A 144,179-nucleotide genomic window follows, 5' to 3' on the forward strand; every position below is an offset into this window, starting at 1 on the left:
TTTCTGTGTTAGCGTTGGCTGCCCTGGACTCGCTTTGTAGACCAGGCTGGCCTGGAGCTCACAGCGATCCACCTGCCTCCACCTCCCAAGTGCTGGGATGCCCAGACTTATTCTTATTCATGCAGGGGTGTAACCTAGTTATATCCACTTACCTGCAAATTACATGATTTTGTTTTTCTATACAGCTAAATACTTTAATTATGTTTATGTTTATGTATAAATATTGTATACTATGTTTACCATTTTCATTATCTATTTACTAGTTGAAGGGAAATTTTTGTTGCTTTCATTTCCTAGCTATTGTGAGTGGAGCAGCAGTGAGCATCGCAGAGCAAGTATCTGTGGAGTAGAATGCTGAGTACTTTGGACAGATGCCTAGGAGTAGTATATCTGGATCGTGATAGATTTATTTTTAGGTCCATTATAATTTCCCATACTGATTTCTACAGCAGCTGCACCAGCTTGCAATCCTAACACTGAACAAGGCTTCTCCTTTCCTCACATCCTCATCAGCATTTGCTGTCAGTTGCTTTCTTGCCTTTAGTCATTTTGATTGGGTAAAATGAAATCTCAAGAGGCTAGAGAGATGGTTCAGCAGTTAAGAGCACTGCTTTCTCTTCCAGAGGTCCTGAGTTCAAATCCCAACAACCCATGGTGGCTCACAACCATTTATAATGTGATCTGAGGCCCTCTTCTGGCATGCAGGTATACATGCAGATAGCGTACTCTGTGGAAGGATTGCAGGCTTTGTCCCAGGTGAAAGCAGTCTTGGTGGGCTTTGCCCCAGATTTTGCCCCTTAAAAACACCACGGAAACACCACTAAGATGGACATTGCTATAGACTGGGAGGAACCATACTGGGTCTGGAATTCAGGTAGCAGACCAAGGACTCGAGCCAGGCTATTGTGTTTTTAATTGAACAGAGAGGGCAATTGGGCTCCCAAGAGAGACACAGGTGGTGAGGAGAGGAGAAGGCTGCAGGTTCAGACCATGAGGGACAGATTGGATCTGCGAGAGGATCTGGTACAGGCCGGGGACACCTAGGGATCTGTCCTGTGGAGCTGATACCCGGAAGGTTTATTCTTTTTTTTTTTTTTGAAGGTTTATTCTTGTTTCCCCTTTAACCTTTTTTCTCTCCTGTATAGGATAGTTAGGTTGCATAACAAAGTATAATTGTTAAGAAACAGAACCAACAGTACTCATATACATTAAGTTAATTAATTAAAATTAAATCTCAAAATTGTTTTAATTTACATTTTCTTAATTCTGTAAACCTAGCCAACTACCCATGGCCAGTGATGTCAGGCCAACAAGAGAGAAATCATGCCTAGTGCTGGAAACCTAGTACTAGAAAACAACTACCCAGGGCTGGTGAAGTCACCGATCTTGGTGGAGAACATACAGCCATCATTGTACTTAATCAGCACAGTCCCTAACTACATCCTAAATGCTTTTTCATGCCCTCAGAACTGAGACTTTAAACCCAGTGTTTCTTGCTAAGAAGATAAACTTTTAATCATTCTTATTCCTAACTGTACTAAACCAAGATGTTTAAACTCTCCAAAAAATTATATAGGAAACTGATTTACTTTTGCTAAGGCCTATTAATAAATAAAGGGTCTAGAGGAGGTAATTCTGACTTTGATTTTGATGCAAATTAGAAATTTGATAGGCAGGTGAGAGGAGGAATCTTGGGCAAAAACCAAAACCCAAACCAAAAGCAACCCCTCCCCCAAACAGTAGGGCCTGAAGCACAGAAAGGGGGCATTGTGACTTGAAGAAGTGATCGCAGCAGCAGCTAACATATTGTGAGCTTTCTTATGGAGCTTATCTGGGGTATTTAGAGGAGGAAAACAAGGGCATATATTTTTTTTAACCAAACAAATATTCACTGAGCATCTACCATACTTTACAATGTTAATCAGTCAAGTTTATTGTATACTGTTTTGGATCCTAAAATTACATGGAAGAGGAGGATATTTTTCTGTGGTTTCTATTTCCTTTCAATAATAGTATTTCCTCAAAGCTGGTGTCATCTCTGAGGTCAAAGACAGAGGCACTTTGTTCATTGGTCATGTCTTTCATGTATTTTATGAAATTGGGCTTTCAGAGGCACACTATGGTTTTCCTGTGGAGATAGTTAAGCCCTAATGAAATGAGGACATACTGCAAACTTGTGAGTTCATTGAATTTATGATAAAAAAACAGGCATAGTTTAAAATTTTTAAATTTCACTTTATTCACTTCACATCCTGTTGACAGCCCCATCTAACTTCACCTCCCAATCTCACCCTCCTTCCTCGCCCCCACCCTCTTCCCCCAACTACTCAGAAGAGGGGAGCCCCTGTCCTCACACTAGCTCATCAGGTCACATCAGGACCAACAAGGCAGTCCTGACAGAGTAAAGTAGTTGAAAAGCTGACAAGACAGTCCATTTCAGAGACAGCCCTACTTCCGTCAGTAGAGCACCTACATGAAGCCCTAGCTACCCACTGGCCATATCCCTGCAGGGGGCCTGAGCCCTGTCCATGTAAGGTCCTTAATTGGTACCACAGTCTCAACAGGTTCACCTGAGCCCTGGCTTAGTTGGCTCTGTCGGTCTTTTTGTAGAACATCTGTCATCCCACTTTTTTACTAGACTCCCTATGCTTCTCCCATTGTTTGGCTGTGAGTCTCAGGATCTGTTTCCAGGCACTGCTGGATGGAGCCTCTCAGAGGACAAATCTGCTTGGCGCCTGTCTGCAAGCATAGCAGAGTCTCTATTGTTAACAGTGTGAGGGCTTAGTTATTTCCCATGGGGGTGTCTTGGGTTGGGCCAGGCATTGTTTGGACATTCCGTCAATCTTTGAGTCTATGAATTTTGAGTCTAAGTTTTTGTAGGTGGTTAGAGGATGTTCTCTTTGGTCTCTATGGCCCCTGCTACTAGCATTCTCTGCTAGAGTCCCTCTCATATCCTCTCCTGACTTAGCTCTCCAGCTTGTAACAGAGATGCCCTTGCTCTTTTCAGGTCTGATCTCCACCCTCTTATCTCTCCTCTTCTACCTTGTTTCCACTCTTCAACCACTACCTCTGTCCATTCAATTTTCCCTTCTGAGAGAGATTTAAGCATCCTCCCTTGGGTCCTCTTTGTTATCTTCTTTGGGTCTGTGCATTGTAGTATGTTTATCCTGTTCTATATGTCAGAAGTCCACTTATAAGTGAGTTCATACCATACGTGTTTTTCTGGGTCTAGGTTACCTTACCCAGGATGATCTTTTCTGGCTCCATCCTCTTGCCTGCAAATTTTATGATTTCTTTTTAATAGCTGACTAGTAATCTCTTGTGTAAAGGTACCACAGTTTCTTTATTCATTCTTCGGCTGAGGGACATCTATGCTGTTTCCAGATTCTGGCTGTTATGAATAAAGCTGCTAGGAATATAGATGAGGAAGTGTCCTTGTATGATGGAACATCCTTTGGGTATATACCAGGAGTGGTATAGCTGGGTCTTGAAGTAGAGCTACTCCCAATTTTCTGAGAAAGCTCGATTGTTTTCCTAAGTGATTATACAAGTTTGCACTTCCCCTACCAGCAATGGAGGAGTGTTTCTCTTTCTTCCCATTCTTCCCAGCATGTGCTGTTATTTTATTTTTTTTCATCTTAGGCATTCTGACAGGTGTAAGATGGAATCTCAGAGTCATTCTAATTTGTCCTTAGTTACTTAGTTACTAAGTACATCGAGCATCTCTTTAAATGCTTCTTGGTTATTCTACTGAGAATTCTCTGTTCAGCTCTGTGTCCCATTTTTCAATTGTGTTATTTTGTTTGTTTGTGTTTAATGTTTTGAGTTCTTTATGTTTTGGATATTATCCCTTTGTCACTATAGGATTGGTTAAAGATGTTGCAATCCTCATCAAAATACCAACACAATTTTTTGCAGAGCTGGAAAGAAAAATTCTAAACTTCATATGGAAGAAACAAAAACCTGGAATAGCTAAAACAACCCTACACAATAAAAAAAAACTTCTGGAGGTATCTCCATCCCTGACTTCACTCTATACTACAGAGCAATAGTAGTAAAGACAACATAGTATCGGTGCAGAAAAAGATAATTTTAAAAGCCTTTATTGAGTCAGTTTACATATCAGAGCATTTACTCACTTTGTGTACAAATACATTTTTACTAGTCTTATAAAATGATATAATTATTACCATGAATCAATTTTTGTTTCACTTTTCCTTTTCTTTGTATGTATTCATTGTACATGCTAACACATGAGGACATTTTCATAGAAGTATGCATGTATGCATATTCCCCTTCATACTGCTATAAATCATATAAAATAATAAAAAATGTTTGTGTGTAGATGCTTTGTCTACATGCATCTCTATGCACTAGCCACATACGAGGGCCCCAGGAGGGCCGAGTGAGTGTTGGATACACCAGGACTAGAGTTACAATTGTGAGCCACCCTGTAAGTGCTGGGTCCTCTGGAGGTGTTCTTATCACTGAGGCATCTCTCCAGTTCCATAAATCAGTTGTAAAGTGTTTTCTTATCCAACAAAGATCATTCTTGTCCATTTATAAGGAAGGGAGGAGGCCAGACAATTAGGAAATTCATGTATCATGGATACCAGCAGAAGAAAGAATGTGAAGGAAAAAAAAAAGAAGCTAACAATAAGTTAACTCCTCACAGCAGTATGGACAGAAATCAGTGATGTTTCTGTTTGCATCTGAGGGATTTCCACGGAAAGCAAAGAGTGATATTAAAATGTAGATATCTAGGCTGAAGGTTTTTTAAAAATATATTTTGGCTCCTTAGAACTTCCTGTAATTATGGTGGATCTTTAATATATAAGAAAAGAATATGTAAGTATTCACTGAAGTTCAGTTTTAACCTATATTTTTAGGAATGCCATTTTTTTTTAACCACCACTTTCTTTTTCCTCCTTCCCCTTCTTTGTCCACACTCCTTAATTTATTTTCTCCCCAAGACCTTGAGGTGGAGCTACTGGGAAAACATTGCAGACACAGCTCAGGAATTAAAGATAAAACCACAGCATTCAGTATGCATCCCTCCACACTCATCAAATTAGATTTTCCATTCTGACCACGGCAGGAATAACATTTAATGTCTCTGTGTCACTGAGTAAATTTCTGCTGAGCTCATTAATGTTTTACTTGGTCAAAAAAATCTATTGTAGCCATCCACTCTAAGTTCATGGCCATTACTGGGACAATAGGTTACCAAAACACTCATTTCCTCTAATGTGGGCTATAATTCTATCAAAGTGTGCTGTCTTTCTCCAACCACAGATGGGCCAGTCCTATCACTACAGATACACGCAAACTCTGGTTTTTCTTTAACTTAAACTTTGAGCCTGATCCTTTTGGTTCCCCGCCCCCCCCCTTTTCTGATTTCCAATTTTTGAAATAATCTTTCTACCTCAATTATTCTAGAATATACCTGATCCTAAAGCTAGTCAATCGAAGGCATTCAGAATTGCTCTAATTCTAGTAAAGAAATTCTCTAATTATTTCTGGATGCATTTTTGGAGGCCATCTAAGAAGGCACATGAATGGATCCCCAGGAGCTAGAGCCACAGGCACCGCGGAGTGACTGGACTTCAGTGTGACGTGCCCAACTCCATCCTCTCTGAGCATAGTGTGCGCTTTCAACTGCTGAGCCATCCCTTCAGCCCCCGCACAGTTTTTTGATGGTGAAGCTATATGACGTGTCCTGGTAGTTTAATGATAGGTGAAGTTTCAATGTTTCCTGGGGGGAAAAGCTCAGGATGAAGCCAATGTTCCTAGCCACCATAACATCCAGGGATAGATTGACTCTAATAGAAGAAACAGTACTTGAAGATAAAAGGTCATAAATTTTAACTCTCATGAATCTCATATAAATAGCATGACTTTTCAAAAATCATTAATAATAAAACCTAGAAATGCTTATTTAGAGATATTTTTCCAAATATTTATTGGTTCAAGCATTAAACGAATTTATTATCTAAAGCAATTATGGAATGAAACAGTATTGATTTGGAAAAGTTTTGTGGTTACAAAAGCTTTGATTTCAATAAAATAAACAAGAGCTTAGCACTACCGAGAGTTTTAGCACTGCCTCCAACTCAGAAAAAAAATAGTGAAAGATTCTGATATATGGAAGAAATACCTTTCTAAGGTAAGCTACTCCTCTGATCTCAGAGTAATTAGGAATAAAATTTTTTTTTAAAAAATTTAGTAGTCTTTTAAACCTGACCACTAGAAAAAGAGTCAGGCAACACATGGTGTAGTAAGCATAAAGGCATCTGGTTTGGATCAATACTTAAAGTATTTTTCTATTCATGCCATGAAATGATACCCAAATGTAGTAATTTATATGTTGTAAAAATTATAAGGCAGGAAGCGTGAAACAGAAGTAGAAATACTGAAGAAGTTAGTCTCTATCTGTTGTGTTTACAGCACATATAATGTAATAAATAAATCTCCAAAATCCATTTTACGAATATCCACCATGTGAAGTGTACATTTGTTTAACATAAGAAATGTCTGAAAGCCACAATTTATAAGACAAAAAGCTGTATTGTGTCAGCTACAGATATTAAATATCTATTAAAGTGTTAGGGAATAATTTATATGCTCAGTTAAATATAACCATATCATAGTGTAAAATTTATTCTTAAATTTAACACATGAAGAACAATGTCAGTATGTCAAGCACTTTAAAAAGTATTTTACTCTTACATTAAAAAGTGATGTTACTAACATCAAAAATGCTTTAAGGCTGATTTTTCATGTTGGCATTTTGCAGTGGCTTTTTAATGAAGGCCATTTGTGCTCAGAGGCATGCATTTTTCACCCTGACTGATCTCTTTTGCTGCAATGTATAATGTCATGTTCCTAAAGTCATAATGGCTGAGTTTTGAATCCCTGCTTGTGACATGATCACGTCTCGGTTATCCACTGGTGTTAATTTGTCTTAGTAAAGGGTTTGAATGGTTTTGCCAGTTAGAACTCAAACTCTTAAGGCATCATACTCATTTCTCTTGAAGGAGAACATCCTCTTTTTTTTTTTTATCAACTTCAACTCTAAATATAACAATATAAAATATTTTGATGTGTTGGTGTGTATACTCATCTACAACAGCAAACTCATCTCTAGCCTTGAATTTCCTTCTGTTTGTCCTCCCACTTTTGCAGCCACTAACAACGTGCACGTGAGGAGCAGGAGGAAACCTAACTATTGGACTCCTGCCCTCTCTGGTCCTATCCCCTCACCATGTACACATACATTTACAGCTATCTAACTGTCCTTGAACACTGTCATTGCCTTTTTACGTCCTAGCCAAGAACACCCGTAACTTCCATGGCCCGTTATACGCATGTGCGTGCACCTTTTGTCTGACGCTTACTGTTTTTTCTTCCTCTGACTTTTGCTTGTACACTACCACGTCTCCCTGCTCCATAGCATCGCAGCGCAGCGGCTTCCACATCATCTGCTGAGACTTGCTTCTGACTACTTCCCTGCGCATGCGGATGCCACCCAGAAGCATGGATGTCCACTCTATACTGAGGCAGCCCATTCCACTTTTTAGTAAGCCAGTTAAGAGAATTTTTCTGTTTATAAATCAAATAAATTCGGTCATCTTTGTGTCACTGCAAAGAAGCCTTTCTTAGCTTTTGCATAAGACTGTTGTGTCTACAGCGGTACTTTTATTAAGCATCAGGGAAGAGTTCTTGGCAAGTGACTACCAGGTGCATGACATTTATTTCTGGTCAGCGCACATTCGATATATATTTGGTGACTAAGGAATATCAAAATAGATAAGTATTTTTATATATTTCTGACATATGCTTAGAAAATGATAATAAGATGCTTATCTAGCAAGTGGTTCCATGCATTTAATTGTTAAGATTAAATGCAAGGGATGTATCTCAGTGGTAGAGTCCTTGCACAAAATGTGTACAGTCCTGGGTTTTATCTCTAGTACCACAAAAAACATTTAATGCAATCTTCACCAATTCATCTCCACATACTACAACAAACGCCTAAACTTTGTGTTTGTTTGAGCAGAAAATATCATGTGTTACATGTTTATCTGTAATTGGCTAATGGAGACAATGCCATATCTTGTACACACACATGCACACACAGAAGCACGCAGGCATGTACACACACACACACACACACACACACACACACACACACACTGAAGAATTCAGATTTCTTTTTCTTTTTGAATTCAGATTTCTAAAGATGTAAATGCCTTGTTTTCTAGATCACAGATCAGCATGTTTAGTTTCACCTGTGCAATCTCATTTAATGTAAGAAAGTACTAATTGACCTGCACATCCCAATGTTAATATAAGAAAATATCTTGCCCACTGTTAATTCAAAAGTACAATTGTGATTTTCCAATTGTGTATGTGGTCTGACCTTCTATTAGTTTCTCAAAATTCTTAACATCCCCGGACATCCCTTGTATTTTACACTATTTTAACTGTTGTGTAAGGAATTTTAATTGGATCTCTGGTGATGCCATTTTAACCGTTTTCATCTTGCATAGCCTTTTATTCTATGTATCTTAGAATCTTAACATTTAAAGCTCCCACACTAGTCTGAAAGTCAACATATTACTACATCCAAGAGAGTGTTTCTCCTGACCTTTCTACAGATGAGTCTCTGAAGCCCAGGCTATAACTGAGCACTGAAAAAACAGACTGTGTTCCATTGAAAGAAAAGGTGTTTGTCTGATGGCAGAATTTCTGCTAAATTTCCTGTGTGATAGGATAAATGTCAATCTGTGGGCTGGAGCTTAGGGTTTGGAAGTCCTGGTCATGCAGCTGACTAGGGCCCTAGGGTGGTCTGGCTTTGGGACAACTGGGTGGTGCAGGCATAGAAGAAGGGGGAGGGCTTCTCTGCAGCCCACTTTGTTGTATTGTGCTCGTTTGCAGGTCCTGAATTACCAGCAGTGAATTATTATTTTTAAGTTATTGCTTTTGCTATGTTTCCTTAAAGCCCCCCTTTTATGTCTGACCATTAATCATCTATGTAATTTTTGAAGGCAAAATGCATGAAGTTTAGAAATAATTATGCATTCTATTATGCCTTAGATATCTGGATGAAAGTCATGTTCTAACATTTAACTGACTCCCTAACATCCATTTTCATGAGTGAAAATTTAATGATCTATTTACTTTAAAGTTTTGCCTTTGAGGACAACAAATTATTCTGGTTAGAGTCACTTAAAAGAACAGAGTCTGTAAGCATTTAGAAAAGACATTGTGGCTCTGAAAGTACAATTCATCTAAAATGTGTGAAATCCATGCTTAGTTTTTCCTAGGTCGAGAGGATGCCCATTGTACTTCAGTATAAAGGTACTATAGTTGTCCAATTCCATTGACTAAGGGGGCAGCTGGCGGTGGAAGTCTTACATATGAGGAAAATCCACAGTTTTGGTTTTTGATTCTTATTCAGTCCTTGTGAACAAAAATTCTGTTAGAATTCTGTGATTTTTGTGTGCCCCTTATTATAGAGTTCAATTATAAAGTGTGCTAAGCCTTTTCTGCTGTTTACCTCATATTATACTGCTTGCTAAATGCAAATGAAAATAATATTAGTGCCACTGAATTCCAGATTTAGTGAGAGCAAAGGCAAAGTGGATTTCAGGTGGGGAAAGAGTGTCTCTTTCTACACATTAGTGTCTGCTCCAGAGCCACACTTGCGGCAGAAGATTTCCATGTTCTGGGTCAAGAATCCTTCACCCACCAAGGAGACAGAGCACTTTCCACAGTTGAAGCACTCGCTGTGCCACTGGCGGTCTTGAAAGCAGATGAACTTGGCACCTCTGAGACCTGTAAAGGAATTGGAGGTAAAGAGTAATCCATTCTTTCAATGACCAAATTGAGAAGACAACCAAACCTCTAGAAACCACTGAATGGAGTGGTGAGCATGGCCATGCAAATATAAATAACTCCCACAGGATGTGGCCCTCTGGCCTCATGCCCAACTGAGAATTTCAGCCACATAAGATTCCTAGCTCAATTTTTCTGAAATCTAAGGAAGTGAAATCACACATTGATTGTTTTAAAAACTGCTTTGGGGAGGAAGCAGATGAAAACTGTTCAAGATAGTTAAACTACAGTGCAGTGGGGAGGTGGAAGCCCACAGTATCCAAACATGAATGCATTTTGCCCTGTTCTCACTGGGATCAAGTTTTCTTAGCTGCAAATGAAAACACAATGAAAGGAATGTGTACTGCAGAGCCTGGGGCTTCCTGTTTTAATGACCTTCTTTCTCATTTTTTATGCTTAAATTTACTTGGAGTAAGTCCTGTTTTGGGAGGTTTGAGGCACAATTTTCCTAAGACGTGAGTCAAGAATTTCTTCTAGTCTATCATAAAGTCATTCTACAGTAACAGTTTTAGTACTTTGCGCCTCAGCAGCTTCATCTCAGAGTTCTAATGTAAATGGAGGAGTCTTTTAACTATAGATACCAGGTCATCAAATTCAGAGATGGATTCCAAGAAGGCCTTCTGTTGGGGGGTTGGTCTGATGCTATGTATTCTGATGCTAATTACTGGCCCCCAAGATCTAGTTGCCATCCAGATGAACACGTTATCTCGTACACCTGTCCTTTTTGTGTAAACTTTGCTCTACATATTTAAAGTTGATTGGTTAAAAAAAGCTGCAACTTGGGGTTTGGCAGAAAAGAGAGAGGCAGAGTCTGAGGTTTGCAGGCCTGGGGTCAGGGGTCCATGAGGCAGAGGGGAGAGGAAGAAGAAAGAAAGAAAGAAAGAAAGAAAGAAAGAAAGAGGAGGTAATCATGGCTTAGCCTGGAAAGACTCACATGACCAGATCATCAAGGATGGAGGAAAGCAGCTGAGATGAAGAACATTAGCAAGTGTTTTGGGATAAGGATGGAAAGTTGCCTAGATAGGAATAATTAAAGCAGATGGCCTGTGATGGGGGCTGGTAAGTGATCAGGATAGAGGGTTAATATCTGCCCAGTCCCAGGTAAAGTGAGGCTATTCTAAAATGCAGCATGTATCTGTGACTTTATTGATTATGATAGTGGGTTAGATAATACCGCCATAATAATTATAGGCTAATTTAATAATAAACATTATTAGAATTTTTAAAATATCTTCTACAAGAGCCTTCAGCCCCCATCACAACATTGGCTTTACTTGAGACAAATTAGTTTTTACAGCACTCACTGAAACACTGACCCTGTCAGTGTAATATAATTTCAGGACTTACCTCAACAAACTTATGTTGAGTAGTTGTAGAGAAAAAGGAAAGTTCTAGAAGCTGGGAAGTGATTGGAATGTTACAGGTTAGTTCTGTTCATTTCCCCTGACAAGTTGTCACCAAGTAATGTTTCTGTTATGGATTACTGGTGACTTGTTTATCACTTATGGAGTGATAAAAGTATATCTTGTGCTGATCCACATGCATCAGCTAATTCTCTTATGAGATAATGAAGAACAAAGTGTTACTATGAATCTACTTCAGATAAGTTCTCTGAAAATGATAAGAGACTTTTATGTAAGATTTTTTTCATTTAAAAATGCTCATATATATGTCTGTGTGCATTGTGTTCATGTATGTATAGGTGACTGAGGATGCCAGACAAAGACATCAGATCCATTGGTACTGCATTTACAGGTGGTTGTGAGTTAACAATATGGATGCTAGGATTTGAACTCTGGTCCTTATGACTGAGCCGCAAGTACTCTTAACCACTGAGTCATCTCTCCATCTTTATACAGAGTTTAGCTCATAAAGAAATTAAGACCCTGTTAAGTTTCAAACCTGGGACAAATGGTTGAGATGCCCACTTAATATATCAAAATGGACTGGGCCTCCAGGTTCTCCCAGCATCCCTCAGTCCATATCTGTTTCAGGGAATTGCTGAGATACTCTGCCTTCTCCCCTGAACTCTCCAGCCCAGGGTATCTTCCCTTTGTAATCCAGATATTTTGATTACCCACCTCTTTGTGTACATCTGCTGCTGTACTTGCTTCCCCTCTTTCTCCTCTCCTTCTCTCTCTCCTCACTAGGCTCAGAGTTATCATACATGCTGGACTCTCCCAGATGCCCCTGCTTCTGGCTATGATCTGTCTTTTACCTACAATAAACTTTCTCCTCCATCATATCCAGGAGCAGTCATGTCCTTTCCTTTCCTTTTTACTTGTTTTTTTAAAACTCAGATACAACTTTCTTTTCTTTATTAAGCACGTAGCTTGTGCATCCATGATAGCATTACCATTATCTTATATTAAGAGTAAACTGGTAATATACTGTCCCGCCTAGTGTTCTGCCTATGTCTACTTAACAGAAGCTTGAGTAGGCAGAGAGGAGGAAGCTTTGAGAAAGTGTTCCATAATATCCAGCTGTAGGAAAACTGTAGGGCATTTCTTAACAACTGATTTGTGTGTGAGGGCCCAGTCCATGATGGGTGATATCATTCATGGGATTGTCGTTCTGGGTACTATAAGAAAGTAGGCTGAGCAAGCCAGTAAAAGTACCCTCCACGGCTTCTGCATCAATTCCTGCCTCTAGGTTCATGTCCTCTGAGTTTCTGTCCTGAATTTCTTTGATGATAAACAGTGACATAGAAGTATAAGTCAGAATAAATCTTTTCTTCCCAACTTGCTATTTGTTCGTGTTTTTTATTGCAGCAATAGAAACCATAACCAAGATATGTGCCAGTTAACTAAAAATTTTAAGCTTTAATAAGATAACTGTAAGAATAAGGTGCTGTGGACACACAAATAATCTCTCTCAATAAAAGAAATTATTGAATGTGTAGGATTTTGATGCCTATGAGTTATTCTCGATTTTATTAGAAAGCCATATACAAGTGGCAAATGTAAAAGTAATTATAGAATTCTAAAGAAGAAAATTGAGGCATCTAACAGTAGGATGCTAAGGTCTGACCCAACCCCTGAGGTGTTGGTAAATTGTTCAGATTCTGTTGTGTTTACTTCTTTAGGTCACCAGGGTGATTTGCAGCAACAAAGTCTTTTAGGAAACTGATCCACTGCTGGGTGTGGTAGCACAGGCCTTTACTCCAAGGACTTGGGAGGCAGAGGCAGGCAGATCTATGTGAGTCCAAGGCCAGCCTAGTCTACTTACTCAGTATACACCGAGACCCTGTCTCAAAAAGAAAAAGGGCAGGGTGGGAGGGCGGAGAAGCAAGGAATTTTTGACACCTGTTTCATCTGGCTCCATTTGTAAGTGATGACCCAATAAAATAAAAGGTAGCATTTGTTGAGTCCTAGAGTTTGTCACTCTCCAGTCTAAGCCCCAACATGTGAATATAGGCATTGTTCAACTTTCATAGAGTAGATATTAGCATCTTCTTCAGTTTGTAGGCATACACTGAGTAACAGTGAAGTTGAGCCACTCACTTAAGGCCACCAGCTGGCAAGATCTGACTCAATCTCTGCAGTCTGGCCTCACAGCCCATGCTATTAACCTCACTAAATTAACTTTATCTTTGCGACTACCATAAGCACAACCATTCATGCTTTCTTCTGTAGAAACTTAGCACTAGAAGTTTCCTTTTCTCTAAATAAAAATAAATGAGAGGAAGTTACTACATGGTCCTTTCCGACTCTTTTTGTAGATATGGCAAACGTGGGCTTCCTCTAGGGGAGTTATTTACCAGTAGTGACACAGTAGCTACCAACGCAGTCAGAAACAAGGTCTGTTCAGAGTACTTTTACTACATCAAGCTGCTTCCTCTAATTTAGATAGTTCAAGAGGTAGTGAACATCTTAAAAGAGCAAAGATACTTGTAGTTACACATTTTAAATTTTATCCTTCTACTCATGTATATGTGTGCCTTTCAACTCTCATCAACGAAGCTTCTCTTTGGAAGCCATTGGAAACCATTACAGGAAGCCACAACTGGACAAAATGCAGAAATCAATGGATGATGTGGACCCAGCCCCAATAGTTACATCTATAGCCAACTCTTGCTCTTAAATTATCAGAGGATATCTTTGAAGAGGGAGTGAATGGTGAAGCATGTGAGATGGTGTCTCCTAGAGAAAGCTGCATTAACAAGACCTAAATAATGACACTATAGATAGATTCAGAAAGGGACAAATCTCTCTGATTCCACCACTAGACAAATAATCAATGGTTGCTGAGTTAGGAAGTGTTGGCCTTTCCCAGGGATTACCAGTTCAAAATGATCATGCCTGACAACATACACATACAACAACAGAAACAGACTCAATAGGTTGTACTTACTCTGTGTGTGTGTGTGTGTGTGTGTGTGTGTGTGTGTGTGTGTGTATTTGTGGTGTGCAACAATGAAAGGAAAAGTGACTATCAAATTGAGCAAGAGGAGGAAATGGGAGAAGCTTGAGAAGGGGAAATGGGAAGGGAGAAAGGGAGGAAAGTGAAGGGAAGGAGTGATGTAATTATATTTTAATGAAAAATAAGACAAAAACAAAATAATATGTGTAATTAGTTCAAATGAAGCCAACTCACTAGTAAATTACATGCAACAACCTCTCCGTAGATTTAGTTAATACAGGATACTATACTAAAAGCATTCCAACATAAATAGTGTCTCTTAAATTTAATGTTGAAGGAGCCAGATAGATCAAGGGCACCTACAGAATCAACTAACCTGGGCCCGTCGGGACTCACAGAGGCTGAAGCACCAATGAAGGAGCATGTATGGGTTAGTCCTAAGCACCCCCTACACACATGTAACAGGTGTGAATCTTGCTCATCATGTGGGTCCCCTAACAACTGGAGCAATGGTTGTCTCTGACTCTGTTGCCTGTCTTTGGATCCTGTTCCCCTAACTGGGCTGCCTGTCTACCCAAAAGAAGATGTGTCTACTCTTACTGCAACTTGATATGCTAAGGGGGATTGATAACCATAAGAGGCCTTTGCTTCTCTGAGGAGAAAGGAGTGGGGAGTCAGGGAAGGGGAGAGGGAAGGACTATGATGAGAGGAGAGAGAAGATGCTGTTACCAAGATGTGAAGTAAGTGAACAAATAAAATAATGAAAAAATTCTCTTAAAAATGATATTAGAATGAGCTTGAAGTTTTTTCAGGCATTACAGTCTTAAGACAATCCTTAGAAATTCCTAGATTGACTTTTCTCATTTAAATACTATCACATTTAGATGGTTTTCAGTCTGGTCTTTTGTTTTCTGTTTTTGTGTAAAGAAAGTGTTGGTTTCTGTGTATACTGAGTAAAGCCTGATGACCAGGAACACCACTTAGGCACATGGTCTCTCATGGATCAGAATTGATCTCCATCAAGTTAAGGGCTTGCATAGGCTCTGTGAGGTCACCATTGACTGCTATATTTCTCTAAGAGTTGCAAAAATATTTTTGAATTATTCAACATTGTAATTTTCTCACCACTGGGCCATTTTCTAGCCCAATTCAAATGATATTAGAGACGGTTGTGATGCATGGCTTTCCTAAGGAGACTTACTACTGGTGCTCTGGAACATCAGGACGAGCACAGTGGTTAGTTAGGAGCACATGCTCAGCAGCCCAGGAGTCTGGAACTGTTCATGTGAGACCTTGTAAGAGCCAAGGAGGTAATATAGGTGGATGGCAGAAGTGGAGTGTGAGGAACAAAGAGGACCTGGCCTTGCAGCAGGCCAGCCTCTTTACTGCTCAAGAGAATGACTTGGGGAGTATGAAGGCAACCTAAGTTTCCGTGGTGAGGTCTTAATTTGCTTTTAGTTGCAACAATGCATTTTATATTAGTCCCCTCCCCATACTGCTAATTAAATATCGGCCAAATAAAACCTGTCTGCTGGTCAAACACTTACATTGTGGACCAGTGCTGAAAAACATCGTGCCCCTGTATGGACAAAATGGGATTGTGCTTAATCTAGAGACCACTTCCTCAAAGTTTAGCTTAGCAGAGAAAATACTTTCTTTCATTTGAAAATGAGGATAGATTCAACATACACACTCAAACACATGCACACACACGAGAGGGGGAGGGGGAGAGAGAGAGAGAGAGAGAGAGAGAGAGAGAGAGAGAGAGAGAGAGAGAGAGACAGACAGACAGACAGACAGACAGACAGACAGACAGAGACAGACAGAGACACAGAGAGAGAGGCAGACAGACAGACAGAGACAGAGAGACAGAGAGAAAGATTGATTTGAGGTTGAAGCTGGAAAGAGAATAACCTTTAATCTGGTGTTAGTCAATCTGAGCATAAAAATGAATTATGATCTAAGAATGCTGGCACCAGAAAGTGGAAATACAGTTCTGTCACATTATTAATGACAATAAATTGTGGAAGGATAGCTGCTGGGTTTCTCCAGTTTCATGCTGGCTTCAGCCTCTTTACCACAGGATTAACATTTTAAATATGGTTCTGAGAAAAAACATAACGCACTCTTCCAACACTGTGTGAGAAGCTACTTTGCCTGCATTGATTTATCATTACGTTATTTTTCAAATCACGTCTCATGTACTTTGTTTCTTTAGTAGAATACGATATTGTTTTCTTTCATAATCAAACGTTGCTGCAAATGATTACAGGAAAAGAAGTGAAGCATTTGTTAAAAGCGTCTTAAAAAGAAATTCAATTAATTCCTGTTCTGTGTTATTCTAATTACAGCTTTGACTATTTTACAAAGAGTTGGATTTAATGAAAACCTTTTGTGTTTTAAATATTTGGCTTTTGTTAGAAAGTAGGATTCTGATTTAATACTACCCCTTCTGCCCTCTCAATTCATCAAAGTGTCTCAAATTTGGCCTCCTTGTTAGAGACTTCTCTGACCTCTTAGATTACCCATTTTTCTGCCTTGCAATATCACTATCCTTAGAAACTGTGCCAATGGGTTTAGCACTTACTTTTTAAAGTTTCTATACACTGTCATTTCCTTGAGGGGTCCATGTAAAATTTAAATTTATAAGTGAGTATTACTTGGGTTTATGTCAGAAGGAAATGTAATTGAAAAAAATTCCATGTTTTTTTGTATTTCCTAAATTTACTAGGCAGCATTTTACGTAGTTCTAACTGCATTATGGTGGAACCATACTGAGCTGAGGCACTTACCAGTGATGGGCTTGGTGCAGGCTACACACTTTTTGGCATAAAGATGGTTGTAGCAATCCAGGCAGAATGGGAAATCATCCCTTGACATAAATGCCTCTTCACAAAGCTCTTTCCTGCAGCCGCTGCACAGAAAACACTCTTTATGCCATATTTGGTCACGGAAGGTTATCCCACCAGAGGTTATCACCTGCCAAAACATCAGGAGGATGGCATGAGTGTGGGTACCCTTGTAATTCAGATGGTCATACGCTTCTCTGGTCCCACACTCAGTGCTCTGAACTCTGGACCACATTGCATTAGGATGCTTGCTTTCTTGAAAGTGTTTGTTAGTTTTCTAAAAACCTTAAAAATGAAAATGTGTCTAATTTTCTTAAAGAATGGATCATAAAAGAGACCAAACCATCTTGGACCTGGGAGATCATAGAGGAAGCTGGTGCTTCATTTACTTCATCTTCCTGTTAGCTTCTTCTTATTTTTTTTATCTTCAAAGGTCTTTTGCTAGGGCTGACGTAGTTCTGCCCTACATACTTAATGTCAATATCTGACCTTGAAGAATGCTGGGAAACAATACAACAAAACCAAAGCCGCAGTACTTTTCTTGAAAGCTTCACAGCGTGTCTGAGAACACTGAGAAGTGGAGGTCCTGGGTGGAGCTGGTGAGCAGCATCACTGTGTGAGCAAGGACTCATTTTTTACCCCATCTTCAGTACTAGATTAAGGATGGATGGCTCTTTCAACACCTCTGCATGGCAGAGACGTGGTCCTTCTGGACATGAACAGTCCTTGAGTGTTGGACGACAGGGTACTTGCTATGGCTACTGAAAGGTAGCATTGACACTTGCACATACTCTACCGTCGGTGGCAGAGCCATGTTGGAGGGCCATGCTAATATTGTACTTTGATCAGGAAAGTGCTTGAAACTAATGGGTGATGTTTCAACCTCAGGTTTCCAGTGATGTACACAGTTTAGATTTCTTGTTCCCACATAAAAGCTGGGCATGAAATCACAGCCTCTGTAACTGTATGCTGAGTCTCAGATGCTTATTAGTTCATTTTGCTTGTGTAGTACTGGGGATTGAACCCAGGGCCCCATGCATGCATGCCAGGAGGACATTTTACAACTTAGCTAACCCAAGTGACATGCTTTTTAAAAAGGGTTCAATCTTTGTGTAATTTTAAAGGTTGAAACATCTTTATTGAGAATTAAGTTGATACATACTAGTTAAGTCTTTCTGTGTAGCTATATCACCATCACTGTTTCTTTCATATTCATGGATGTTGACCTCATAGAGCAGATGAAAAAAACTGGAATACATTCCTATTTCTTACAAAGACTAGGGAAATGTGACATTGAAGATATAACGAAACTACAGATCTGTATCAATTTTACTAGATGTTAAAAATGCAACCCTACTTTAAGCTGTCTGTGCTGTCTAACACAAACTGTCTATCAGATAGTTTTTTTTGGGGTAAATATTCTAAATACACTTTAACCTTATATCAAATTTATCAGAAACTACATATATTTGGTATGAGTCACATTTTCTATTAGTAAAAAAGTATACTATTCTGTCCTTAGTAAGTAAGGGAGAAGCACAGTTGAGAAGCACAGTTGTGTGTGTGAAGCAAAGTGATTTAAACACCTCGGACTGACTTCCAATGCCCCTCAGCAGGCACAGGCAAAATCATGTTTCCTTTGATATCTTTGGACAAATGATTTGTAGGCAGAGCTTAAAAGATCAGAAGCTTGAAAAATGGATTTTCAGAAAAATAATTTATCCCAAAGCTCTGGAACATTTGGGGAAAAAAGTTTACCCGTGATTATATTCTTTTTGAAGAAGTAGGCAGCGAAGAGGAAATCTAATATCTAAGTCTGGTCTGACCACTGACTCAGAACAAGTTCCTTCTCTGACAATGTGGAGACAGTAATGATACATGTGTCTCTCCGTGTGTAAGTATGTGTACACATGCATGTGTGTGTATCTGTAATGTGTATATGAGTGCGCATGTGTGTATGCTTCTGCAGGTGTGTGTCTGTGTGTATTTCTGTGTATATGTCTGTGTACACATGTGTGTCTGTGTACATGAGTGTTTCTACATGTGTGTCTCTGTGTGTATGTATATACACATGCATGTCTGTCTTTGTGCATAAGTGTGTGTGTATGTATGTATGTGTGTGTGCATGTGTGTGTGTCTGTGTACATGAGTGTGTGCTTCTACCTGTGTGTTTCTGTGTGTATGTGTGTACACATGCATGTGTTTCTCTGTATGTGTGTGTACACATGCACGTGTGTCTGTGTGCATGTGTTTCTGTATGTGTGCAGGTATGTGTTTCTGTGTATGTGTGTGTTCGCATGCATATGTGTGTGTGTGTTTGTGTAGAGGCTGGAAGTGTGTCTATTGCTATCCACCTTAGTTTTTGAGGAAGCCTCTCTCACTGAACTTTGAGTTCTTCATTTGATCTGGTCTGGCTCTGGTTGTAGATTTGTGCCACTGGGCGCCCCTTTTATATGGGTCCCGGGGATCTGACATCATCCTTGTATAGCAAACGCTTTCCCACAGTGCCATCTCCTCAGCCTGACAGTACAGAACAGTTATAGAACCGAAGGATGCATGTAACTCTATGTGTAGTTTGAAGAATTGAATTTCAAGTGCTCACAGGTTGAGTTACCAGTTTCTTAGTAGAAAAGTCTAATGTAACAAAGTAAAACTGATGGGGGAAAAATTTAAAGACCTGCATGCAAGAAGCTTGGTTTTATTTAAGCAAAGTTTTGTTTCTGGATTGAATTGAAAAGAAGCTCTTTCTTTAGCTTTGATCACAACCGTTTATGTCTAGATTTTCTTAAGGAGTGTGTAGCTTAAAAATTAAACAAAAAACAATCTGAGACATTTTCTGTCTACAACCCAAGAAGAGAACTTCACATGCTCCTAATGACTGTAAATCCTATCCTCCATGTTGCCACAGTTTCCCACAGCCTGGACATCTTGAGTCTTTACAGCAGCATCAAAAGGAAGGTTCTACTTGACCAGTAAATTACCCCATACTTCCACAAGTTTCATTAATATTTCAGCCTAAGCTGAGACCTGTGACAGCTGTGACCTGTGATAAGCCTGCTCGTTTGTTTCCAGCATGTGGTGTAAACGCCGCTGACTCTAGTGAGCCAGGACACTTCTTTTGTCACGTGGTCATGACACGGGGTTTGATTGTTGCTTGTATCATCATTTTCTAAGTCAGGATTTCTGGAAAAGTAACAGAGGCTTTCAGGTATTGGACGATTTCCTGTCTGGCTACTGTTCACTGTAGCTTTCAGTTACCATCATGACACAGTTTAATACGTGTAACTTTGAAAAGTGTATTTGTTACTTTGTTCCATAGGCAACACTGGTATCAGCAATACAAGCAGAAAATTGCTATAAGGATGTGCACGTATGTACATGCTTGTGTATGCATCTGGAGAAAATGTAATGACCCTTTCTTTCAGCTGTCCAAATGCAAATTCGCAAGTACTTTGAAGATAGCAGTTAAGACAGTCAATGGATCACATTATTCAGGCGCCAGTGTGCCAATCCACTGTGATGATCCAGTGTTCTCCTCTAATTCACCATGTCATTTAAAACTCACCATGCTTCATGTGTCAAGGATTCCTTCAGGAATATCATCATATATTTTATGAAATACAGACAAGCCTCATTGAGATGATGCACAAGAGCTGCTTTTCACATAAAAGTATGGAGGATGAAATGTTAAGCCATGTTTTTTCTTAGAAAAAAAAATGACTTTTCACTACTGGATCGAGTGCTTTGAATGGGAGAATGAGTGAGAAGGTGATTCCTTTTGTGCTGGAGTGGGAAGGGAAGGGATTCACAGCTATTCGACTTTTTATGTCCTCACACCGTCTGAATATCTCTCATGATCTGTCACCTCTGTAAGCCTAGCAATCTCCTCCTTGAAAACACGGAGCCCCAAGACTGGAAGAGATTGTAGTTACTAGAAAGCGATAGGCAGCTTTCCTAGTGTCATGCTCCCTTCAGCTTCTCTGAGGGGCAAATCTGGATTTTTCTGAAACAATATGAAATAGATCAAAATTGTTTTCTAGGAAGCAAACAGAAATGCACCTGTCCCAGAACAAAGTCTCCATGAAGTAGTGCCTGGGGCTGGGAGGTCAAGTTACCTGTGTGTCACTGAGTTTCAGATCCAGGGTCTAAGATGAAATTTTATTGCTCCCAAAGAACAGTAAGTCATCTTCATTATGACAGTTCTAGTTTGGAATGTGTTGAAATTTAAAGGTTACCTCACACATTAGATATAGCACAATAAGGTCACTTCATCCCAATTATATAAGGCAGCTAAAAAAAAACCCAATGTTCTGGAAGGTTCCACAGCATTACCCTCTTTAGATAATTACCTTCTTACAGAAGTTGCAGTAGTGAGCAAACTCCTTTTCAAAGCACGGCACACAATAATTGCCACTCTCTTTTGAGATCAGAGGCTTGGTTCCTATTGGCTGTCGGCAGTGCTCACACACAAAGCAGGTTTCATGCCAGTAGTTGCCCTTAAATTCCATTTTTCGAGAACCTGAACCCCAAAGTAAGATCCTGTTAGTACAAGCCAGACATATTTTTGTTTTCTGTAAGAGAACATACCTCAATTGTTTAAAATATTGTAAGTAATAAAGTGATGGCTCTTTTAGGGAAACTATATTTTGTATTTTCTGAGACATCTTTTAGAGAAAAGAAAGACTGCTACAGTTCTGCTGTGGTAAGAGTGAGCCACTCACAGAAAACTCCTGCAATCTCTGCATAGCAAGGGGCAAAGTACTGCATGTTGAGAGTTGGAATGGTTCTTGGATAAATTGATAGATACTAATAGATAAATTGATTAGTTAAATCGAGAATTATCCATCACCGGAGGGATAGCTATAAATGCCTCAGACACTACTCCTGAGGTTTACATTGTGAGTATGGCTTCTGAATTTATTTGAATTCATAATAATAATGAATCAGGGAGGTTGATTGACTCGTGCTCTTATGCTGCTGTCCATAGGGATGGGAAAGGACCCAAAAACAAAGAACACAACAAAGAGAGGGGAGAAGGATCCTAAGAGAAACGGGAAATGTGCTGTGAGATTGCGCCTTTTAGCTACGAGAACACGCCGCACCCTTGAAATCTCAACAACATGAATCTCTAAGGTGAGCTTGAACAACTTCAACAACAGTTGATGGTCTAAGATAGATGGGGGAAATTTCATGGGGCCCCATCCCTAGGTGAATTATTTTATGTAATACCACATGGTCAAGGATACACAACTGCAGGAGACACTTAAGGACTCAGCAGGTTGTGCTTGTATGCATATCTGCTTATATGTCTATGTAACAACAAAGATTAGAGAAGAAGAGACTGTGAATTTGAGAGAGGGACCAATTTAGGAGGGGAAATGATATAATTATATTTTAGTTAATTTTTAAGTGAAGTTATTTACACGGACCTTTTTCTTTCCCCGAAGAAAACAATGGCCCTCAAACCAGTTTGTATAGACCTGTGAAATGATGCTCTTTTGGTCCAGTGAAAAGGCAAAGCTAGTAGAGAAGCTCACCACTATGCCTGATGACTTAAGTTTGATTCCTGGACCCCACTTGGTAAAAGGAAAGAACTCACAAAAGCTGTCCTCTGACACTTTCAACAGAAAAAAATACATGGATGAATGAATGAATGAATGAGTGAATGAGTGAATGAATGAATGTTAAAAATGAGGGCGATCTCTCATCTCTTATGAAGAAAGATCTCTAATGCCATTGGCTATGCCCAAGGCAGGAATATTCAGTTGTGCTTCTAGTAAAGCTTTATCTGTCAATTCTGTCTGTGGCTCAACAAGTTCCCATGAATTAGGTTGAAGAAAAAATAAGACATTGAGCACTGTAATAAAATTACAAAATTACCGAGCACTGTAATGTACTTGTTCATGGAGAATAGATGAATGAATAGGAAACCAGAGAAAGAAAGCAAGATCACTGCTTTTCTCCAAGCTGTGTTGTGAGGCATTGGTGCCCTGTGAAGACAGATGCAGTTTCCTCTGGCAGAGTCAGCAGCTCCCTCTGGATCTCACCTGGCATGATGGTTCTCTTGCAGTGGAAGCACTTAGAGGAACACTCAGTAGAACAGCAGTCTGTGCACAGCAGGCGCTCGTCTTTGGCAACAAAGGGCTTTTCCACCAAAGACTGATGGCATTTGGTGCACTTGAAGCATCCTTCGTGCCAGTGACGGTTTTTGTAACAAAGATCCTTCCAGACAATAAATAAAGTTAATTAAATGTGCTGGCAATAAGACAAGCCATTTTCTAAGACAAGATGGGAGACTCTCAGGACCCGAGTACCAGGAGGTTTTGTCACTAGCTTGAGGGAAAGTTGTTGATATTGCTATCTGTGCAATGGAGACTCTCTGGGTTAATTAAGAGTAAAAGCTTGGGGCTTGTTTGATTGGCCACCAAAGACCACTGAAAAATAACCTCGCTGGATTTTTTTTATCCAATTTTTTCTATCTTCTTTTTATAAGTTACCAGATATGATTTACATGGAATAAATTGAAATTTTAGGTTACAGTATACTATTGTCTATTGAGACTTCAAACAAACAAATAACAACACATAGTTAAAGCAAAATCAAGGAAGAAAAGAAAGCAAATAATAAGCATAAAGGAGGAGAAAGTGTGATGTGAGAAGGTGTAGTCTGAGGGCTAAGGGAGTCCTGGGAAATTTTTAAGTTAGAGAGCACAGACTTTGAAGTTTTTACACTTCCAATTTTTAAATGTATTTTTATATACCTTAGCTATTCTAGAAGTAACTCTGGTGAAATAGTTTGATATATTTTTTACTCTTCCTAAAAAATAATACACATGCACACACACACACACACACACACACACACACACACACACACACACGTCTTCAGGATAAGACTAGATTAAAACATGCATTTTGCCTGGCGTGGTGGCGAACTTATTATCCCAGCACTCAGGGAGGCAGAGCAGGCAGATTTCTGTTAGTTTGAGGCCAGCCTGGTCTACAAAGTGAGTCCAGGACAGCCAAGGTTACACAGAGAAACTCTGTCTGGAAAAACAAAACAAACAAAACAGAACCTTATGCTCCATAGTCCTACAGAGCATAACTTCACATGACCACACAGTAGAAAATGTGGGTAAAAGTCAACACAGAGAAAATGAGCTTCTGAAGCAGCTACCTACTGTATGCGGGAAGTAACTATGTGAGCGGAAGTGACACCTACCTTAGAATCTGATTCAATTGGTTCATTGCACTGCTCACAATAGTTAGAAAAGATGCGGTCGTAGCAGGAGACGCAGTATAGATTATCATCCTTGAGTACATATTTCTTCCCAAGAAGAGATGACGTGCAGTATTGACATTCAAATTGAGTACTTGTCATTTCAGCTTGATCCTGCGGATAGGAAAATCATTCTTGTACATAAAAGCAAAGTTTCATTACAAATGATAAGTCCTTTATAAATATGAGTCAAGCACTTGGTTTTATACATTACTAAACAAAATTTCACAGATTTAGGAAGTTGCTTGTGGTTACGGTGATGTAGGAAAGGGTATTTTTCCATTTTGGTAGTTCTCTTGAATTCTTTCTCTCCTTCCTTCCTTCCTTCCTTCCTTCCTTCCTTCCTTCCTTCCTTTGCTGTCCTGGAATCACTCACTCTGTAGACCAGGCTGACTACTCCTAGAGATCCACCTGTCTCTGCCTCCAAAGTGTTGGGATTAAAGGTGTTCAGACTATGCCAACACCACCTGGCCATCTTTCCTTTTTCTTAAAAGTGAAAACAATCAAATTGTGAGACAAGATCCTTTATTCATCATGTGCCAATTTAGACATTAAAGAGAGTGTCATATGTGCAAGATGTGCCACATCAAACACAGCAACAAGACCTGTGGATGGGGTGTTCAAAACTGGCATCACATAACGACCTCAGAGTTCTGCAAGTGGGATCTCATGAAAAGAATGCCTCTTTTTATTCAAACTTGAATAATTAATGCACTGCTACTTTTTACTGCATTTTTAATTTCTAAACTTTTTATTGGAATCCTAATAAGAGACTTGCATATTAATCCTGAGGCCTTCCTGTACTATACACTTCTCCTCAGCTGCTGTTTTAGATAAAGCCTGCTTCCTGCTATATTTGGCCATCTGGGACTCTGCATTTAAATGCCCCCACCAATCTGAAAATGCAACATTCCGCTGCAGGCAGGATTTACTTCACAGGCTAGGATTTCAGACTTTCATTCATTTTGGCTGAGCAGTGTCCCAGGTATGGAGATGCAGGAAAAACAAAAAACAAACAAACAAAAAACAAAACAAAACAAACAAACAAACAAACAAACAAAAAAACAAAAAACCTCTGTAGGATTCTTTAAACTCCAGGGCAAAACCACCATATATAAAGCACGAGTCAGCACAATAGCCTCCAACAGAATGAAAACTGACTTAAAATATAGAGCTAGGGCTAGGGTAAGACTTTGAATTATTTTATGAATCTTGAAAAACAATGAGCATGACATTTTCATTATAGCTAAGAACAAAGGATTTCCTTTTGGAAAAAAATGGAATTTGTCATCTCTGGCTTTGCTGGACTGTATTATTATTCTCCAACCTAGCTTTCCTTCATATCAGGAAAACTAGTAAATCAAGTAATTAATATGGTGCTTTAAAAACAATATGTGCAGTCATTATCAAACCCCTACCCAGACCTAGCCAAGGGACAGAGTAGTCTCCACAGTTAGTGGAGACTGGGGACTGACTTTCACACGAACTCTAGTGCCCTTTATTTGGCCATGTCCCCTTGATGGGGAGGCCCAATGGCACTCAGAGGAAGGATAGCAAGTTACCAAGAAGAAACTTGGTAACCTAGCATCATATTCAAGGGGAGGAGGTCCCCCTCAGTCACAGTCATAGGGAAGGGGAACGGGGTGAAAAAGGGAGGGAGGGAGGAATGGGAGGATGCACGGGATGGGATAGCAATTGAGATGTAATATGAATGATTTTATTTTTCAAAAAAAATTTAAAAATATTTTGCTGCTAATTTGGATTTGTTCCACGTAAAATGCTTTTCTTAGACATTATCTTCTTATTTCTGTGATGATGTCTGCAGCAGAATTTCCTGGCAAATGCACATTGTTATTAATTCCTTCTATAGTGACTTTGTTTACTGCTCTTCAGTGCTAAATAGGGGAAGAATGAGAATTTGGAACACAGGAATCTTTTCCCAGAAAAGACACAAATTCAGACTAGGAAGTCCCCAAAGGGATATGGCCAAAATTATCTTCAAGGAACATTGAATTCCCTATTTGATTAATTTCACAGAAATGTCCAGTCCAGTGAGTACAAACATCTTCAAAGGAGCCTGAAAACAGCAGGAAAATAGATCTGATTCCCTTGAAACATGAAAAATATTTTAAATTACATTCACAGTGATCAAGCGTTTAATCTCCACAGTAAGTTTGATACCTTTGATTTCTTTCACTTAATATGGAAATGTCACTTTAATTATGAGTAAGTATGTAGTTTAAATGCTTAGAGTACCACCATGAAGCATTGGTTCTCATCCTGACTAGGAATGGTTGGGAAACTTCCACTTTATGAGGTATTAGTTAAAATGTTAAAAATGAAGAAAAAGGATTTCAAAACTGGCACTACTCCAACAGTTTACGCAAAACAATAATTTACATGCAACATTATAATTTCTGTATTTCATTTGGTGACATGACCAGAACGCTAAATATATAGACAAAAATAGACAAACCTTTCTTCCTGACAGCCTTTGCTCCACAGAAAATTTTTAAATAAGCTGTATCATATTTCCTTACATTTTAAAAGAATAAGTACAGCTATTTCATTCTCACTTCCCAGCACTCGGGAGGCAGAAGGAGATGGATCACTGTGATCCTGGTCCACAAAGGGAGTCCAGGACAGCCAAGGCTACACAGACAAAACCTGTCTTGAAAAACCAAATACCAAACCAAAACAAAAAACCAAAACAAAACCCCCCAAAACCCACCAGAGACTTGGGTAGGATAAAAACAGAGTTGGTTCAATATCTTAAAATCTTACGGTTTTTGCATCTATAAGACTATAGTGAATATTAACTTAGCAGTAGTTTTCTTCCCTGCCTTTACCAAGTCTCAATTTCCTTAGTTTATGCAGGGAATCATGAATATATTCTGAAGTATATTATTTTCTTCCTGGCCAAAAACAAAACAAAACAAAACAAAACAAAAAAACAGAACAAAACACCACACACTAAGAAACTCAATCCTCATTTCACAATGTCTATCACTTAGCTATGGATGTATAAATACAATAAAATCTTTTCCTAAGAATAAAAGCATCACAGCTATATAAACATACATTTAGTATCATACACAATTCTTAGGGAGCCAATAGGAAGGCCAGTGGGGAAGGACTTTCCTAGTAAGGCTTAAAGAGAATTAAGCTGCTGGAAATCTGTAAATCAAGGAAGGAAGGAAGGAAGGAAGGAAGGAAGGAAGGAAGGAAAGAAAGAAAGAAGGAAGGAAGGAAGGAAGGAAAGAAAGAAGGAAGGAAGGAAGGAAGCAATCCCACTTTATAATGAAGGCGAAAAGACATGTAAGAGATTGCGTCTGGAGCTCACATGAAATGTTGAGTCTTGAGAAGAGACTCTTAATGTTCAGTAAGACCTTGAAATTTTAAAGTTTTGAACTTCTGACTAAATGGGGAAGAGGTGGAGAGGTTAGATAAAAAGGTGAATCTTTTTCAGCTATATGAAATTTTACCACTTACCTTTTTGTGAGCGCCATTTTGTTGGAATCAATACATTTTTTAAACTCATGGAAGCTCTGCAGTGCCCTATGAGTAAAGCTGCAGGGAGGAGGATGAGCGGGTACCCCTTTCCCAGTGCTAACTTATCAAAGACAGCAGGAAAGTTCGTTTTTGAGGATTTAAAATCCTTGGGCAAACCTGATTCATGATTGTGAACCTTAGGAACTATTAGTGTCAATAATGTGTCCCCACAGGATATGTTCAAAACCTGTAGGTATGCGCTGCTAGTCATCCATGTGTTGTATATAATTAAGACATTTGTGGTAGGCTTTCAAATTCATTCCCACAGTTGATATAAACTTAAGCTTTTATCCTTTTACATACACTACAGATTTAAAGATTGCATTAGAAGTGAAATGATATATCATGCAGCATTGGAACATAAACAGGGTTTTTTTTCATATTCTTCCTTTAGATTTTAAATTTGTACATAAAAACATGTGAGTTTCCAAGCGGAGGATGCTGTTTCTAGGTGCTACCTTTCAAACGAATATTTTTCTGTCAAGTTACATTTTTTAGGGAGGATCTGATGAGAAGGCTAAAGCTGTGAGCAGCATGTCTACTTATAGTTTACTCTGCTGAGCCGAACCAAGAGCTTCACCGCAGGTATACTTGATGGAACATGCTAAGGAGGGCAGTGTAGATCGGCTGCCATTCTTGAGTTCCATAAAATGCTCACAAAGGCATTTACACACCTTTAATTTATCTATGAGTTCAATAAGTATGCAAAGTATATTAAAAATACAGCTAGAAGTTGAAAGGCCATATAAAAACATACGAAACCTCTCATTAGCAGAGAGCATACATATAACCTACTAAAAGGGTTAGAACATTTTTAATAAACATTTGGATAAAGTTAGGAAGAAATAGAAATGGAAAATTACAATAATTAAAGTAATGTTCTATATGTGACAAAGTTTTGATGTCCAAACTGTCTCTTTAATCCAAATCAGAATTTCTAGGGGTAGACTGGAGATAAGTAGTTTTCATTTATCACATGGTCTACTGTCCAGCTGAAAATGAACTCCTCAAGGAGGGAGACAGAGCAGTTATTTTCAACCATCAAAGCTTCAGTAATGACTTGAGGAAGCTGCATCAGCATGGCAGTGATGGGCATACTATAGCTGGCCAACCGTGCTCTAGTCTCCTGTTGGTGGAAACATTGGTCAGCCAAAGTTATCTCCTGAATCCTCTTCCAGTGAGTGAGTGTTAGGAGATTCATGTAGCCCTGCTAACTAGAAACCTGGAAGGTAGATGTACAATGAAAGCAATGTCCCTACTTTTGTTGTATAGCAATTTCCTTTGAGTTGGTAAATTACACTCTACAAGGAAGCCCCTTAAAACCTCAGAAGTAAATAACTACAAAGCTTCAGGAAGTCCTTGAAATGGACCAGATTCACCAGACCCTTTGATTCCCAAATATTTTTAAAGGTTTATTTATTTTATTGTATATGAGTGCTTTATCTGCAGAAGAGGGCATCAGATCAGATTATAGATGGCTGTGAGCTACCCTGTGGTTGCTGGGAATTGAACTCAGGACCCCTGGAAGAGCAGGTGTCGCCCTTAACCATTGAGCTATCTTTCTAGCTCTGATTCCCAAATATTAAAGACTCTCAGATAACCTAAGCTGCCTGGAAGAGGCTCAGATAAGGCCACTTCTTGGAAGAGACACTCTGAACTGCAGATGTCTGCAAGTTGTGAAGTGTACTCTAGGGCCTCAGTGTTCCTGCGATGTGGCCGATGCAGGGATGGGCTTTGGTGATGCAGTTGTCTTTGAGTCATTCCTGTTCCTATAAGAAACCTCTCACCCATATTCCTTTGAGCAACTCCAATAAATTCATTAGCTCATCAAATTTGACTTTGGTAGTATTTTTTAAAATAATTAATTAACTTTACATCCTGGTCTTAGCCCCCTTCCTACTCTCCTTCCAGCCCCACACTCCTTCCTTTGTCTCCCATTCTCCCCTTCCCCTACTCCCCAGAAAAGGAAGTCCCACGCACCCACCCCAGCTCATCAAGTCCCATGTCATTTGCTCCTGTGGCCTGGCAAAGCAGTCCCACAAGAGGGAAGTGATCAAAATGCAGGCAACAGGGATAGTGCCCTCTCCCCTTACTAGAGGTCCCACATGGAGCCTGAGCTGACCATGGACCACAACTGACTTTGGCAGTGTTCTTGTTTTTGTAGACACTCTAGCTGGAGTTTGCCTGGCAACAGTATTTCATGGCATGCTTTGATGCTGGCAAGTGGATTGGAGGCTGTGAAAGGTTACTATCCATTCAGGACATCTAGTCAGTTTTCTAAGTGCGATACCTAGCTTTTGCCTGTAAATGGCAGCAGTGATGGTGGAATTAGAGGGAGAAATTGGTGGGAGAGGGGCGGGCTGACTTCTGAATCATGGGGAAGAATAGACCTGGGCACAGGCAGAGGGTAATCATCAATATCATCCTTGGTGTAACAGAACCATCACCAATGAGGTATGGTCCAGCATCCTGAAAGCTGCATACTATTTTGAGCTATGTGCATAGCTTCTTCTCGTTTTCACAATGATCTCCCAAAGTCTATTATGAGTTTTCTCATTTTGCAGGTGAAAAAACTATTTTCTGAAGCTAAGATTATTTGGATGAAGAAATGCAACCTCTAAGAGCTCAAATCTACACCTTTTAAAAATTGGAGTCTGGTGTCTTAGGCAGCACAAGCCTCTCTATCTTAGAGTTTATGGGGAAGGGCATTTACAATGGGTGAATGCGATTGGGAAGTACACTTATACACATGGGGCATTTAAGGACAAGGACAAGAAACGTATGGCATGTGGTTTGCAAGGCAGGAGATGACAATGTTAGTGGAAAAATTTGGAAAGTCTAACTGAAGCCAAGAGCTTCATTGCTTTAAGATGCAGTATACCGTCAAACTATTTCTTATAAGAAACTATCACACACAGGCTGCAAGTGTAGTTTGATAGAATGGAGAGCAGAGGTGAGAGAGTGAGACAGAACTTTAGATAGTAGGAGAAGTAAATCAATAGCACATTCAGGTATCTCCTGCTGGAACTCTGCGAGGCATGGGAAGGATGGAAGCACTTGAGGTACTGAGGCTGGAGGGGATGTCTTACTTAGAATATATATGTGTATATCTGTGTGTAATATGTATGTGTGTATCTTTCTCTCTGTGTGTGTGTGTGTGATATGTGTATATACATATGTGTGTGTATTGATGCCAGATTTCAGAGTAAAGTTTTAAAAATTTATTTATTAATTTTATTATGTATACAATGTTATGCCGGCATGTGTCCACAAGATCTCATTATAGATGGTTGTGAGCCACCATGTGATTTCTGGGAATTGAACTCTGTACCTCTGGAAGAGCAGTCAGTGCTCTTAACCACTGAGCCATCTCTCCAGCCCAGAGTAAAGTTTAATTTCAAAGGCGATCATTGCTGAAAGTGTAGAAAATTATGGGCACCAAAAAGTTCTCCAAGAATATTTTAAAAAAAAACATGGCTTGAACACAAGAATATTTTTGAGAATTTCTATGTCATCCCAGGTCTGAAAAATTCCGAAGTCAAAATAAAATGATTAAAAAAAAAAAAAAAAGAACAGGAAGGAAAGACATTGGGAAACATGCAGTCACAAATAAATAAACAATGGCTCAAAAAAAATCAAATTAATAAGCCTGGTGTGGTGGTACACACCTTTAATGCCAGCATTCAGGGAAATGGAGCAGGCAAATCTCTGTGACTTCAAGGCCAGCCTGGTCTACAAAGCAAAGCCAGGACAGCCAAGGCTGCACAGAGAAACTCCTGTCTCAAAAAAAAATAAAAGTCATTGTGATGAAGAATTTGATTTAAGCATTCTTTTTACAAAACCAAAACCAAAACCAAAAGCAAACAAAACAACCCCCCCTCCCGAAAAAAATCCAAAACAAACCACTTCATTTGCATTATTACTTGTGGTTCTCAGTTGCAAATCTTCAGATGTGAGTATATAACCTGGAGGAACTACCAAAAAACTAGGGAAGTAAAAAGGGACATGCCAGTAGGTGAGAACAAATGCTTGCTAAGGGAATAGAAACGAGCAGTGAAGTCCTGGGGCCATTACTTCTATTGGCTTCACCAAGAAGCACAGACTGCATCAGAGTGAAAAGAGGGGAGGAAGAGCAAAGGAACTAGGAGACAGTGGGAGAGAACATAGTGGCTCTCTCCCTGTCTTTGCATCCACAGCTGTTCTTTCAGTAGATGATTCTTCTGCTCAGTCAACAAACTTCTCCACACCTTCCCTGACAACACAAACCCTCCCCTGAGTACCATAGCCCTTCCCAAAACGTGCTCCATCCATCTGACTGATTACACTGTTGGCCCAGCGCAGATGGGGAGCTTGGTAATCCTACTTCCCTGGCCTCCATCATCTGCTGCTTTAAAGAAAATTGTTCATTGGTGATCTGACTGGATAATCAAGGAGTCTGTTATGTCCTCAGGTTATAAGAATGGATAAAATGTATAGGTGGAAAATCTATCCTATTAACACTCAATGGCAATAGTAAGACAATAAAATTATCAAAAGTGATTTTGAAACATCATATCCCTTCAGTTACTGTGAAATAGGCCATTACATAGAAAGTTATAAAAACGTTGAGAGATATAAGATATCCATGGAATTGAAGACTCCTTCTAATGTGGGATTTTTTTTTTCTCTACTTGCTCTAAAGGTCAAACAAAAGCACCATTGGGCTGTTTTTGGTGGGGTTTCTGAGCTTGCTCTAGAACCCACACAGGAATGCAAAGCCTGAGAATAATCAAATTATGTTCAATTACAAGACGGAAACACTCTCAGAGTCAGATGTCAGGCCAGGGCAGAGCTACTGCAACACACAGTGTGGCACACACACAGCTTTAGCAACACAGAACGCTGGGACAGGAGGAGGCCCAGAAACAAACCCACACACATGGAGGTGTGACTTAAGCAACAGTGTTAGGTTGATAAGTTGAAAAGGTCTATTGACCAAGATGAGTCATGGGGGGCAAAGTGGCCTTTTCAGCAAATGGCTCTGGGGTAATTGAATTTCCAAGTGAAAAAGCATGAAATTAGGTGACTACTACTTCCCGTTATGTGAAAACATTATTTCTGCAGATTATAAGGTAGAACAAAATAGAAACTTTGACATAATACTATATGAACATGTCAATGTGTGAAAGTTTTAAGACAGAAAAAATACTAGCCACATGGAATCCAGGTTAAGTTACATGTAGGAACTTCTGTTTGTCAAGAAACTAAGTTAGTGAAAATAAGCCACAGCATCAGAAGAGGTCTTACAAGTTACGAATAACTGTAAGCTCACATCCAGACCATATAAAGGATCCCAACAAATGCATAGGGAGAAAAGATGGGCAGCTGAAGACAGACCCAAGAAAATGCATAACAGGACAGGCAAGAGGGTACTTGGAAGCATTCTCAGTTTAACCCATAGTTACTGAAAGAGTTCAGCAAGTTCTACTACGCTAATAGACAAATAATAACAGAATCAAATATGCATGCTCAGAACAATATAATATCCATACAGTAGGACACTGCCTAAGTGTCTGTGAAAGACAAAAGAACAGGTAAATAAGTAATATATGGCCCTATGCCATCTCGTTATTTGGTTATAAAAGCAGGTGAGGCACAAATATCCCAACACCAAGCTTTACAGACTATAAAACAGGAAGTGGCAAAGACTCCTTAAAAGCTGTATCACTCACATAAGTCCCAACCAGCCAAATATGTGTGTGTGCGTGCACACACAATACAATACTGCAATTTTAAAAATTATTGTGGTGATAATATATAACATCAGAGTTCAGTTTAAAATTAACTTTTAATATTGAAAGAGGATAGGAAGTTAGGTAAAATATTTTGAATATGCAGTGGATTCTACTGTATAAATCTGATTTGTTATTCTTGTACCTTACATATATATTATATCCTTTTCTCTCTAGGCATCTATTTTCTTTAAAGCACAGATGATGAGGCCAGGGAAGTAGGATTACCAAGCTCCCCATCTGCGCTGGGCCAACAGTGTAATCAGTCAGATGGATGGAGCACGTTTTGGGAAGGGCTTTGCTTACCTATGGTACTCAGGGGAGAGTTTGTGTTGTCAGGGAAGATGTGGAGAAGTTTGTTGACTGAGCAGAAGAATCATCTACTGAAAGAACAGCTGTGGATGCAAAGACAGGGAGAGAGCCACTATGTTTTCTCCCACTGTCTCCTAGTTCTTTCTCTCTCCTCTTTGCTCTTCCTCCCCCTCTTTTCTCTGTGGTCCCTCTTTTCTGTTAGCACTAGTGTAGTGAGCTGCACTACAACTGCTCAAAGAACTTAATCCCAATATGTAAAATGTTAGCCAATTCAGTGTTGTAAACACTGAGAGCTATTATATATGTGTTTTTACTTTTTTTCAAAATCAGAGATGCAAGATTCTAAAGTAAGAGAACTTTTGCTTTTTTGTGATGGAGTTGAAATAATGTTCACCCTTTGGATTTGAACAATAGCTCTGTGGTTTTAAGGAATTTTTATCTTATTATGTTCTAGCTTGAAGGAGTTGAATTATCACATATGCTTTATTCTAAATCCAATTATAAGTTAACCCCATTGATTTGATTATAGCTTTGTATTCACCATGGAGGTGGTGATGCTGTTTAAAAATAATCACAGTGATTGCATGCTTTCCATAAAGAATGTACAGCAAATGGTATTTCAGATGACTTTCTTCTCTAATGTGTGGTTTTCAAGTTTTACTGCATAGATGCTCATAACGTACTTTCATGTAGATCAGCTGTTCTCAATCTGTGGTTATGACCCACACAGGTGTTGCATATCAGATATTTACATTGCAATTCATAACAATAACAAAATTACAGTTATGAAGTAGCAACAAAACAATTTTATGCTTGGGGATTAGCACACAATGAAAAACTGTATGAAATAATGGCAGTGTTAGGAAGACTGAGAACCACTGTTTTAGATACAAATAGATACACCCTTTAAACTCTGCTGGAGTTTCTGACTCAATTTTCATCTTTTTTTCCCCCAAGATACTTTCTGAGGATGCTATTGGACTAGTCTAGTTTCATTGATTCATTTGTTTTAGATTTATTTAGGGATAAACATGATTCAAATAAGAACCAGGGGAACACTTTTAACGTGCTTTTGAAAAACAATATTTAAAAATGTTGAAGTCGGAAATTTGTCTGCTTCATGTCTGAAACTTGGAGGAGAGTAGATGACGGTTCTTAACTTAAATTGTACTTCATTGGATTTACTTGTAGTCATTTTCTCATTTAGGGCTTTAATTCTGAAAAATGGCTGGAAGGGCAGGCAGGGAGGCATAAGTGAGCAGCCAAGAGCATTTCCAAACATCACTAATCAAGATACAATGTGCACTCTTCTCTACAGAGGGTGGGAGAGACCATCTACACCGCATAGCTGTGGACACCTTGTGCTTGCTCAGGCCATGCTTCTGGTGCTCTCACCTCTTCTCTGCACCTGTTACACATGTACTCTACTGAGTAAAGCCAAACACTTTACATCTGTGCTTTCTGTCTGTGGGTGAATGCAGTTCCCCAGAGTTCAAGAATATCTTCCTTACCAGTAAAAGGCCACATAGGCTTTATGACCTTAGTTTGGTCCTGAACCCACATAAAGGGAAAGGAGAGAGTTCCCTCCACGAAAGTTGTCCTCTGACCTCCCCATGTACTTGTGGCTTGCCAGTACACACATACACACACAACCACAGACACACACACAACCACAGACACACAGACACAGACAGACACACAGACACATACACACACACACACACACGGATATGAAAAAAAATAGAAAACCTAGTAACTAGTTTCTACCTGTAGGTTTGTCTTTCATGTTTTTCCTTGCTTCTGAGGATGGGCAAACCTATATGCAGTTCCTAACTTGATTATTTGTGGTAGCCAGAAACATGAGAGGAATGCTGACTTGGAATTCAGAAGCTGAAGAGCCTCACATCACTTACTTTAGTGCAAGCTTTTAATTTGTTACTACAGAATTCTCTGGATTTTTCTGGCCCCTGTTTTTTAAACTCCAAAATAAGCATTCTATTGGTTGCTTAGGATCCCACCAGAGATCAAATAGATGTAAAAACAGAAAAGTCATGGTAACCTATAGCTAGAATTATGGTTCACATTTTGAAGAAGTAGCTATTTTCTCAAAATGACACTGAGAAAAAAGTAAGCAAAACAAGTAAAAAAAAATCTTTAAATAACCAAAGTCAGAACTTTGGGACATCAATCAAAAAATAACCTAAAACAAGCAACAGAGACTTGTGGTGGAATGTCTGATATTAGTCTCGAGGGACTCCTTCCTTGTAAGCCCAGATTGTTGGAAGCTCAATGTTTTGCGTGGAGCGTTCAAACATAAATTCTCCCGAGAGCAATGAAATACTCTCCCATGAAACAGAGCAGCTGACTAGACCTTTCCATCTGTTAGTTTATTTAGTGGAGATGAGAAGAAAAAAATCAACAACAACAACCACAACGAAAGAACAAGGCCCTTGGTATGGTTTCATGGGAGATTACTTTTAGAATGGTGCCATGATAGAAGCCATTAACTGAAACAGTTAAATCATAATTCTCGCAAAGGAGTGAGTGTAACATTTCATCAGATTATTTAGGCTTTCAGAAGGAAAAGACTCTAACAACTCATGGGGTTCATATTACCCTTGATTTTTAATCCAGTGGTGTATAAGCAACTTTCAAGACAAGAAGGATCTTGCCCTTAAGGAAACTGGGTCTTTAGGTCCTAACCTCATCTTGGATTTCTTTTAGTTCATCATTACAAAGGGAACAATGAACAATTCAGAAGGTGTGATTTAGACCTGTCTGCCCACTCCCTGTGTTCTTGCTTGGTTATTCATGGAAAAGATGGTTTAGGAAAGCAAATCCAGCTACTGAGTTGTTTAAGTCTCTTTGAGGCCTTTTCAGGAATCTTAGAATTACATCTTGTTAAGGACAAGGAACAAGCTTAGAGAGCTGACTTCTTTAATAACACACTGGCTCAGTGTTTATCAGGGACAATGCAATCCCTTCTCCCAGTGAGTTGTGTATCAGGACAAATATAAGACACGCTAGGAAAAAAAAAAGACACACTAGGCAGGTGCTCTCTATCTTTGCATATCCTCAGATAGTCAGAAAGTAATGTGTAAAATTTCAGAAAGCTATTGTTCATGTCGCGTTTTTTGATTTTTGTTTTTGGTCATCCTTCCAAGATGGAATGGATATTCATATTCATAACTACTGCCTGCTAGTGGCTGATTTGAGTAGTGCTGGATAATCACTGATCTGCCCATTCAACAGAGTTCCTAACTGCTTCTCTAGCACCTAATGACAAACACAGCTTGCTGGCCCAAAGTGTCATTCGCCATTGCCAGAAACTAAGACTACTGAGGAAGAAGCAGGCCTGTTATCAGGGAGGGCTGTGTCTGCATCACACATTAATCAGTGGATAACCCTCACCAAGACAGGTGTTTGGGTATACGTGCATCAGAGGAAGTTGCCATGAGCTGTGGAAACGGAATGGCAAAGAGATGCTGTGGCCTTTCCATCAGTGATCTCAGGGCTATAAGTCATAAAGAGGCAAGGAGGTGAACACTAAATTAACAAGACACACATTCCGTTTTCTCAATATTTTAAACTAATTTCACTACTAATGAATGATGAGCAAAGTCAATCCTTATCCCATTAAGTTACCATAAACAGGTGACTCGTATATTCACTTTAGCCATTGTTCTAGAGATAAGCCAACTAATTTCTATTCCATGAAGTTAGAATGTTGCTCAGTGTTCCAGTCATTATGCTGTAGTTGGCCAATACTAACATTGTATAATTATTTAAAAGTGTAATATAGAACATCAAACAAAATTATCTCCTATGATTTTCTTTAAAAATAAATATGCCTTTAAATTTAAGAAATAGCCAAGTGTTGGTGGCATACACCTTTAATCCCAGCACTTGGGAGGCAGAGGCAGGCTGATTTCTGTGCATTCGAGGCCAGCCCGGTGTACAAAGCAAGTTCCAGGACAGCTAGGGCTACACATAGAGAATCCCTGTTTTGAAAAGACAACCAAAAAATTTAAGAAATAGTTTCTACTTCTGTAATATATGGATAGTATTGGAAGCTGCAATCAAAGGAGGACTGTATTTAGTTTATAGTATTAGTTTATATAATATTTAACACTGCCCACAGAACAGTTCTTCTAAAATCCATAATCCACTTAATGACAACTCCAGGTTAAAAAAAAAAATTGAGGAACTTCAACCAGACAACAAAACACAATAAATCAGGTTTTCCAACTAACCACATATTCTTCTCTGAGCTTGTAGCAGGCGAGCCAAATAACATTTATGTCTACATTCCTCACATTGATGGGCAGAGTAGACCCTTCTGCCTTATGATCTAAAAATTCATTAATCACATGAATCAAAGAAAAGATCATTTCTGCTCCTTTAAAGAAAAGCCTTTAACATTTTCAATGAAAGGGTTTAATGAGAGCCAATTTTATGAATTATGTGATTTGCAATCAGTTTAGTTAAAGTGATTTCTGATCCTCTTAGAAACATTAAACTTATACCTTGTGCTGCATAGATGTCAGCGTGGGCTGTCTCTCTCGACCCACAGCAGAAGCTCAGTCTGACACCTTGACACTGATTCTCATGCTGAAGCCCAGCAGTGCCCCCTTCTGGCAGGTAGTTTGCACGAAACTGAGGGCGGTTTGTGAAGGATTCCTACTCTACCAGATTTATCAAGGCCCTCCAAGCAGACCCTGTGGCCTCCAGCCTTGGAGCATTCCACGAGGGGTGCCATTATGTTTCCTTCATGTCTGAAGTGCTCCCTGTAGCTTTGATGGGCATATTTTCCTTGATTTCTACGAAGCCTGCAGACAATCTTGTTTCTCTTCCTCTGGGTGGATGCACTAATTCACAGAATATAAAACCCTACCTTTGTTCAAGTCTGGTAGGGGTTTTGCTGAAAGATAAGGGTGTGAAATGCAGACTCACTGTCATTTAATATCTTTCCATTCTGCTTGAAAAATAGTGGACACTGCAGCCCTCCGACTCTTCTGGAGTCTGCAGAGGACAAAGCAGCACTAATCAAATAATATTAGTTTATATAATATTTAACACTGCCCACAGAACAGTTCTTCTAAAATCCATAATCCACTTAATGACAACTCCAGGTTAAAAAAAGAAGTGAGGAACTTCAACCAGACAACAAAACACAATAAATCAGGTTTGATTTGATTACTAGAGGGCTTTTTTCCAGCTCTTCACAGACCTGAGGAGGGCCCAACCTCAGGTACCTCTGAGAATAGCAACAGGAAACCAGGAAGAGTTCATCTTATGCCATATACGCTCCTTGTTATAGGCATGAACTTTTAAACGGACCTCTGAATTTTAATCTCAGTTGACAGTAACACTATACAAAACAATGCACTTTTGACAATAGTATGCCTAGTAAGCACATACATGGCAGAACATGATAGCTGTAATATGACTTACAAGGTAGAATTTTTTATATTATACTAATAGAACAAATTTGATAACAGGTACCAGGTTACCTTAAAATTACCAGTTAAAGAAATGCAAAAAAATTTTTTTGAGGAAGAAAGTATATGGAAAATACAAAATCGATAGACAGGAAAGTGACAAAAATTTAAGTATGTGTGTATTAAGTGTGTCATCTGTCACCACAATAGTTCTATAATACTGGAAATTACTCAAAATCTACACTGAGTTCCAGTCAAGCAAGATTTTACTTATAAAACAGACGTTACTGAAAACACAAAATACAGTGTGATGAGGCAGAGAGGTGTTGAGTTTTCTTTTCTCATAAAGCCTTTCACAGACTTGGAACTTTATGTCACAGAAATTGCCTGTCTCAAAAGTTTAAATTAAACTGGCATATATCTGTACACAGTCTCTGGGTTTTGAACATGGAATATAAAAGCTCAGTTCATTTTAACATTGCCGCGTTACACATGGGAACTAAGTCACAAAAAAGGCATTCGTCATGTGTTCAGACTGGGAAATCTGAATGCCTCTCTAAATCAAATTTTGCAAATATTTAATAGAACAGCTTTACGTTGTTAACCAAATTTATTTAAATGAGCTTGGCTATGCACAATACAAATGTGTATCAACTAAGGAGCTAAGAATGGAAGAGGTTTTCTTTCAGATCAGCTCAAATTAGACGCCAGTGACTGCCTTACACTTGTTACCATTGTGCTCACTCCACATAGTGGGAGATCACTTCCCCAGGAAAGCATTTCCACTCCTCAACAAATTAGTTAGATAGCTAAGTAATACTTTATGCAACACCATATCAAATATTAAACCCTCACAGCAAAGAGGAAGAGAAGGAGAAATGGGAGGAAAAGGGCAAGGAGACAGGAGAGCACTGCGAGACTTACTGGAAGACTCCTGGGATGGCGGGCAGGACTGAGACTCTGCCTCTTGGTGCTCTTTTTATTTTCCCATTCACTTAAAGCATGCCTGTGATCTCAATTTCACAGAGCCACTAAGTCTGGGAGCTGAGAGGGCTTTGAATTCCTTAGTTTGTTTTGTTTTTGCTTTCGTTCTCTATCTAACAAATGGGAAAATTGGGTTTGGAGGAACACACTGATTTTTTTTTCTTTTTCTTTTAAGATGACATAATAGCAAAAATGCTTCAGTATAATTCAGGTTCCCGGTACTTAATAGATATCATTTATTTTGTGTTGTTTATCCACATGGCAAAAAGATTATTTTTAATGATGGCTTTCATTACAGATGCATTTTTCTGAAAATAGAGAAAAAAAAAAAGAAAAAAAAAAGCTCTACAAAATGCATCCCTCTCCAGGTTTTAATTACTGTCAGGTAACAACGTCCTACCCATAAATGCAGAGGTTTGTTCCACACCTGAAGCCAACCTGCTGGCAGCTGTACAAAGTGAAACAATTATCTTCAAAAGAGAACACAAGTCCACTCAATCCAAGTCAATATTTGTTTTTTGATTATTATAATAATTATTGGATTACTATGATTATTGGAAAGAGGACACAAAAAATAGGTTTTGTTTGAATTTCTGGCTCTTTATGTAAAATGATGTGGCAGTGACATGTGTACACGAGGTGTGTAGTCCACTTCCCAGGACAATGTGACTAAAAACAATACAACTATAGCCCGTACGGTGGCAACGACACTAATCAATAGCTGCAAACTCTTCTCCTGAGAGTTTAAGACCTGTTCATCACGATGATGTTACTAAGCGGAGATCAACATTTAAACTGCAGATGTCCTTTTTATCTGTTCTAACTCTCGAAGATTAGGCAAAGTTGGTGCTCAGGATTGATCATGGTGTTCACTGTAGCAACAAAAACCAAACCAGGACAGAGATGCAACATTCTGACTCTGTTGCTCTTCTAGCTGGACACAGGCTGGATGTGCTCATGGCTCTCAGGACACCACCACTCACTGCTCTCATCTTCTCTAATGAATAGCCTTTCCTGTTCTACAGAAAATGCAGGATAAAACCTATTTCCCACCAGGTTCCTAGTGACATGTATTATCAGCCTGCAATGAGCCTGGGTAATGGCTGTGGATGAAAGGCAGTGTGAGAACAAAGGAAAACAGCTCTCTGGAAATGCTTTGAGGTGTGTACAGGGTGGCTGGGAATTCACAATCATTTTTAGAAAACTGCAGGTAAAATTCAGAGTTATGTCTTAAAAGCTGACTAGCTGGCAGACTCAAAAAAAGTGAGTTCCTGAAGCTGTCATCCCAGGCTGTGGCACAGAGGGCTGGGGATGGATGGCTCACAATGGAGGAGAGCCGTAGGCTGTGCTTATGGCCACCTCCTCGTCCATGCCTGGACAACAGATGGTCACAGGTAAAGCCAGTTCTACTATTTGAGCCTTAAAACCTCAGCTTCTCATTGTCACTACAGTCCAGGCCATGATTTGCTTCTTGGCCAACTTCAGACGGTATTGGAAAAGCAGGTCCATGACAGATGAACTAAAATTGTTATCTTGCTTGTCATTTCAATGATTTTTTCATGTGTGTCTAATATTGAAAACAGACCAAGACTGCATTTTTTTTGAATTTTTTGAATTAAGAGAAGGTTTATCCTTCCACATACTCTCCTTTTGCATGAATTTCTCCAATTTGGAAGCACTGAGGATAAAAATTCCCACCCTAGGTTTATATGTTCTATTCCCCACCACACATGTCACTGTAACTGGGGTAAATGGGAAAAAGCCCTCACATGGAGCATTTCTCATTTACTCTGCTGGGGAGCTGGTTGCCCAGATCTCGCTGTGCTCCCTTTGCTGAAAGGAGTCCTCCCGTGTCTGCCTAGAGTATGAAGGTGCTCTGTCCATGCCTCTCCACTGGGAAGTACAGGTGATGGTGGAGGTGGATTGTCCTCTCTCACACAAGGTGTGCTCTCTTAAGACAGCTTTAATTAACAATAATAAAGTTGGCAATAAATTGATCTATATATCATAGTTGTATGATAAAGTTGGTAATAAATTGGTCCATATGTTATAGTTGTATCTAATTTTGTTTGGTAAATTCAAAACTACAAGCACATAAGTGAAAATTTCAAGTCTACATGTACTATATAAACCCGGTGGTTTCACTCTCATCTGACTTTGTGTTTGTATGTATGTTGAGAGAGTAGAAGAATGAAGATGGTGAAAGTATTAAAAAGTGTGGTATTTATCATTTTATTAACCAAAATACTATGTGAAGAAGCCTGACCTATTCTCTTTTTATGCTGGTAATTGTAAAATATAACCTAAAAACAAACAAACAAGAATTAACCCCCCAACAATATTTTTGGCAGGGTCTCACTATGCAGCCCTGGCTAGCCTGGAACTCAATATGAAGACCAGAAATCACTTCAAACTCACAAAGATCCACTTGCCTCTGCCTCTGCCTCTGGAATGCTTAGATTAAAGCACCACCAGGCAACCATGAGCCACCAGGCAATCAAAAATAACAAATTAAAAAATACATATTCTGATGACCTTTCTTAGAGTAATCATTATATTAAAATATTTTTGGAGTTTAAATTAATTTTTCTTTAGGTATAATGTATTACATTTTGGGATGTAGAGGATCTGGTTTTTTGTGTATAATGTAATTTATATCTATTAATGTTTTGATGTCAAAATGAATAACGTCATGAATGTATGATAAGCTTGCATTTTATGATGCATATATAGAAAACAAAGTATAATTCTATATAGAATTCAAAAGGGTTCCTTAGTCAATCTTATTTTAAATATTTTATCATTAGATGAAAACTACTTGCCATTTCTTATGAAAATAAGGACATGTAAGGGTATGCTCACAGAAGTTCCTTAAACTCAAGCAGATACAGTTCTGAGATCAAAGCTCTAGAGCAGGTCTGCAACTCCAGCCAAATCTCAGCACCACCTACCTGTCCGTATGTCCTGAGCACCAAACATAATGCTCATATTTTTAAATAACGTAAATCATAGCAAAAGAGCTTTTTGACACATATACAAAGTTTAAGATCAATTTCCTAAATAAAGTTGCATTAAAATTCAGCCATGTCCATGAACTCTATTATCACACTGTCCAGTTACAGTGGAAGGAAGGCGTGTGTGTGTATCACGCTGCATTTGCAGTGGAAAGTTCCCACACACATGCATTTGCACGGTGTTTAGTAGTGGTAGAAACAGCCATGCCCATATGCTTAATTACAGTAGAGTGAGGCCACACACACTCACAGCAAACTGTCTCGTCAGAGTGAAGCTACACACGTGCAGCACATTGGCTGGTTACAGTGGAGTGAAGCCACACTCAGACACCTCACACTATCTAATTGCAGTGGAAGGCACTTTTGTGCATGCACTAGGACTCTTGCTTTGGCTCCCTGGCAGCTGCAACACTAGGCTTCATATTTTTAAGGCCCAAATTGTTTACTTATGGCTCTTTACATAAAATATTTGCTTACACGTAGTGAATATTTTCAAGGTATATTTTGTGCTTTTTATTATAGCCTGGTGGAGAATTGTTAAGATAAGCTTAAGTTTAACTAGAATTTGAAAGAGTTTCTTTAAAATAATATTAGACATCATTGGCATGGTATTTGTAATGGTATTTAACAGTATGGTGAAATGTGTATATCACTTTAACTGAAAATTAAATAGAATAAAGTAAATATCAATTACATCAATATTTTTAAAAAGTTAGAACAAAACATGCTCAGATGTTAAGCCTCTTGATTGAGGTCACAGAGTTCTACAAAGTTTTAATCTGCAGTACTTTGCAAATCATATGTTGTAATGTATCTCTTTGACAATAAGAAAAATTTTGGATAAAATTAGAGTACAGGACTTCAATTTATAAAAATAATTGGTCAAAGGTTAGACATTTCTGTCATAGTATAATTATAAAATGTTCCTGGAATAAACAAGTGTGTGCAATATAATTATAGGACAAGAAATCATTTTTAAAACAGAATCTTAATTTAGGCCAAATGGAAGCTTAATGTCAGCTGCATTTACATTTTCCTAAGTGACAGTTATATTCACATATCTGCTAAAGAAATGTTGACCTTCATGTGAGGAGAACTTGCACACAACAGAAACATTGTTAGTTCTATAACGTCAGGCATTCAACCAGAAGTTATGATAGAAACCCTCTGCCCATCATAGCCTCAACTTTATTGCATGTCAGTCATAGACTTTCTAATATTTTTAAGAGGTCTAAAACTTCTGAAAAAAGCATCAAATGAGTTCTCTCTCTCTCTCTCTCTCTCTCTCTCTCTCTCTCTCTCTCTCTCTCTCTCTCTCTCTTTTAACAGAACAAGAAATTTATGCCTACCTACAATCTGTTCATTCATCTACTCATCAACTAGATTAAGCCAGTTCAGTACTATAGAAAAAAATTGGTTAAGTTTTTTTTTTTTTTTAATGTCTAGTGCTAACGACAAGCAGAGATGTTCCTACAATGCTATTTGAGCACCAGTCTATCCAGGCCAGGAGTTACCTTTGCTCTTCAGTGAGGTCTGTAGTCTAACAGAACTTCCTCAGAATGCAAAATTGCCATGAACGGGGCGGGGGTTGGGTTTGTGCGGCCTCAGCAAATGGCTGATAGAGAGGGGGAGCTATTCATTTTGCTGGAGGCAGGGAGGTCTGATAAAGGGCTAACATTAACCGAGTGAAAGAAGGTGGGAGTAAAGGAAGGGAAACATTATTCTACCCTGCGTCTGTGTTGAGTCACAGCCTGGGTCATGGTGTCTTTGATTGTAGAAGAGTGTGCCAGAGGGAAGTGCAGTCTGACGCGGAAGGAAGGAATTAGTTGGCCTGTATGAGGCTTGAGAATGCTGTCACACACCCACGGAGAGATGCCTAGCCAAGGCCAAAGAGGTAATGGGATGGAAGTAACAGAAGTTATTAGGGCATCTTACTTTCAAAAGGGCCTTAAGTATTGCCTCTGTCAGAATCTCTAGGGGCTTTGCCCTGGATGCCCCACACCACTGCTGCTATTCTGAGATGAGTCTGTAGGCCACTTCCGAGCTCACTGTGGTCTGACTTAGAGGAACATACTCGTTCAAATTGGTCATTTTGAAAGGATTTGAGGTATTTTGAGGGAAACACCCCTTATCCATTCCCCACTCTTCTTCAAAAGTACTACCATGGTACCAATGCTTACAGACAGAAAGACTAGTTACTTAGAAGAACAATGCATGCAAGATTTCTATAACTGATAGCTGATTCCGTGCTTCCTGTATTGAAAATCATTAAAGTAATCAAAGCTTCCCTTAAATTTTCTATATAAACATGTATTTTCAGCATAATAAATAGAAAATATTCTATGTTTGGCTAATCGAAATTAAGTCCTTACTCAAAATACAGCTGTGGGCAACCATGGTAAGGAGGAAAGGAAAGCTTGTTAGTAAGGTGACATTGGCATTAGACAGAAAACTGGCGTTCAGCTAAGGTCAACATGGGAATCTGTAGAAGTAGAAAACAGACATCTGCGTTTACCCCCCTCATCAACCAACTTGGCTTGTTACTTCAGGCATTTATCTTACACATGTACGTGCAAATATTTTGTCCAATATTTATGCTGTTTGGTAGGATTTACATATGGCAGTATTATAAATTTGAAATAGTGGCCAAAGTGGTCCAAAGATTTTTCTTTCATTGTAGGTACAAGAATTACATGTTTTATTGATGTTTTAAATCCCCACATTCTTATACTCCTAAACAGTTAGCATGCTGTGTTTGCTTTCTAATGGATAACAGGTTCCAGCGAGGTATAACTACAAAAGGGCGACAGATGAATACTTTTTGCCCAAATAATATCTCAATTTCAAACAGTAGCACTTAGAAGTAGCGTGTCATACTCTTACTTGTGTGGGTGAGAAATGGAGGCATTCTACTTCAGTCTCTGAAACAGACTAGGAGTTGGCCTATGCCTGCTTCTAGAGAGTAGTACGATTTTCTAGAGAATATGCTTCTGATCAAGTCCTTTACTTAAAGGCGATGACTTCAAGATGTGTTCTATCTAAGTCATTCAGTCTTGACATATCCCCAGTGAAAAAGGTATTCACTGAAATCAATTAAGCAGAATAGAATCTGGACTATCTCCTCTTCTCCCTTTTATGAAAATGAAAATGTCCCCGTATTAAGACAATTACAGTTATCTGCCACTGTGGTGCCTCTATGAGTGTCATCAAAATTAGAAATCCTTAAAGCTCAGAAAAAAAAATTGGCTCCAACTGCTAAGACTTCATGGTATGTACACATCCTCTGAACAAACATTTATCTTAAGCATTTCCTGGAAAGTTTGTAAAAATCTCATCCTTCGACATTTTTAAGAAGCCAAAATGCCACATAAACAACATAAAGACAGCATTAGGGAGAAAACTCATTTTTTCTTCAGCTGCTTTCACCTTTGATTTACAGTCTGGGAGAATAGATGGTGGATTTCCCTCTCAATCACAGGCATGTCGACTCCAAATGAACAGAATGGGGCATCAGCGTTATCTGATGGTCCCTCCCTACAGCCTTTCAATTTTGTGGGGATGGGGGGGAAAGGTTCTTTCCTCCAGCTCTGTGACACACACGAGTCCTCCTCAGCCAAAAACCACTCCGTGTCTGTTTCTAGTGAAAAATCACAAGGAGAAAGTGCCCTCCAGAATATCCTTAAAGGGAAATTTGACTAGTGCTAGCATTTGAAGGATCTGGCTAAGCCCCAAAGTTTAAAATATAGAACACTGATGCAGACACACACCCTTGAGAATTTCTACTGACACAGTTCAATTAAGGTCATAATTGTAAAAAAAAAATGTTCTCTGAAAGCATGTAGTTTGTATTTTCTTAATCAATCCATTTTTGGCTTTGCTTTCTGGAGCTACCAAACTCCTCCTTTTGAGTGGGAAGGCTCTGAAGCGCAGACCTTTTCTGGTAACTATCTGAGATGATGCGGAGAACTGTTACCTTATTTTTTGTAGAGCAGCAGAGATGTTCGCTGTTGTCCCTATCAGTTCTTTCTTGGGAACTTTGAGTGTTGAACTTGAATAAGCTAACTGAGGATAGTTACCTGCTTTCTGCACTTTCAATGTGGATGGACTTCTGCCTGTGTCCACCAGTGCTGGCACCAATTGTTACGTCATCCGCAGTGTGTGACTTCACTGAAGCTCAAACTCACCTGGTCACCTGAGATCTTCAAAATATGAACTGTGTCCAGGGAAGTCAGACTGTAGCAGAAGAGAGGCTTGGTTTTGAACTAATTCATCACAAGAATTCTCAGAGGTTCACACTGACCTATACGACAAATGGTATTTGTTCTTAGAATTTCCATTTGTCACAATTCCTTCAGCTTAGAAAGTGGGGTAAGAGAAGAAATACTTTGCCATGATTCCATTTATTTCTTGAGCAAACTTACGTTGTCTTTGTTTTGACCCATAAAGACATATGTTAATATCTCTACAAATCAAAATCAGCTAAATTCAACCAAACAGCAAAGGACAGGAAATGCAGAGCAAATTAACTTATTTTTTATTCACTTGGATTTGACTAATGGGATATGAAGATGAAACATCATTAATGAGCAACAAAAAAATCTGATCAATAAAATATGCCTACCTTTCATTAGTGACAGAATCGAGTACTTCCTGAATAGGTACTTTCTTCCACTTCCACTTCCAAGGAAGCAGTCTGTGATGTCACAGTGCCTATCTGCATCAAGTTAAGAAGGCCATGCCCTCTTGATTTACACAAATATGCTTTTCAAAAGGGTAGTTTATTTACAGTCACAGATTCAACTTGACCGAATTACTCAGTTTATTGCAATTTTTGTTTTGATTGAACTACTCCACTAGAAAGTAGAAAAAAATCTTTAGGATCATCAAGTATGTTGACTGGAATCGCCCAGAGCGTGGTGGTCCTGTTTTACAGGAAGTTCCTCTGGCCAGGCTTGTTTTTGAAATCTGCTTCCTTTCCTTCACTAAGTCAGACTCTCCTGATTCTCTCCTTTCCCAGGCTCCCCTTTCTTCCCTGGAGTTTTCTTCTTTGTTCAGTTTTTCTCTGTGCACTCCAGTGTTCCTTATTAAGCTGCTTTACAATTCCAGCTATGACCAGCACATCTTTAGTGTCATCTGACATGGCTCTACTAGGCTGCAGGGGTGTACCCCGTGACCTGCTGGAATCTCTGTGGTTTTCAGCCATTGCAGTCCTGAATGAAGTGTCTTAATATTATTTCTATACTCTCTCAGAGCATGGCACTGGCACCATCATCTTAAATCTTCGGTTCTCTCACTGAATCTCTGCCAGCCTCCTTTTACTGCTTCTGTTGGTTCTCCTTTATTCAATGCCGTATCTTAGGCATGTCACTTTCTTTTCATTCTAGACAACATAACCACATAAATTGCTTTACCAACCACAAGCACTTGCCTCTGCTTCAGTGTGCTTCCCTTCCAGCCTTCCTTTGTATCACTACAGAGCAGTGTTTACTTTAAAATGTCTTATTGAATTATAAAAATGTATGCTGCCTAAACTCTGGAAAACACAATTTAAAATTACTTGTATTCTAAGGAACAAGCATAACCTAAATAAATACACTTTTCTCTAGAATTCCGTATGTTGCCTATGTTGTTGCAGAGTGGAGAGTGGTGAATTATGACTGGACAGAGAGGGAGTAGGCTATCAGGGTGGTAGAGTGAGGCGGAGGACATGTAGCAGGCAGCTATGATTATCCACACTCTCCTATCTCCCTAGGCTTTTCCTTAAAACACTGAGGCCTTCTGAGTCAATAAAACATTATCTTCAAAGTAGCTGTGAATAATGGCTGTGATAAAATTTATAATGAAATGGTGTTCCTTTCCTTACAGCCCACTGCTTGTTTCTATCAACAAAAGTTCTATCACACACATTTTTTTTTTAACCCAAGAATCACAGGGACTTGATTTAGGTAGAATGGGAAAGAGGGGAAAATCTACCACATTAAGTTCATTTACATTTATTTAATATTACACAAACAACTGCGCTTTCCTGTTTATTTTGTCGGAGACATCTACCATGTAGCTAAGGATGGCTCTGATCTTGTAATCTGAGATTACAGGTAAGCATTACCATGCTTAAACATATACATTTGCTTTACCAAATTTACATTATGCCACCGATTGCTTATTCAACCTTGACATCTAACAGAGTTAAGGCCTAAAGGCTCAGAAGGTAAACAATTTGACAGTGTGATTTTACTTTGTCCGACTGAAGCACGGAAGATGAACTTTTGGTCTTTTTGGCTGGATGAGGCAGATAAAGGATTTCTCTCTTGTGCACTAGACTCTGATCATAGGAAATGTACAGAAACTTAATTCATACTTAAAACTAAATGTTACTCTTTTTATGTGTGGTGCAGCTTTTCTCTGAAAGCCTGTAAGTCATGATTCTTATTGAATGTATAAGACTCTATCTATTTTCTCACCTATTAACTGTCCATAAAAGTAGATCAATCTGTGTAACCCTTCTAAGACTATTTAAGTGATCATGTAAAATTGTCATTCATTAAAAAAAATCACATTAATAAGAGCAATTCAAAATGTATGTGGAAAATATAGATCTCAGAGTTTCCTATGTGTGTTTTTATCTAATCTCTCATGTACATTGAGCCAAAGGATTCACAGAATTTAGTGAAAGAAAACAAACCTTCTGCTCCACTCTCCTTTCATCCAATTTGTCAAAATAATTTTTGATAGAAGAAAAACAACAATAACAAAACATTTGGGCCTGAGGTTGATGACATTTTGACAAAAGCAATGATTGTTCCTTGTCTCTGTAGCTCACTGCAGTATCTCACTCAGTATCTGAGGAAAGCACGTCTCTAAAATGTCCAAAGGGGCCATACAGAGATTTAGATACTATTTATTCGTGTTCTATAACATTATATTTTTGCTCAAAGCAGTCAGAATTTATCTTCTAGGTCAGTGGTTCTCAACCTTCCTAAAGATCAGACTCTTTAATATAATTCCTCATGTTGTAGTGACTCCTAACCATAACATTATTTCATTGCTACCTTATAACGATAATTTTGCTACTGTTATGAATCAAAATGTAAATATGTGTTTTCTGATGGCCTTAGTTGACCCCCGTGAAAGGGGTTGAGAAAGGTTGAGATCCACTATTCTAGGTGATCAAGAAGGGGGTTCCTTTGACTATAATGGTTGGTAGATGGAACACACCAGAACATGAAAACTGGAGCATAGTTTCCCATATCTCTATTACAGTAGCAAGAGTTAATAGCTATGAGAACACTGCTATACATGTGCTGAAACCTGACTGACACATGATTTAGTAAGATGAACGGCAAGCTTTCAAGCAACAAAAGACACCAGGAAGAGATTCTTTTTGTAATAAAAAATATCACCTTTAACAATCAGAATAATTAAAAATATAAGCATTATATAGACTGCATTTAATTACTTTCAGTACAGCATATAAAATTTAATAGGCTAGACAACTTTATTTTAAATAACATTCTTAACTTAGTCCATTAAGTCAGAAGTTACGTCTTTACAGACAAAAATCAGCTATTAAGTACTTTATTTACTAAGGAAAAATAACTGTTTGGACAAATGAAAAAAACACAAGTAAGATTAACACAGCTTCACATTTTCCTACTTTATTTTTACAAATAAGTTAAGATGAACTTATGTGATCATCTCTTGTAGTTATTTTAATGGTAGAGTATGTAACAGATATGGATTATTTTGGTATTTTCTGAAATATAATCATGTTATTAAACAAAAATTGAATAAGCTGTGTATTAATCTGGAAGCTGAATAAAAAATAAAATTATTTTGGGATTCACAGAGAATTTATCACTTTTCTTCCTTTGCTTATATGAAAACATGTAATAAAATTAGCCATGTGAAATCATTTATATTATATTCTTTTATGTGTATGGGTATTTGGCCTGCATGTATACTTATATATCCTGTGTATGCTTGGTGCCTGCAGAGGCCAGAAAGCACTGGATTTCCTGGGACTATAGTTAGAAAGCATCCACGTGGTGCTGGAAATAAAAAAGGCCAGTGTCCTACACATGAAGTCACATCTCTAGCCCCTAACGTTTTCTTTGAGGTTTTATCACCAACTTTAGCAAAATGATTAGTTAGTAATTAATTACTTCCATGCAATTTTAACACCTTGTCATTTCAGAAAAGAGGTAGTCTTATCTTTGTATTTAAACATTTAAAATATAAAAATTTCAACAGTGTATAAGGCATTATATAAAATAGTAGTCTTTAAACATTTGGGTTTAAATTTTATTACATTCAGGATAACTAAACTTTTGACACTAGGATGCTGCTTAGGGCTTACTTGGTTTAAATTATTGTTCCAAAGAATTGTTTTAGTAAGTCTAATGTAATAATCACAGAAAGCAAGGAACTTTTAAAAATGTCTATTTTTGGAGTAAAAGTTCTACATGGTTTAAACACATCTACAGATTCTGTGTTCATTTGAACAACCTAACTACCTGTTATACAGATTCCAACACAGAACTAAGTGTTACTGCAGCCACTAACATCCGACAAACAAACTTAGAAGTCTAAACTGGGCCAGTCAAAGCAGCATCTCTGGTCTTTCAGCCACCCCACTATACAAAGTACCTTGCACTGTCTTGCAGTGCACCTCAGGTCTTCCCTCACTGCGCCCTGTGGCTTGCTTTAGGAGAACACAGCAGTGCATGCGTCTTCAGGGTTCTCACTTGCTAAACCACTCTGAGGCCTCTGCAGGCACTCATGCAGAAGGCCTTCTATCTGTCAAAACCAAGAGCTAGCGCTTAGTAATACAAAATATATTGGAAAGTTTCTACCTTTAAAGCATTCTCTATCAATTTAAAAGTAAAACTGATTCATTTTTTATTTCAGACATTAAAGCATTTTTTTCATTTAAAAAATATACCATATAAATTAAATAGCAAACAAATTCTTTCCTAGAGATGAAAATTATTCTATTTTATTTTTCATTTTAACATCTAGAAGAACATTAAAGCATATGTTTTAGAGTCAGAACTCTTTCAAAAACTTTTATTACATGAAAAATTATACATAGGATTATGTGAAAAGAAAATGTTTCACGGAGAACTCAACTTGTAGAAATTCTCAAAAGATCTGCATCTAATACGACACCAATATTTTATTTGAATTGTGTGGGGAGGGTTGATGGGAGAGTGCTTGCTGACTGATTTTGTGATCATTTATCTATCTTGGGAAAAATCTCACTATGTAGTAAAAGTAAACTAGGGGCATTACTCCTCTGTCACAGATGATTTCCTGGACTTCAGAACAAGGTCCTTGATGGATAAAGACAGTTCTTGCAGCTCTTTCCGAGCGGCATTGGTGACATCATGTTGCTCCTTGTCTAAAGCGTCACTTGCTGGATCCTCTCCCTGCCCGCTCTTCTTATTGTGACTGAGTAACTGCTTCACAACCAAACCTTGATATTTCACCAATAGAGAATGTTGATCCTGTGAAGAGAAAGAAGAAAGTGACCAAGAACATTTGATTTTCTGTGAACAGAGAAAGTACAATTTGTTTGAATAGTATAAAACTGAAGGGCATTATCTTCACTAAACAAAGGCCGTGTTAATGGAAGCCTGAATTTGGCAAGCAAGATCTGTGTTCTCAGAGTGCAGATGGGGAGAAATAAACCCTGTACAGACTATGTTACGGGAAGCTGATTTATCTAGGTTCTATTACCAAAACCACAGAACAAGAGGGGCTAAAGAAGCCACACTGCTTTCAGCGAGGGCTTGGGCTCCTTAGATAACCTGGACAACACAGCTGAAGTGGTCTTAGGAGGCTAAAACTGAACTAGGGAAACTGAGACAGAAGTTAAGACATTCTTGTGTCTTTCATGAAAACTTAACTTCTAAAACCAGAGGATTTTCTACCATGGATCTTACAGAATGTTGAAAGATTCTTGAACTACCCTCAGTTTAAAAAAAAAACAAAAATCAAGCCCCAACTCACTGCCCACATTCCTGGATGAAGCAGATAGATGCTAATGGCTTCTCTGTCTCTCTGACTGGGTGTTCGCAATGATTCATAGCCCAAATATTCCAAGTTTAAAAGTTTGAAAAATTTCCAATGTGTTAAAATGTGATACCTCTGGGATTTTGTTTTGAAGAAAAGCAATGATCTGTGGGACACATCTTCCAGGTGCATGCAGCATGCTATGGGTTGAGAACTGAAATAACAGGACTGACGTGAGGTGCAAAATAAGAGCAGGGTCTTCTGTGACCTTCAGCTGTTCAGCCAGTGCCTGCCGATGCTGGAAGAGTATTTGCCTGCAAAACCCAGATCATGGAAATACATAATTAACAAGGACTCATCATTTAGAGATTTTCCCTTTAGCCTTCATTTTTCATCTTCTCTAGTACAATGATTCAATTTCCCAGCACTTTAAGGAGTTCTTTAAATATGGGCTACGGGTATACATACTATTTTAACTTTAGTTTGCATAGGTGGATTAACATTACAGACAAAGCTATATAGCAAGGACACTCAACATATACTTTCACTCTTACGTTGCTGGGATCTAACAAGATATGACTTAAATAAGGCTTCCTGTATGGAAGGTTCCAGGATGAGTCCTCTGTAGGCTCAGGAGGTGAGGAGACTGAAGGAGGACTACAGCTCTCTATAAAAGCCTCAGTCAGTCATACTCAAATCTCAGCTATGAAGGAGCTCATGTTAGGAGTAGCAACAACAGAATCAATGTTACCTTTCCCTTTTTTTGTCTCCCTTTTTCACCATGATGTCACAAGCTTCAGTTGCAGAATCCAGGCAGGAAAGGAAGTCTTCTATGCTCTGAAGACATGTAATTCCATAGTTTACTTTTATAGACATGTAACACCGTTTTGTAATTTTAAACCCCAAACAGAAATTTTTAACAGGGCATTTGGTAAAAATGTTTAAGTGTTCCCATTTTTTTCCTCCCTTCACCTTCCCAAAAGGTACCTATATACAGAGTACTAACTAGTTGTAGATTTAGGTTATGCATATTCTGATTGGAATGTATCCAAGGAATTTATACATAAATTTCTAACTGGTCACCAGTTAGCACTGACTTACTTTTTCATTCAGAGAGTTGTGGAGTTTTGAAAGAGCTACTTTGGTTTCTTCTGTCAATTTACTTAAAATTTTTTTTCTTATCTGTAAGGGAAAACATTATTTTGACATTGTGTTTTTGATATATACTGGATATAAGATCAAACAGAAAAAATTCCCATATATTTAGTACTAGAATGGAATGCTAAATGTAGTACATTTTGTGTTTTGAATGTTAGGTCTCAAACAGGAATAAAAATGTTAAAGTTATACAGAACCACAGAGCTGGTGAAACATTAGAAAAAAGCTTCTATGAAGCTCTCATCTTCAGAGCCTCTAGTGACATTAGAAAACTACAGAGTGCCTAGCCATAAGGGAATAAAAAACATGGGTAAACTTGCTCTCTGCATTTTCTTTTCAGTATCACCTGAAAGGGTGTTGCATAGACACATGGCTCTCACACAGAAAGGCTGCCTGTAGGAAAGGCAGTGGGTGTTGTTCTGTGGCGAGGCTGCAGGCTTGTGTAATACACCGTTTAAGGAAGATTTCATCATCTTTTGCAGATGTGAATACTGTGAATTTTGGGGTATTATAGACCAGACAGATCAATCCCTCTAATACACTTCAGGAGGAAGGACCTGAGAGGTATACTGTATCTGTGAAGACACATGCTTCTCAGAGCCACCTTGTTCCATCTCACACCAATACTTCATTCTTTCTAAGGCCACTGAGCAAGACTGCCAATATTATATTGTTAGAGTGGAAGCTAGTAAAGAGACAGGAGACATGGAACATTCCAGAGTGTTGGGACTGATGCTCAGAATGAAAGAGGAGGAATCCAGTATCTTCCAAGTAGTTGTAGGGGTAAATAACTGCACTTCTGTCTGGGGTTGAAGGATGCTCTTGATTATGTAAGAGAGTTACCTAAAATTAAAACACATCGCATGCCTGTAATCCCAGCACTCAGGAGGCAGGGGCAGGTGGATTGCTGTGAGTTCGAGGCCAGCCTGGTCTACAAAGTGAGTCCAGGACAGCCAAGGCTAACACAGAGAGACCTCGTCTCGAAAAACCAAAAAAAAAAAAAAAAAACCCAAAAACAAAAAAAAACCAAAAAAAAAAAAAAAAAAAACCAAAAAAAAAAAAAAAACCCAAAAACAAAAACAAAACAAAGAAACAAACAAAAAACCCACAAAACCACACCAAGAAACATCATGCCGCTTCTGTGCCAACAAATCACAGTAACAGAAGCTGCGGGCACTACATGGATGTAGTTTTACCACATTCAAAGCTGGTTGTAAATGCAGTCAGTCACAGGAAGATGTTCTCATTGTTCCTGAATCTTCAACCATAAGATGGTCCCAGAAGGATGAGAACAAAGAGGTGGAGGAGTGGCCATAGCACCCCAGGAACAGACTAAACCCTCCCACAGGTAGGTAGCTGAGCCACGGCTCCACCTCACAGGGCAAGGGCAGAAGTGACGGCCTTAGGATCCAGTTTAGCATCACAGTTTTAAACAAAGGAATTTGAATTTGTCTCAATATTTAAGAGGCATACTGCCATCAAAAGAAAACGACTCTATGCAGAAAGCTGGACTAACTATTATAAGGGAGTTATAAATCAATAGGAAAGAGGGTACGATTGACAGAAACAATTAGTAAAAGTCTTATTATGAAGTATTTAATCCTCTTTACTATAAATACTTTGGTCATGCTATCAATCCTTGTGAAATTATATAAGCATCGTATGACTACTTTAATTCTTTAGTAATTTGTCCATATAAGGACTCTTATTTTATTTTCCCTTTAAACTCTTTCAAATGAGAGAAAATAAAAATGTGCTCAGACTCAAATTATATCAAGCAGCAGGCAAATAACTAACATACTTCACTTGTGATGGCTGCAGGGTCCTCTACCGCCATCATTAAATCTGAGGCTAGGAAGTTGAACATGAGGTTAGTAATATCAGTACACACTGTCTTCAGCAAGTGCTTCGTAAGAGCGGTCTGTGTGTCATCTGGAAGAGAGGGACACTTACTAAGATTACTAAGATTCCTTGTACAAATGTAAGAGTCAGTAAAGAAAAGACACTGTAAAACATACCCGCAAAATACTTCATCCCCTTTTCAAATAATCTGATATTATTGTATAGGTTTGAAACCTCTTCTTGTAAGTCCTTGATTGTACGTTTTCTGCCAGTTCCGGTAGCAGAAGTTGAAGTCATGAACACTGAACGTACCACCTCAAGATACATTTTATTAAGAGGTCTGTGAGAAGATAAATATAGGTAATTAAAATGTATTATGTTTATGTAGATAAAATAATTACTTGTAGTAAAATAACACTTCAAAAAACCTCCATCATTCTAGCAAATAAAATAAATTTGAAGCAAGGTTCTGTAAAGAATTTGTTTACAGGCCTAGGAAAAGTTTTTAAATCTTTCACAGTTTTGAGGTATTCAAAGTAATTGCAGAAAGGATGACAAGAATGATAGTAACAAGCTCTCCATGAATCAGAGCTCTCAATTAATTTGGAAAACAGCAGAATACAAATTTGATTCTCATTCTCAGGAATTACAACAGAAAAGCTCTCAATTTCCAAAGTGCTATTTAGATGATGTATGAAGGGCTGGAGAGATGGCTCAGCAGTAACAAGCACTGGTTGCTCTTCCAGAAGTACTGCGTTCAATTCCCAGCACCCACATGGTAGCTCACAACCACCCATAATGAGATCTGATAACCTCTTCTGGTGTGCATGAAGATAGAGCACTCATATACATAAAATAAATAAATATTTACAAAAAAGATGTGTTGAAAAACACCTATATGTTCTACAACAGATTACTTTAAAAAAAACAATGGCGCATAGCTAGTAGTATCTATTGTCTCTTTTTACAGGCTATGGCTCTTAATATATTTATGTATAAAATTTACTTATTAAAAAATCTCACTACAAAAGCTCTACTCCAAGATAATAAAATTAGATTCTCTCAGCTCTTGGATTATCTCTATAGACTTATGTGCTGAGTCTCACTTGAGGGATCACCAGATATGGTACTAGTGGTTAAGTTATGTAAAATTTCCTGCATTGTTGCATGTAAACTTAGCACAGCTTACTCACAAGGTAGAAGTTTCTATACTTATTGTTTTTGAGGTCAATTTTACCCCCTCCAGATACTAAAAGTAACCACTGTTTACTTTTTGTCAAATCAAAATTGAAAGATGTCTTTCTCTTTTTAGATGTTCTTTTTTAATGCTATGTAAAGGACCAGTTGGTGCTTAGTCCCAACCAAGCCCTAAGCCTGCATGCTGTTCAGGAAACACTGCAGAGGTTCTCAGTTTCTACAGCCCATACTGTCAAAAGCACTTACTAAGGCTTGAGTCAAACTGTCCCAGAAGGAAAATAAATTTGGAATTTTACCTTTAAATTAAATTCAAAGGGTTGAAGAAAAAAGCCTAAAATCTGTTTTGAAGATCTTAGTGAAAATTACACTGTGTCAAAAATGGGAAGAGATATAATTTATACTTGCTTTATTAAGTATTCTGCAAGTTCCGAAATAAATTCCTCAGGGGCATCTTGCACATGTTTCCTTAAGCAATCTTCAATTTCATCCTGGAGCATGAATGTGATGTCCGGCTTCTTCTTTCCTGTAACATCAGCAATGGGAAAACGAGCTCACCCAATAGCAAAGGCCAGGCAGGTAACATGCACCTCATCAGACAGCAACACATTTTTATGTCAACAAAGCTGCTACTTCCAAATACAAATATCTAATAAAATTAAAATTTAAAACATCATATAGTATATGACCATGTTTTACCTTTCCTTTAAAATGACTGTTCTCTATGAGACAGTCACAAGACAAGGAGAATGCTTTCCTCCCATCTAACTTGGGAAATGCAAGTAGCTAGATATTGGACCAGTCAAGTAGGCGATCGAGATTATCTTTCAGAAAAGTGTCATTTCTCCTCATTGGACAAAGGACTGAGCAGAATTTCCTTCTTCACAAAAGTGAGTACTTCAAATCAACCTTTGAATTTATACAAGAGCTTCAGAAAGTGATAAGACTAAGTTAAAGTTCCCTTTTTTGAAAGGTACAAATGATACAAATGAAAAAGAGAAGCCCTTATCATTTATTTTTGCTTTCCCAAAGACAATTCTATACTAATGAACAATGTAATTAGTATGCAGCTACTATAATGAAAACGTTAATTGTGGGAATGGAATATTTAACTACTCACTTGAAAAGTATTGGTAGCAAAAAAAAGCAAACCGTATTTCCATTATAAATGATAAAGCTATATCTTTTATACAACTAATTAATTTTTAGATAAATCAGATTATTTACTCTACAGATGTGAAACCTTAGCAATAATGTAAAATGGCATAAAAATCAATTTTAAGTTTTAATGAGAATCTAAACAGTTGAAATCACAACTTCAAGGTACACAACCCAAAGTTTCATTCTGTTCAGAGATCTGCTCTCCAAACCTGATGTTCATACTAAACAGTCTTTCCTTGTTTGCATCCCGGAAGCCTTTTACAGGTTCTTAAATTACATTTCATCCAGTAATATTTCATACTGACTTGATTTTGTATTTTAGTTGAGAACCTAATTTCACCCTCCATTTCAGAGATTACAACATAACCCTTTTCAAAGCACTGAAATTACTTTTAAGGTAGAATGGTTTTACTACTGTTATAGTACCTCAATAATCTATGCACAAAAGAATGTCACATGCCTCATTTCTCTAAGATTGCAGGTATTACAGAATAACTTTTAAAAGATTCTTCTTTATTCTTGTCCCTACTACATCTTGGGAATTGATAAACACACAAAATGAAAAATAGCACACACGTAAAGCTGTATCAATACTGTTTAAAGCACGGATAAACAGAGTAAACAGTTTCTGTTGGAGAGATTTTCTTTTAATTAACATATTTTCTGCACATAACCAATAGTAGCTACTTCAGTCTTTCTTAGAATATTTTAAAGGAATGCCTAAGCACTGTAATTCTGCAATAGTAGCGTATTTGTGGCATTACTCATTTGTATTTTTTTAAAATTGTTGTTGGGGATAAGGAAGGGGTAGTTGTATGTTTTATGACCTTTTCTTAAAAACAACAACAAAAAATGTAATTGTATTTTGAAAAGCAAAATATCATGTCTCTTGCTGAGTTAACCCTGGAAAACATTAAGAAGTCTAGAAACTAAAGGATGTAAGAGGCAGTTAATTAATTCATCTTAGATGTAAGTAGCCACGTGTTGTCAAAGTTCAAACAAGCATATGATTCTCTGCATCAGTTTTCAACATCTACTCACATTTCAATGTTTTTCCAAAGGTTGTTTCAAGGTGAAGAGGAAGTGGGAGAACCAAGGTCACTGTGCTCACAGACAGCCCTAGGGGCACTAGGAATGTGAACACGGAGGGGAGGGTTGTCTTTTCAAAGGAAAAGATGTAGAAGGAAGGGAGTGGAGGTGGCTTACTGGCTGAGGTGATTACTGGCCTATCTGGAGACAGGTTTATACTTTATATTATTAATTTGTGAAATTTGTAGTAACTGAAAATACAAAACAATACATCCCATATAAACACATCAATAATTATAAGCATAAGAAAAATTTTAAATAAATAAATAGTGAAATAAAAGCTACACACCAGCATGAGATGACTGAGACTCATCATCACTGTCATCATCTCTTCTTCCCTTCTTCTTAACTTTTTTAATTTTGTATTCTCTGGCATTGCCTCCTCCTCCTCCTCTCACACTTCCAGAACCCTCTGGTGGAAACACATTAGGTAGTATTATTAACAAATTTTGGGCAATGATGATAGTATATTGTTATATTGAACTACATAACAGAAAAATAAGAAGCAAACTAAAGAATCATTAAATTTTTTTTAAGATAAGTTGTCATATAACAATGATAGATTCTATCACAAAAATAGAAATCTCATATACCCAGAAGATGCTCCACCACACAAGAACATTTGCTCAACCATGTTCATAGCAGCCTTACTCATAATAGCCAGAACCTGGAAACAGCCTAAATGTTCCTCAGTAAAAGAATGGATGAAGAAACTGTGGTACATTTACACTATGGAACACTACTCAGCTATTAAAAACAAGGAAATCCTGAAATTTGTGGATAAATGGATTGAATTATAAATGATCATAATGAGTGAGTTAACCCAGAAGCAGGAAGAGTCAAATGGTATATACTCGCTTATATCTGGACACTAGCTCAAGGAGCATGTCCCATGAAAATCTTCACTTACCAGGAAACTGGGACAGTGGGGAGGACATCCTATTGGGACTCTAGGTGAGAGAAGCATGGGAGAATGTGGAAATAGAAGGATCCAGAGGGTCCTAGAAACCTACAAGTAGAACACTATGATAGGCAGATTTGGGCCCAGGGGTCCCGCTCAAACTATGACACCAGCCAAGGACAATACGTGTAGTAAACTTCAAACCCCTACCCAGATCTAGCCAATGGACAGGACATTCTTCACAGCTGAGTGGAGAGTGGGGTCTGACTTTCACACGAACTCTAGTGCCCCATATTTGACCATGTCCCCTACATAGGGAGAGCTGGTGGCACTCAGAGGAAGGATAGCAGGCTACCAAGAAGAGACTTGATACCCTATGAGCATATATAGGTGGAGGAGGTCCCCCTCAGTCACAGTCATAGGGGAGGGGAGGGAGGGAGGGATGAATGGGAGGATACAAGGGATAGGATAACAATTGAGATATAATATGAATAAATTAATAAAATATATTTTTAAAAAAGATGTTTGTGGACCCCCCGGAGGTGTTGCCCATATAAGAGTTTCTTTCAGGAATGCAGAGAAAAATAAACACTCAAAACAAAACAAACAAAAACAAAAATAGAAATATCTTAAACTTCAGCAATTCCCTGAGTTTGTTTTAACTGTAATCTACTCAGTGCTTCTTTTTTTCTATAGCTTACTGATATTTTTTTAGGCAAATCCATTCCTTCATCTCTTCTTTCTCTTTAAAAAATAATTAGAAGTATTTTAATATTATGACTATGAGTGTTTTGCCTGTATGTGCTTGTGTATTACATGTATGCAGTACCCACTGAGGCCAGAGAGGTTGTCAGATCCTCTGGAACTGCAGTTATAGATGGCTGATAGCTGACATGTGCGTGCTGCTACTTGAACCAAGGTCCTCTGGAAGAGCAGCCAGTGCTCTTAACCCCCGAGCTAACTTTGCTTATCCCCTGAAAGAAATATCCTTTCATTTATTCATGTCAGTTATTACAGCATTATTTTATACTCATTACTATGACATTTCAGAAGGTTTTGACTTCTTGGCTAAAAGACTGATTACTACCCATATTTGGAGGAGTCTGACTCACCCACCACTCACGTAAATTATAAATTTGTAGGATGAAATGATCAAAAAATAACATATACTTGATAAATATCAGTGCCTATTAAATCAGTAACAAAAACAAACATCATCAATTAGTTTACTAACTAATCAATTATCGACCAATTATTTTCAATCAATTACTTACTAAAGAGTTAAACACAAATCATGAGAAACTCAAGTACTGTGCCTGAGAGTAAAGACATATTACTGAGGGAGGCCTCTGTCATTAGATGTCTACATTTAGGATCTTGTCTATAAAATAGAATATCCATCTTATGATGAGTTATAAGCATTAAATAGTTTTATGATAATGATTATTTACTGAGTAAAATAAAGTTATTTCTATAAACTAAATATATTTTTCTAGCAGAATTCCCTTAGATTTCATTATATTTTAGAATTTATTTTCCTTAAGTTTATAATGACAGAAATATATAATCTCATGCCTAAAGTGAAATGTATCTTTAATATTTAGTAGCAAGTATTTTATGGGAGACATTTGGATCAGACATGACTGAATGAATGCACTATAATTAATTACGACCGCACAACTGCAGTCACTGACAACAAAGTACTAGACGACCCATAACTTTAAGAAATATCAAGTATACTGACTTACAGCATCAACCAGCGCTTGTGTATTTCTAAATAGTACTCTGAGTAAGGTGATAGAATAAGTGTATGTATGAGGATTAGGAGTCACCGAGGTAACTTACTGTGGCTTTTCTGCAAGAATGGAGAGAATATTAAAAATATTTCAAGAGTCTTGAAAAAAAAAGTTTTATAAGAGGAAAATTCTTAACTAATGAAGTCAGAAGGAATTTTCATAGCAAAAATTATATTTCAAGCATACATGCTTGATGTTTATTAAATATGAATATTTTTAGCACTGGCACAGCACTAGCAATTCGTTTCTACTATTAAAAGTGGGGAAACACATGTGCTTCTCAAGCATAGGTTCCTGAATAAAAGTACTCCCAAGATCTGTTGCTACTGAGTGTACATTTAAAAGAGGTTAAGATATAATGTTAGCAGGGAGATTTGCTTGGTTAGAGCACTTTAACTTATGCCAAGTGGTTCTTTAGATACTAGGGATACAACCATGGGCATTGTTCCCAACAATGTAACACACCAGTCAGTATGTCACCCCAGACTGGAAGGACAATACAAGCACAATCACTACTGTGAGGAGTTAGGAAGCTACCCCAGGAAGGGACATTTGGAGTCAACTCGAAATGAAAGAAGAACTCAGTTACTAGAAGTTTGGAAGAAGCAATAAAGTTAGTGCAGAGGCCTTGGAGTGACAGTAACTTGGCAGATCTGAGACTATAGACGGAAAGATAGGAGACACGGATAGTCACAAAAAGGGCTTTGTGTCTTTTCATGAGTACATACAGACTCAGAGTACACTGCGTCATTTACATTTTAATAATTAAAATTTAATGTAGTAGGGACTGAAGAGATGGCACAGTGCTTAAGAATACTGCCTGTTTGATTCCCAGCACCCACATGGCAGCTCACAACTGTCTGTTACTCCACTTCCTGGGGACCCTGATACCCTCTTCTGGCCTCCTCAGGCACCAGGCATATACATCCACATATGTAAAACCAAAAAAAAAAAAAAGAAAATAGGTTTTTTTTTTTTACTATATCCTTTATTATAGGTTATGTAGAACTGTTTGTATTTCTTTGTTAGATTGTCTTCTTGTTCTGTTGATTTTTACATGCTCTATTGATTGTAAAAGATGAAAAATGATGTTAAAAAAAAAAAAAGTACTTAAGCCAGGCGGTGGTGGCGCACGCCTTTAATCCCAGGGAGAGGCAGGTAGATCACTGTGAGTTCAAGGCAAGCCTGGTCTACAAAGTGAGTCTAGGACAGCCAAGGCTACACAGAGAAACCCTGTCTTGAAAAACCAACCAACCAACCAAACAAAAATACTTAAAATTTAACTTAGTAGCAAGATTTGGTTCAAATTAACAGTTAAAATAAAAAATTAATCAATTAAATAAAAAGCCGTCCAAATGGCCTTAGTACAAAGTTCATGCAAAAAGGTAAAAATTTTCTCAGCAGCACTTGCTAAAGAGGCACCATTCCCACTGGCCACCCAACATATGTCTTCAGCCCCTTTATCGGCATTCTGATGGCTGAAACTACATGGGCTGATCTCCATTCCATATGCAGAACTGTGCATCTAGGTTTATGCCTGCACAGTTTAGTCAGGAATTGTTGCAGCTCTAGCACTGCTCTTTTACTGCAGGGTTCTTGGTTTTGCTTTTCCAGAAGGGGGGCTATCTGGTATGCAAGTATAGCAATGCACTACTAACATGTACTCACAAACAACTCATCTTTGAGTCTTAGTTATTAATGATTTATTACCTGTTGCCTTCTTCCTGCGTTCATCTTTTTTATCCTTTTTATTTGTATTAACACTTTCTAGAACAGAAATTTGTTTCAGATCTTCTTCAGTGATTAAATGCACAGGATTATTTTTCATTTCCTGAAATAAAACATGCTTTTTTGGTAGGCAATATATGTAACATTCCAAATAGCAGAGAAGTTGCTTATTTACTTACAAATCCTAATTATACTTGTTAGGTTTCATGGCTATGATGATAAAATTCTGAGACTGTTTTTCTTCAAAAACCATCACCTTCATCTGCTGGGTTTTTCCCCTTCAGTACCTATCCCTGTTAGCCACAGCAGCAAGGTGACTAAGGACCACCTGACTGTAGCAACAGATGGAGATCTCCAGCAGTTTTACCAAGATTAAGAAAAACCCCTTGTTCCTTTCTCCTTTTTTTTGAGACTTTTGAGTACAATGGCACGTGGATACTTAAAATGACCAAGAAGGCACAGAAACTGCTATCACTCTAATGATTATGAACTGCAAATCAATTCAAATAAATTGATTTTCCTACGAATTAGTTTTTGATGATCCTATTATTTAAATTTTATGTTAACAATCAAGAACAATGAACTATTTCCAGCCTAGAAATCACACATTTATGAGAAATAGTTTTTAATATCTAAATTAGGCAACAAGAATTTTTTTTTGTCTAATTAGATTAAAAACTGTCTAATTAAAACTTAGACAAAAGAATGTTTTCACAGTAAAAATACTATCATTTTCTTTTTGGTTTCCTAAGAAAAATTCTTAATAAAAACTCAGTTTTTTTGTTTTTTTGTTAAACAAAGAGTTCAAAGAAAGAAAAGTAATGAACACTTTTTAAATAACTGATACACAACACACACACACACACACACACACACACACACACACACACACACACACACACACTTCTATTCTTGTATTTATACATATCCTTTCCAGAGTAACATTTTTTCCTTTGAAGATAAGCAGCATGGAGGTATACTTGTCCGAAACAGAATAAACATATTAAACTTAACGTTTACTAATGTCACACCTGTGTATTTTTTATTCTTGCCTGCCTAATTGACAGTTGAAGAAAACTATCTCATACTCACACTAGTAAAGTTTAAGAGAGTTTAACTAAACACAAATGCTTTGCACAGTTGATAGGTTAGCATGAATTCAATCACAGTGTATTAAGACATAGGGCTTGTTTTATCTGAGAACAGGCTTTATTTATACAAACATGATGGTTTTAACTACAGCCATGAACTGGAGTGCTGTAAAGACAGACCTGGCAAGAACTCTGTTCATAATACTTTTAGACAGAAGTTAAAAACTAAAAACTTAAAACACAGTGCAGAGCAGGGCTGCCCCTGTGGAGGACTCAGGCTTGCTTCCAGCGCCCATATGGCGGCTCACAGCTGCGTAACTTAAAACTTCAGGGATCCAATAGCCCCTGCTGACCTCCGAGGGAACCAAATACACATGCACAACACATGTATGGACACACATGGATAAATAAAAACATATTTTAAAAATCATGTTTTGATTGTTTAAGACAGGTTCTTACTGTACAGTCCTGAGCTGATCCCGAGCCTAAATAGACTCACACTAGTGTTCCTGGGCCTTAGCTCCTGATGGCTGGAATTATAGGAATGTACCAGCATGCTTGAAAATCTTGTAAACTTCGATAATAACATTTCTTTTCTCGGTAAATGACCCTGTTTATTCTAACCATGTAAAATTAATGAGGCTTCGAGAGATTTAGTGTGCTTTCAACTAAAAATATGCTCACTGCTTTTCTTTCTTTGATCTCTCTTATCACAACTTGATTTACGTATAGGTAACACTGCTACATATTTCAATGCCTTAACAGTGGCTCAAATCCTTTCACAACTTCTTTGAAACTATGTCATTTTGTTGATAAGATTTTAATTTGTAACATTAGTTCTCTAACTTATAACAGGTTCTAATGAAGATAAAGAAAAGGAATAATAAAACCAAAAAATGATAGTCCTTGTGGTCAGACTGACTGTGGCATTTCCAAAAAGATATCCGATGATCCTAATGAGAAAGAAAATACTATTAAGATTAGCAAGTGGAAGAAAAACTGGAATACCTTTTCAGCTTTTTGGTGCATCCTTTCGCTAAACAGTTCTGTACAGTCACTTATAAATTTTTCGCTGACCACAACTGTGTCACTGAAGATTAGAGCTGAAGCTTGCTTGCTGAATGCCCTCATCACCTGCTGAAGCAGCATAGCAGCATCTTCAACTGACAAAGAACTGGGAAGCAGAGGCTAGAATTACAAGCAAAATAAAAATGAGAGGAATGCAGGAAAATACCTTTATCTTTTTCACAGGTATAGCATGCATATATGTGTATAGATATATTCATTAGTGTAATTTCCCTCAAGTGGCCTTATTTAAGGCAGTGGGTTTCAGAAATAATTATGAGCATAACTTCCCAATCTATTTTTCTGGTTCTATCAGCACTTGGAGCTCTAGAATCAGATGCCATTTTTTTTTAAATCCAATATCCCTACTTGCGTGTACTATAGGAATAGCAAGTTGGGACAACTATGACCAGAACCTCCAAGACCCCTCTGTGCTTCTCTCTTATAAACCCACAAACAATTCACCAGTAAATCCTAATAACTTTACCCTACAAAGCTTCCTTTCGGCTCTGTCATCGGAATTATTATTTTGAACTACTATTTTATATCTCTCTCCCTATGAACTGCTTGTCCTAAGAGAAGACACTACCATATTTGTAGCATATAGAACAGTGCCTACTAGTAAGTTTCACACTGATACAATATAGGCTAGACCAGACCAAAAGAAAAGTAAATAAATGCAGGTTTATTAGGCGCTGGTCCCAGTGAACGGGAGTGGGGAAGTCCTGTGCACAGGCTAAGGCAGGGAGGATTTATAGACCTTAGGTAAGGAATGATGACACGGTGGCCGGGTGCTGGGACTGTGCCTGAGTATGGTCAGAAGCTGGGCACCTGGGCAGGCACTTGGGTGGAAAGGTCATGTGGAACTGAGCTTTTGGTGCCATTCTTTTGTTTGGAGTTTTTCAGTGCTGGTGGGGTTGGAGAGAGAGAGAGAGAGAGCAATAGAGAGGGGTACTGGGGCTTCCTGGACCATGCAGGGGCGAGGTGGAGGCTCCTACCGAACACCTACCACACAGAAACTACCTAAAACCTGCTATATGGATAAAGATGCCTTAAACATATTGGTATCCACTGCAGGAGTCTTCCTACCTTATAAAAACTTCTGTTTTGATTAAAAAGGACAGATTGGCCTCCTTTTCCCACACTTACACATCTTTTTGGAATATTAAAGGGCAGGTGAAGCTTGAATAATGAAGAAAGCACTATCAGTGCTAAAGCAGTTTATGTAACACATTAGCAGAGATTACTGGAGAAGGGATAAGCAAATGGGCCAGGATGGCTGAGGCCAGGGCAGTTGTACAAGCTTGGGTAAGACATTGTAGGGGTTACTTTCAATTGCTAACTTTGACACACTGACACAATGTGGAACACCTGGGAAGGGAGTCTCACTGAGGAGCGGTCTAGATCAGGCTGGCCTGTGGGCATGGCTATGGAGGACTACCTTGATTGTGTTAATTAGTAAGGGAGACTCAGCCTAAATGTTAGCAGCACCATTCCCTGGGTTTGGGTCCTGGATTGGATAAAACGAAAAAAAGGTAATAAAGCACCAGGAAGCATGTACACAACTAGTTTGTTCTCTGCCCTAGATTATGGATGCACTACGATCACCAAGTTCCCATAATGATAGATGGGCAACTTGGAATTCTGAGATAAATCAACCTTGCTCACCCTGAAGTTGGTTTTATCAGGATAACTGTCACAGCTACTGGAAAGGAAAGTCATTTATGGATCTATAAAATATCCTTAACTTCACTAACAGGACTGATATGGTTACTATAATATTTTCTTGTTTGTTTTTGAGATTTAGAGAATTCTGATTTGGATTATGTACTCTGAAAACATCACCGTAAGCCAAAAAACAATAAAGATTCTGTTGTAACAATGCCCGCTAGATATTTACCTCCAGTGGCAAGATTATCTTTACATGGCCTGTTTCTACAATGGGCACATCTTAGTAAAACATCACTCATCATTGGCTTAAACAAAAATAAGAGAAAAAGGTAAAACGTACAGAAATATCAACCCATGTGCCCGAGCTGATGGCTTCCTCTACTGATGCTTCCACCTGGTCCACGAGTGCTTGACCAACACAGGCTGCCTTCAAAAACAAGAGCTGTGTGTTCTTATACCTTTTCTTTATATAGTTCACAGCATCTGGGATTCCAAGTCTGGATAAAGCATCAAATTCTAGACATACACAAAAAAGTTGAATAGAACTATCAGTCGCTCACATGTTCCAGAAGCCTCATAAACATTTACGTTGCATACAAGCCCATTCTTTGACTGTGAATGTAACGTATTCCATTATTTTCTGAGGAATAAAACACAAGAAACACAGTGTAACTTGCTACCTGAGATGTCTATTATTAAAGATCTCTGTAGGAGACCTGCTTCAAGTGCTCCCTGAACACAAGTTGTGGGACCCCTAGTCCAACTGAAGGGCCAAAGGAAAACAAGACACAGAGCAATATGATGAAAAATAGCAGTAAAGGAAATAGAGATGGTTCAAATTAAAAAATCAAAACTGTAATCTGTTTTGCTTAATTTAGGGGTGAACTTTATTTTTCAAAATGTATCATGATACAATAGGGCATAGCCAGCCCCTACAATAGACGATTTATCATAACAGACTCGGAATTACGGATGGTATAGGTATCGAAGGCATTGCAGTTATTAAGAAAACTAATAAGAAAGTTCTAACCTAAGTCTGTGGTTGAAGAAGTAAAATGCAAATCATCAGAGATCTAGTGACCATAAGCAAAGCCCTGTATCTGAGTGTGTTCAAACCAAACCGTTCTTCACAGACTATTAAGACTATGCCCTTTTATGCAGCTTCATCAGGGCTGTATTCCACAGATGAAGTGGCCACTGCTTTAAATCCATCAGTCTACTTCTTCACTGAAATCATGGCAGAACCTTGGAAATACAGGCTAGAATAGTATTAATGCTTCTGAGTAGTAAATACCTGATAAAGTAAGCATAGCAAAGCTGAGAGTCAATAAATAATTCCAAGGTAAAGTAACTGAGAAGGGGTATCTTAATAAAACAATAAGCACACCATGTTAAACAAATGATAATTGCTTTTGGGGATAAAAAGTTAAAATTTATATCACCTTTGCGTATATTGAAAGTTAGTAACTGTCAATATCACCTTTGGGCATTTTAAAATTTCAGTATTTCAGTAATAATGGAATTAACTTCAGTTCCTAAGTCCCACAGAATTTAAAGAAAGTGACAACTTTTGCAGTCAAAGGGAACCATGGCATTCTATCTAGTCACCCACAGAAAAACACATGTGGAGTATGCAGTATAATACTTTCTAATATTATTTCAGTATTAGGAGGAAATTTTAATTTTACAGAAAGGAAACCATAGTTACCTAGATAGCCATTCTGCCTGAAGAAGGCATCCACCCAGGCACTCTGTGTCCTGGAATAGATGTCAGGGACAAACACGGCTTTATCCTGTCGTCCGCCAACCACAGTGCCTCGTAAGCGTCCAGTGCTAACGAGTTCCTCAAGCACAGCTTAAAGCAAATACACACAACAGACACATCAGGACAGGGGCACATCTTTAAGCTCAAATACTTTTCAGTCAGACTTCCTAAACTTTATGGCTTTAAAAGATAATTTAAAATTTAAACACCATGCACAAAATTACAGTTTAAACAAACAAACAAAAATCCCTGATATTTATGAGACTACTCAGATTGTAATTCAGGGAAAATTTAGAAACCAGTGTAACTCAAGCCAGACAATATGTACACATTGAGGTATTTTGAATAAAGCTCAACACTCTGGCCATGAAACCAGAAATAGAGACCATGGGAGAGGACGGAGCATCATAAGAGAGTGGGAAGGAAGAGGGGTAATGGAGTCCATGTGACATAAAGCAAGAGGGAGAGAACTTTCTGGGGGAGACAGGGGACCAGTGAGACAGATTAGTGGAAATGGATGTGAAAGACAACTAAGAACAAAATATGACACATATCCATAATGAAGCCCATTGCTTTGTATGCTAATTAAAACTTAATAAAAAATCAGCATCCCATCATTTATTTTATAACTTGATGTAAAGCAGGTGATCAAATAGGTTAAGAACAGTTACTATTTAATCACTAGGATTATATTCAGTTTTCTAATATTTAGAAGAGCCAAAGCACTAGGTCATGTTAGAATCAGCAATGTGAAGTAAAGCCACTGACCACTTCCCATTGCTACTACATTTCTGTATGACACGAAGCAGCATGCCAACCATTCGTAACGCTGAAGGAAACGCCACAGCTTAGAGGATGGGTTCTGTGGCCCTAGTGCTCAAGGACAAACCTCAACTCTACCATCTACTTACTATAAAATATGGGACAAATAATTTCTCTCATACCTTTATTTTCTTTTCTGTGAAATTGGGACAATAACAATCCCTATCTCATGAAGCTGCTGTATTCAAGCAAAGTGCTACCATCAATTGGCATATTATAAGCACTGAATACATATTAGCCATAAATTTCATTATCACCTTCTCCACCCTCATAAATCTAGGGCTAATCTGAACACTAATCTGACTCTATGTATGCTCAACAAGAGGGAAATTGTGCCTCATACTATGGTACCTGGGGCCAATGAAGTCATGGATCTTGGAGAAGAACTAACAACCACCACTTTATTAAATCAGCACAACCCCAACTCCCTTCTATATATTGGTCCTAACCACAGTATAGTCCTCACACCTCATCAAGGATTTCTCCAACCCACTGAGACCATTATAGAAAACCAAAAGCAATCAAAACACAGAGCTTTGGAGCTCAGTCACAATGGGCATCCATAACATAACTTTTGTATATAAGGCTCAGGGACCACTGTGGAAGAGAGGGTGGAGTGATTCTAAGAGCCAGAGGAGCAGGGAATTTACTGTGAAACTGTATCTCCTAGGACTGTCAAAATCTTACCAACGTGGTTACCTACAACAATAGCCATGTTAATGTGGTTAGAAAAAAAGCAAATAAGGCATCAACCCAATACAGTCCACTAAGAAATGCTGAAAGAGAAAGTCTTCCCCAGGAAACAGCACCCTAATTAGTTATCAAAAAAGACATACACACACCACTACAATCAATTAATGAAAAAAGAGGCCATGAATTGGGAAGAGACCAAGGAGAGATACGTGGGCAGTCTGAAGGACAGGAAGGAAAGAGAGAAATGACATGATTATAATATAAAAGAAAATGAGGAAAATAAATGACTCTGTCTCATTAGCAGCCAGGAAAGCAGTGCTATACTTTGGATGCCGAGTATCTTCTAGGTCCTACAGAGGTGGTACTGGAGCTTGTAGGAGGTAGGGTCTACAGGATAGCCCTTGGGCATTAAATGTATGCCCTTGAAGAGAACCGTGTGACCCTAGAGTATAGCTCTCCTCTCTGTGTTCCTAATATAGTTTTATTATGTCATAGGATCCTCATCAGGATCCTCTAGCCATACCCTCCTGAGGTCCAAGGAAATGAATCTACCCAGTGTTAGACTGATACTTCCGAACCTGTGTGAACAACAAAACAGAACTGAACCACCTATCTTCCTCTGGTCCCCACTCCCATATGCCCTTTTGCTTCACCACTCCTCTTTCTGTTTCTCAGCGCTGGGGATGAAAGCCTGGCCTCATGCTTTCTCAGGAAACACTCTCTTACTAAGTTACCCCCACAACCCAAGTAATACAAATTTAAACAAAACTCACAGTAAAGGAGCTGCTCCTGAAATCCATATTTTGATATCAAAGAATTCACTGCTGTAGGCCTTTATGGGAAATTAAAAAAACAAACAAACAAACAAAAAAACTAAGTCACCATGCAACTGTATATGATTAAAAAAAAATAAGAACTGGAGTTTATTAAAAGAAAACACCAATTAATTTAAAGGAAAACAATAATGGCAAAGCTATACCAAATATTAGAGACTTGACCAGACTTGCTCCCAGATATAGCAATCAGTCTCTCTTCATACCCCAGCTCAGTCTCTATTCTGAATCCTTTCTGTGAGGCAGGACTCTCCCTGCTCTCACTTGCAGCACAGTGAAATCCAAGGATGCTCATGTCTCTCGTGCAAGACGCTGTAGGATCTCCCTATAACCTGAACATTTACCATTTCTAGATATCCTGATTTCCTAATGCAATATGTCACCTGAACATGTTTAGTGGCTTTCCACTACTTAAGAGTTTTTAAAGTAATCATTTTATTTCTTTTAATTTTAAGCCATCATCCTTGTTCTCCAGTCAGTTTCTATTTTTATGTATATTCAAACTCCTTTAACTTTTCTAGCCGTCCTTCCCTTCACCCTGTCCCGTCCAAGACAGGGTTTCTCTGTGTAGCCCTGGCTGTCCTGGACTTGTTTAGAAGACCAGGCTAGCCTCGAACTCACAGAGATCCATGTGCCTCTGCCTCCCTGAGTGCTGGGATTATAGGAGTATGCCATAGTGCCCTGCCTAATTCCAACTTTTTAATGCCTTACTGACTATTTAGAATGTCTTACTGTATTTTCTTTAAAATCCTGGAAGAAATTTGGTAAAATAGGAACACTTACTTAAAAATGAATGAAATACTTAGAGCTTCTATGTTTGGAGAAATTTTGATTAACTTATTTAACATAATTTCTTGTGGATCAATTTGTTTTATTAAATTGTTTGATCCCCGATTTACTCAGATCCCCAAATTAATTGTTCCAGTGTGATCAGTTTACCTTACGTTAATCATCATAACCTGCTTACATGTTACTTTGTGTGTGCTCTGTTCCTGTGAGGAAACAAAAATAGCTTTTTAAAGGTGTCCACCTTAGACCTTGTAGGTATTACTCACTCTGGGTATTCAATAAATGTACTAAATTTCTAAGGTTTTTTTTTTTGTCTGATGAATTTTTATTTTTGTTTGGAACAGAACATGACTAGTGTACCTACATGTCCCACTCATCTTAGTATTTACTTCCTGTTCTTCCAGCTGCCTGTAACAGCTGCCAACATAATCTTGTGGATGCACGTGACTTCAGACCAGAAAAATGCAGTAGTTCCTTAGTTCCCAGCTATTATACAGATACAGTGAATTAAATGTATTATCTGGAAGCCACAGGTTTCAGCAGTTCTTTTTCAGGTTTAAAATTTGTTTTATTCTGTAGTTTGACAGTATCTCAGGGCAATTGTGAGAAGGGGAAAAAACCTGCTGATTGTGACAAAATTTATACTTCTACAGTAATCAGCAAAATATAAAAGACAAATATATTAATAGAAAAATATTTTTAGTTTTTGACTAAATGATAAATTCAAAGGGCACAAAAGTTACAAAGCTGTCTTCTTCTATCTCTACTAAATAGATTCTCAGTTCTGCTCCCCCTAAAGACCAACTCTTAATTGAGTTTGGAGGGAGACTGCATATCGGTGGTCAGAACCCATGGAGGACAGAGTACATGGGGGAACCTATAGCAGCAACAAATCACAATGGGAATTAACGCAAATTAAGTAAAGACATGAAGGGCAATACATGCTAAGTTTACTGTGGCTAAAGAAGAGAATTATAAATATAGAAAATTAAAAAAAAAAAAAGAAAAAGAAAATAAGAATGAAGTAAAGCCTAGTATTTGACTTGAATCAGAGATATCAGTTTGAACCCATGCTTTTGTATATATGTTTAAGGACAGATACACAGAAAGTACACATACCTGGGTCAGTGAATCCTCTAATTGTTCACCAAGAAGGCCAAAGAACAGTGAGAGCCAAATCATATGAAGAACAACTAACTAAGAGTTGGTGTCTACACAGTCTACTCCAAGAGAAGAATCAGCGGCCATGGAGAAATGGCTAGATAAGCTGGGTGGGGCAAGGAAGCGTTAACTGAACAAGAAACACTTTGTTGTATCAGAGAAAAAGTACTCCACCCATGAATGATGGGGTCTTGGCAGGTCAAAAGCCAGCCTGAGGGCCAATACTAGCAAAACCAAGGGTGATTCAAAAATGCAATTTATAGCAAGTTAAAGTCAAGTAACAAATTTAGGGAACACTAAGTTTCCAATGACATAAACAATTAAACAAACAGACATTATGTCTGAGGAAGAATGGGATACAGGGCCCTAAAATATCATCCCCTGCACATGACTATTTGTGTTTAGCTTTCTATCAACTAACACACTCATGAGCAATTGAAACCCATCTAAATTGTGCACCACCTGCTAAGATTTTAATTAGAAGAATGCAGTGTTACTTCTGTGTATTCCTGTCAATGATAGGCAACTTAAATACTGACACGTAAACAAACAAACCAACAAACAACAAGATAACTTAACATTTTAAAGAATAACTGATCCGTGACCTTTAAAATATCAAGACTAGGAAAGCCTGGGAAAGACCAAACAGGTGTTCCAGATTAAAGGCAACCAAAGACCTGTAACAACTATATGAAATTCGTGATTCTCAACTGAACCTGACCAGTCTAGAAAGGCAGTGCTGAAGCAATCTGCATATCAAAGCGAATCCAAAGGCTAGAAAAGCCTATATATCAATGTTAATTTTCTGACTATGAGTTCTATATTATATTGTATTGGATAATACTTTTTTTGTAGGAAATACAGACTAAATTGTGGTAAAATTTGAGCAATTTCTCTACTGGTCATAGAAAAACTCTCTAATCTATAAACTCCAAATTATTTAAGAATAAAAAACAAAAAGAAGAAATTTGTTCCACCAAACTATAAGTTTCCCCTCCAAACCTTCCCATCTTTTGTTCTCCTCTTGCCTTGTGTGTGTTTGGTGCTCAGTAAATGCATATTGTTGTTAAATGACAAAGAAATCACTACAGCTGCCCTATCTAAAAGATGTGTCTGCAGTTAAATGCTGATGCAAAGACAAGTAAAACAAGGATAGAAATAGATATTAGACTAGTGATACTGACAATCTACGTGGTAGAAACCAGACAGTCGGCTTGAGAAGAGAATGAGGGTAAAAAAAAAAAAATGAAGAGTGAATATAGACATCAGTCTGGAGAAGAGGCCTTAAAGGAGAAGAATGAACAGACTATTAGATGGAGCGGAATATGTCGTCAGAGAGTTGTTTAAAATGAAAAATCTGGACATCTCAAATCCCGATGAGACACAAAGCTACTCAGAAGAAACTGATATGACAGCTAAGATGATAACTAAAAATGTAGGATTTCTGAATTCTATATTTAAATATATATAAATATTTTAGACTCTGAGTCTTGAACTGTGCCTTTCTAAAGTAACAGTGCTATTTCTTAACACTATGGACTTTTACTAACAACAGTCCTAAGAACAGTCGATCTAAATTCAAAGTAAGGCGGGCTACTGACTTCTCCGCCCCACAGCATGTGGCTGCTACATAATAGAACAACGGACCCAGATTATATTTTAATAACTGCATGGACTTTCCATGATTTCAGGGTGATTTTTACATAATGGTATCAGCATCAGATTTTAAACTGTTTTCTGTAAAAGTATGAAAGCTGTTGGAGCAGGGAAAGGAAGGTGCTATTGGTGGCCACAGGCTGAGTTTTGGGACCCTGGAGGCTTTATAGTCCCATTTCAGAGAAGCTTTCCTTCTACTTGTTTCAAGACGATTTAGCTACTAGAGAAAAATGCAAACCATGTCAAATAAATATGTAAGTCTCTCTCTCTCTCTCTCCTACACACACACACACACACACACACACACACACACACACACACACACTGTTTTACCGGGTAATAGCACTGAAGAGTCCACGGATTCGTGCTTTATGGCGAGCTACAAATGCCTCAGTAAAAATCACTCCTCTGTTATCAAGGTCAATATGGCCATTGATAATTCGACCGAGTCGCTGAGTTAATGCCTGGGAATAAGAGGTCATATTTTACTAATTTGAAATAACAAAATTAAATTACACATTTGTAAAATTCTACTCAACTCATGCTCTATGCCATGACAAATTTAAACTGCACAAATAACATGATACACAACCTAAAATGGTGGATTAATATCTAGAAAGCATCATTGCCTCACAGTAGAGTTAAGAAACATACCAAAAAGCATTAGCTATAATTATCATTGATTATTATTAGTTAATTGAGAGAGGATTAACTATAGTAATGGCTCTTATTTACAATATTAGAGTTAAGAAACATACCAAAAAGCATTAGCTATAATTATCATTGATTATTATTAGTTAATTGAGAGAGGATTAACTATAGTAATGGCTCTTATTTACAATATTTATTTCTAATGGAAAATAAAAATGATTGATTATCCAATTTTCTAGATATAAATGGTTTTCAACATACACATAGCAAGATGGGTCTTAGAGAAGACTCTCTTTGGACCTTTGGATACTAACACAAATCTATCTAAAATAGGTCTGGACATATTTGATAACACCACCCCCACCCTCAGCCAAAAGTGGAAGCATTCAAGGTGGTTTGATAGTTTTACAACAAAGAAAAACGTAATGAGCTTTAGAAACACACTTGTGATATTCAGAATATAGAGCTGGAAGCTCTCAAGTATCCAGAGGCACAGCTATGAAAGAAACCATTTGGTCTAAGCCTTATAATTTTTAAGCTTGACTTTCTATGCTTTCTAGTTATTCAGGTAAAATAGGACTTAGACTCCAGAAATTCTTTGCAAGACACAGATATTCTCCAAGTTATGTTTTAAATACTACCAGGAAAGTTTATTCTGTTAGTACAGGTGAGCGAGCACATATATACTATGAATTAGTCTCATGTACTTAATGGTTTGGTAACTTTCTAAAGTTAGATTTTCTTATGGTGAATGGTATTGGTGGTAGTTTGAAGGAAAAATGGCCCCCACAGGCTCATATATTTGAATGCTTGGTCCCCAGTTAAAGAATTTTTTGGGAAGGATTAGGAGATGTGTCACTGGAGATGGGCTTTGAGGCTTTAAAAGTCCAAGCCAAGCCAATGTCCATCATCCGTCTGTCTGTCTCTGCCTACCTGTGGATCAGTCCCATGCCTGCCTATCTGCCTGCTTCCATGCTTCTTCCTGACATGACAATGGATTAATTCTCAGAAATAGAAAGTAAGCCCCCAATTAAATATTTTTTTTAAAAATAAGAATTGCTTTGTTCATGGTGTCTATTCACTGTAATAGTACAATAATTAAGCAGCAGTTAAAATGACATTTGTTTGCTTCTTTATTTCAGCACATTAAAAACAAACTCCTGTTTCTAGTGCTACCCTTGTGCTAACATTTCATTAGATATCTCATTGATGATTATAGAATGGATACAGTTATTCCTTCTCAAAAGATATGGCACTTGCAATACCATACAGATGAAACAACAATTTTCTTAATGTCAGTTAGCTAAGAACTGTCATCGATAGGATTCAAATCCAGTCTGTCTCACACTAAAGCCTATGGGTTTTCTACTGCAGCTCATGAACATCTATGACTTTATAACTTTAAAAACTTAGGACTTAAAAAACAAATGACTTTAAAAACACAAACAACATATAGTTTCAGTTTTTAGGTAACATTGTTATTGTACTACAGTCATGATATTGAAATTTAGTATCAACACAAATACCTAAAGTTAGAGAATATGTGAGATTCTTTGTTCTCCTGGCATAGTCAGGGTTCAGAGGAGGAAACATGACAACAAAAAAATGGTACTAGTGACATCTGGGTAAGAAAATCCTTTGCTGAAGGTGGTTTACATTGAAAAATGTTCAGCAGCAGCCCTCATCTTTACCCCCTCTCTGTTATAATATTTACCAATTGTACCAAAACTGTCTATGTCCTAGCTAGTTTCTAAACAGCGCGACCCTAAGTATTAAGCCCATCCATGCGCCTGTGGTACATGTGCTTCTGTGGCATCAAGACAGTCCTAGAATTTATCCTGCTCTTAGGTGTCTTGTGATTTGGGGTTGGGATAACTATAATCATTTCCAACAGTTTCTTCAAAGCCATCAAATAGGATATACTCCCAAAATACATGGCTTTGAGGTGCATCCACTTATAGCTTATTTAAAAACACCTAATCCTGCCCCCGTACCCAACTAAGATTTAAAAAAAATTATTACACTATTTGAGGGAAAAAAGTACCTGTGTCAGAAAGTCCCCAGGAAGGTCATAGGTTTTACACAGTTCTGAGATGGTTACTTGACCACTTTCTTGCAATTTATCATTTACCTCTTCTGATAACCGATCCAGATAGTTCCTAACATTGAAGAAAAGTTTTTAAAAAAATCAAAAATGTTTTCCTTCTGTATTTCTTCCCTTTTATGCTTTTCTGTTTGAGTAAATTAGGCTCCAAAATAATGACCAGAGTGCGAATGGGCATCATTTATTGCTCAGATTCTAAAGCTTATTTTTTGTTCATGGATATAATTAAATATAAGGTTAATAAAATGGTAGTGTTTCTTCTGTCAATGATTTTTTTAAACTAATTTATTTTTATTTTATGTACGCTGGTATTTTGCCTGCATATGTAAGGAAATTGGATCCCCTGGAACTGGAGTTACAGACAGTTGTGAGCTGTCATGTAGGTGCTAGGAATTGAACCCAGGTCCCCTGGAAGAGCAGCCAGTGCTCTTAACTGCTGAGCCTTCCCGTCAATAGAAATTTTTATAGTCATTTAACCTTAATGGTTTTAGAACACATTTGCTTTGAGTTCAGTTAATTCACGACAAAAAATAAGTTATGTTTTTTATTGCTTTAGTAAGAAAAATTAAGATTTATATTATGTATATGTATTCCCCATAATTAGTACTTACTTTTAACATTGAATGACTTTTATAATGAAATTCTGTATCACACAAGCTTGAAACAAAAAGCCTAACTGGATCTGACTGGCCCAAATGTAAACACTACTTCAAAGAAGGAAAGAAAGTTCTTGAAAACGTTACACTTACTCATCTATCAGTTGTCCCAACACCATCTGGACATTTTTCTCTGATTTAATAATGTCACTGACTCTATTTTCGATATGAGTCAGATCCACATTGATAACCTAGAAGTAGACAGAAATTATATAAAGTTGGCGCTAGTTCTTACTTTTATACTCATTCTTAGCTAAATTTGGAATTGTTTTAAAATAGTGAGAACTGAGTACGGTGGCAAACACCTACAATCCTAACATGCATAAGGACAGCCAGGAGTTCAACGTCAGCGTGGGCTACACAACCAGGTCTAGGCAAGTCAGGGTCACAGAGTGCAACACTGCAGACACACAGACACACACACAGACACACACACGTCTATGATACATATAAAACATATATATGTATATTTCAAACTAGTAAATACTGCCAAAGTGTCGGTCAAATAGAAATAAGAAGCCTCATTGCTTATTTATTTACTTTCGGGTTCTGAAGAATTACAGTTTTTCCAGGAAAACTTTTTATTATTAAGTTTTTATTTATTTTTATTTATTTATTTTATTTATTAAGTTATTAATTATTATTATTATATATTAAGCAGTGAGCTCTATTTTCATAAAGCATGCCACTTCAGATAAGATTTTCTAGTGACCAAGGTGGTCATATATGCTTTTTAAAATTTTGGAGCTGGAGAGATGGCTCAGAGATTAAGAGCACTGGCTGCTCTTCCAGAGGTCCACAGTTCAAATCCCAGCAACCAAATGGTGGCTCATAACCATCTATAATGAGATCTGGTGTCCTCTTCTGGCATCCAAGTATATAGGCAGACACAACATTGTATATATAATAAAATCTTGAAAATATTTTTTTTACTATTTCTCTATTATTCTCTATATACTAAAATAGATATGAAGGCCTAGTGATTTTTCTCCCCGAATTATATAAACCTTAAAATTTTATGAAGTAATAACTGTTGAGTTTATCTGTAAAGAATGAACAACTCAACCAAGAAAAATCAGCTCCAGGCATCAGCAAAGGATTCACAGCTATTTCTTCACAGATACCAACCCAACTATGACAGCAATATTGGTGAATACTTAGAAAGGAACTGAACACATGTATAGCATTAGAAATTTAGAACACTTTAGGAAATCGAAGCAAAACCTATCAATTTACCTGTTGTAAGTCGACAATGTTTACCCGACCTTTGAACAAAAGACAGGAATATAAATTACACGGACGTAAAGCCAAAAGCGTCAATTCTAACAGACAGTGATGATCAGTCCAAGTCCTACAAAGGGCATAGGGCCACTGTAACTGTAACTGAGGTATTTAGACACAAATCCCTAGCTACTCAGCCTTCATGGTTAAAGCCACAGGCAATACTGTTCTCAACGCTGTTTTTTATCACATGTGACCAATTATGGACATCAGCTAACACAGGGTGGACACACTTCTGGGAGGCACTCAACTCTCACAATTCAGCTCATCTAAAATGACCTAAGGAAATATCTGCAACTAAATTAAGGTGATTTCTCCATTATTTGAAATTGAAAAGTAAGTGTCTATCAGGAAGAGTCAGTTAACTATTACAAATCACAGCTCATATTTTATAAGCACCGCTGCAGGAAGATAAGAAACAAAATGCCAAGGTTATACTCTAATAGCATCTAATGAAGTTTTATTTCTATTTAAGCCAAATTGTGCCCACTCTTCTTAATACATTGTTCAAAGTTTAAAAATACAAAGAAAAGCATTATTTTATAACTGATGGCACAAACTGCACTTCATATAATATGAGCCTGAGGCTACTGTTTATTGATTTACAAAACTTTTAAAAAATAGTAATGCAACTTTAATACTTGAAATCTTACAATCTTATGAAATCTCTATTCCTCATTTACAATTAACTATGTGATCACTGGCAACTAGGTGCCTACCCCTGGGTCATGAAGTAAGTTAGTACACTTTTTTTAAAAAATCCAGATATACAGTACATTTAATTTGAAAGAAGAAAACCTGGTAATCGTTAAATGGAAATAGTTCAGATCCTGTTTGTGTGACCCTGTAAGATCATGTCAATGTGCATGAACCTATTTTAGGCTCACTATCTGGCTAGCAATTGAGAAGGGTTAGAGCACAGTGCTAGTATTTGCCTAGCATGTGCCCCAGTCTGATTCTCAACACAATGGGGAAAGAAAAAGGAGCAGCTGAGGAGAATGCCCTATACCATCCATATAATTATTTAGTTATGATTTTAGTACTTTTCCTCCAAACACTCTAGTAAAAACAAAGCATAACACTAAGGAATTACTTACCACCTCGGACATGAAGCTCATCTCTCATTTCTTTACTGATTTGGGCTGGAGTGATATATTCTTTTCCATCAAGTGTATGAACTACCTCTAGCTGTTTCTGAGATATTAATTTATTCACAATCTCAATGCAGTTCCGCTCTGACAACCTGAGAGAAACCATAAGTTTAAGAATATCTTGATAATGTTCCACAAAAAACTACATGAAAGCAAAATTTTTAGTAACTTTTATATTGCAAAATCTGTCCTTTATTAGTATAATGATGTTGATTAATCAAGAAACTCCAGAGTAAGCAAGTTTACATTCACTTGAATTATTTACTTAATTCGTACATATCACTGTATTATGATTCTAAAGTTATTTTCTAATTCCTTCTTCAGTCTTTAAATATCAAAATCGTGGTCATACAATTTAAGAAGGAAAACACCAGCTATGCCTTTAATTTTCAGATGAAAACAAACTTTTCTTAAAAAAAAAATCACAGACTGTGGTATGACAGCTACAGCTGGTGTACAGGCAGGGCATCTGACTTAGCAAAACCATAATTACTTCCATTAGTTACTCACACTTACTTGCCCAAGATTTTGTTTTCTTGGGTTTCTGACTGTTTGGGCTTTGTTGTTTGTTTGGTGTGTTGAGTATGTGTATGTCAATGCTATAAAACACCCTCAAAGGCCTAGTGTTATCAGGTCCAGTAGAAATAAAATACTACAAGAACTTGTTTATAAGGAGAAAAAAAAATCTATTCTTATTATATCTATGATCTGTAATCATGGGCGCGGAGTCGGTTTATTCTGGCCACTCCTTCGAAGGTTCGCGGAGTGCAGAAAAGTCAGGGTCCGTGAGTCCCTAAAAATGACAGATGGCGCGTGGCTCTGGCTTGGATCTGTGGCCGCAGGTAAGAAAGGGTTTAAAGGAGGGACAGACTACTTGCTGCGCTCAGCACTGGGATCTTTGCAAGCTCTCTCCGGGCCCGGCAGCGAGCGCCTCTACCGGCAGTCGGGCTCCGGGGTCTCACGGAGACCCGGCAGGCAGTGCGGGAACGGGACAGCGTCCCTGGCCTAAGCCGGCTCCACACCGGAGGGGACCTGCACCTCTGCGCGGCCTCTGCAAACTGCGCCCGCTGGAAGTCAGCAGCCAGCCGCCGTATCTCCTCCCAGGCGTCCGCCATCACTGCCTCGCTCACACCGACACCGGGAAACCGCAGACACGTCAGCCCTCGGCCGGAGTCAGGAGCCGAGGGACGGGCCGCGCAGAGGGCCAAGAGACCCGCGCTAACGCAACGCGCAAACGGCAAAGGCGAGGCTGCCGCGGTCGCCGCCCCCTGCTGGGCGTGGTCTCTCGGAGAGGCTGCTGTATAATCTGCTTTAAAGGCCTGCTTTTAAAAGCTGAGTCAAGTAATCCTTCAATTTGCAAGATTCCTGGTCAGCCTTGCTGAGGGGACAGTTACGTCTTTTGTCCGGCTTCTACGAACTGTGACTAATCCGTGAATTGGCCTTTTACTTGGACCAAGAGTGAAATCAGGGAAACTAATCATTGATTGAACAACTACCTAGAGAACCAGTTGTTGAGGAGAAGATGAAGAACGGAGGAAAAAGAAATACTCGGAGACTCAGGCATATATGGTACAAGCTGAAGGTCTTAAAGCCCAGGAGAACTTATCTTCTGTCTCCATCTCGGTCTTGCTTGCTGTCTGTCTGATTCCTTGCTCCTTGTCATCCATCTTTTATTTCTCTTCTTGCTTGCTGTTCCCCATCTATCCGCAGCTCTTGCTGTTCTCCATCTCACTCTAGCTTACTTCCTGATGTCTGTTACTTGTTTGCCAAGCCTAGTATTTTATTAAAATGAAGTTCAATTTTTTCATTACAGACATCATGATTTGTTTTTCATCTTTACAATCACTAGGGCAATAAAAAAAAATCAACAGAGTAACAAGGAAATACAAAAGGTTCTGTAACCTACAACAAAGCATACAACAAAAATCAGTCAACTTCAAGCAATGGTCAGCATGGCCTGATCATTACTTTCAAACAATACACGGGACAGCTTAATCATAAATTTCCACGGGCTAAAGCCAATGTGGTTACAAGATGGTCATAGCAACATAGCTTAAGCTAAATGTTCTCTAAAGAAAAAACTTGCCCTACTTCCAGTACCAGACCAACATGCTTGAGTGCTCACAGTCAGAACAAAAAACTCTACCATTGTCTCAAGCCTTTGGCCAGATACCCACTTTCAACCTTCTCCGTGGGAAAAAGTTCTCCCTGTATGATTTTCCTTAGGGCTGAGAAATGAAGAGAAAAACAAAACAAAACAAAACAAAACAAAACAAAACAGTTTTTAGGAGAAATAGCAGATTTCTAAACAACATTACACCTGGACCATACATAATAATTAAGGGAACTGGTCATCAGCTGGAGATCTTTGGAACTTTGTCAAGCAAAGCCTCAACAGCTGTTCTAGATGTCTAGCGATCAGGTTGGACAGTTGTAGGTCTCTGGGACTTTGTCAAGCAAAGCCTCCATGACTTATCCTATGTCTGTGACATTACAGAGAAACATTAAACAATGTACTGGACAAGAGTATTGGAGCAAACACTAAACGGCTGTTTTCTGGATGGTAGAGGATTCTTTTGAAGAACAAACTTGTATGGATTTGGGGAGCTGAAGTCCTATTCTTTATAAAAATTTCTAATAGCTATCTGCAGTTGTCTGCAAACCATGTTAATGTTGATATGTAGACAATCTGTGAACAGCTGATGGTGTCTTTAGCTACAATGTGTTAATGATTTATTACACATTCTCAGACTCATCTATAAATTCTCTTTTAACATAAGAACATAAAATTACATACTAGTGATGAAACACTATGTGATGCTTAAACACGTGCATACATTCATAACATTTAAATTCTGTCAAACTCCTAATACTTCATACAGTATCCATGATGGAAACATTCGATATCCTTTCTTTTAGTGCTGTAAGATATAAAGTACATGGTTTTCCAATTGACAGGTAGAACCCATGAATCTAAGAAGTAAAGAGAAAGCCCACAATAGAAGAGAATCTTTGTCAGGTATACATCTGACAGAAGATTAATATCTAGAATATTTACAGAATTGAAAAAAAGTCAAAAAGCAACAATAACTAAGAACAATTCCAGTTACACCATTCCTTGGCATATGTCCAAAGGACTCAGCATCCTACTCCTTAGCCATGTTCTTCGTCATTCTATTTACAGTGCCTAAGAAATGAAAATAGCCTAAATGTCCTTCAAACGACAAATAGATAGTGAAAATGTGGTACAGATACACTATGGAATACTATTCTCCTATAGAGAAAAATGAAGTTATGAAAATTTTAGGTAAATAGATGGAACTAGAAAAGATGATACTAAGTTAAGGTACCAAGAGCCAGAAAAGACATACAACATATATTTCCTCTAATTTGCTTCTCCAAGCTCCCAATCTTTAGGCATCAGAATATAGCCTGGAGTAACTAAAAAACCCGGGAATGTGAAAAGAGACAGTGGGGAGAGCATAGAGAGAGTAATATCCGGATACAGGTAATATGAATGGGAGAATGGGAAAAAAGCAGGGGGCAAGGAACCCAGTGCAGAAGGATAGGGAAGAAATAGGTAAAATTAAGACTAAGGGTATTTGAAAAAGCTATAAGGAAACATACTATTTATATTTACTTACTTAAAAGTATATATAACAGAGATAGGATACTAGCAAACCATCTCTTTTCTTTCTGTTTCCCCAGATCCAATGCCCCAGTCTCATCCCCTAGTGCTGCAACAGAACACCAGCTACAACCTTCCTTCCCCGCTACCCACATTTCCAGTGAATACCACAGGCCATCCCCTCCAAATGGCCTTCCTCCTATTCACTGCTTTGTTCCAGACCCCAACCTCAGCAGGCACAGCCTGATACTCAAGGGCCCCTCCTTGCAGGGCAGCAAGTAGGCCTAAGGTAGATTTATACCTCCCCTACTGTTCCTGATATCTGATTCCCAGGCACATCCCTGCTCTGCAGCAGGAACCCACTGTGACCTCTCTTTTCTCTTTGGCCCCATCCCAAATAGATCACAAAGACATTCCCAACCAACTCACTCCAAATCCTATCTTCTAACACCAGCAGGCATTCCTGGTGAACACATGAACTGAGAAGGGCAGTGAAACAGGCAACCCACAGCTCTCACACACTCAGAAAATCCAGAGAGGAAACAGAAACAAAGGAAAAAAAAACCACCCCCAAAAGACAACCCCAGAAATCAGTACCTAGACATGTATTCGTCCAAATCTCAGATGCTTAGATATAGCACAAAAATACAACTAATAAAAGCAGTTATATGAAGATGATAGAGGTCCTTGAAGAAGAAATTAATAAGTCTCTTTTAAAAACTCAGGAAAACATAAACAATTGAAGAAAACATAAACAATTGAAGAAAACAAATAAGTTCCTTTTTTAAAAAAGCCAAGAAAACATAACTAGTTGAAGGAAAAAAAACTTTAAGAGCTGAAAATGGGAACAGAAGCCATAAAACTCTCTCTCTCTCTCTCTCTCTCTCTCTCTCTCTCTCTCTCTCTCTCTCTCTGTTTACACACACACACACACACACACACACACACACACACACACACACACACAGATATTTATGGAATTCTGGAAGTGAAAAATTTAGGAATTTAACAGAAACTACAGAGGCAAGCTTCACCAACAGAATACAAGAGATGGACGACTTTCAGACATTGAAGATATGACAGAAGAAATGTTCAGTCAAAGAAAATGTAAAATCTAAAAAATTTGGGCTGGAGAGATGGCTCAGCGGTTAAGAGCACGGACTGTTCTTCCAGAGGTCATGAGTTCAATTCCCAGCAACCACATGGTGGCTCACAACTATCTATATTGTGATTTGATGCCTCCTCTGGCCTGCAGGTGTACATGCAGGCAGAGCTCTGTACACATAATAATAAATAAATAAATCTTGAAAAAAAAAACAAAAAACAAAAAACAAATCTAAAAAATTTGTGACAGAAAACATCCAGGAAATCTGAGACACTATGAAAAGATGAAACCTAAGAATAATAAGGGTGGGGGAAGGAGAAGAATACCAGGCAAAGGGCCAGAAAATATTTTCATCAAAATCTTAGAGGAAAAAATTCCTAATCTAAAGAAGAAGGTGACTGTAAGGTACAAAAACCAAACAGAATGCCTCATAGATTGGACTAGAAAAGAAATCCTTCTCACCACATAATATTCCAAACACTAAATGTACAGAACATGAAAGGAATATTAAAAGATTCAAGGGAAAAAGAACAAGTTACATATAATGGCAGACCTATGAAATCACACTTTGTTGTAAGACATTTGATCTCTGAGATTGTGAACTGTCAAAATATGTCATTGATCCCATTGTGATCCCTGAGATTGAACTGAAAATCCTTGTTTCTTGTTGTTAAGCCCTAACACATCTTTAATTCAAGAACTCTCTGTTTATTATAAGCAGATGATTAAGGCGTGGTTTAGCCAGCCTTATGCACATCCTTAATCCAAGAGCTATCTGTACACATGATTTAATAAAGCTACCCATAGGACAAGAGGCAGAAGAAACCAGCTGACAGGGATTAAAGAGTAGGAAGGACTTTGGGTTGAGGTACTTAAGACAGCACGTAGGAGTAAAAGAGATCTTTGGCACTTCTTTGGGCTTGAGATTTTAGCTAGAGCTCTTTTGCTCCTCAGTTCCTTGGCCTTTGGCTTTTTGAGCTTTGAGCTAACAAGCCTTTGGCCTTTGTTTTTTTCATCTTTTCTTCCAGGGCTGTCAGCTGAGCTGGTAAGTCTTTTGGGCCTTCTCCATTGGGACGTGAGCTGAGTAGGAAGGTCAGCTCGGTGCTTTCTCTGCCTCTCTGAGCTAGCAGGTTTTCTTGAGAATATCTGGCTCTTGAGTATTCATTGGTAAAGTAGAATGATTTGAGATTCTCAGTTAAAACAACACCTGACTTCTTAATGGAGACTTTTGAGTTAGAAGAGCCTGGACAGATGTGCACAGTTTCTAAGACAGTGTTTCTCTACTTTTCTAATTTTGTGACCACTTAATACAATTCCTCATGCTGTGGTGATCCTCAACCATAAAATTACTTAGTTTCTATTTCAAACTGTATATTTACTATTGTTAAAAATTATAATATAAATATTTGATATGCAGGATATCTGATATGTGATGTCAAAGAGGCTATGTCCTACAGGTTGAGAAACATGCTCTAAGGGACCACAGATGCCAGCTCAGACTTCTATAACAGCAAAACTTCAATCACTATATATGGAGAAAATAATATCTTTCATTATAAACCCAAATTTAAACTATCTCTCTATAAATCCATCCATACAGAAGCTGCTAGAAGGAAAACTTGAACATAAGGATGTTAACTATAGACATAAAAACATCAGAAACAAATAATTTCACACAAGCAAAATCAAAAGATGATACACACACATACGTACACGTACACACTCACACATGCGAAAACGCTGCCACCACCATCGAGACTGGTCATTGATGTCTCTCAATATTAATGGTCTCAATTGAAAAATAAAATGACATAGACTGAGAGAATATATTCATTCTAAAACAGGATTTTTCCTTCTGCTGCATCCAAGAAACATACCTTAACATCAAGGATAAACATTATCCGTGGGTAAAGAACTGGAAAAAAAAAAGACATTCCAAGCAAATATACCTAAGAAACAAGCTGGCGTAGTCTTTTTAATCTCTAACAAAATAGACTTCAAACTAAAACTAATCAAAGGAGATAGGGGAAGATACTACATACTTATCAAAGAGAAAATCTACCCAGTTAACATGTCAATTTTAACATATATGCCCCAAACACAAGGGCACACAAGTTTGTAAAAGAATCACAACTACAGCTTAAATCACTCTCTCACACGCTGATAGTGGGAGACTTCAATACCCCACTTTCACCGATGGACAGGTCCTCCAGACAAAAACTAAACAGAGACATACTGGAGCTAATATACATTATAAACCAAATGGACATAACAGATACTTACAGAACACATTACCCAAACACAAAAGCTGCATCTCATGGGAATTTTTCCAAATTTGACCACATACTCAATAACAAAGCAAGACTCGAGAGATACAAGAAAATTGAAATAACACCCTGCACCTTATCAGACCACCACAGGTTATAGCTGGATATCAACCATAGCAGAAACAATGGAAACTAATGGAAGTGAGGCAACTCCATATTGAATGAAAAATGTGTTATGACAGAGATAAAGAAGGAAATTAAACACTTTCAAGAATTCAATGAAAATAAACACAAAGCATACCCAAACTTATGGGACACAATGAAAGTGGGTCTAAGAGGAGAGTTCTGATTCTAAGTGGGAGGAAAAATTGAAAGAACACATATCAGCAATTTAACAGCACACCTGAAAGTTCCAGAACAAAAAGAAGTAATCACACCCAAGGGGAGTAGACAGTAAAAAATAATCAAACTGAGGGCTGAAATCAATAAAATAGAAACAAATAGAACAACACAAAGTGAATGATACCCATCCTATAATCTTTAGATCCAGAGAGGTTAATTAAAGAGGAGGAGCTTAGTGGGGATGCATGAATTCTCTTGGGATGGGGAAATAGAATAGATTTCAGAGGTGTGCTGGGGGCAGATGGGGACAGAAGGAAGGTGTTAGGTCAGGTGTAGATGGGATGGAGAGAGAGACAAAGAGTTTGTGGTATGACATCCAGAAGGAGGATGGTGGGGCATTTGAGCCATCATGTGGAACCCCAATGTAGTGAAAACTTCTTGGGCTGTATAAAGATGATCCTAATGAGGACTCCTAGTAATGGGGGATAGGAAATCTAGACTGGCCATCTCTCGTTAGGTGAGGTTTCCTGTGTCATGACTGTGCTTCATTCAGCTGAGTTGTTGGCCAAGGGGGCCCCATGAAAATTCCCAAAGAATCCTTGTTCCTGCTAAGAAAAAGGACTGCTCTCCACAAATTGACAGAGGGGCCCCATTACCTAGGATGACATTTATACAATTCGTTGAACATTGAGAATTTGAGCTGGTACCTTCATGGAGCCTTCACTGTTACATTTTAGTCTCTTTATTTAGGCAAAGTACTCTGCAGGCTACCAAGAGAAATGTAGACATCAATCCAGCCATAAAACTTTTGACCTACAATTTGTCCTGCCTACAAAATATTCTGGGGCATGGTAGCATAGAACTTGTGAGAATAGCCAACCAACATCTTATTTGACTTAAGGCCTGCATCCACAAGAGGAAACCCATGCCTGCCATTACTTGAGTAACCAAGAACAAGAAATTAGATAGCCTAGAGACTTAGGGTAAAACCAAACACTACTAGTCAAAAAAATTAATAAGATGACTCCTAATGTTATTCTTCTGTACTCATAGGTCAGTGTCTTATCCAGCCATCATCAGTGAGGCTTCCTTTGGAAGCAGATGGGAAGAGATGCAGAGACTCACAGCCAGACATTACATGAATAGAGAGTCTAAATGGTAGATATTTGTCAAATCCCTCACCTCAGAGCTGGGAGAGGGAAGTGGGAGGAGGAAGACTGAAAAACTGGAGCTAAAAAAAAAATAGACCTAGACCTGACCAGACGTTAAGTAGAAAGAAGCTAAAACATGGAAAGAAATATGATAATGTTGAAGATGAGGGAGTAAGTCTTGTGGGAGTCATGGAGTTGGCAAGTCATGCCAGGAAGGCTCTTTACATACACCACTAACGCCAGCCCAGGAATAATTGATCTGCAAAAGCCCTGACATATTAGTGTTTTTTCTCTTGAACTGTTAAAATGATGAGAATCCTGATTCTTGAATATCTTTCTGAGAGATCTGTTAAAACTACCATGTCTGTCAATTTTATTTTCTTAGTGTGTAAAATTTGCAATTCTTTAAAAAGTATGGATATTTATCCCTTATCTGAAGTGTAGCTGGCAAAGATTGTCTCCCATTCTGTGGACTGTGGTCTGATGATAGCTTCCTTTGCCATGCAAAGACCTGTTTTCCATCTGCTGATGCTTGGGTAGTTGCTGTGTTATTGATGTTCTGCTAAGAAAGCTATTGACTGCCCAATGTCTTTTCCCCTCACAATTACTAAAAATCAAAATATATTTACCTTATTCTTCTACCTTGCGCCTTCCTCCACTTTCTCCCTCTCTCTCTTCATTTCCTCTCAAATTTTTGGTCTCTTTTTCTCTAATCATCATTGTTACACGTACATATAAATGTATAAATATATAAATTTGCTGATCTACTCAGGGTTGTTTTTATGTACATGATTTCAGTGATGACCACTTGGTACTGAAGAAGCAATTAGGGGTCACCTCCCTGGGGAAGAAGACTAATTCTCCCTCTCTCAGCAGTCATTAGTTGTCCATGGTTTGTTGTCTCAGGATGAATCTCATATTTCCCCTTTCTGAGATGGTATATCTACTAGTGTCATGGTTAATGTCTTATGTAGGCAGCCATACTGTTGAAGTATCATGATTGAATCTTCCCTGCCATTTCTTGGAGAAACAACCTTACAATAGACTTCCTGGGGGCTTTGGCTCTTACAATCCTTTGGCCCACTCTTAAGTGATATTTCCCAAGCCTTATGTGTGGGTGTGTGTATTGTGGATGCATCCACTGGGGCTTGGCAGCCCATGATCAGTTGATCCCTATGATTTGACCAGTGGTGGTTTCCTGTCTGCTGAAAAGGGAAGCTTTTTAAAATGAGAAGTGGTATTACATTCATCTTCAGACATAAGGGTAAGCAATTAGAATGCTGTTAAGATTATGCTAGTTTAGTAAACTGGCACATGATGTTCTCCTCTAAGATCTCACTAGCAATGAATAGTTAGCTAGATTTCTAGTACAAGTTGTGGCTTCCTTATTGTTGAGTGGGCTTGACTTTCCTTTAGAGAACTATTGATTACTTCTAATATTTAAGTGCCACTACTTCACCTTTAGAAATATCTTGCCATGTTGGTCATTGTTGTGTTTCATAAGAATCACATCTGAACATGACTGTTGATGAAAGTTTGCATATCATCTTCTGGTACTATAAAAGGTAGTCCTTATGGAGGAGGCTTTCAGGTCGGATTCAGCTAATATTTTCTGTGTCTTTTATTCAAACTATATGGTGTCTTCAGCAATAGGGATTTGTCTTTAATTTCGAGAAGAAAATCAAAGCATGTCATTAGACCATATAGTTTTGAGAGTCCATGCAATTCCTTGACCAATAAAGCAGGTGTTTGTTTTAAGCCTGGTAGTGGGGTTTTTATCAGTCTATAGCTCTTGGGGAAGATTATTACCCTAAGTAGCTAACTTCATTGAAAGTAGACACACACACACACACACACACACACACACACACACACACAGACACACACACACACACACACGCATAAAAGATGGATGCATATATGCACAACTGTGTGTGTGTGTGTGTGTGTATAATTCAAATAAATATAAAATAATGGTTCCTATGGCTTTTCAAACACCTTTAGTGTTCTTTGTCCCCCTCCTTCCCTCTCCTTTTTGAGTTGACCATCCTACCTAGTTAAACCCCCATTTCCCTTTCATATTGCTAGTATCCCACTATTCCCCTCTCTAGCACTACTCTTTCCTCACATTTCTTGAAGTGATACTATCTTTATTTTTTAAATTAAATTTATTATAATTTATTCAGATTACATGCTAATTTTATCCATTCACTTGTGTCTGCCTGTTTCCACCCTCTTTTTTCCCCCCCACTCTATTCTCTTCCCCAAGACCTCTGAAAGAAGAGGACCTCCTCTTTCACCATTTAACCACAGCCTATTAGGTCTCATCCAGATATCCTGCTTTCCCTTCCTCTGAGAGCACACCGGCTCTCCCACCAAAGGAAAGTGATCAAATCGGGGGCACCAGAGTTCATGTCAGGGGCAGTCATCGCTCTCCCCACAACCGTGGAGAATGAGCTGTCCATTGGCTGTATCTGAACAGGGGGTCTAAGATTACTGCATACATTATCCATGGTTGGTTTAACAGTTTGTGCAGGCCTCCTGGGTCCAGATCTGCCTGTCTTGATGGTCTGTTTGTAGGGATCCATACCACTCTCAGCACTGCATCCAAAGTCCATCAGTGAGTCCAAGGATTTGTCTTTCTGTGTCAAGGTTGCTTCAATCAGTACTTTCTGGTTCCACACAGTTACCTGCAAGTTTACTTTTCTTTACAGTTAAATAGTATTTCTTTATGGATATGTACCACAATTTCATTATCCATGAATCAATTGATGAACATTTAGGCTGTTTCCATTTCCTAGTATTTAGAATAGAACAGCAACGAACATAGCAAGGTATTATCTATGAAGTAGGATGTGTAGTACACTGTACACTGGGAAATGGTATAGCTAGCTAGTATGATGCATATGATATATAATATATATGATATATAATACACACATACATATACTTTCTGAGAATTCACTACACTGATTCAGAATGGCTGTACTCCAGTGTCTTGAAGAGCGTGCCATATGCTTTTCTAGAAGTTTCTGCATTTTAGTTTTTGAATTAAGATTTTTGACATAATTTCAATTAGATTTTTGCACAAGATGAAATATCTGAATCTAATTTCAATCCTCTACATGTGAATAAACAGTTTTTTAAAGCACCATTTATTTAAAAGGGGTGTTTTTGTTTCATTGATCAAGAATGTGGTGGCATAGCTTTATAGGTTGATCTTGGGGTCTTCTAGTCTATTCTCTTGGTCTTCCTGTCTGTTTTTATGCAAGGCTGTCTTACCATTCTATCTTTGTAGTATAATTTGAGGTAGGGTATTGGGATGCCCCCAGCTTTGCCCTTATGACCTTTCATCAAGAAGGCATATTGAACTTTGTCTAGTCTTATAATATATATTAGTCTTAATGTGTTCCTTGATTTGTTTTTATGAGTATTTTTGTTGAGAAATTTTACTTTTATGTTCATCAAAGAAAGTGGTTTGCAGTTTTCTTTCTTTGTTTTGTCTTTACCTGGCTTTAGTATCAGAATAATACTGGTTTCTTTGAATGAATTTGGCAGTGTTCCTTCTTTTTCAATTTTGCTAACTAGTTAGCAAGAATTGGTATGAAATCTTTCTTGAAATTTGATAGAGTTCACTGGGATAATTCCATCCAGTCCTGAGATTTTCTTTGAGGGGAGACTTGGTTACAATTCTATCACATTGCTTGTAATGGGTCTGCTTGTTATTTATATCTTCTGGCTTTAATTTTGGCAGGTGGTATGCATTCAGGAATTAATTTATTTTGAGGTATGCAGGTTTTTAGAGCATAAGTTTCATTGTTATGCCTAGAAATGTCATGTATTTCATTGAAACCTATTGTAACAACACTCTTTTTATGTATGTATGAATAGATCATCTATCTGTCTGTCTATCTATCTATCTATCTATCTATCTATCTATCTATCTATCTATCTATCTATCTATCTGTTCTTCTTTCATATATCACATCCTGACCACAATTTACCCTGCCTCTGCTCCTCCAAGTCCCTTTTTTGATATTCCTCTCTACCAGATACACTCCTCCTCCCTTTTCCTTGAGAAAAGCAGGCCTTCCAAGAATAACAACTGAACAAAACATATCAAGAGACACTATGACAAGGCACACACCCTTATATCAAGGCTTTAAGAGGCAACCCAATAGGAGAAGAAGGGTCCCTAGAATATGCAAAAGACTCAGATACAATCCCCACTATCACTATTAGGAGTCCCACAAACACACCAAGCTACACATATACACAGAAGACTTAATTCAGATCCTTACAGGTTCTGTGATTGTCACTTTAGTCTCTGTGAGCCCTATGTGCCCTGCTTAGTTCATTCTGTCGGCAGTGTTCTTGTGGTGTCTTTAACCCCTCTGGTTCCTATAATCCTTCCTTCCCCTTTTCTGTAGGCTGCCTAAGATCTGCCTAATGTTTTTCTGTGGATCTCTGCATCTGTTTCCATCAGTTTCGGGATGAAGACTCTCTGATAATGATTGTCCTAGGATCCAGTCTATTGAGTATAGCTGAATATCATTAGTAACTATTTTATTGACTTCTTATTGTTCTTCTTCTTGTCCTCTGTTTCCTCCTCTTCCTGTTTCTCCTCCTCCTTTTCCTCCTCCTCCTTCTCCTCCTCTTCATCTTCTTGCTCCTTCTCTCCTTCCTCCTCTTCTCCTCTTCCTCCTTCTTTGGCCAGTTATGCTTGGTTCTACCCTAGGGCTCCATTCTCCAGCCTCTTATTCATGGCCATCCAGTTAGTGTCAGGCATGGGCCCCCTCTTGTGGCATTGGCCTCCAGTTGAACCAGTTATTGGTCAGCCACTCCCAAAAGTGTAATGGCACCCTTTTGATTTCTAATTTTGTTAACTTGTATCTTTTTCTTCTTTCTTTCTTTCTTTCTTTCTTTCTTTCTTTCTTTCTTTCTGTCAGATTTGTTAAAAATGTTTTTCAATATTAATGTTTTTTAAAAGAACCAACTCTTTGGTTAATCTTGTGCATTACTGTTTTAGTCTTTCTTTTTTAAAACTAATTTTCCCAATTAGGTATAATTTACTGTTATTTCCTGGGATTGGGATGTCTACTTGTTATTGTTTGAGAGACTTGAGGTATATGGTTGTTGATTTAATGTTATTCAGATCTTTTAAATATGAATCTTATCATTATAAAGTTTCCTTGTAGCATAGCCTAGGTTATATCCCAGAGGTTCTGATAGGCTTTGTTTTTCTTAGCATTTGTATCTAAGAAATTTTAAATTCCTTCTCCTGTTTTTTGCATGCTTCACTGTTTGGGAAAAATGTACTGTGTAGTCTCCAAGATATTTTTAATAGTCTCTATATTTTATTTTGTTGCTGATTTCAGGCTTTATTCCATTGTGATCTTATAGGTCACAGGTAGTCATTTCGGTTTCATTGTTTTGTTGTTGACATATGATTTGGATCTTATGATATGATTGATTTTGGAGAAAGTTCCATATATAGCTGAGAAAAAAATGTATTCCCTATCTTTTGGGAAGAATATTCTGTATACAACTGTTAAGTCCCATTGATGCAGGAATATTCTACCTATGAGTATTCTTTATGCATATGAGAGGAGGATATTAGATAATTTTTGTATCAGGGTTTATGTGCCTTTAATGTCTTTTAGCATTTGTTTTTATAAAATCAGAAGTTCTAATATTTGGCATATCAATGTTTATAATTGATATACCTTCATGTTAAGCTGTTTCTTCTATTAATATGAGTACTACATATATGTGTGTTTGGTGTCCATGGAGGTCATAAGAGGGCATCAGATTTCCTAGGCCTAAAGTTACTGATGGTTGTGAGCTGTCATGTGGGTTCTGGGAAAAGAATCCAGTCTCCAAGAGAGTAACAAGTGCTCCTAAAGAACCCAGCCAACACTCTAGCCCCAATTCTCAGTTTTTAATCAGATCCTTTGGTCTATGTGTTTTAGTGGTGAGTTGAGGAAATTTACACACACAGTTATTGAAAGTGGTTTGATATTTCCTGTAAGTGTTCAGGTTTGCTGAATTATTTGTGTTTATTTTCCTTCTCCCATGTTAGATTCAAGGATTTTTCTAGAGTTCTGTGTTAGATATGGTTGTTTCTTTCCTGGCTCCAGTTTGTTTGTCTGTTTTGTTTTGCTTTTACATAGACTGTACATACTTCTTTGTTTTCCCTCAACAGAAGCTATTTTCTTCTTCCTTTATGTAAAATATTCCATTAGAAAATTCCGTGGTATTGGCTTGCTTATAAAGAATTTTCTTAATTTTCATTTATCTTAAAAGGTTTTTATTTCTCCATTAATTTTTATTTTTTCTCCTTTTTTAATTTATTCTTGTTACATCTCAATGGTTATCCTATCCCTTGTATCCTCCCATTCTTCCCTCCCTCCCATTTTCCCCTTATTCCCCTCCCCTATGACTGTTCCTGAGGGGGATTACCTCCCCCTGTATATGTTCATAGGGTATCAAGTCTCTTCTTGGTCCATTAATTTTTAAATGATAACTTTTTATGACATAGCATTCTTAACTCACATCTATGTAATTTATCCTCTATGATATTATGGATTTTCTAGTTGCTTATGGAAAGTCTATGGTAATTTTGATATAACTGCCTTGGTAAGTCAGTTGATGTTTTTTTCATTTTGCTTTCAGTATTATTTCTTCACTTATAGTTGTGACATCCTGACTATGATATATGATGAGGAATTTTTTTCTTTGGCAATGATTACTTGAAGATCTATTCACTGCTTGTGTTTGGATATCTACTTCTTCCTCTAGGGTTGACTGGCAAGTTTTCTGCTATAATTTCATTAAATAGTCAGCCTATTCCATCTTGTTATACCTCTGTTCAAGGAGAGAATATACAACACAATTTCTTAGCTTTAGACTCCTGAGTGTGTGTGTGACTGTGGTGTGTGTGTGTGTGTGTGTGTGTGTGTGTGTGTGTGTGTATGCCAGACTTCTTAGAAATATCATTCATGCTTCTTTTGTTTTTTATTTTTTTAAACATTTTTAGTTAAAAATTTTTATTATAATTTATTCACATTACCTCCTGATTGTTATCCCCTTTCTCTTATCTTCCTGTTCCCACCCTCCCTCCCTCTTCTTCTCTAGTTGCGTCCTCTAGATATCTGAGAGGGTAGGTCCTCCTCCTCCACCATCTGACCACAACCTATTAGGTCTCATCTGGACATCCTGCTTTCCCTCCCTCTGTATTCCCACAGGACCTCTCTGCCAAGGGGCAATGATCAAATTGCAGTTCCTGTCAGAGGTAGTCCCCTGGTCTTCCCGACCTTCCCACATGGAGAATGAACTATCTCTTGGCTACATCTGAACAGGTAGTGGGTCTAGTTTCTTTGTTTGCAATGTCCTTGGTTGGTGCATTAGTTTGTGCAGGCCCCTCTGGGTCCAAATCCGCCAGCTTTGACAGTCTCCTTGTGAAGCTCCTGACAACCTGCCCTCTAGCCATCCCTTTGTCTTTCCATCACCCAACTCTTCCATACAACTCACAGCACTTATCCAGAGTCCTTCTGTGAATCCCAGTATCTCTCCTGATACCCTGCTGGATGGAGTCTCTCAGAGGACATCTATATTGGCTAATAGCCACATATAAGTGAGTATTTACCTCACACAGGATGATCTTTTCTACCACCATCCATTTGCTTGCAAACCTCAAGATTTCCTTTTTTGTTGTTGTTTTTTTGTTTGTTTGTTTTATAGATGAATAGTATTCCATTGTGTAAATGTACCACAGTTTCTTTATCCACTCTTCCACTGAGGGACATCTAGGTTGTTTCCTGATTCTGGCTATTATGAATAAAGCTGCTATGAATATAGTTGGGCCAATGTTCTTGTTGTGTGGTGGAGCATCTTTTGGGTATGTGGCTAGGAGTGGTATAGCTGGGTCTTGAGGTGGTACTATTTCCAATTTTCTGAGAAAGTGTCAGATTGATTTCCAAAGTGGTTGTAAAAGTTTGCACACTTCCAGCAATGGAAGAGTGTTCCCCTTTCTCCACATCCTTACCAGCATCTGTTGTCATTTGAGTTTTTGATCTTAGCCAGTCTTTTTTTTTTGTCCCTTACCCAGAGGTCATTGAGTAGGGAGTTGTTCAGTTTTCATGAATTTGTAGGCTTTCTATTGTTGTTGAGTTCCAGCTTTAATATGCCATGGTCTGATAAGATGGAAGGGATTATTTCAGTCTTCTTGTATGTGTTGAGGTTTGTCATGGGACCAAGTATATGGTCAATTTTGGAGAAGGTTCCATGAGGTGCTGGGAAGAAGGTGTATTTTTTTGTGTTTGGGTGAAATGTTCTGTAGATGTCCGCTAAGTCCATTTGATTCATGACTTCTATTAGTTTCATTATGCCTCCATTTAGTTTCTTTCTTGATGATCTGTCGATTGGTGAAATTGGGGTGTTGAAGTCTCCAACTATTAATGTATGCAGTTCAATGTGGGACTTAAGCTTTAGTAATGTTCCTTTTACAAATGGGTTGCTCCTGCATTTGGGACATGGATGTTCAGAATTCAGACATCATATTGGTGTATTTTTCCTTTGATGAGGCTTTAGTGACCTTCTCCATCTCTTTTGATTAGTTTTTTTGAACGTTTATTTCATTAGATACTAGAATGGCTACTCCAGCTTGCTTCTTGGGTCCATTTGTTTGGAATACCCTTTTCCAGCCCTTTACTCTGAGGTAATGTTTATCTTTATTGCTGAGGTGTCTTTCTTGTATTCAGCAGAAGGATGGGTCCTGGTTTCCCATCCATTCTGTAAGCCTGTGTCTTTTTACTGGGGAGTTGAGGCCATTGATGTTGAGAGATGTTAATGACCAGTGATTATTTGTTCCTGTTTGGTTGATGTTGATGGTGATAGAAGTGTGTGTGTGTGTGTGTGTGTGTGTGTGTGTGTGTGTGTGTGTGTGTGTGTGTGTTTCCTTTCTTTTGGTTTTGTGAATATGGAGTTATTTATTTCCTTTATTTTCCTGAGTAAAGTTAGCTTGGGTTGGAGTTTTCTTCTCGTATCTTCTGTAGAGCTGGATTTGTGGATAGGTACTATTTAAACTTGGTTTTGTCATAGATTATCTTGTTTTCTCCATCTGTGGTGATTGAAAGTTTTGCTGAGTTTAGTAGCCTGGGTTGGCATCCATGATTTCTTAGTGTCTGCATCACATCTATCCAGGCCCTTCTGGCTTTCATAGTTTCTGTTGAGAAGTCAGGTGTAATTCTGATAGGTCTGCCTTAATATGTGACTTGTCCTTTTTCTCTTGCAGTTTTTAATATTCTTTCTTTGTTCTGTATGTGTAGTGTTTTGGCTATTATGTGACTGGAAGATTTTTTTTCTTGTCCAATCTATTTGGCATTCTGTAGGCTTCTTGTATATTTATGGGCATTTCTTTCTTTAGGTTAGGGAGGTTTCCTTCTGTGATTTTGTTGAAAATATTTTCTGTGCCTTGGAGTTGGGAGTCTTCTTTTTCTTATCTTCCTATTATTCTTAGGCTTGGTCTTTTCATAGTGTCCCAGATTTCTTGGCTGTTCTGTTTCAGGAGCTTTTTAGATTTAACATTTTCTTTGACTGTTGTACTGATTTCTTCAATCATATCTTCTACCCTCGAGGTTCTGTCTTCCATCTCTTGTATTCTGTTCTTGATGCTTGTGTCTGTAGCTCCTGTCCTCTTTTCAGGTTTTCCATTTCCAAGATTGGCTCAGATTATGTTTTCTTCTTTGTTTCTATCTCCATTTTTAGGTCTTGAATTCTTTTATTCATTTTTTCCTCCTGTTTGAATATAGTTTCCTGTCTTTCACTAATTTATTTAAGCTTTCTTTTAAATTCTTTCCCCTTGTCCTTTGTGTATTCCTGTTCTAGTTTGAGGGATTTATTTTCCTCCCTGAAGGCCTCTATCCTTTTCATAACCTTAGATTTGAAATATTTCTCCTGTGTGTCCGGTGTGATAGCATCTCCAGGGCATGTAGTGGTGGTGGTGGGGCTGTTGGTTTCTGGTGGTATCAACTGGCCCTGGGAATTGTTGCCTGTGTTCTTATGCTGACTTCTTCCTGTTTTCATGTTAGCAGGTTTTGGGGGGGGGTTCTGATCATCAGAGAGTTTGGGGCTAGGTATAGACAATGGAGCTTTGGTTCTACTCACTTCTTCTGAGTTCACTGTCTCTATTGGTTCCCTGTTTGTGACCCAGTTGGGCAAGCAGTTGTGGAACAGGTGGAAAGATATCAAATAGAGAGCTGTTTCCTACTGGCCTACTTGGAGCGGAGGGCAAAGGGTGACACTGGTAATTTTTTAGCCCACAGGCCCCTCTGAGCCTCGGCTCTCAGAAGCTGTGTGTCCGCCAGGTGTGTGGCTAATTTATGGAGCTTGTGCCCCTGCCTGCTTGGACTCAGGAACTTTCTGTGGATTGGTCAGGTGACTTGGTGTCAGATCAACTTGTGTTCCAGGCTGTGGGGTCTCCTCTGGGCTAGAAGCCCCATACACTGCTGTTTCTGTAGCTTACAGCTCTCTCTGAGCCCAGGAGTTCAGAAGCTGCTTGCCCTGCCAGGCTTACAGCTAGTTCTTGGAAGCTGTGGCTGCAGGACCCAGGGACTTTTCTGTGGATTATCCAGGTGGCCCGAGGCTGGATCCACCCATGCTCCACACAGTTTGGATCTCTCTCATCTGGGGATCACCAGCATTGGTGTTTTGTAGTTTTCAGTTTGTTCCTTAGGTCACTGTGCAGTCACTGTTGCCCTGCTGATCAAACAAGGTTTGTGTTCAGCACTACCATCTTGGATCCTCCTCCTTCATGCTTCATTTCTCTCTTATTTATGTCTTTTTGCTTGCCTCAACTTTAGGTTTTGTCTTCTGTATCCGAAATCCTTTCTTGTGTATAGTCTTCTCTGTTAGTGATATTATCTGATGTAGTTATTATTTTATTGACCACCTCCTTATTTTAATGATCTCTTTCTGTTTTTTTTCAATGTTTCAATCTCCTTGATGTTTTTTTTTTTCCTTTATATTTTGGACTTTTGTCTTCAATTTACTAACTTTTCACTCACTTTAGAGTCTATTTGTTTGAGTGTGTTGGGTGAACTTTCATAATTCTTGCATGTGTTTATTTCAGTTTTCTGTGTTATCAATACTTCTTTCAAAAATATGATTCAGAATTCTTACTTGGTTATTTCAGCTTTCTTTGCTGCTTTGAATTCCCTGATAGGAGAGTTGGATGACTGAGGATGGATCATGGTGGGTATCGTATTCTCTCTCTACCAGGGTTTCTATTGCTATGAAGACACAACATGAGCGTGTCAACTCTTATAAAGTAAAACATTTAATTGGGGTTGGCTTACCGTTTCAGAGGTTTGGTCTGTAGTCATCGTGGAAGAAAGCAAGCAGGCACAAGGCAGAGATGCTGCTAGAGAAGGAGCTGAGAGTTCTACGTCTGCAGGCAGCAGAAGAAGACTATTGCTAGATATAGCTTGAGCGTATGAGACCTCAAAGCCGTCTTCAAAGTGACACACTTCCTCCAACAAGGCCACACCTATTTCAACAAGGCCACATGCCTTCATAGTGCCAAGGATTCACACACTTGAGTCTGTGGGGACGGTTCCTGTTAGAACTAGCACAAGGACCAAGGGTGAGGTGCACACTGAGCCCCAAGGAAATCAAATGGAGTAAAAAACTTGGTCACTCCTTAAATCCTTTGAATTAGTTGGAAGCAGGATATCAAATGTCAGACAAGTATGTATACAACCTTAGGACTATGGTTATGGGTCAGGGCAGGGGTAACATTAAGGACCACAAAAGCATAGATTCTTGGTTATGCAGTGACCACTGTGACCCCAAAAGTCAAATCTCCACACCTACACAGACATTAGAGAGAAGTCGAGCTAAATTTGAGACTCCTCAAGGACTTTATATACACTGTAGCTAAAACTTGGTTCCAGCACTCACCTCAGAAGCCACTGTTTGTGTGGCTAGAAGGCTGTTTGTGTGGCACAGTCCTATAGTGCTCTCTGGATCTGCACTAGCTGCAACACTGGTTGCAGGGTGCTCTCTGCTCCTGTAAGAGCCACAAGCCAGTTCACATGCTTGTTTCTGGTCCAGCAGATGCTGGGGACCTGGAACAATGCCCTTTAAACATGCAGAAATCAAAGGCTTGGTCTCGCAACAGGATTTTTGTGGAACAGTCTTTTTTGCTCTGGAAATATTATAGAAAAGTTCAAATCAATTGTGATTATTAAAAATGATTTAAAAATATGCTCATCTCACATCGCCACCAGAAATCTGGTAAGGATTATGCCTTCGGGAAATTAAAGACAACCCAGTGATCCAATTTATTAGTCACTTATTAAAAAACAAACTGGAACTAGAGGCCCCCAGATTGATTTTTTATTCGAGAGGTTAAGGTTATATATTTGGTGCTGGAGAGATGGCTTCGTGGTTAAGTTCTTGCAGAGGACCAGGGCTCATTCCTGAGCATCCTCAGGTGGCTCAGAGCTGGGGAATCTGATGCCTCCAGTTTCCACATGTGCTTCACACATTCCATGTCCCACAATGTGCACAATAAAAATTATTTTAAAAATACATATTTTAACATTATTGTCCTAAGTCTCACACATCTATTAGAAAGGAAGATGATATAAGGCCATATTTTTTCTTTTTTTTCTCCTTTATTAATTTATTCTTGTTACATCTCAATGGTTATTCCATCCCTTGTATCCTCCCATTCTTCCCTCCCTCCCATTTTCCCCTTATTCCCCTCCCCTATGACTGTTCCTGAGGGGGATTACCTCCCCCTGTATATGTTCATAGGGTATCAAGTCTCTTCTTGGTAACCTGCTGTCCTTCCTCTGAGTGCCACCAGGTCTCCGCCTCCAGGGGACATGGTCAAAGGTGAGGCACCAGAGTATGTGAGAAAGTAATATCCCACTCTCCACTCTACTGTGGAGAGTGTTCTGTCCATTGTCTAGATCTGGGTAGGGGTTTAAGGTTTATCGCCTGTATTGTCCTTGGCTGGTGCCTTACTTTGAGCGGGGCCCCTGTGCCCAAATCTAAGGCCATATTTTTTAAGGAAGCCAAAGTTATAGTATTGAAGTTTTTTTCTGTGGTAGGATAAGTTTTTTTCTAGATTTGGTCTTAAGGAACCCCTGCTGGGTCTTTAATAATCACCATTTGATTGATGTAAAACTTATGACCTTATTTTGTTAATCATTGGTTTTAGAATTATTCTTGTTTCTTTTTCTTTTTCTTATTACCCCCAACAAATTGTAAAGTTCTTTTACTAGCTACATGCTTTCTTGAGTGATGGGGAGCCATGCTCAGATCATTATGGTCTTCAGCCCTTGTTAGTAAAACACTGATTTACATTTCTTTAGCTCTATCATTTTATTATTTTGTATGTAATTTTTGTATTCTTACCCATCCAGTCAAATCTTTGTAAGTATTTTTAAAGATATAAATTATCTCTACATGTTTCTGCTTCCACTTATTTCTTACCAGTATTATTTGTGATTATATTGTCAGAATTTCATCTTAGTACCACATCTTTGTGCAAATTCTGCTGTAAATATGTTTTCCCAGAAACAGTAAGTATACTTTTGTTTCCAAGGGAACACATTCTATATTAGTCTTTTATTTTTTTCTTTCTTGCACAGTGTCAGATTTATTAACTGTAGGCATCATTTTTCTATGTACTTCTCTACAGTGTAACTCTCAGGCAAATGACAAAAGGCAAATCCACATAAGAACCAGTTAGTGTTTTTTTGTCAGAGTTTGGAGTTGTCCCAGTCCCAAAGGATCTGAAAAGTCTATTTCATTAACTAAATGTGATTTAGAAGATCTATTGTTAACTTTTATCACTGCTCTGCACTAGTGTTCACAGCATAGCTAACAGTCATAGGAACATAAACGTCCCCTGCAAAGAAGGGGAAAGCCAAGACTGTCCCCAATGTTTTGGAACAGGTTGTGTCCTCTTTTATTTCCTCTTCCCCTTTCTTCCTCTCCATCCACTGTCTTTTCCATCATGCATCTGTTATTAGTTACATCCATGAGATTATATAGTACAATCAAACTTTAAAAAAAGATGTTATGCTACAGCAGCAACAGTGACAACACTCAGAATAGATCGGAGTCACAGTTGGCATTCCAAAAGTCTTTCTTCCAGTACTCAATACTGAAAATTCATGTCTGAATACAAGATCTGCATAAGCTCATGAAAGTGACAATATTAAGGAGAGCTCATGTGAAAAGTATAGGCATTTTTAGGTGTTGTCTTAGTTTGCTTTTTATTTCTGTGATAAAACACTATGACTAAATGGAATTTGGGGAGGAAAGGGTTTATATCAGGAGGGAAGACAGGGTAGAAGCTCAACACAGAAATCTGGAGGCAGAAACTGAAGCAGACATGAAGTTAGAATGCTAGCTATTGGCTTACCTCACCATGGCTTGCTCAGGCCGAGCTTTTATATAATACACCACTTTTATACAACCTCCTTACTACTCTCAGTGGGCTGTCTTCTCCCCACATCAAAATCAGCCAAGAATATACCACACAGACCTTGTTTATAAAGTCAATCTGCTGGAAAATTTTTCTTAATTGAAGTTTCATTTTCCAGATGGTCCTAGTTTGTGTTGAATTGTGAAAACCTAACCAGCTCAGGTATGTATTCTCACAGCCCATCTTATTGCAAACTTTAAAGCAATTAATATACCCTTATGAAGGACTTGGAGGGGACAGGCGCTCCACTTGGAGCCCAATGGAGCCATCAAATCCAAGTGGAGGAGGGGAATGCTGCAGAGAGTGATGCACCAATTGAGGACCATGAGTGATGAGGACCTAGACCCTATGCTCAGATGTAGTAGAAAGGCAGCACAGTCTCCATATGGATCTTATAATAAGGGGAGTAGGGACTACTTATGACATGGACTCTGGTGCCCACTCGATCATTTCCCATTGGCAGGACAGCCTTGCCAGGCCACAGAGGAAGAGGATAGGGGCGGTCCAGATGAGACTTGATAGGCTGAGGTCAAATGATAGGGGAGGAGGGCTCTCCCTTTCTGAGGACTAGGGAAGGGGGAAAGGGGCATGAGGACAGGAGAGGGGACTGGGAGGTGATGAAGGAGGGTGCTACAATTGGGATGGAAAGTGAACAAATTAAAAATAAAAAAATAAAAAATATAATTATGTATTTGTTTCCTTTGCTCACATTTTAAGCAGATCTACTTTCCTGATGGAGGGAGATGCTATTGATGATTTCTGTTATTGTTTCACATAGTAGTTATCTTTCTATGCAACTTTCACATGGACTAGACATTTATAATCTTGTTCTACATATGTTTGACCATAGTGAATTGAATTGATTTCACAGGGTCAGCAAATACACAGCACAGAAGCTAAGGTGCACTGGCAGACCACTAATCAGTTATGACATTTGTCTTACTAAGCCAGGAAACAGCTTCAGAATCTTTCTAAAACAATGTTCCAGCCAGATGCTGACAATGTATCAAAATAGATGTTTGCTATGAAATCTATTTGCCATTGCAGAGCAAGGCCATGCCTCTGATAAATTGTGTTGTGTTTAAAGTGACCCCTGGGTGATGGCATCAACAATATGAGGGTCACTGATGGAGATCAGGAATGGCTCTGAATGAAGGATAGTTGCTGGAAAGTCGCTTACTACAGAGATATCACATTTTATCATCAGCTAGAAATTAACAGGGTTTGGGCTTAAGGTAGACACATAATGAAAGTAAAAAAATCAATAAACATTTTTGGGGTGTGATCCTAGATCCATAGATTGCCTGTCTGGGAAGCAATTACTCAGATTCCTATCGTTCTACTGAGTGAATGTTTGTATGGCCCAGTGTTGTACCTAATGGTGACATCATTGTATTCCCTATGATCATTAAGCCAAAGGACTAGTAAAAAGGGAGGCCCCTACTTTTGCTCTAGTTTTCCCATAACCTGGAAAAACACACCCCTTCTTTGATCTCATGATTGTTACATTTTGTCTCAGGAAACTTGTAATGTTTTAACAATCAAGAAGCTAGTGACACCCAGAGAAAAGGACACAGAAAAAAAATCCATGTCTTCATGACCACTAGTCAGCTTATTCTCTTTACTCTGTACAGGCCTGAACTCAAACTCCAGGAATTGTTCTGGACCTTCCCACATGAATTAAACTAAACAAGACAACCCAACACAGATGCTCTCAGGCCAACCCGATCTTGAGAATTCTAAACTGAAGCTCTCTTCCCAGAGGGTTCTAGGTTGTGCCATTTTGCCAAATAAAACTGACTACCAGAAATGTTATATTAGTTTAGAATAAACATTTTATTGATAAGAGTGGAAGCATCTTATCAAATATTTTAAGCATTTGGCTTAATAGAAGACTAGCAATTGCTTCATTTAATTTGTGACACCATATATGACATCACTGAGGAAATTCACCTTATCCTCATGAGGAAGTCAGAGTGCAAAAGACAAATGACTTACTATGGTCTTAAAACAGTTTTATTCCGAGACCTCTTCTGAGACTTAGAAACACCACAGGTTCTTGACTTACGCTTTGGGAACTGATGCTTTATCTAGTCCTGAGGTAACCGATAATTGACGTAAGATGAGATCAGATGCAGAACACCTTTTGCTAGGACTGTCTTTAGCTTTGCATCATCCAATAAGGACAGGAAATTGCATGTGTCATCTAGTACACTAGTATAATCATGTTAAATGTTTATTAAATATGCTTTCAGTACCCTGTCCTTGTTTGTCAGGCTATAAAGTTAGCTGATTTGTTCATTTATTAAATAGTTATGGAACTAAAGCTCTACAAATTATACACGAACAAATAATTAAGATAGATCAAGTTGCTGTCTTTTTAAAATACATTTTATTAATTTATTCATATTACATCTCAATTGTTATCCCATACCTTGTATCCTCCCCTTCCTCCCTCCCTCCCATTTTCCTCTTACTCCCCTCCCCTATGACTGTGCCTGAGGGGAACCTCCTCTCCATGTATCTGCACATAGGGTATCAAGTCTCTTCTTGGTAGCCTGCTATCCTTCCTCTGAGTGCCACCAGGCCTCCCCATCAAGTTGCAACCTTTGTGATGTTATATTATAGTTGTGCAACTTATACTACAATCAAATCTTTGATTAGAGCAAAGATAAGCAAAACCCAACCAAACAAACATATGCATTATAAGATAATTTCTGACTAAAAATTAAAAGGAATCAATAAGAGATACAAATATGTTTTTGGAGATATGCTAGGAATTTTTCATGTAGTATGTCACACCTGACTTTTGATGCTTTGTTTTTATAGCCTAGCATCCACTAATGAAATGCAAGGGCTGAGAAATAAAAAATGCACATAAAATATCATATAAACTGCTTTTTTGGAGGGAAACTGTGATTTAATTGCTGCCAGTTGTCTTATTTAGTTTTCTAATGCTGTGACAAAATACCATGACAAAGGCAACTTATAAAAGAAAGCATTTGATTTGGGGCTTACAGTTCCAGAGGGTTAGAGTCCAACACTGTCATGGCAGAGAGGATGGCAGCAAGCAGGCAAGCATGATACTGGAGCAGTAGCTGAGACCTTAAATCTGGTCCACAGCATGAGGAAAAGAGAGATCATCCTCAATGACACACCTCCTCCAACAAGGCCATACTATGTAAATCCTTCTCAAAGAGTTCTGCCAACTGAAAAACAATCATTCAAATATATGAGCCTATAAGGGCCAGTCTCATTTGAACCACCAGACCTGTCGTATGAGCAATGTTTCGAAACTCAAATAACATTCCTTTCTTCTATTATAACTTTCAAAGTACTAACCTCCCAGGCACTTAGAGATGTAGTACTGCCTACTCAAACTTGATTCCAACACTGCTCCTAAAGCAAGACCATGAGCAAAAGGAAGACACAGCACATAGCACACCTGATAGGAATGTAATTTCTGATGCAGTGGGTAACTTAAAGTCAACCTTTAGATGGAAGGTTTTATCATTTTTTTTAAACATCGGGAAAGATTGGTATGAATTATGGGCTCAAGTCTATTCTTCCAATGTTTATAGGTTAAAATTCTAATCCCTAGGACTTCAGGATGTCATTAATCGTATTTGAAGACAGACTCTACAGTGAGGTAACTAAGTCAAACAAAGTCATTTGGTTAGGTCCTAAAGCACTGTGTCCGGTCACTTATAAGATAGGCTCAAGCAGGCATTGCTAGAGGGGAAACTATCTGCAGACACATGGGAAGAGGGCTCTAACAAACCACGGAGAAGACTCAGAAGAAACCAGGTCTAGGGATACCCACCCGAGTCTCTCTGATCCTGGCATTTAGCCTCCCAGGTGGTGGTAGTGTGTTATGGCAGTCTCTTAAGACTGAAACTAGGAATCTATGATAGAGAGGGAAGAGGAATCAAGGAGAGGTAAAGATCGCAGAAGAAAACCTTACACTTAACAGAGAAAGAAGGCCTAAAGGCATAGAAAATGCTGGGGTAGCATAAGAAGTGGCAGCAAAGGAAACCCATGTCAAGTTGCTTATGGTAAAGTGCACCTGTCCCAGAAGCACTCAGGCAGAAGGTTGAGGCAGGAAACTCTCTGCCCTGGGCATTGTAGCAAGACCCCAGCCCAAACCAAAATGAAGTCAAATTCCTAAGACGTATTTTCTATGATAAAAGATGTGGAGAAGACATCCTACCAGGACCCTAGGTGAGAGACGCATGGGAGAGCGGGGAAATAGAAGGATCCAAAGGGCCTTAGCAATCTACAAGAAAAACATTATGACAGGCAGATCTGGGCTTGGAGGTCTGCCTCAAACTATGGCACCAGCCAAGGACAATACGTGCAGTAAACTTTGAACCCCTACCCAGATCTAGCCAATGGACAGGACAATCTCCACAGTTGAGTGGAGAGTGGGGACTCACTTTCACACGAACTCTGGTGCCCCATATTTGACCACTTCCCCTGGATGGGGAGGTCTGGTGGCACTCAGAGGAAGGATAGCAGGCTACCAAGAAGAGACTTGATACCTATGAGCATATACGGGGGGAGGAGGACCCCCTCAGTCACAGTCATAGGGGAGGGGAGTAGGGGCAAAGTGGGAGGGAGGGAGGAATAGGAGGATACAAGGGAGGGGATAACAATTGAGATGTAATATGAATAAATTAATAAAATATATATTAAAAGAATAGATAAATAAAAAGAAAAAATTAAAAAAAAAGATTTGATGAATTTTAAGGCTCTTGGGGGAAATATTTCATCCCTTATGATGTAGGTAGTCCTTAAACAGAATCTCATATATCAATATTGAACAGAAGTAGGGATACCCTTTAGCTGGAGAAACAGAAGGCAAGGTGGTTAGTGGGATGTGGAGTCACACACTGAGAGCCAAGGGAAGCCAGAAGATATGAGAAGAGAAGGCAAGAAGATATTTCTGTTGTTCCAAGTTACAAATTGTGTGGTAATTTCGTTTGCTAGTTTGATTGTTTTATGAAGCCACAGTTACCCTGATACCCAAACTACATAGAGATACAACAAAGAAAGTTATAGACCTATTTCCCTCATGCAGAGTGATATGAAATTCCCAATAAAATACTTGTACACTAAACAATTCTAAAGAATATTTTAGAATGATCTTTCACCATGATCAAGTAGACTTCATCTTAGAGATATAGGGATGGTTCAACGTATATAAAACGATAATGTCATCATCATATAAACAAACTGAAAGATAAAAAAAAATACATGGTCATCTCATTAGACCAAAAAAAGGCCTTTGAAATTAAGGCTTCCCAGAATTGATTGAAAATGAATACATAACATATCTAAACTATGGGATACTATGAAAGTTGTTCCATGACACAAATCCATGGCACTAAGTAAATTGGTGAGATCTTATACTAGAACACATCACCCCTGAAAGTTCTAGACTGAAAAGAGAGTTTTGATAAAGAAGCCAATAATACACAAGACAGCATCTTCAACAAATGGTGCTGGTCAAATTGAACAGCTGCATGTAGAAGGATCCAAATAGATCCATATTTATCCCCTTGAACAAAACTCAAGTTCAAATGGTCAATGGCCTCAACATAAAAGCAGATATACTGAGCCTGATAGAAGAGAAAACGGGGAATAGGTTTGAAGTCATTTTCACAAGAAAAGACTCTGAACAAAAATGGGTAGCACAGGAATGCAGCAATTAATAAATTTAGGAAACTGAAAGTCTTCTGTATTGCAACACACACTCTCCCTAGCACAAAATGCAGCCTATGGAATTGAAAAATATTTTACCAACTCCACATCCTATATAGAGCTTATATTCAAATATATAAAGAACTCAAGACACTAGATATCAAGAAGAGTAATGACCCAAATAAAAATGATGTAGCTATCTACACAGAGAAGTCTCAAAAGAGCAAACTCAAATGGGTAATGCTAACTTAAAGAAATGTTCAACATTTTTAGCCATCAAGGAAATACAAATCAAAACTAGTTTGAGATTTTAATTTACACCCATCTGAATAGCTAAGATCAGTAAACAAATGATAGCTCATACTTGAGAGGATATGGAATAGGAGGAACGTTCATCATTGCTGGTAGGAGTTCAAACTTGTACAGCCAGTATGACAATCAGTGTGGTGGTTTGTCAGGAAGATAGGAATCTATTTCCTCGAGATCCAGTTATACCACTTTATTCTACCATAGACAAACCTTGTCACTCATGTTCATTCACAATAGCCAGAAATTTGAAACAATCTAGTTGTCTCTCAACAGAATAATGGGTAAAGAGTATTTGGTACACTTACAAAATAGAATATTATTCACTACCATCCCAAATTGTGGAATTCACAGGCAAATGGTTGAACCTATAAATAAAGTGAGGTAACCCAGACCAAGAAAGACAAATATAATCAGTGCCTTGCTCAGCTATCATCAGAGAAGCTTCCTTCTGAACAGGTGGGAAGAAATAAACAGCTGGGCATTAGGCTAAGATTGAGAGACTTTGGAACATTCCACTCTGAAAGGAATATCTCCATCAGATCCTGCTCTTAGGTCTCAGAGAACCCTGCTGAAGAGGAAGCAGAAAGACTGTAAAAGCCAGAGGGGATAGAGGACACCAGGAACCAAGGCCTTCTAAACAGCAGGACAGATGCACCTATGAACTTGTTATCCTGTGGGAAGCCAGGAGATAACATAGAGATATCTCAAGGTAAAAGAATTTATTTAGATATAAGTGAGTATATACCATTTAACTCTTTCTGCTTCTGGGTTAACTCACCCATTATGATCATTTCAAGTTCAATTCTTTGGTCCACAAATTTCGGGAATTCCTTGTTTTTAATAACTGAGTAGTATTCCATAGTGTATATGTACCACAGTTTCTTTATCCATTCTTCTACTGAGGGACACTTAGGCTGTTTCCATGATCTGGTTATTATGAATAAGGCTGCTATGAACATGGTTGAGCAAATTCTCTTGTTGTGTGCTGGAGCATCTTATGGGTATATTCCAAGCAGTGGAATAGCTGGGTCTTGCGGAAGCCCTATACTAGCCCAAGGGGCATGTCCCATGAAAGTCTTCACTAACCAGGAAACTGGGATAGAGGGGGAGGACATCCTATTGGGACTCTGGATGAGAGAAGCATTGGAGAATGGCAGAGTTGAAGGATCCAGAGGATCCTAGAAACCTACAAGAAGAAAATTATGATAGGCAAATTTGGGCTCAGGGGTCCCGCTCAAACTATGGCACCAGCCGAGGACAATAGGCCGTAAACTTCAAACCCCTACCCAAATCTAGCCAATGGACAGGACATTCTCCACAGTTGAGTGGAGAGTGAGGTCTGACTTTCACATAAACTCTGGTACCCCATATTTGACCATGTCCCCTGGATGGGGTGGCCTGGTGGCACTCAGAGGAAGGATAGCAGGCTACCAAGAAGAGACTTGATACCCTATGAGCATATACAGGGGGAGGAAGTCCCCCCTCCCCCCGCCGTCACTCACAATCATATGGGAGGGGAGTAAGGGAAATTGGGAGGGAGGGAAAATTGGGAGGATACAAGGGAGGGGATAACCATTGAGATGTAATATGAATAAATTAATAAAATAAAATAAATAAAAAAGAATTTATTTACAACCATGCCAAACTTGCAGTCGCTCTCTTGGTAAGAGAATGAAGTTGCCCAGACCAAAAGCAGGTAAACTTCTTTGTAGTAATAGCCCAAGAGATTACAACAGCAAATTTTGTAGTTATTTTTATGATTATGAGAAAGGTACATGCTATGGATTTATGGTCAGACATTTCCTGTAACATACCATGAAACAATGGAAACAATTTACGACGTGTGACTCACAAGATTATAGAGGAAGAACAAATCCAAAAACAAACAAACAAACAACAACAAAAACCAAAAATCAAAACAAAACAAAAAACCAAGCTGACCATTAGCTGAGGACATGATCAGAGAGGAGAACAATATATAAACAAATCAAATTGTAACATTATGTGTAAATAGGAAAAGAAAAAAATGAAGTCAGTTGTTCTTTAACAATCTCAGAGAGACCAACACAGCATGCACAGGGTATGCACAGACGCACAGGTCTGCACCTATGGTTTCTTACATCTGAAAAGAGAAGTGGAACAAGCCCCCTCTCTAAGCCAGGAGCAATCTCTGGTTGATAATCTGTTGAAAAGGAAAGTTTAGGTTTTTTTCAAGGAAACTTGGGGAAATAAACTACTGTTAAGGTTGGCTGGATGGTCCACAGAAAACAAGCTCAATGGCATTATTGGAGATTCCTTGTCTTATAATGTCATGTCAGGGATTATGGTTTTTTAAACTTTATTTTAATACACACACAGATATTATATATGCCTTACAGGTAAAAGATACCATGGCTAGTTTAGCATTTTAATAAGATACCTGATGTAGGTGAATGAGTCTTTGTGTCTGTATCTCTTTCGTGTGTCTGTTCTTGAGTTCTGTTTCTTCTGTTGGTTTTCTCCCACTCCAATTGTTAATTTCTAACCTTGTCTTATTATATCATACTAATTATATTTATCATATTATAATTCTTTAGTTGCCTGTTTGTTTTCAGATGATAGATGGAAAGGAGGGGAACTGGATGGGAGGGAAGGTGAGAAGGAACTTGAAGAAGTAGAGCGGAAATAATCAGGTTATACTATGTGAGAAAAAACTATCTTTGTTAAAAGAAAAAAATTCAAGCTCTATTTTATGCCTTAGATTGACTTGCTTATTTCATTTATCTCTGTGTTCTTTTAGTTATTGCACTATAGTTACTGTCATTTAAAAATTCTTTCTCTTTAAGTTATTATATATTTTTATTAGGGTTCTTTGCCATTTATTTATTTTTACTTATTGTATTTGTTATTTTGGAAGTGACAAATTATTTTAGATTTTTGTGTTGTTTTTATTTCTGCATTGGTATATGCACATCCTGAGTTGATTTGCTGGTGTAGTTTTCCTTTGCTCAAGTCATATTTCTTTTTTCAGCAGAGGTGAAATTCTGTTAGTGCTAAATAATAATGAATGGAAATGTTTTCAAGATGTCTGAAAGCTATTGTTGAAGTGATTATATCTTTTAAATGTTCTTTATGTCAGAAAGACTGAACTTTAGTTACTCGGTGGAAGAGGGAGGAAGGGTAGGAACCGGAAGATAAGAGCCAGCGAGTAACAATTGTGATATAATGTGAATAAATTATAATAAATAAAAAAGACAGATAAACAGTGATCAAATGAATTCTTTGAATTTCTTCAATTTTTTACACTATTCAAACGATTGCTGAAAAATACTTCTTTCTCTTACTATACATATAAAATTATGGGACATCCACAGGAAACAAACTTTATAGATTAAATAGAAGTTTCAAAAATTATTTAGGCACTGTGCAAAATCTAGGCAGCCAAAGATGCTCATTACATGCTCTTTAAGTGTTTTACTGTTTTGTCATTTCAGTTATTGGAACCCCTCACTGTGTGTTAGGTCTCCTAACCATTTATTGATCTGGCAAGTAGCATGGCAGCCTCAACAAAAGCCGCATCATATGTCTGTCCAGATGAGCAGCTGAGTCACAGCACCTGCTGGGAAGAAAATTAAGTATGGGTGAGCAAGTCTTGTTGATTTCACTCCAAGCAGGTTGTACAAGGAAAAACCAAAAAACCAAAAAACAACCGCCAAAAGGTTAAAACAAAAATCTCCCTCATTTCAGGAAATCATAAAAAAAGAAAAAGAGAAAATAAGGAAAAATTAACAAGAATCTAAAGCACTAAGCAGTAATATACAAGTTGAAGAAGTTAATAAGATTTAAAAATAAAAGTCTTTTAAAAGTGTAAAGATCAGACAGTACACAGAAGGGATTTCCAAAAAAAATGGTTTGGCAAGGGAGCATGGGAAATGCATGGAGTCAATTAAGTAGCAGTTGGCTTGATTCCCAGCTCTTGGCATTTCCTGCAGGTCTTGGCTCTAGGCCTCTGATCAGCTTAGCACCCTGGGGGATTTTATGATGGGCATTAGGTAGCATGCAGTCCTACTTAGCTTAGTTGTTGCATTTAATTTTGGTATTGAGAATTGCAGAGATTGCCAATATCTTCTTTTGTGGCATTTTATCATTGTGGTGTTTGTTTGGAAGGCTGCAAGAATAGGCATATTTCTGGCCTATAAAATTGTTCAGATTTTTTTCCCCTGAAGAAATGTCTGTCCTCGTTTTCTGACCTCAACTCTTCCAGGAACTTCCAGGAAGTGACTGCTCCAAAGTTCTGTGTTTGCTGAGCCCTCAGCATGCAGCTGAAATACTCACACAGCCCCTGGTTCTTTTCTGCCTTCAAGGAGATCACAGTGTATGTAGGACTGCTGCAAGTTGTAGAAACATGATTACCAAACCCACAGAGGATTATGATTTTTGTTTGCAAATAAGGCAAAGGATATTAATTCTTATAAAAAATGATAACCAGAATAGTAAAAGTAGAGAGTAAAGAAAACAAAGAAAAAAGAATATGAATCTCTGGGTGTTAAAACTGTATTGTAAATCCTGCAGTTTACAGCAAGTCCCTCAGGTCTGCACCAGATGTTACTCATGGCTTTTCCAGGACATTCTGGTGTGTCTAATCACCTACTGTTCCAGCACAGAGATGCTGTATTCAGAGAACAGGTATATCAGCCCCTCTCCAGAAATCTATTACACTGCCAACTCCCCAAGAACTGGGACCATTTCTACCTTATGTTTAGTCTTTGCTTTCTATGCCCAGCAGAAGCATACTGTACAACAGCTGCTCAGGGATATTTGAAGAATGAGCAGGCAGAAATTAATTGATTCTTAATCAAGCACTCTAGATATAGGCTATGAACTAAAAGTGTGAGATACCCTTGAATTTCAAAACACTTCAGTTATTCTGCTAACAGTGTTGCCTTTTAGAGGCAAGTTAAGTGGTACACTAATCTAGTCTGAGGTTTGTCAGCTCTGTCTCGAATATGGAAGTTTTAATTGTTAATATTGGCAACTACAATGACGAAACCAAAATTAAGCCCAAGGGTGTAGTTGACAAAAAAATAAATGTCAGAAAAAGAAATGTATATCAACAACATAAATTGAGACAAATTTAAAAAAAAAAGACCTTTAAATAGATGATTGATTGGTATCTTTTAAATGGGATTTTAAAGTAAGCTTATAAAGAAATTTCCTTAGAAAATATTATGTATGTATTAGATCTAAATTATGATGTACTAGATCTAAATATTCTTCCAAGAATGGAACTTTCATTTTTGAGAGACATGTCTCCCTACGGAGCCTAAGATGAACTCATACTTACCCTACAGCTGAGATTGGCCTTGAATTAAAAATCCTCTCATCTCAGCCTCCTCAGTACAGAGATTACAGCCCTGTGCCACCATGGCAGCTTCCTCCAGGAGACTTTCCATTAATGTAAAAATCTGCTTTCTGACTTACGTTGGCATAAGAGCTGACACCGCAGAGCTCGCTGGGTGAATACCTGTGACAGCAGTAGTCCCTGAGGATGATAAATTCCTTTTGTTTCTTCTGAAGACAGGTAAGGACTATAAAGGCAGCTGAAGCCGTAGAAACCTGCTTCTTCAGAATGCCGTTTAAATGAGGCTGAATGTACATCATCATATTTAAGTGTATGTGTTCTAGTCAAGGATTTACGAAAAGATAATTTATTCCGTTTGAATGAGAGAAATAACCAGAAAATACATTGGTTATGAGCATAGGTCATGACTGGAATTGCTACTTACCAGCTGTGTGACTCATAATCTTTTAGGACCTTTAGACCCCCTCATCTGAACAATGGGGCTGATGATACTCCGTACTGTGTTGCGTGGTAAGGCTTAAGTGAGTTAATAGGAAGCTCATAGGTAGTGATTAGAAGCTAGTAAGTGCTGGGTGTATGTTTTGTCTCCCACCATCTCTCATAAGTGTACAGACAGCTTTATTGATCTTTTGTGAGGAGGAAGAAGAGAAAGAAATCATATCAACATTAATTCTATCAGTACCTTTCTAATATTTTCTCTGCATTACTAATCTTTTTATGAGTGCCCCATTGCAAGGCCACTTCACTTTGGGCCCCTTGGACATTACTTTATGCTTGTATTCTCCTATTCACAGGCAGTTTAGTGAGTGAAGTGGAGACTGGTATGTCTTTTGAGACTCAAATTTTGATGCACTCTGTCCAGCTTTTTGCATTCTTTCAGGGAGACCCCTGCATTTCTCATCCGTGTTAGAATGAAAGAAGCCTGCTATCTCCCTCTTGCCACCCAGAGATCCTGGCTTAAATCAGGCCCCAGCTTCGAGTCGTCCTCACTTTTCAGGCCACTTTCAGTAAGTCTGCTGAAGACCCTCTTTGTTCTTTTGTGTACAGAATCCTGTAAATTCTCACGCAAGGAATCATCCCAAATGCACTGCTTACCCAATAGTGCTTTGAGTTTTTCTGCAACTGCTTCTCAACCATATCAGTTTGAAAACTGGGAAGTTCTTCACATTGTTATCTCTTAACTTGATTTAGTCTCTGGTGTTTTAACCAAATGATAGTGTCGTAGTTGAAGTTTCCTGATATATACTTTATGGAAATAAAAGCATAGTCATATGAAGATATCAGTGATTGGTTTGTGCATATATTGCGTGTGCGTGTGTGTGATTGCATGTGTGTAAAGTTGGTGTGGGTGTGCATGTACATGTATTATGCATGTGAGTTTGGAGGCGATAGGTCAACTCACGTGCTTTCTTCAGTTTCTCACTTCTTCAGCATTTGAAACAGGCTTTTGCACTGAATGTATAACCTACAAATTTATAGTTAGACTGGCTAGCTGTTGAACTCCAGGGATCCACCTATTTCCCCTCAGCTCTGGAGTCAAAAGTATACACTACCACAATTATATTTTAGTATAGTTCTGGGGATCTGAACTTACGTTCCTATCCTTATATAGCAAGCATCTTACTTAGCTATCTTCCCACATCCTCAATGATTAATTTTTTAAAAACACTCTAAAATTACATTTGTAATTTTTTCTTTGAGAATTTCATATATAAATATTGCTTGCATATTTTTCCCTTTGCTCTCCCCTTTTCACTCCTTTTCTTTTTTGCTTTGTTTTGTTTTGTTTTGGTTTTTGGAGACAGGGTTTCTCTGTGTAGCCTTGGCTGTCTTGGACTCACTTTGTAGACCAGCCTAGCCTCGAACTCATGGAGATCCACCTGCCTCTGCCTCCCAAGTGCTGGGATTAACGGTGTGCTCCACCAATCCCGGTCTTCACTCCTTTTGCATACTCTCTACAAATTCTCAAATTAATGATCTATTCTTTTTTTTTTTTTTAGTTATCTTTTATCTTGGAATAATTATCAGACTTTTTTTTTCTGGTTTAACATATATATTTATATTATTACACATAAATACAGTAAACTACGTACAACAAGAAGAACCATGAAACAATCAGGAATGATAAAAACATTACATTCGTAATGTTTTGGCTATTTGAATTTGGAATCCTTGAAGAAAACATCCTTCCTATCTTGGTGAGTCTAAAATTTTGAATGTAAACCAGTATCTATAATGATCTATTCTTTAATTATTATTGTTATATAAACTTAATTATAATCACAAACATATTACCTACTGAACACCTTATATGTTCATGTGTTGATGGATGTTCACTTGGCATTGAAAAACCTATAGCTGGGCTCACCACTGGAGAAAACTTATTTTCCTCCTCCTAGCAACCATTGATACCTTGTAAGATAGAGCTTGCAGTTCTCACCCCTCACCAAAGGTTCTTTTTTTTTCCTGCAGCAAATGGAGGCAAAGAATAAATGACAATGGGGTTTCCAGATGTGATTGGTAAGTATACAACACAGGGCCTACACCTAAAGGTCAGGGGACATTGGGAAAAAGGAGGCGGGAAGACTGTAAGAACCAGAGGAGGAAGATGCCTTCCATCTGGGTGGTGCCTTTTAGGCATGATAGGGATGCTAGAACTGTGAAATCTTAACAGTATGGTCTAACTACACAACCTGAATAATGTCTGTATCAATTGACATGTTAAAGTGAATGGGAAAAAATTTCAGAAGGCCTTGCCTCCTCTATCAGGACTAGCTCGTGTATCAGAGGGTACTATGCAAACTTCTGTGGGAGAAAAATTAATAAATCCTCTTACCCAGTTGTAAAGCATCTTGTCTCACGGTTACTATTGCTGTGATGAAACACAGCATAACAAAAGCAACTTGGGGAGGAAAAGGCTTATTCAGCTTATTCTTCCACGTCACAGTTCATCATCAAAGGAAGTCGGAATAGAACTCAAGTAGGCCAAGAACCTGAAGACAGGAGCTGATGCAGACAAATCATGAAAGAGTGGTGATGACTAGCTTGCTCATCATGGTTGCTCATCCTACATTCTTACAGGACCCAGGACCACCAGCCCAGGAATGACACCATCACTACTGGGCTGGCCCTCCTCCATTAATGATTACTTAAGAAATGCCCTGTAGGCGTATCTACAGCTAGATTTTATAGGGACATTTTTCTCAATTGAGGCTGTGTCCTCTCTGATAACTCTAGCTTGTGTCAAGTTGAATAAAACCAGCCAGTATACCTGCCAACCATGAAATAACTTGCAGTAATCACATTGATATTATGGGGATAACCAGCAGCAGGAATTCATACCTAGGGCTGCAAACCTAGACAATTACCTGTGGCTATAGAGGTCATAGATCTAGAAACTCACTTCTGCTGTTTTCTGAAATCAATGTGGTTTCTAACTGAACACTAAACAAACCTACAATTTCTGTCTCTGGCAAACTCATTTCAGCAGTATGCGATGTCCTTTATCCTTTATTCTTCACATGATATCCTTTCCACAGTCTAGTGGTCTCTGGCTATCTGCTCATATTTTAGAGCCAGGCCGTAAAAGCTGACTCCGTGGTCTTTGATTGGAGGCTGGGCTGTCATTTGGCAGCCTCTCTGTAATGTGACCAGCTGGGAAGTTTCACTGTGAAACTCATGGAAAGGGTCCCATTAGGTCCTTCCTTCCCTTAGATGAGAACAATCCTCAAGTTTCTAGATTATTTAATTATTTTTCTATTTATATTACTTCTTCCCTCTCTTTCCTTTTATTTTATTAAGTTTGTTATTTTATCACACACACACACACACACACACACACACACACACACACATGCACAATACACTTCTTATTTGTCTCTCCTACACACTTACACTCATCTCCTCTTCCCCTTTCATCTTCCCCACACATCTCTACTAGGCTCCTTCCCAGGTTCATGATTTTGGGTTGATTTTGTGAGTCAGTTTATCCAGGGTCATCTTTGTTACCCTTGCATTGGAACTATCCATTTGAGCCTGATGAGGTTAACAGTGGGTGTACAATTGAAGGTAATGACTTCCTCCTTTCCCTGAATCTATCAGTAGCAAATAGTTCATCAGTGAGAAATAGGGACTCCTGCTCCATCTTGGCTGTTAATTAGCTTGTTATTGTGCACACCCAATGCATATACCTATAGCTGCTGTGAGCTTATGATTGCAATGGCTGTGTCATGCTTTTTAAAGTGATTCTCCTTATTTTCTGGCTTTTACAGTTTCTATAAATACAACACAATATTTTTGATCCTTAAAGAGAATTTTATAAATGACTTATATGAAATTAACACTCATCCATCATTTATTCTTGGCATCTTGTTTACCCTCGAATCTGTTTATTTACCACTATTCACTGGAAAGAGGCTTCTCTGACTACAAGGGACATTAATGGCTACCTATGGGTATAAACTCAACTATTTAGAAGACATCCTGATCCTTTGCCTATTTAGCTAACTAGCAGTATTCAGTTTTCCATAGGTCCTATCTCGCTCAGCATGGATATTTGATCAGGTGTTTAGTACCAGGCATATATCACCCCCTGCAGAGCTAGTTTTCAATATAATGAGAGAGCATTTGGTTACTTCCATAATAGTAGTGCCATTACTACATAAGAGGATTCATTTTGCTTGGCAGGGTGATCTTGTCAATTGTGGGTTACAGAACTAGTTAAGATAATTGATGCATTTTCCCCACTAGCAATCTTCATTCTACACCTGTTGGAACTATGAAAATTAGCTAAGAAGGGGGAAGCTTCCAGTTCCATCCCAGTTTGTTTTTCTATATTGCTTATCCAAAGTATATGATGCATTAATCAATAACATTTTTAAAGAAAATAATTATAAATCTCTCTCTCTCTCTCTCTCTCTCTCTCTCTCTCTCTCTCTCTCTCTCTCTCGGTGTGTGTGTGTGTGTGTGTGTGTGTGTGTGTGTGTGTGTGTGTGTGTGTACTGTGATGTGTATGCATGTGAGTGCTGGCACCTTAGAGGTCAGAGGCATTAGAGCTGGAGTCACGGGGAGTTGTGAAGTGCTCCATGTGAATTCTAGGAACTAAACTTTGGTCCTTTTCAAGTGCTCTTAACAGCCAAGTAACTTTTCCAGCCCAGCATCTTATTTTGCATCTTACATCTTGTTCTTATATCTATTAGTTATATTTTATATGTAATAATTTGCATCTTCTATCTAGTTCTGGTGGGGCTACTAAAAAGGAATGATAAGAGCCCATATCCCATTAGGTACTACTGGGGCTTCCCTGACCAATATGTTAGAAAAACATATCATACCCCTGGCATTTGGATTTTTGTTTAATAACCCATGGATTCTGGGAGCAGTTAAACTCTATTATTATTTTTTTGGCTTTTCTCTTTTCTTTTATTCCTTTTTTTTCTATTTTGGTTTTTTTCAAGACAATATTTTTCTGTGTACCCTTAGCTGCCTGGACTCACTTTGCAGACAGGCTGAACTTGAGCTCACAGAGACCTACCTGCCCCTTCGTCCTCGGATGTTGGGATTATAGGCATGCACCACTGCACCTGGATGATGATGATGATGATGATGATGATGATGATGATAGTGATGATGATAATGTTTCTTAATTTAGTTGCAAGACAGTAGAAAACAAATGAGTAACAAAGCAGCCACCTATACATCTAATAGAGATTAATATCCAGAATACATAAATAACTAAAAAACAAAACACTAAGAGAAAAATAATCTAATAAAAACGGGATATTTGTTTGAACAGAAAAATTTCAAAAGACAAAATATAAATGGCCAATAAAGACTTTAAAAACCTCTGACATCAATAGTCAGAAGGAAAATGCAAATCGCATAACTATGACAGTCTACCTCATCCCAATCTGAATGACTGACATGAAGAAATCAGTTGACAACAAATACAGCACAAGAGGGTTCCTTTTAGTTTTTAAACCACTGATGGGGGTACAAGCTGGTACAGTTACTATGAAAATCATTCAGAATCTTCTAAAAAGATAGAGATGGAATTGCTGTTTGAATTATCTATATACTACTTCTGAGCTTACTCTTAAAGGATTCTACATCTTTCTATAGAGATTTCTGTTCTTTATTCATTGTTGTGCTATTTTAAATAGATAGGAAATGGAAATAGCCTAGATACCCATCAATTGATGAGTGCATAAGGAAATATAGTCCAGATAGTCAACTGTAAATAAAATTGAAATTATAAAATTTGCACGTAAATGGATGGGATTGGAAATATATATTGAGGGAGGTAACTCAGGCATAGAAAACAAACACTACATATTCTAGTTCCTATGTGGATACTAGCGTAGAATCTCTAGCTTTGTGGATCCTACTTGGAGTTCCTATAGAAGCCAATGAGCTGGGAATAATTCTTTGGTAGTGAATACCTTAAGTGGAGATAGTAGAATATACAGAGAATGAATACAAAAAAGGAGGAGTATGCAGATTGGAAAATTTTAGGCAGAGAGTGGTTTTGGAGAAAGAGGAAGGTGGTGCTAAGCAGAATGAAAGGGTATAATAATAGGAAACCCAGCTTTCAAGGGGTAGTGCAGAGTCTCTTGACTGGTAGCTTTCTCAGAGCCAAGAAAGAAGTTACTAAAGCCTCACCATTCATGATGTTTATGCGTGCTATTGGTTCTCTTTTTGTTCTTTTTTTCCTTCTCTCATTTTTTTTGTACCCGGTCTGTCCACCCTTGACCTTTCGTGTCTTAGTTTCTTTGTGCTGGGTGACAGATATGCATCACAACATACCATCATTTACACAGCTTCCTTAGACACTGCTGAATTTACTTACCTTCTATGCATGTTCAGCAAATCCTAGTGTAGGTGAGTGGGGAAGAGGGTGGGCCTTTTTACACAGACTTTCATCCAGACTTCTGTGAAGAACTTTATATATCCACTAACAACGTTACTTGATCCTGCTCCCAATTTCTAAGCTTTACTGAAATGTTACAAACTCAATTTGCCAGATAAGCTTTATATTTTTCCATTTTTAAAGGAGATGTGTTATTGTTTACTTATTTATAAGATTTACATATTCTAATTTTCTTGTAATTTCCCCCCCTACCTTCTTCTACTTTGAATTTTTAAAAACAAACCCTTTATATATCTTCTGTGGAATTTCATTTGTCAGTATAGGAACACCAAAGTGCCATATTCATTCTTCAATATGTCACAAATCCACAATCTCTTGTCTCAATGCATTCCCATTACGAGTGATAACTTTATGATTCTTTCTAAAATTCATTGGATTAGTTAAAGGATTGTTTAGTATTTCACTGATACAAACTATAGAATCTGATCTAAAAGTGGCATTTATGTTAAAATCAAAGAATTAATAAGGTAGCTTTAGGAACAGTGATCTAACTGAATAAACAGCATAAGTGATTTATGCATGGGTACCTTCTTTTGCTCAAAGATTAATGCTATAAATAGGAATAAATAGGAAAGTAGAAAAAAGTGAAAGAGACAGAAGGGACATATTTGCAAACTAAGAATTCTGGATACAATCCTATGAATAATGAGACTCAATTCAAGAATTTCAAGGTGAGTATCATGGTCAAAATAAAATTGTGGTTTTCATAAAAATAACTCTGGATGCTATCAAGAGACTATATTTGAAGAGAAAAAATTTATAAGCCAAAGGATAGCTAAAAGTTCTTGGGAACTAGTTACAGACTCTTGCCATAGCTCAGACAGATGAATTGAAAGTAAATGATGAAAAATAAAATACTAGTCCCTATAACTGCAGAACGTTAGACCAATGTCTTCATGGGTGTGTGGTGGTGGTGGTGGTGGTATATGTGCGCAAATGTTTTGAAGACAATGGCAAATGTCTGGCGGCAGGCAAGCTTGGAAGGGGGTTAACCATTGTAAAGGATCCACATGCCCCAGCTGACAATCACATTCCTAAGGATTTTTAAGAATACAGCTTACTTTGCCACCTGGAGGACATCTATATTTACACAGAACATTACATTGACTTCAAGGACCAGAATGTCTAGTTCAAATACAAACAGTGGTTGGAAATTAAAGATATCCATGGAGGAGGCATTTGTAGAATGTAGAGGTGACAAAGATCCTCATGCTTCTCTGGGGCCCTTGACCAGCCTGTGAGCTCTCCAGTCACAGGAGAGACAACAAAACCCCTCCAAGAAAGTCACCACTAGAAACAGAGATGATAGAGTTTAAATTCTTCTCCTGGCAAGAAAGACAGAGTTTGGGAGGTGACTCTTACCGAATTAAATCTTCACAAGCTTCCCACCCATACCCCAACATACTTTTTTTGGGTTCTAGGTGACAAGCCAGGAATTTAAGTCATTTCCAGAACAAAATGAGTTCCAGAGGAAAATAATTAGACTCTTTTTTTCTATAGTAAAAAATAATGTTTTGGAGTAGTCCAGTCCACAACCAAGAAAGAAAAGTAGAGGACTCAGCTATGTATTCAGGGTATGAGGAACTTAACGTTTTATAAATATGTGGAAGAACCTATGGAAAACTCTGGTTACAAGATACAACACACAGGGAACCTCAGATGAGGAATGAAATTTAAATTAGCTGAGAGCATATATATAATTTTAGCACTTGGGAGGAAAAATAAGGAGGCTTGTGAGTTGAAGTCTCTGCTGAGCCATGTAGCCAGTGTCAGTAAAGATGGGAAGACCCTGTCTCGGACATTCAATTATGGAAAAAACCTAGAAATTCTTCAACTGAAAAGCATATGTCTTAAGTGAAAAGCTCATTAATTGTCTTCTCAGTAAATTGGATGTCACAGAAAAAAATCAATAAAAACAAAGCAGATCAATGACAATTACCCACTTTGAGTAGGGGAGATTGTGACTGCAGAAAGATTTGCATGGCTTCAGTGTCTTATGAGATAACAGCAAGCAGTGCAACACCTGCCTAATTTGAACTGTAGCACAGAATGAGTAGGACAGATGGTTCAAGATAGAGTGGCTGGAATAAAATGGGAACCATCAGTGTCTGGATTGAGGGATCAGCATATGCTAGATAACATGAGTGTACATAGAGCCAAACCCTAGGGATGTCTTAGTCAAAAGATACTGGAAAGATAAGATTAAGGTAAAAATTTGAAAGTTGTTAAGAGAAAATATTGCACATGTAGCAGAAATATGAATGACACATGTCATAGTCATTTTTATCAACTTGACAAAAACCTAGACATACCCAGCTGGGATGGAGGAATATCAGCTCAGGAACTGCCTCTATTAGATTGGCCTGAGGACATGTCTTTATAGTTTCTAATTGTCGTAGGCAGTCTCAGTCCACTGTGGGTAGTCCTATCCCTATGCATGTGGGCCTGGGCTCTGTAAGAGTGGAAGTATAGCAAGTCAAGGGAAGCAAATGCTGAGCATCATTTTTCTGTAGTCTTTGCTTCAGTTCCTGCCTTGGGTTTATTCCATGGATTCCCTCTATGGTGGACTGTGATGTGCAAGTTAAAAGAAACCCTTTTCCTCCCCAGGTTGTTTTTGGTCAGGGCTCATCAGAGCAACAAGGAGCAAACTAGGACAGCAGATGTTTGTTTGTCAGAATGTTGAAGGACTAAAACAATATTCTTACACTTTAGAACATGGGGGGATAGTACAGTCATCAGTGAAGAATTTTATTTCTGGTAAAATATTCTTTAGAATGAGGATTAAGTAAAATTTTTTAATTAAACTGAAATGAGAGATAACTAGTTATCACAAAGCCTGTGCTTTTTTGGATTTAATTAATTAATTAACTCATATTACATCTCAATGGTTATCCCATCCCTTGTATCCTCCCATTCCTTCCTCCCTCCTGCTTTCCCCCTACTCCCCTTCCCTATGACTGTGACTGAGGGGGATTTCCTCCCCTGTATATGTTCATAGGGTCTCTTCTTGGTAGCTTGCTATCCTTCCTCTGAGTGCCACCAGGCGTTCCCATCAAGGGGACTTGGTCAAATATGAGTCACCAGACTTCATGTGAAAGTGAGTCCCCACTCTCTACTCAACTGTGGAGAATGTCCTGCCCATTGGCTAGATCTGGGTTGGGGTTCAATGTTTACTGCACGTATAGTCCTTGCCTGGTGCCATAGTTTGAGCAGGACCCCTGGGAGCAGAACCACCCATCATAATGTTCTTCTTGTAGGTTTCTAGGATCCTCTGGATTTTCTATTTCTCCATTCTCCCATGCTTCTCTCATCTAAAGTCCCAATAGGATGTCCTCCCTCTCTCTCACTTTCCTGATAAGTGAAGACTTTCATGGGACTTGCCCCTTGCGCTAGTGTCCAGATATAAGTGAATATATACCATGTGAGTCTTTCTGCTTCTGGGTTAACTCACTCTGTATGATCATTTCTAGTTCAATCCATTTGTCCACAAATTTTGGAAATTTCTTGTTTTTAATAGCGGAATAGTATTCCATAGTGTATATGTACCACAGTTTCTTTATCCATTCTTCTACTGAGGGACACTTAGGCTGTTTCCATGTTTTGGCTATTATGAATAAGGCTGCTGTGAACATGGTTGAGCATATGTCCCTGTTGTGTGTTGGAGCATCTTCTGGGTATATTCCAAGGAGTGGAATAGCTGGGTCTTGAGGAAGCTTTATTCCCAGTTTTCTGAGATAGCGCCAGATAGATTTCCAAAGTGGTTGTATTAGTTTGCATTCCCACCAGCAATGAAGGAGTGTTCCTCTTTATCCATATCCTCGCCAGCATGTAGTGTCACTTGAATTTTTGATCTTAGCCATTCTGATGGGTGTAAGATGGAATGTCAGAGTTGTTTTGATTTGCATTTCCCTGATGACTAAGGAGGTTGATCATTTCTTTAAGTGTTTCTGAGCCTTTTGATATTTCTCTGTTGAGAATTCTCTGTTTAGTTCTGAACCCCATTTCTCAATTGGGTTATTTGGTTTGGTGGTGTTTAATTTCTTGAGTTCTTTATATATTTTGGATATTAGCCCTTTGTCAGATGTAGGGTTGGTGAAGATCTTTTCCCAGTCTGTAGGATGTCATTTTGTTCTGTTGACAGTGTCTTCTGCCTTACAGAAGCTTCTCAGCCTCATGAGGTCCCATTTATTAATTGTTGACTTTAAGGCTTGGGTTGTTGGTGTTCTGTTCAGGAAGTTTTCTCCTGTGCCAATGTGTTCCAGGCTTTTCCCCACTTTTTCTTCCAACCAGCAAGGCTGCCCACTATCTCCATATCTCTTCAATATAGCTCTTGACATTTTAGCCAGAGCAATAAGACAACATAAGGAGATCAAGGGGATCCAAATGGGAAAGGAAGAAGTCAAGTTATCCCTATTTGCAGATGATATCATAGTGTACATAAGTGACCCCCAAAATTCCACCAGAGAACTCCTACAGATGATATACATGTTCAGCAAATTGGCTGGACACAAAATTAACCCAAAAAATCAGTAGCCTTCCTATATATAAATGACAATCATACAGAGGAAGAAATTAGGAAGTCTACACCCTTCATGTTAGCCACAAGCAATATAAAATATCTAGGAGTTACTATAACCAATCAAGTGAAGGACTTGTTTGAAAAAAACTTTAAGTCCCTGAAGAAAGAGATTGAAGATGACTTGAGAAGATGGAGGGATCTCCCTTGTTCATGGATAGGGAGAATTAACATAGTAAAAATGGCCATCTTACCAAAAGCAATTTACAGATTCAATGCAATCCCTATCAAAATACCTGCACATTAAAAAAAAAAACATTGGAAGGTCAATTCTCAACTTCATATGGAATGACAAAAGATCCAGAATAGCTAAAACAATCTTATACAATAAAAGATCCTCAGGAGTAATCTCCATACCCAATCTCAAGCAATAGTAATTAAAACAGTATAGTAATGGTACAGTAATAGGCTGGTTGATCAATGGAATTAAAGAGAAGACCCATCATATGAATCCACACACATATGGGCATTTGATTTTTGACATAGAAGCCAAATCTATTCAATGGAAAAATGATTGTATCTTCAACAAATGGTGCTGATCCAACTGGATGTCTACATGTAGAAAGATGCAATTAGACCCATATTTGTCATCATGCACAAAACTCAAGTCCAAGTGGATTAAAGACTCAACATAAAGCCTGTGCTTTTAAGACTTGGCAAAGAATGTTTTTCAGCATAAGAGGGAAATGACATTCTGGGAAAATTACATTCTCCAAAAAGGAAGAAGAAGACAATAAGTGCTAAATATAAAGGGAATAGATACTTTTGTTTTATTCAGAATAGAGTTGACATTATTTTTCAATAAAATGGATTGAGTCTGGGCTTTGCACTGTATTCTGCCACTGAGCTACATTCCTAGTCTAAGATAATTGACTTAGGAGGTTAGTAATATGTTCTGGATACAGGAAAATATTTCAAAACTATAGCACAAAAGATGGAAGGATAAAAATGGAATTTTCTTTTTAAACAATTTAAATAAGAATACAGTAGAGGGTAGAGTAGAACATAAATAACTGTTGAGTATCTACCATACATTTGCATCTTAAATGTAGGTCCAAAGTATTTATCCTAAAATTGCAGTATTAAATGTAGGTGTGATGCATGACAAGACTATAACTGAGCATTTATCTTCATCAAGTAGCTGTGTGGGCCTGTCTGTGAGGTATTGCCTTTATTGTTAATTGAGGTAAGAGGTCTAGACTACCGTGTGTGGCACCCTACCCTGGGATTGTTGTCCTGTGCTGAGGAAGCTAGCTAGACAGAAACCAATGGGCAGGCCAGCTAGAAAGCAGCATCCTCCACAATCCCCACTGTACTTCCTTAGCTGTAGGCGAGATTCTTTATCTTAATGCAATAGCAAGCCATCTTGTCTTCTGGTTCCTACCTTGAGTTCCTGCTCTAACTCCTTCCAAGATGAACTACAACCTAGAAGTATGAAACAGAACAAACACTTTCTTCTACAAGCTGTTTTTATTCAGACAGTTTTATCAATACAACAGAAAAAGAAATAGTACATATTGGGACAGTATTGTCCACATTCTAATAAGTAGTGTGCATTTTGTAAGAAAATTGTCCTTCACTGCTCTCAGCGGTACTTTTTAAGCTATGTTCTATGTAAAAGCAAGAAAGAACACAAGAGCTTGCCTAAAAAATACCAACTAATTTTGCTAAGAATAAAACTTAGCCAACAGCTTATTCATTTAACATTTTCCATAATTCTAACTCTCTTCTGTGCAGTGTATCCTCAACTTGGATTGTGTTGTAGATCCCAGACAATATTAAAGGATCTCACTATTAATCAAAACCCTAATATCTGTAGATAGACAAGGATAAATGTAATGCAAAACAGTACATAGATGCTTGACATGAACAAAGCCAAAATTCAGTGGATTCCTAGATTTTTCACCCAAGATAACACAAGAGATTGTATTTAGTCCAAGCAGTCTAAAAATTTCCTAAGAAATTACCCAAACAATCAGAAGCATTGTTTCATGAGATTACAATCTCCAATTGCAAACTGCTCCTAGATCTTCCTTTGTAGCCACAGTTCTTCTGACCCTTCAGGTGTCATAAGCAGAGGAAATCATACATAGCTCCAGTGTCTCTTAGGTCAGCTTGTCTCTGGAAGCAGGTTCTATAGCAAGAAAATATTGAAAGAATTAATTTCCTTCTAAAAATTTTGATATAAATACATTTTCAATTCAGCCTCCAACCCCAGCATTGAATACAAAAACATTTCTTTTTCAAATAAAAAGGAAAGAAGAGGTTTCATCTCATGTGCTTGAATTGTGTTTAGCCCTACAGCCAGTTTTCACTCAAGTGTTTCAGGATGTGTGCAGGGGCCCTGGATATTGTGTTGTCCGAATCATACCAGTCTTTTCTGGAGTAAGTAAAGATAAAGATGTGTTTTTGATTTATCACACAGAGTTGAAATAAGCCTGAAGCCAAGATGAAATATAGGCTGAAACCCTCTATGGGAATATTATTAGTTTATTTTGTGATGATGGAAATTGTGCTTTTGTAGAACTAGTCTATTCCTGTGAGTGAAGAGGAGCTCATAAAGTTAATCTGGTGGCAGACCTTAAATCTGTATGCCTGCTCCTGGGGACTCAGTGTCCTACCTAATGGAGGCAGTGGTAGACTGATGATTGCTAAAAGATCACACCCATACTCATGGAGACTTTCTTCACTGAAAATTCTCAAAGCCTCAAAACACGACATTTTCAACAGATACACACCTAATCTAATATGAGCATTGCCTTTTCTGCTTTGCAAAATATGACCTGAGTATATGAATATTATGCCTTTACAAACTTTTTATTCAGAAAAGAACATTTTCAGATAAAAATGGATGGATCTGGAAAATATGATAAATGAAGAAACCTCAAACTCAAAAAGCCAAAAGCCTCACATTCTTTCATATATGATTCCTATCTTTAATGTATATATGTGCAGATAAATAAATGTAAATTTGAGTAAAGCCTTAAAAGCTAGAAAGGAGACCAAGTGAGTACAAAGAGGTGATGAAGAAGAGAGTGGAAAGCAAGTGACTTTTGACAGGCAGAAGGATGGACTAAAACTAGTGAGGGGTAAGAATAAGGAGCAAGCAGACTCTACTAAAAACAGACCTTATCTGAAAGTGCCACTGATGTTACCTAATGTTTTACATACTAATTTTTAAAAGGAAAAAAAAACCCTTAACTAATTCCTTTTCTAGGTGTTCTAAAGAACAAATGTAAGGATTTGTCCCCTTTTCAATTCAGGCAGCTCTTCACAATCACATACATTTTTCAAAATACTTTCTTTATGATGCTTTTCCGGTAAACCATATATAATGTTTCTTTGTAGCAGTCAAGCTAACCTGCATTTATTACATCCATAAGCTCTGTTCATCTTGCCTCACTTTTTTTACCCTCACCATGTGCTTATTCAAATAATTTGTTCTCTTTACATTGTCTATTTTTAGTTTTTCTTTTTTCTTTTTTTATTTAATTAGTTTATTCAGATTACAACTCAATTGTTATCCCATCACTTGTATCTCCCGTTCCTCCCTCCCTCCTGCTTTCACCCTATTCCCCTCTAGGTCTAAGACTGAGGAGGACCTCCTCCCTGACTATATGGTCATAGGCTATCAAGTCTCATCTTGGTAGCCTGCTTATTTTTTCAAGTACCACCTATAAACTCACAATTGTGAACAGCAGCATTTATGAATTTTCCTCACCTGGAATGCACTCACATCCTTTCTTCTACCAACTCAAACCCTACTAATGAGTGATTGCAGGTTCAAAGGAAGTTGAATATTCTCTCTGAAACACTCTTAATTTGAACACCTCACATTTATCTGTGCTTTCTACAGCGTTGTTGTGTTGTCTTTGCCAACGAACTAGTATTTATCATATTCTTTATAATTCAAATTAACTACATCAATATTTATAATCTGCCATACATATTTAGCTTTAATAATATACAGATACTTTAAATAATTTTTCTTAATGGCCATATTCTAGTGTCCTTAACAAGGAAGGTGTTCAACAAAATTTAAATTTATTGACAGTAAACCCAAAGAGAAATGCAAAGGATTCATGCTATATATACATTTTATTTTGTAGAGAAATGAGCTAAACATTTTATTAACTTGCCAAGAGGAATCTTATTGCAAGTGTCATTAAAATCACAATTAGTGTGTGTGTGTGTGTGTGTGTGTGTGTGTGTGTGAGAGAGAGAGAGAGAGAGAGAGAGAGAGAGAGAGAGAGAGGGAGAGAGAGAGAGATACTAGGCTTCCATTTCTGAAATGTTTTCTGTTCTAACTTACTCTACCTCATAATTTTGCAATCTCACAGGGTTTAGGAATTCCTTAGTTTTATGCTTTGCTTATTTATTTGAAGTACAATTCTATTGATAGTCACTCAAACGCACTATTCATATCGATATTATAAAATAAATTGAAATAAGTAATTGAGTATGGAATTGTTGAGAAAGGAAAAAAACTTGATTTAGAACCGCTTTAAAAGAATGAATTAGGATTGGGTTTGAACACATAAAAAACAAAACACAAAACGCTGGTATGAAAGTGAAGAAATATCTAAAGGTAGTTTTTACTACTTGCATTTTGCTTATGCCCAATCCAACCTTCTGGAACAAACATAATATTTTGGTTTGGTGCCTGCTTCCAATGTAAATCTATAATTGTATTATATTTCCACCTAGACACATTAAATTAAAACCTATTGTTATGACCACTGAGATTCAAATTCACATTTTCTCTTTAACATACAATAACCTGAAAACACATACAGTTTGTCAGTGGGCTGCGGTGATCTTGCTGTGCCTTGAGGACAATTGAGAAGTGAGATTGCCCCAGCACCATGTACAATGAAGTGCCTGTTGATTGTGCTGGGTAGTTTTTGTCAATTTCACACAAACAAGGGTCATCAGGGAAGAGGGAACATCAGCTAAGGAACTACCTCCACCTGATTTGCCTGTGGCATATCTATAAGGGTATTTTTTTGATTAATGATAGATATAGGAGGTCCTAGCCCACTGTGGTGATAACACTCTTCACCAGGTGGTATTGGATTGTAAGAGAAGGAAAGCTGAGCAAATCACAGAGAACAGGCCAATAAGCTGCACTCTTCCTGGGTTCTGCATCAGCTCTTCCTCCTGATTTCTACTCTGACTTCCCTTGATGGTACACAATCACCACGCAACTGATCTCTTCCACTTCCAAGGTGCTTTCAGGCAGCGTTTGTCACAGAAGCAGAGCTGCAGGCTAGAACACATTGGGACAAGACAGTAGGCATTGTTGAGATGCACCTGGACATATGGCTTTTATGCTTTGAGCTGTTTTGTTCCAGGAAGGTTGGAGGTTCTGCAGTTTTAGGTTGCAAAAGCCATTGAGTACTCAGAGCTTTATGAGCTGTTGCGGTAATTTAGAAGATAGCGCTTAAAGAAATCCAGACACTTTGCCTTTCTCCCATGATTCTCTCATCTAGAGTCCCACTAGAATGTCCTCTCCTCTGTCTCAGTTTCCTGGTAAGTGAAGGCTTTCATGGGACATGCCCCTTGGGCTAATATGCAGATATAAGTGAGTATATACCATTTGAGTCTTTCTGCTTCTGGGTTAACTCACTCATTATGATCATTTCTAGCTCAATCCATTTATCCACAAATTTCAGGAATTCCTTGTTTTTAATAGCTGAATAGTATTCCATAGTGTATATGTACCACAGTTTCTTTATCCATTCTTCTATTGAGGGACACTTAGGCTGTTTCCATGTTCTGGCTATTATGAATAAGGCTGCTATGAACATGGTTGAGCAAATTTTCTTGCTGTGTGCTGGTCCTAAAAGCCTACAAGTAGAACATTATGATAGGCAGATTTGGGCCCAGGGGTCCCGCTCAAACTAAGGCACCAGCCAAGGACAATACAGGCGGTAAACCTTAAGCCCCTACCCAGATCTAGACAATGGACAGAACACTCTCCACAGAAGAGTGGAGAGTGGGATATGACTTTCCCACATACTCTGGTGCCTCACCTTTGACCATGTCCCCTGGACGGGGAGACCTGGTGGCAATCAGAGGAAGGACAACAAGTTACCAAGAAGAGACTTGATACCCTATGATCATATAGAGGGGGAGGTAATCCCCCTCAGGAACAGTCATAGGGGAGGGGAATAAGGGGAAATTGGGAGGGAGGGAAGAATGGGAGGATACAAGTTCCCACACATCCCCATCACAAGTTATAGAATCCTAAAAAAAAAAAAAAAAAAAAAAAAAAAAAGAAATCCAGACACTATTGTCTTGGCTTTGAAACTTCAGTGAGAAGTTTGAGAGGCCATTTCTATACTATTTTGAATCTGCAATTTATTAAGAAATGATGATTTCTGATAATCTGATACTAAAGAGTCAACTGTGATTAACAAGAGACCATCATCATTGAAATGAAACTTTTGCTTATCTGGGGAAGTAGGTATTGGTTAACCGGCCCTGAGAAGATCAGCAATGATTAACAAGAGACCAGCATAAGTAAGGGATTTTGGTTGCAACTGTACTCTGGCACTTCCCCTTTAAAATCAGCAAGTGTGTAACTTAATTGGACTTTGCAAAAACACACAATTAAGAGACTTTGGATTTTTAAAAGAGAACTCGAGTTTTTGAAGTGTTGGAATTTTTAAAGAAAAGCTAAGGAAAAAACAATAGTACATTAGTTTATTTTGCAGTCTTTTTAAAAATTTTATTTTATTAATTTATTCATATTACATCTCAATGGTTATCCCCTCCCTTGTATCCTCCCATTCCACACTCCCTCCCCTTTCTCCCTTACTCCCCTTCCCTATGACTGTGACTGAGGGGGACTTCCTCCCTCTGTATATGTTCATAGGGTATCAAGTCTCTTCTTGGTAGCCTGCTATCCTTCCTCTGAGTGCCACCAGGTCTCCCCATTCAGGGGAGGCACCAGAGTATGTGTGAAAGTCAGACCCCACTCTCCACTCAACTGTGGATAATGTCCTGTTTATTGGCTAGATCTGGGTAGGGGTTTGAAGTTTACGGCCTGTATTGTCCTTGGCTGGTGCCATAGTTTGAGCAGGACCCCTGGGCCTATCATAATTTTCTTCTTGTAGGTTTCTAGGATCCTCTGGATCCTTCAACTTTGCCATTCCCCCTTGCTTCTCTCATCTAGAGTCCCAATAGGATGTCCTCCCCTCTGTCCCAGTTTCCTGGTTAGTGAAGACTTTCGTGGGACATGCCCCTTGGGCTAGTACGCAGATATAACTGAGTATATACCATTTAACTCTTTCTGCTTTTGGGTTAACTCACTCATTATGATCATTTCTAGTTCAATCCATTTGTCCACAAATTTTGGAAATTCCTTGTTTTTAATAGCTGAGTAGTATTCCATAGTGTATATGTACCACAGTTTCTTTATCCATTCTTCTACTGAGGGACACTTAGGCTGTTTCCATGTTCTGGCTATTATGAATAAGGCTGCTATGAACATGGTTGAGCAAATTATCTTGTTGTGTGCTGGAGCATCTTCTGAGTATATTCCAAGGAGTGGAAAAGCTGGGTCTTGAGGAAGCCCTATTCCCATTTTTCTGAGATAGCACCAGATAGATTTCCAAAGTGGCTGTACTAGTTTGCATTCCCACCAGCAATGAAGGAGTGTTCCTCTCTCTACACATCCTCCCCAGCATGTGGTATCACTTGAATTTTTGATCTTAGCCATTCTGATGGGTGTAAGATGGAATATCAGAGTTGTTTTGATTTGCATTTCCCTGATGACTAAGGAGGTTGAGCATTTCTTTAAGTGTTTCTCAGCCATTTGATATTCCTCTGTTGAGAATTCTCTGTTTAGTTCCAAGCCCCTTATTTTACAGTCTAATATGAGTTCCCAATGATAAATAGAAATGAAAACTTATGGCTTAATAGTGAGACAGTTATGTGTCAAAGCTAGGGGAGTGATCCAGTAGTCAGCGTTTTTTCATAGTCTTTGCTTTAGTTCCTGCCTTGGATTCTCTCCATTATTGACTATGATGTGGAAATATAAAATGAATTAAACCCTTTCTTCTCCAAGTTGCTTTAGTCATGGTGTAATAATAATACAACAATAGAAATAAAACTAGAACATTAGTCTTATCCCTCATACCGCAAGTTTCCATTAATTTTTGGACTGTAGCTAGAACTTTGCTTTAGGGTAAAACATTTTTTTTAACCTGTACATCCAGTTTATTGCAGCTTTATGCACAACAAATTAGTTGTGGGACCAACCTAAGTATCCAGCAATAGAGGAATAGGTGAGGAAATTAAACATGATATACACAAGGAACTTCTTTTCAGCCACAAAGAACAAAATTATGTTGTTTACAGGAAAATGGATGCAACTGGGTATAATCACAATAAACCAATTTTGAAAATGTAACAAACAATCAAGCAAAACACAAAGCAAACCATAGGACTTTGGGTAATTTTGTTCTTCAGGATTCTTTCCAATGGCAATTATAAAGTACATGGCTCTCATTCAAGTGCTTAAAACCTTTTTAGAAACACTATTAGTGTATTTGAACATTGGTAAAACATTTTTAATGCTGTCTTAAATGTGGCATTTTCAATCAAATGACCTAAAATATATCTAGAATGTCAGCACTGTTTTAGTCCATTTCTCATTGGCATTGGCAAATGGTGGTGAGATGTTTTTATTTATCTGGAGTCAGTAGTTGTTAGAGCAATGGGAGGTGCTTGTAAGCAAAAATATTTAAAAAATACAAATATTAGCAAAAACCAAATACATTAATAATTTTCTAAAGACACATACATGCCAGCAAGAGAGATATGGAGGCTAGAACACATACCTTAATCATACACTAAGGAAACTAGTTTCATATGACTTTTCCTGGGGAGGCGTGAACAAATACCTATTTGCTCCAGACAGGAAGCCAGTGATAGACCAATGTAGCAAGTGTACCAAAGTCCAGTTTGAAGAAATAATGATCTTATTACAGGAGAATGACTTAAGGGTTACTTACAGGAACATGTACAACTCATAGGTGTCTGACTTACTTAAAATGGCTACCTTATCATGGATGATGATTCAAAAAAGCTGCAAGCCTGGAGCTGTCCACATTACTTGCAGGACATTGTAAAAATCAGAGGGTCTGCTCCAAGAAGCTGGAGTGGTTGTACAGTCTTTTCCTCCAGGGTTGTTTACTGCTTTGATAATTTTATGAATCTTGTACGTTTGAAGGACTTCCTGAGACTTGTGAGTTGTTTACTTCCTGAGTGTTAATGGGCCACTCTCTAAGGTGGAAATGTTTCAGTTTGGATGCCATCACTTCACAATAACTAGAAATCTTCAATATGCTTATAATGGGATTTTTCTTCCTTTCTCATGGTCTTAAAACCTTTTTTTAAAACTTGTGGGGTAGAAATAATAACTTCATTTATTTTTTTCAAAATCCATATGAAATTGTAAGTCTGGGCCAAAGACAACCACAAGTCTAACTATTTACATTACATTACTTACCATTTGGTTCTGAGTGAAAGGTTAAATCTTACAAAAACAAAAGTAGCAGATTGTTTATTTTCAGGCCATGGGTTGAGCATACATACATCACTCATTTCATAGAGTACTAGTCACATCTGCTATGATTTATTTTTGTTTTCTTTCTTGATAACAATTGCTTATACCAAATGTAAATAACTTGGATAGGTTTGAAGACCAGTGCAGAGTTTTCAGGTGACATTTAGGATCCACATCCAAATTCCATTTTGGAGATCTGTCATAATTACTGCCATTGTCATATTTTTGCAACACAAGTCGGTAGATGGCAGCATTTCAAACATTTAAAAAAGTTTCTTAAAAAAATATACAATAAGGTATTGCTGAATTTGACTGGTGATGATTTAGGGTAAGGTTGGCAAGACTACCTAATTTGCCGAGAAAATTGAGATCCTGTTCAATTTTCAGGACCCATTTGGCATCAATATAAACCCAATTGGCAGGAAAATATCTATCTGTCCATGAAATAAAATGGCCATGTTTGTGTTCACAGCAGGCCATTCCAAGGATCACAGGTGTTATTTTCTGTGGGCCACATTCTGAGCTCTGGTGGAAAGAAAGCTCTCTCCAGCCACCCTCTCCTATTGTGAGAGTGCAGGCCAGTGAGGAGATCTGGCCCCGGGCTGCATGCCCAGCACTGTGCCTGATGGTTTGTCTGTCATTCCCACAGACATTAATCAATTGCTCTGTATATGCTGGTCTATGAATGATTACTTCACATGAGTTTATGGGCTTATCCCTGACAATATTCCAGCCCAGAAAGCATTGTTAGTCTCTGTTTTGCTGGTAAATTCATGAACTCTGCCTAAAATATTCTTAGCAAGTGGCAGAAGGATTTGAACAAAACCAGTCTTGCTATGGGGAGTTTGCTCTTGTACTTTTTTTTTCCAAGACAAGGTTTCTCTTTGTAGCCCTGGCTTTCCTGGACTCACTTTGTAGACCAGGCTGGCTTCGAACTCACAGCGATCCACCTGCCTCTGCCTCCTGAGTGCTGGGATTAAAGTGGGTGCCACCATTCTATGCTACATAATTTCAGAAAAAGTACCAGATAGAAAGAGAGAGGAAAAAAAGTAACAGGGATAGTGGGTCTTGGAGGAGAAAAACTTTAAGTGTCAGGCTCTGCACAATAGTTTTCTGAAGGTTTTGCGTCTACTTTCTGACTTGATACTTAAATTTCGGTACAGCACACATTAATCAAATGCCTCTTGTGATCTGGAAATGAAGTGAGCTCCAGGGACAGGAGTGACAGGTAAGATAAAGATAAGAGTCTGCACTAAATCTTAGAAAGATTCCCTCTATTTTATAAATGCCCTTAGATGACAATTCTGTTCTGATGTCCTTGATGTAGCAGTGAAAATGCAAGGTTCCAAATGCATGCACGTTCTCACATGAGGTCAGCACCCTTTTCTGTTCGCCTCTTGAGTCTTTCATGGAAGTACAACAGACAATTACAATTTCAGATGAAGCTAATTCATAGTGTCTGGTCATCAACAGCAGAGCATCATTGCATGAAGATGCTTATTACCCTCCACCCCCGACCTTACTAATTCATCTCTTAGGCCATGAGCGTGCAGTAGCTTTAAGGGAAGACTTGTAGTCAACATTCTTCTTCTATGTATGTAATGTAGATACTCTTCCCATTCTTAATTAGTCTATGAAACAGCAAATATCATGTCATTTTAAAAGTGTCACAGCAGAACTGACTCTATGAAAATGGAGGAATCATTGGAAATAGCACTACCATGTTTATGAATTACTTATAATAAGTAGAAATCTCATCTATCAATTGTGTAACAAAAATTCAATACCGTTAATATTTTCTACAAATAATTTGGAAGATTTAATTAATAAATTAGGATTTTGAGTAGCTCTGACAAAATCTGAAAAAAATAATCTAAAAGAGGAAATATTTGGAATATTTGTTACTGATGTCCCAGCCCATCTGGGGAGAATGCCATTGGTAGTGATGTGGCAGAGAATGTGATATGATGCTCCTTTGTGGCTGACCAGGAATTAGAGAGGGAGACAGGAGAGGGGCATGGATAGGATACACCATATGATCTGTCTTGCTTTTGATTTTCTCCTCGCTAAGTTAATATCATTAAGGTTTCTAGAGCCTTTCCAAAGAGTGCTATTGACAGAAACCAAGCATTCAAAGCAAAAGACTATGAGGGGCACGAAACAGGTCACATTTAAATCATACCAGTTAGAATCCCAGAAATCAGACAAGGAAAAAAAAAGGACATTGGAATTTCTCATATCACTATGAGAAGGTGGACTTCTAATAACTTATTACATCCAAGTGTCTAAATAAAACACTAAATGCCAGCCATATTGAACAGTAATTGAATCAGATTGTATGCTGTTTAACATATGTTCTATCTCATTTAATACTCTCAAATAGCATCTTGACCAATCTGGGAAACTGAGGTTATAGATGTTATCTGTCTGGTGAGACAAAGCTACTTGTGACAGAGAAGTGATGCTAACTTTGGAGGTTTGTATAACAAGTTTATTTTCCTGTATCTGTCTCAGTCTCACCAAGTCTTTCATATGTCCTTTATTACCATGTTTAGTGCCCCAGTCATCTAGCATGTTGCAGTTGTAAGCACTTCCTGATTCCATGAATTATGTGTATTTATTGTGAATATTTATTTACCAATTAAGTATTCTCACCTCTCTAGTTATTACTTAAAGTTTTGAACTAGCCATAGTCATTATTTTGTGTTAATCCATGTGGTGGTTTTTTTTTTTTTTTTATCATTTCCAGTGTTAGTTGTCTACTGACGTTTTGAATTACTTCAAAACTTTGAAGCTTAACTCAACATGTTCTCTGTGGGCCAGGAATTCAGACAGGACACTGCATGAATGTCTTGGGTCTCTTCTGTGTCGCTTGACCCATCCCTCATCTGAGCTGCAATTATCAGGAGCCTATCTTATTCAAGGGCCTGCCAGATGATGATGCTGGTTCCCAGCTGAGCATCTAACAGAGCTGTTAATTAGAATGTCTTTGTGTTTTCCAGTCCTCACTCCCAGGAATTCTTATAATTTTAAGGCAATTTCTAAGGGCAAATAATTGAAAAGAGGAGGAAAAGGAAGAGGATTGAAAGGGGGGGGGATATATGAGAGGGAGAAGAATCGATATGGAATTTGAATAATCTTTACCATGGGAGGATGAGGGGGATAGTTTTATCAAGTTATAATTTATATGCTGTACAATTAACTCATGGTAAATATAGCATGTAGTTTGATGCCTTTAGTAGACATGAAACTTGTGAAAATTTTTACAGATTTAGATTTATAATAATTCCATCAGCTCTTGCACGTCCTATGATGCTATTTTGTAGTTAATTTCTGCTCCTACTTCTGTCCTTTGCCACTGTTAACTTCCGTGAGATTTCGGTCACAGATTTACACTGTATGTAGTCTTCTAGCTGCAGTTGCAGGTTTATTCACTTAAGACAGTGCTTACCAGTTTATTGCCTTTAATTGTGTAGATTTATCACACTTAGTTCACCCTTTCTCCAAGTTTCTGGGTAGTATGCACAATGTCACCCTACATGTTCATGCACAAAGTCTAAATTATTGTTCAGCCATTCATTCTTTTATTGTGGATACCCAGATGTGAAACTTCAATGTAATGTGTACAATATAATTCAACTGAAAAAAAAATCATTGCATTCATTTGCCATATGTGAGTATATCTTGTAGTGCCTTTTAATTTGTAGCATATTTTAGTTTATTGGACTGTTTCATTAATCTACAATTGAGTTTCATTTTTGCTTGGTCAGGTATTCTCTCTCTCTCTCTCTCTCTCTCTCTCTCTCTCTCTCTCTCTCTCTCTCTCTCTCTTTCTTTCTCTCTCTCTCTCTCTTTCTCTGTGCCCATGTGTGCATGTGTGACATATATGTGTGCTCATGTGTATGGATGCAGGCACATACCATGACACATGTGGAAGTCAGGACAACCTCAGATGTCTGTTCTCACCTTCTACCTTGTTTGAAACACAGTTTCCACAGTCTCTTTTGTTTACTGCTTCAAATAACAGACCCACCAGGACAGCTATCCAGTAGCTGTCTCATCTTCGTATTCCTCATGCTTGTAGGCTCTCTGGGATTAAAGACTGAATGTGAGCAGTTGGATATAGCATTTACATGGGTCCTGGGAATAAGATCTTTGGTCATCAGGATCATATAGAAAATGCTTTTACGTACTGGTCCATCTCCCTAGGCCCTATCCATGCTTGTCATTTAACAATCATAAGTCTGTCCTTTATTTTTGGAACTCGCTGACTCATCGGTAAGTTTTCTGTGGCATAGGTATCACATGTTTTCCTCTCTCATTTAGGAATGCTGATTCAACCTCAGTCTTATCTTGGCATAGAGATTATGTACTTGGTCTCACTTATGCTTTCACTGTTATCCATGGCCATATCTAGTTCCCTGGTTTTCAAGTCTCTATTATCCATACACCTGCTGCTGCATAAGGCTCTGAATTGATCTTGAGGTTCATTTTTGAGCTGCCATTTTCCACTGATTTTTTTTGCTATCCCAGATCCTAGCTTATGTTTGTTCCTATTCTTCTTGACTTCCATTATTATAGCCTAAGGACTTAAAATTTTCCATTAAAGAGTAAAGAAAGTAGAATATCAAGGATAATTAAAAACTTAAATATTTTTTTATAATTTATTTATATTTTATCTCGATTTTTATCCCTTCAGTTATTGTATTTTTAAAAGTCTATTCTACTGACATTTATATGAATGGATACATAATAAAATAAATGTGTACTCATTTTAGGATTATGACAAGTGAACATACTGAGGTGTTTGTCAAATATTTCATTAGTCATTTTGAAATCTTTCCTATGATGCCTTGTTGGAAAATGTGGTTCTTCCTTGAAGAAAAACATGTTAGGCTCCTGGGCACCACTCCTACATGCATATATCCTGTACATCTCTCAGGAAATACCCTTGAATATGAAGCTAAACCAAAGTCAGGCAAAGTAATCGGACAAGGAGTCTCAGCTGCCATTGTTGCTCACTGGCTGCTGTAAATTCACCTTTCTAGAGAAAGCTGGCTTTGTTCAGATTTATACTGTATAACCAAAGAAGTGGAGTACCACACATGGCTCTAAACTCCAGGGGTCCCACCATGAAGTAGAAGGAAGTCTGAACCTTTCCTTTATCCATTGAAGGCAAGAAGTAGAAGATGCTTGGGTCATTTTGTGGTAAGAAGCAGAAATCAAAGCAGTAGGAAAGCCAGCACAGAGCCATGATATTTTTAAGCAGCTAAATTAACAAATTCCGAAACTTGTGCTTTAAGAAATCTTGATATGTGACACAGTAAAACGGCTTTACTGTTCATACCACTTTAATTTACATTCTCTGTTACCTGAAGCACAAGTCCTCAAAAATGTCAAAATTCTTTTGAAAAGAACAAATCCTATTCATCTCTGTTGACAACCAAATGGAAGGATACAAGCACTTGCTCTCATTTCTAGTCGTGGTGTGAAGTGAACAGTTCCTAAGATCATTATAATTTTTCCTTTTTGAAAGCTAGTGCTAGTGACAGTGTTTAGACCTTGCAGGCAACGTGCAGCACAGTGGCTGCATATTAAGGAGATAATTTAAGATTATAACTAAAAAGGGCTTACCTAGGCTTGGAAATTTGTAGCTTCAAATGTCAGAGGATATAGTAAGAGAGTTATTGTGAAGATCTGAGTAGATGATTTAAGAAGTAAAAAGTTGGTGATTGGAAACCATAAAATACGTTTCTGCCAGGGAACAGACCAACAGTCTTGGGACCCTGTGAGCTGAGCTCACACAAGATCCCATTGGTGTCAGTCAGAGACACATGTGAAAATTGATGGCAAGAGGCAAGATTTGCTTCAAAACTATAACCCAGGGAAGCTCAAAATCTTGAACTCTTTTCTGGCAAATATGTGTGAGTGTAGAAGCTTTTGCGTAGGTCAGGTGCTACATAGAAAAGAGTGTACCAACATACACTATATGTTGTTGCATAAATTAATGCAAATGACAAAATCAATTCATAGTCTTTTTCTTTTAAAACTTGGGATGATTTATTATTTTTTAAAAAGCCCTTCAGCACCTCTCCAATTATTATTTTTCCAGATGGTTGAATATCTTAATAATTTAAATATTTTTAATAGTGCTCAGTCTTTGAACGAATGGTTTAAGTGTACATTTTTATTTTTTCCAAAAGTCTTAGAAAAAATAATTTATTTAGGTCTAAACTAAAGCTGTGACTGAGAGTCAGAGGCTGTAGGCATCTCTCTCTGGAGCAGGAGGCACTGTTGAACCTGCACTGTTAGTCTGGTCGAAAGGGAGTGAGGAAGGGAGGGTGGAGCATTTGGCACTGTCAACACTTTTAAATCCCATTTCCAAAGGATTTCATCCCTGGGTTTTAGGCAATAATTAAAAATCTTCCTCTGTGGACTGATAAGATTCTGTAATCTAAGCAGAAATTGTGATTCATTTTTTTAAAAAAATGCTTTAATCAGTCATTTGAAGAAGCACTAAACAGAGTCTTGCTTGCTGAGTGTGTTGATAAGAAACTGCTTCTTCCCATTGTTAATTGGGGACAGAACTCTAAAACCTTCATTTCTAATCTTTAGTCATAGAATTCTTTTTCATAAGCTTTACCAAAGCAGTTCTTTAAAGTACAAGCTCTTTGTTTGTAGGGGGTCCACAGTGGCTGTAGCTTTGTTGTTGTCTGAGATACTTTTCATCATTTTTTGTTATAAGTTTATCACTTACCAGAGCTTCGCGTTGTGAATCTTTTTAATGTCTTTCATATGGTCCAAAGGCAATTTTGACAGGGAGCAGTAGCAGTGAAAGTGACCGGAGGAATTTTTGTGTGTATTTGGCCCTCAGGAAGTACTGGACAGGACCAAGCATCTGGAGGGAACCTTCTGATATTGGTAGAAGAGCAACCGGGAGAGCTGCACGGAGTACTATCCAGAGGACTGCATGGATGTTTCACTATTGGGGACTATATCTTCCCCTATGCC

At 38.2% G+C, this 144,179-nt stretch overlaps 3 protein-coding genes across 8 annotated transcripts in view; all 3 read right to left on the reverse strand.

The window, feature by feature from the left end:
- Positions 1-4,071: 4,071 nt before the first annotated feature.
- FHL5 (four and a half LIM domains 5) lies at positions 4,072-48,205 on the reverse strand. 5 transcript variants are annotated; one of them, XM_084799702.1, is made up of 6 exons: positions 48,085-48,205; positions 24,333-24,503; positions 23,159-23,333; positions 21,461-21,630; positions 17,055-17,241; positions 4,072-9,840 (listed from the first exon to the last, which is right to left on the reverse strand). In XM_084799702.1, exons 2-6 carry the CDS (start codon positions 24,489-24,491, stop codon positions 9,677-9,679), a joined length of 855 nt encoding a protein of 284 aa, XP_084655828.1. In that variant the 5' UTR covers positions 24,492-24,503; positions 48,085-48,205; the 3' UTR covers positions 4,072-9,676. The 5 variants fall into 5 exon arrangements, with proteins under 5 accessions (XP_084655828.1, XP_084655827.1, XP_084655826.1 ...); XM_084799701.1 differs by lacking the exon at positions 48,085-48,205 and adding an exon at positions 47,648-47,763; XM_084799700.1 differs by lacking the exon at positions 48,085-48,205 and adding an exon at positions 47,540-47,682.
- Positions 48,206-52,515: 4,310 nt separating this feature from the next.
- Positions 52,516-82,931, reverse strand: UFL1 (UFM1 specific ligase 1). Of its 2 annotated transcripts, none has more exons than XM_084799672.1 (19): positions 82,774-82,931; positions 81,682-81,827; positions 80,540-80,568; positions 79,397-79,494; positions 78,588-78,702; positions 76,226-76,356; positions 72,227-72,285; positions 69,882-70,028; positions 68,514-68,689; positions 66,446-66,625; positions 64,329-64,449; positions 60,211-60,333; positions 58,080-58,197; positions 56,654-56,817; positions 56,437-56,567; positions 54,579-54,659; positions 54,229-54,314; positions 53,611-53,791; positions 52,516-52,969 (listed from the first exon to the last, which is right to left on the reverse strand). In XM_084799672.1, exons 1-19 carry the CDS (start codon positions 82,848-82,850, stop codon positions 52,751-52,753), a joined length of 2,382 nt encoding a protein of 793 aa, XP_084655798.1. In that variant the 5' UTR covers positions 82,851-82,931; the 3' UTR covers positions 52,516-52,750. The 2 variants fall into 2 exon arrangements, with proteins under 2 accessions (XP_084655798.1, XP_084655799.1); XM_084799673.1 differs by lacking the exon at positions 82,774-82,931 and adding an exon at positions 82,252-82,757.
- Positions 82,932-129,117: 46,186 nt separating this feature from the next.
- FUT9 (fucosyltransferase 9) overlaps positions 129,118-144,179 on the reverse strand; it is a 400,579-nt gene continuing 385,517 nt past the window's right edge. The window contains exon 4 of the mRNA XM_084792990.1: positions 129,118-129,725. Within this exon, the coding sequence (XP_084649116.1) occupies positions 129,697-129,725 (29 nt within the window). The 3' untranslated portion in view covers positions 129,118-129,696. The remainder of the gene's footprint in view (positions 129,726-144,179) is intronic.

The sequence above is a fragment of the Acomys minous genome, assembly GCF_964271855.1.
Source record: "Acomys minous genome assembly, chromosome: 1".
Lineage (NCBI taxonomy): Eukaryota > Metazoa > Chordata > Mammalia > Rodentia > Muridae > Acomys > Acomys minous.

What these genes read in the sequence shown, in the direction of transcription:
- FHL5 (XM_084799702.1), bottom strand. Translation starts at nt 24,491, where the DNA reads ATGACAAGTACTCAATTTGAATGTCAATACTGCACGTCATCTCTTCTT. An exon ending in CAATTGAATCAGATTCTAAG is followed by an intron (nt 23,334 to 24,332) that starts GTAGGTGTCACT and finishes ATTGTCTGGAAG; the next exon opens with GATCTTTGTTACAAAAACCG. An exon ending in CAAGAGAACCATCATGCCAG is followed by an intron (nt 21,631 to 23,158) that starts GTGAGATCCAGA and finishes TTTGGGGTTCAG; the next exon opens with GTTCTCGAAAAATGGAATTT.
- UFL1 (XM_084799672.1), bottom strand. Translation starts at nt 82,850, where the DNA reads ATGGCGGACGCCTGGGAGGAGATACGGCGGCTGGCTGCTGACTTCCAG. An exon ending in ACATTGTCGACTTACAACAG is followed by an intron (nt 79,495 to 80,539) that starts GTAAATTGATAG and finishes GTCTACTTCTAG; the next exon opens with GTTATCAATGTGGATCTGAC. An exon ending in TGCACCAAAAAGCTGAAAAG is followed by an intron (nt 64,450 to 66,445) that starts GTATTCCAGTTT and finishes GTTTTATTTCAG; the next exon opens with GAAATGAAAAATAATCCTGT.